Source organism: Oncorhynchus tshawytscha, linkage group LG01, assembly GCF_018296145.1.
Source record: "Oncorhynchus tshawytscha isolate Ot180627B linkage group LG01, Otsh_v2.0, whole genome shotgun sequence".
Lineage (NCBI taxonomy): Eukaryota > Metazoa > Chordata > Actinopteri > Salmoniformes > Salmonidae > Oncorhynchus > Oncorhynchus tshawytscha.
The window spans coordinates 53679887-53824065 of NC_056429.1; the positions used below are offsets into that span (position 1 = coordinate 53679887).

At 43.0% G+C, this 144179-nt stretch overlaps 4 protein-coding genes and 1 pseudogene across 12 annotated transcripts; 3 read left to right on the forward strand and 2 right to left on the reverse strand.

Annotated features, from left to right (window-relative positions):
• Positions 1-22040: 22040 nt before the first annotated feature.
• LOC112253140 (tetratricopeptide repeat protein 7A-like) lies at positions 22041-73919 on the forward strand. Of its 6 annotated transcripts, none has more exons than XM_042323110.1 (21): positions 22041-22285; positions 33833-34031; positions 35403-35566; positions 35856-36024; positions 45912-46042; positions 46171-46298; positions 47010-47088; positions 47211-47380; positions 48372-48435; positions 48971-49108; positions 49634-49717; positions 50383-50487; positions 53421-53538; positions 53898-53955; positions 54387-54459; positions 54604-54764; positions 59451-59567; positions 59832-59938; positions 63674-63808; positions 65571-65799; positions 73074-73919. In XM_042323110.1, the coding sequence occupies exons 2-21, from the start codon at positions 33899-33901 to the stop codon at positions 73375-73377; spliced, it is 2667 nt and encodes an 888-aa protein (XP_042179044.1). In that variant the 5' UTR covers positions 22041-22285; positions 33833-33898; the 3' UTR covers positions 73378-73919. The 6 variants fall into 6 exon arrangements, with proteins under 6 accessions (XP_042179044.1, XP_042179036.1, XP_042179037.1 ...); XM_042323102.1 differs by lacking the exon at positions 22041-22285 and adding an exon at positions 32093-32229; XM_042323103.1 differs by lacking the exon at positions 22041-22285 and adding an exon at positions 32093-32229 and having other exon boundaries at positions 46174-46298.
• On the forward strand, positions 23888-25085 carry LOC121847420 (annotated as a pseudogene).
• On the reverse strand, positions 27979-32025 carry LOC112250409 (multiple coagulation factor deficiency protein 2 homolog). 4 transcript variants are annotated; one of them, XM_024420736.2, is made up of 4 exons: positions 31914-32004; positions 31342-31550; positions 28721-28880; positions 27979-28605 (listed from the first exon to the last, which is right to left on the reverse strand). In XM_024420736.2, the coding sequence occupies exons 2-4, from the start codon at positions 31506-31508 to the stop codon at positions 28474-28476; spliced, it is 459 nt and encodes a 152-aa protein (XP_024276504.1). In that variant the 5' UTR covers positions 31509-31550; positions 31914-32004; the 3' UTR covers positions 27979-28473. The 4 variants fall into 4 exon arrangements, with proteins under 4 accessions (XP_024276504.1, XP_024276421.1, XP_024276586.1 ...); XM_024420653.2 differs by having other exon boundaries at positions 31342-31577; positions 31914-31986; XM_024420565.2 differs by having other exon boundaries at positions 27980-28605; positions 31342-31554; positions 31914-32023.
• Positions 73920-91912: 17993 nt separating the features above from the next.
• Positions 91913-95801, reverse strand: LOC112244558 (calmodulin-1). Its single transcript, XM_024412270.2, has 6 exons — positions 95655-95801; positions 94839-94869; positions 93035-93178; positions 92838-92944; positions 92624-92759; positions 91913-92528 (listed from the first exon to the last, which is right to left on the reverse strand). The coding sequence occupies exons 1-6, from the start codon at positions 95655-95657 to the stop codon at positions 92500-92502; spliced, it is 450 nt and encodes a 149-aa protein (XP_024268038.1). The 5' UTR covers positions 95658-95801; the 3' UTR covers positions 91913-92499.
• Positions 95802-123562: 27761 nt separating this feature from the next.
• On the forward strand, positions 123563-127584 carry LOC112244555 (tumor-associated calcium signal transducer 2). Its single transcript, XM_024412266.2, has 7 exons — positions 123563-123867; positions 124757-124858; positions 125069-125327; positions 126297-126362; positions 126467-126629; positions 126782-127021; positions 127216-127584. Exons 1-7 carry the CDS (start codon positions 123810-123812, stop codon positions 127237-127239), a joined length of 912 nt encoding a protein of 303 aa, XP_024268034.1. The 5' UTR covers positions 123563-123809; the 3' UTR covers positions 127240-127584.
• Positions 127585-144179: the final 16595 nt, after the last annotated feature.

Genomic DNA, 144179 nt, shown 5'->3' on the forward strand with positions numbered 1-144179 from the left:
ATTCTTGCGTTCTAACTACCCGATATTCAAAGTGCTCTGAATAAATTAAGGGAACCGTTCAAACATTGGCACATTCTAAAATCTCAGTGATATGTTTTCGGACCTCCCCTTGGTCGTATTCTTGCGGGGCAGAAATCTGGGAGACCAATTGGTACACTCTGATTTACCACCCCTTCTCTGTAGGAGACGAGAGGCTGCCTGGATGTTTAATTTAAAGACCCTTGCTCCCTTCGGTCTCAACGTAGACTTTGATCTGAAGCCATTCTCGTGATTGTGACTTTATCATTGTAATTGTTTGTAAGCTTGTGTAGTCTAAAATGAATCTATGATCGTATGCTATCCATTTGTTTTTTGTATGCTGTTGTATGCCATTTTAATATTTGAGAATTAACCAATGATATTAGGCCATGATTACAGACACCTGTGTGTCTTTTGACACTAAAAACAAGTCATCCCGCAGTGTTTGATTATACCCTGATGAAGACAGTCAATTTTTGCATCTGAGCTCCTAGAGTGTGCGGCTCTCCTTTATTTTCAAGTTTTCTACTCTTCTAGCCAGCACCTCGCCTTATTAGGTGTGCATTTCTTTTTCTTCTAGATTGAACAAGTGTTGGAACAGGTTCAGGGAACAGAACCAAAAACTGGAAAGATTTTTTTTTTTGAGGAACAGAACCAGAACAGAGAATAAAAGTGGTCTGTACTGATCAGGAACAGAACCATTATTTTAATTAAAAGTATGGGATAACGTTATTTTACGTGCTGGGCATTTTCTTCCAGTCCCACAAAAAATGCAACAAAGCACCTATGCAAAGCCCTCACTGTCACTCAGAAACGTATTCAGTGCCTACCTGTCTGTCACGGATGATTTCCTCCTCTTCGTCTGAAGAGGTGGTGTAGCAGGGATCGGACCAAAATGGGGCGTGGTAAGTGTCCATAGTAGATTTGAATGAAAAACCGAAACAGTACAAAACAATAAATGAACCGTGAAAAACCGAAACAGTACCGTGTGGTGAAACAGACACGGAAACAATCACTCACAGAATATGGCTGCCTAAATATGGTTCACAATCAGAGACAACGATAGACAGCTGCCTCTAATTGAGACCTAATCTAGGCAACCATAGACATACAATATACCTAGAAAGGCGACAGCCCCATAAACATACAAAACCCCTAGACAAGACAAAAACACATACATCACCCATATCACACCCTGACCTAACCAAAATAACAAGGAAAACAAAGAATACTAAGTTCAGGGTGTGACACTGTCAGCATGTGTGTATGCTACCTGCCCCTCTCCCTCCGTCTAAAGCGTGCAGTTTACTGTAGCTACTGATGTTACAGGCGTAATTCAGTATTAGGGAGAGATTTTTCATTAGAAAACAGTGGATTCACTTTTTCAACGTTAGTTAAGGATACTATAGTTATCACGTTTCACACGGGATATATTAACTACAAAAAGGTAAAACGTGATTTATTTTTAAATCTGGTGCTGCTCTGCACACACATGCTTGTTAGCTAGCTCCGGTCTAGCTCTCAAACTGTAGGTGGCAAATTTGTGTACTGTAATGGAACAGAGTCATGATAAAGGGATAGCTCCGGTCCAACATTAGTTAAGCCAACTCTCTGAAGTTCAAAGACATTCAAAAGTTCCTGCATAGAAGCCGTTCTTCCGTAGGCAGAATTCTGTGGGACTAATTCAGATAACGCATGTCATACGATGCCTAGCGCCTCATGCCCAGCGTTCTCCTCACCCGCAAAATTTCAGTAGCATGTCACACCCTACACTACACTTGTCTGTCCAATGCATGTACATTGCTGGCCCACTGCTCTATCCACTGGTGAAGTAATTTAATGTCGAGCTCCATTTTGTATGCCATTATTTTGTACGTGTGTTTCACTCCAGCAGGTAGAGGTCTTGTGGGTTTGGCCGAGAGCTATCGTCCCAGTGGTATCTGGGTCTATAGTCAATGTTGTGACTATTTAGCACAACCACCTCACAAACGTGAAATAGGCATCGCAAAGACAGAAAACAGAGTTACAATAATACTAGTACTTACCCATAAAAGTTGTTGACGATATCTGTTTCAGACAGAAAGACACCACATACCTACTTTTCTATTCACTAATGGTTTTGCTCCTTTGCCCAACAGTGGAAGTGCCGGAACGTGATTAAAATCCATGCCCAACATGGGGAAAACATACTGTATGTAAAATAACAATCTCCACCAGTCTCTCCCCTCTCCCCTCTCGAATTCCCCCTCTTCTATGTTACCTACAGCGTGTTTACTTTATCCACTGAGTCCTTCTCTAGCTGTAGGAGTCCAGATAGATCCAGCAGCGCTTTGGCATGTTTGTCTCTCTGGGGACTCTACATCACCCAGCCTGGTTAGGTGAAGGACTCCCAGTCATCATGCCAATACAGAGTTGGCATGTTTGTCTCTCTGGGGACTCTACATCACCCAGCCTGGTTAGGTGAAGGACTCCCAGTCATCATGCCAATACAGAGAAACTTTCCATCCACTGCCGCTATACTATTCTTAATGCTATATAGACAGACAGATGGATGGATGGACTGACAGCAGGCGGGAAAGCGTTCGGATAGCCTTTTAGCCATTACAAAAATAGAAAAGCCCATAAATAAAATTGGCATTGGCCAAATGTCCCGGAGAAGAAAAATCCCATTGCGTAAAAATGCTTTTTACCCTATTCATTGATGGAAATACCAGTTGATGTAAATACATTTGACCGGTCATGCTAATTGGTCTATGGGTTCATTTGCATGTGTGTGTATATTCGTTATGTATCTTATTAATCACAACTGAACATCATACATTGTTAGGGTTGCGTCAATCGAATCTGGTATCAGGATAAGTATGACACTGAGTCACCGATTGTATGCTATGTATTTTTTATTAGCTAAGCAATTAGTGGTAAATGCAATTTCCATATATACGGGCTCTCTGTCACACCTTGCAGGGCAAAACAGAGAACTGACTTGTTCCTGACAAAGATATTATAATATACTCTTGACAGAAGTAGTTCCTGCTTCCCAGCCGGCCTGTCAGGGTAGAGACTGGGCGTGGTTTAAACTCACTCAGCCTATCGTTGATTGTTGGCGCCCGAGCTGGTCCCAGCCCCCTAAACGCTTCAGCGGTCAGTCGTTGTAGTTGTGTAGAATATCTATGCGCTCACACACTCAATACAGTTCTCACACCTGGCTCCTGTTATCTAACAAAATACAGTTTGTTCTCGCAACACTACGTTCTGAATGTGCCCCCACAACTCATTGCATAGTTCCTGTCTTCATGTAATTCTGTATTTTTCCATCACGAGAAAGGCCCATGGCCCTGAAACTGTTAACAATGTCTCAAGTCAGCTATGTTGTATAACACATATACCCACACAAGCCAACAGCAAATAATATTCCATCACATATGATATGGTAAGGGCTATAGTGTATAACACAGACCCTCACAACATATACAGCCTTTGAGCGGAAAATCTGTCAGACAGTGTTTTTATAAGCCCAATCATTGTGTAACAATTCTGAATACAATCGTCTGTTTTTGATTAAAGATGAAAAAGAGCTACTAGTTTCATTTATTATCTGGTAATTTAAGCACACTTCCCATTCGCTATTCAAATGCATAGGCAACGGAAGGCAGGCTTCATCAGCCCGTCACACAACACTTTGCAATGAGCTGGAGGCATTATACATTTGGAAACATACACTGAACAAAAATATAAACGCAACATGCAAACAATGTAAAGATTTTAGTTCAATTGAAATCAATTAATCTATGGATTTCACATGACTGGGAATACAGATTTGCATCTGTTGGTCACAGATACCTTTTAGAAAAAGGATCAGAAAACCAGTCAGTATCTGGTGTGACTACCATTTGTCTTGTGCAGCGCGACACATCACCTTCGCATAGTGTAGATCAGGCTGTGGATTGTGGCCTGTGGAATCAGTGTTGCCAACTCCTCAGTAGGGAAAGTAGCTATTGGCTGTCCTAAAAGTCGCTAAATGACGTCATCGCCTAATTTGCCATGTGCATGTAATTGTGATGGATGCTGTAGGAGAGAGGAATAACGTCGTGGGAGAGACAAAAAGTGAGTAAAAAAACAACCTAAATATGTTTAGAACTACAAATGAACTTTCTTCTGTCGATTCTTGTTTTTTTTATGTCACAATTCCAACCCTCCTCCTTTATCCGGGCTTGGGACCGGCAAAAGTGACCCAAAAGATATACTCTGGCGGAGTTACTTAGTTTTAGAATTTATTTTAGATTTAGTTTAGTTTTCTTAATTTGGTTTGGTTTTTAACCTTATGGTCCACATAGGAGCCTTCAACAAGTCACAGTAAAACATTTTTTACATTTTTTTTTGTATACAATCTACATTAACAATCTAAATGGACCAAAAAGAGACAATAGAAAAAACTGTCAATGGCAATGTGAGAAAATTATGGTAACTAGTCTGGCCCTAATTCAGGTAAGAAAAAAATTAAATAATGTAAATCAGGGTGGGATCAGCCAGCGGCGCCTTCCCGCATGCGTGATTCATTTGCAGTCTGGACGTGGAGGGGTGAGCATCTCCTGCTCTGGCTGCAGCTTTGAGGGATTGCTGCGCGAGTACTGGGACGCCTGTGAGTGCTTTGGGACAGGGGTGGGGCCGACGGCAGCACCCGTTGCTCGTTGAGAAGAGTAAGAACGATACGTGCTTTCACGTCAGAGTCTGCAAAAGTCTCCAATAACACCGGAAATAGTCGCTAGATTTGTCACTAGTCGCTTTTAAAAAAAAATTGTCGCTAGAGGGGTCTGAATACTCGCTAAATATAGCGACAAAGTCGCTAATTTGGCAACACTGTGTGGAATGTTGTCCCACTCCTCTACAATGGCTGTGCGAAGTTGATGGATATTGGCGGGAACTGGAAAACAGCGTCGTACACGCCGATCCAGAGCATCCCAAACATGCTCAGTGGGTGACGTCTGGTGAGTATGCGTGTCATGGAAGAACTGGGACATTTTCAGCTTCCAGGAATTGTGTCCAGATCCTTGCAACATGGGGCCATGCATTATCATGCTGAAACATGAGATGATGAGGGCGGATGAATGGCACGACATCTCTGCATTCAAATTGCCGCCATTGATAAAATGCAACTGTGTTGGTGGTCCGTAGCTTATGCCTCTCCATACCATAACCCCACCTCCACCATGGGGCACTCTGTTCACAACATTGACATCAGCAAACCGCTCGTTCACACCACGCCATACACTACGTCAGCCATCTGTCCAGTAGGGTTGAAACCATGATTCATCCTGGAAGAGCACACTTCTCCAGCGTACCAGTGGCCATCGAAGGTGAACTTTTGTCCACTGAAGTCGGTTATGAACTACAGCCAGATCAAGACCCTGGTAAGGACGACGAGAACACAGATGATCTTTCCTGAGACCGTTTCTGACAGCGTGCAGAAATTCTATGGTTGTGCAAACCCACAGTTTCATCAGCTGTCAAGGTGGCTGGTCTCAGATGTTCCTGCAGGTGAAAAAGCCAGATGTGGAGGTCCTGGGCTGGCGTGGTTACACGTGGTCTGCGGTTGGGAGGTTGGTCGAACGAACTGCCAAATTCTGCCAACAGCTCTGATAGGCATTCCTGCAGTCAGCATGCCAATTGCACAATCCCTCAATTTGAGACATCTGTGGCACTGTTGTGTGACGAAACTGCACATTTTAGAGTGCCATTTTATTGTCCCCAGCACAAGGTGCACCTGTGTAATGAGCATGCTGTTTAATCATGATGGATGGATTATCTTTGGCAAAGGAGAAATGCTCACTAACAGGGATGTAAAAAAAAAAAAAAAAAAAAAAAAAAAAAAGTGCACACAATTTGAGGTGGCGCAGTGGTTAAGGGCGCTGTACTGCAGCGCCAGCTGTGCCACCAGAGACCCTGGGTTCTCGCCCAGGCTCTGTCCCAACCGGCCGCGACCGGGAGGTCCGTGGGGTGACGCACAATTGGCCTAGCGTCGTTCTGGTTAGGGAGGGCTTGGCCGGTAGGGATATCCTTGTCTCATTGCGCACCAGCGACTCCTGTGGCGGGCCGGGCGCAGTGCACGCTAACCAAGGTTGCCAGGCTGGCTTCCGGGTTGGATGCGCGCTGTGTTAAGAAGCAGTGCGGCTTGGTTGGGTTGTGTATCGGAGGACGCATGACTTTCAACCTTCGTCTCTCCCGAGCCCCTACGGGAGTTGTAGCGATGAGACAAGATAGTAACTACTAAAACAATTGGATACCACGAAATTGGGGAGAAAAAGGGGTAAAACTTTCAATTAAAAAAAAAAAATATATATATATATATATAACATCCCCAAACCCAACTTTATAAGAGGTTTTAAAAATAGGTTCCATTTGACTCAACGTTCTATCACGTACAATAAGGCATTGTTGGCAGAATATATGGATGCAGTTCAATGCATAATTAATATAATTCACCAATACATTTCTTGGTAGTGTCGTGGAAATTCTACACAGGGACACTCAGAGTTAATCTTAAATGATGGTTTATACTTCTATTAACATAAGGGAAATCAACACATAAAACCAGACACTTCATAATTTCAAACCCTTCATTATGGGTTGTACAATCCTCAACCCTTCTTGTAAAACCATGGCTTAAGACCTTCGCTTCATAGTTACACATATGCTTCATTACACAATTTCATTCATGGATTCTGGCAATGGCTTTTGTTAATGACAGATCACTATATCAATACATTTCTAGTCTAAAATATAATACATTTCACAGTGTGCAGATCTCCACAATCAACCTGATACCCCCAAATAAACCATTTTGCAAAAGCACAAATCAATTTCAGGCATGGTTGACCCTCTCCCTCCCAGCACTCATTCTTCTGGCGTTTCAGTTCGTCCTACCAATGGTACGTGTTCAAAGTGGATGGGCCTTGATAATGTCTCTCGCCTGTGCCGCCACTGTCCTTTACAGTTCATTATGTCTTGTGCCTTTTCCTACCAGTACACCAGCAGCATGAGAGAAGTTTGGACTCCATGCTCACTCCACTTGGACTCATGTCGCACTCCTGAGAGAAAAGGCATTTGATAGCTTCGACTGGATGCTGTGTACAGGTTGCTGGCTCGGACTCAGGTCTCACGGAAGAAGTAGAGAAGGACCATAGTGAATGCCATTGTCGCCATTACTTCAGCCGGTTAGACGGGGTGAAGTTCACACTGTTCTTGGCTGAATTATCCCTTCAATGCATCTAGATACCATCTGTGGCCACCTTCGCCATAACCTCAAGAGAGGACAGATCAGAACAACAGTTTAGGCCATTCTGATTCAGGGAATCCAGACAAATGATTTACTGTATGACAAATGACAAATGATTCACTGAATGACAAATTGTTACTTCTACCAATATTCTTAATAGAATTGTTTAAGACACACAGTTGAAACCACCAACATGTATTTTTTTCCTTTTACTGCCAGGCATGTGAAGAAAATCTATTTGGATATTTACCAAAGGGCCCAAGGGGACTGGTAATTCCCCCTCACATCATGATTCATGTGTCCAGAAAAACAACACTGCCTGTTAAATCAAAATAACAAATACAATTGTTATTACAACCCTTGATGGGCCTTGATGAGAACTCCTCTCTTGTAATCATTGTCATGTTGACCTGTTGCATTGGCATACAAATCTGTACAAACTGTCCGTGGAACATAAACTAGTCAAAATTCAGGTAAGAACAAATTGTTATTTACAATGACGACCTACCCCTGCCTAACCCGGACGACGCTGGGCCAAATTGTGCACCTCCCTATGAGACTCCCAATCACGGCTGGTTGTTATACAGCCTGGAATCAAACCAGCGTCTTTAGTGACGCCTCCTGCCCTAAGACTAGCTTGCCGCTACTTCCTATACATACACTGCTCAAAAAAATAAAGGGAACACTAAAATAACACATCCTAGATCTGAATGAATGAAATATTCTTATTAAATACTCTTTTCTTTACATAGTTGAATGTGCTGACAACAAAATCACACAAAAATTATCAATGGAAATCAAATTTATCAACCCATGGAGGTCTGGATTTGGAATCACACTCAAAATTAAAGTGGAAAACCACACTACAGGCTGATCCAACTTTAATGTAATGTCCTTAAAACAAGTCAAAATGAAGCTCAGTAGTGTGTGTGGCCTCCACGTGCCTGTATGACCTCCCTACAACGCCTGGGCATGCTCCTGATGAGTTGGCGGATGGTCTCCTGAGGGATCTCCTCCCAGACCTGGACTAAAGCATCCGCCAACTCCTGGACAGTCTGTGGTGCAACGTGGCGTTGGTGGATGGAGCGAGACATGATGTCCCAGATGTGCTCAATTGGATTCAGGTCTGGGGAACGGGCGGGCCAGTCCATAGCATCAATGCCTTCCTCTTGCAGGAACTGCTGACACACTCCAGCCACATGAGGTCTAGCATTGTCTTGCATTGGGAGGAACCCAGGGCCAACTGCACCAGCATATGGTCTCACAAGGGATCTGAGGATCTCATCTCGGTACTTAATGGCAGTCAGGCTACCTCTGGCGAGCACATGGAGGGCTGTGCGGCCCCCCAAAGAAATGCCACCCTACACCATGACTGACCCTCATGCTGGAGGATGTTGCAGGCAGCAGAACATTCTCCACGGCGTCTCCAGACTGTCACGTCTATCACATGTGCTCAGTGTGAACCTGCTTTCATCTGAAGAGCACAGGGAGCCAGTGGCGAATTTGCCAATCTTGGTGTTCTCTAGCAAATGCCAAACGTCCTGCACGGTGTTGGGCTGTAAGCACAACCCCCACCTGTGGACGTCGGGCCCTCATACCACCCTCATGGAGTCTGTTTCTGACCGTTTGAGCAGACACATGCACATTTGTGGCCTGCTGGAGGTCATTTGGCAGGGCTCTGGCAGTGCTCCTCCTGCTCCTCCTTGCACAAAGGCGGAGGTAGCGGTCCTGCTGCTGGGTTGTTGCCCTCCTACGGCCTCCTCCACATCTCCTGATGTACTGGCCTGTCTCCTGGTAGCGCCTCCATGCCCTGGACACTACGCTGACAGACACAGCAAACCTTCTTGCCACAGCTCGCATTGATGTGCCATCCTGGATGAGCTGCACTACCTGAGCCACTTGTGTGGGTTGTAGACTCCGTCTCATGCTACCACTAGAGTGAAAGCACCGCCAGCATTCAAAAGTGACCAAAACATCAGCCAGGAAACATAGGAACTGAGAAGTGGTCTGTGGTTATCACCTGCAGAACCACTCCTTTATTGGAGGTGTCTTGCTAATTGCCTATAATTTCCACCTATTGTCTATGCCATTTGCACAACAGCATGTGAAATGTATTGTCAATCAGTGTTGCTTCCTAAGTGGACAGTTTGATTTCACAGAAGTGTGATTGACTTGGAGTTACATTGTGTTGTTTAAGTGTTCCCTTTATTTTTTTGAGCAGTGTATATAATAACCGTAGATAACGTTATAGTTTGAAAAACTATTCAGACACGCACCCCTTTCACACTCTCACATCCACATTCACTTCATGCTATTACTTGACTTAGGACTACCGGTACCCTCCTCCATTTTTTATTGGTTATATTATTACTATTATTTTTATTTAAATGAATTTAAATTGACTCACTGAAATCAGTTGCCATTTCCCTCAATTGTTCGCAGATGAGTATCCTCCTAGGCAACTCACAGTATGGGTCTAGTCTGGGTGGGCCTCTTTTGGTCAGATGGGAATTTTCCTCACGCTTCATAAAATGTGCCACCAGGTTTTCCTTGCAGACCCCCACTGGAAAGCTCCACAGGCAGAATCAATCATCCTGTTCATTGACGGCAAATTGTCGTTGAAATCCTACACTGGGACACTCAAAGTCAATCTTAAATTAATCATTCTTCATTATCAGCGCGCTGGACAGGTTCCAACCAACTCAATGCACCAAGTACACGTCGATCAGGAGCTCCCTCTGGGGCAGTCCCGTTAGATCCTTATATACCAGTTACAGACACGTTTCATAGGTATAGTTCATAGGGTTGGTTCCGGCATGCGTCTGGCACCGTCTCCTATCTTAACTTATAGAACATATTCTGGGCATTCTGCCAGATGGTCCTAAATTGGAGGTCATGTTATCCCACTCATATCTTTACCAAGCACAGGCAGGAACCAAGGATTATTTATGACACTAAGACAAGATGAACATTTTCAAGGCTGTCTCTTCACATGATAAACATTTCATCACAGTAGACCAAAAAATATTGCTATCAGGTTTTAATCATGGCTAGCCTGGTACATTGTTTGCAGCCTCCATTCAGGGTGCTCTATTTCTATTTCAATGACTCAATATTCTGGACAAAAACAGACAAATATAACTAAGGCTGGAAATTTCAATGCAATCAAACTAGCAAAGGCAATAATCACAAGTCAGTCATAACATGGCTAATAGGCTAGCATATATATTAATGTAGCAAGCTAAAAACACAGAGCCTAATGTTAGCTAGATAGCTAGCTCGCTGCTAGGAAAATGTCATGCCATTGGAGGAGTGGTTGAGTGACTGACTTTTTCCCCTCATATTGTTTTTCGGTGGCTATACTCAGCTAGAGATGCAGGTGTCATTTGGTTCGCTAGCAAGAACTTGAACGACTGTTTGCCAGTTAGCATATCTATTGCGTTCCCAAATTCACTCTGGCTATCTACTCTGATTTCAGAGCACTCTCAAAAAAGTAATAGTTAGAAAGTGGTAGATAACATGTAAACAGCCCAACCAGCTCTGCTATGGCGAGTAAAATGGTCAGAGAGAGGTGTTCTCTCATTTGTGTCTGGAAGTAGCTAGCTAGCTAGCTAGCTTGGGTACTTGGTTGGGACAGGCATGCATTGACAGTCAAACTGTAGAAGGACGAGGAGCTACAATTCTCCATCGTTTATCATTGCAATTTTGACGGCCAACTAGCTGAAAAGGTTTGAGGGGATTTATCTAATGTTCCTTTGTTAGATCTTCGCTCATCTTGCTCTGGCTAGCATTAGTTGTTGATCTTGTTGTTGTTGATGCGCATAACTGAGGTAGAGCGAGCCTACATTTTCATTGTTATTTGATCAATAGGACTGTAAAGTTCTCAACACTCCCTTGGTGTTTTCATATTTGCAGAGATCCATTCAGGTGTATTTTGTAGCTTTTGGCGAATGCGTTCTAAAGTTGCGCTGTTGCAACTGCCTGTAAACACACAGTCCAGTTCAAAGTGAATGATGGCAGGCCTGTGTGGCAAATGGCTTGTTTGTATAGCGCACTGGTCTGTGTAGACTCCGGTCCTGGACAAGACAGATGTTTTATTTACTGCAGTGTCTATTCATTTCCCAAACGCACGGCCACTTTCCCACTCAATATTGCTATAGAATCTTCACAAATGTTTGAGAATTACGTATACTAAGAATTTATGAAAATGTGAAAATGACCATATCTAAGTGATCACTTGTCCTGAATTTTTTTTTTTTTCAAGTGTCAAATTCTTCCTGGGAGTGTAAATGAACAGATTTGAATAAGATTTCATGTTGCTTAAATGCTGTCAGTTGCACTTTAAATGCTACAATGTTTCACACACAAGTTATTTTCAAAGAGGTAGCTAACAGCAAGCACGCTGCAATAAAAAACACAGTTCCACTCACCAGATGACGATCATTTGAAACGTAATAACGTAATAACAAATTAGCAACAACATCCTCTTGGATAACATCTGCTGCAGCCATTGCAAACTAGCTGACAACAAAAGCTAGCTAGACTGTGGGAAAACTACTGTTCGCTATTGCGCAGTGACCTGTTGGCCTTCAAGAAGGCAGATGTTTCCATAAATTTTGGTCCCAACCATTAAGTCAAAATGTGATTGGATCACCACATTAAATCGATGGTTGAGAATCTCCCATCTTATGCCAAAGACACCAGTCACATGATCTCATTGATAGAGGGCTTAGAAAGGATACCAGAGTGCACCCTGCTGGCCACTTCTGATGTGGAGAGCTTATACACAAACATCCCACACACTGGAGGCTTGCAGGAGCTGCAACACTTCCTTCAGCAATCCATCCAATGATTCCATCTTACAACTTACTGAACTGGTATTATCCAATAACTACTTCATCTTTAAGTCAGACTTTTTCCTTCAAATTCGGGGTGTAGCCATGGGCTCCCCCTTTGCCCCCAACTATGCAAACCTGTATGTGGGACAATTTGAGGAAGCACTCCTTTACAAAATACAGATGTAGTATCGGTGATCTATATCTGTCTATATTAGTTACTATGCTGTTACTAAGCAGCAATGTATTGCGGCAGTGTTATGTTACGACACCTAATAGTAAGTGCACATGCGCACTATTGGTTCGGAGGGGCTGTAGGGCACGAGTGGTTCTTACTAAACAACAATAACTGTACTCCCGTCTCCTGCCTGGTCATTTTCTCCACAACACAAATATTACAAGAGACACATCCCCTGCTTTCCATAATCCTCCTATGGAACTGATACATAGATGATGTCTTTGTACTCTGGGAAGGAAGTCAGCAGGAACTAAATGAATTCCAAACTCTACTAAACGAGAGCTCTAAATACCTCAAAGAGAATTGCAATATGAATTGCAATATGAGCCTTTTGGCTAATAGAGTACAAAGAGAGACAGCCTTCCCCTCCTGGTTATTCCCATCAACTGTACCAAACAGAGCGATCAATGGGTCAGGGGCTATAAACAATAATGTTGATGCTAATATTATGTACAATATTCAATAATGTTTCCATATGATAACAATAGCCTAATATATTCAATATGTCATAAACATGTCACACCCTGATCTGTTTCTCCTGTCTTTGTGCTTGTCTCCACCCCCCCCAGGTGTCGCCCATCTTCCCCTGTGCATTTATACCTGTGTTCTCTGTTTGTATTTGGTCAATAACAAAAGTTTCTCTCAATACTTTGTTATATACCCTTTGTTGCCAATGACAGAGGTCAAACGTTTTCTGTAAGTCTTCACAAGGTTTTCACACACTGTTGCTGGTATTTTGGCCCATTCCTCCATGCAGATCTCCTCTAGAGCAGTGATGTTTTGGGGCTGTTGCCGGGCAACACAGACTTTCAACTCCCTCCAAAGATTTTCTATGGGGTTGAGATCTGGAGACTGGCTAGGCCACTCCAGGACCTTGAAATGCTTCTTACGAAGCCACTCCTTCATTGCCCGGGCGGTGTGTTTGGGATCATTGTCATGCTGAAAGACCCAGCCACGTTTCATCTTCAATGTCCTTGCTGATGGAAGGAGATTTTCACTCAAAATCTCACGATACATGGCCCCATTCATTCTTTCCTTTACACGGATCAGTCATCCTGGTCCCTTTGCAGAAAAACAGCCCCATAGCATGATGTTTCCACCCCCATGCTTCACAGTAGGTATGGTGTTCTTTGGATGCAACTCAGCATTCTTTGTCCTCCAAACACGACGAGTTGAGTTTTTACCAAAAAGTTCTATTTTGGTTTCATCTGACCATATGACATTCTCCCAATCTTCTTCTAGATCATCCAAATGCTCTCTAGCAAACTTCAGATGGGCCTGGACATATACTGGCTTAAGCAGGGGGGACACGTCTGGCACTGCAGGATTTGAGTCCCTGGCAGCGTAGTGTGTTACTGATGGTAGGCTTTGTTACTTTGGTCCCAGCTCTCTGCAGGTCATTCACTAGGTCCCCCCGTGTGGTTCTGGGATTTTTGCTCACCGTTCTTGTGATAATTTTGAACCCACAGGGTGAGATCTTGCGTGGAGCCCCAGATCAAGGGAGATTATCAGTGGTCTTGTATGTCTTCCATTTCCTAATAATTGCTCCCACAGTTGATTTCTTCAAACCAAGCTGTTTACCTATTGCAGATGCAGTCTTCCCAGCCTGGTGCAGGTCTACAATTTTGTTTTTGGTGTCCTTTGACAGCTCTTTGGTCTTGGCCATAGTGGAGTTTGGAGTGTGACTGTTTGAGGTTGTGGACAGGTGTCTTTTATACTGATAACAAGTTCAAACAGGTGCCATTAATACAGGTAACGAGTGGAGGACAGAGGAGCCTCTCAAAGAAGAAGTTACAGGTCAGTGAGAGCCAGAAATCTTGCTTGTTTGTAGGTGACCAAATACTTATTTTCCACCATAATTTGCAAATAAATTCATTAAAAATCCTACAATGTGATTTTCTGGATTTTTTCTTCTCATTTTGTCAATCATACTTGAAGTGTACCTATGATGAAAATTACAGGCCTCTCTCATCTTTTTAAGTGGGAGAACTTGCACAATTGGTGGCTGACTAAATACTTTTTTGCCCCACTGTATATTTATATATATACACAGTATATCACAAAAGTGAGTACACCCCTCACATTTTTGTAAATATTTGAGTATAACTTTTCATGTGACAACACTGAAGAAATGACACTTTGCTACAATGTAAAGTAGTGAGTGTACAGCCTGTATAACAGTGTAAATTTGCTGTCCCCTCAAAATAACTCAACACACAGCCATTAATGTCCAAACCGCTGGCAACAAAAGTGAGTACACCCCTAAGTGAAAATGTCCAAATTAGGCCCAAGTGTCAATATTGTATGTGGCCACCATCATTTTCCAGCACTGCCTTAACCCTCTTGGTCATGGAGTTCACCAGAGCTTCACAGGTTGCCACTGGAGTCATCTTCCACTCCTCCATGACGACATCACAGAGCTGGTGGATGTGAGAGACCTTGCACTCCTCCACCTTCCGTTTGAGGATTGTCGTGGAAATGCCCTCTTTTTACCAAATCATGGGAGCAAACCACAACACAAGTCAGAGTTAGTTATCGCGTGTGTAAAACAACAAAAACTCCCAGGCCCCCTCCAATGTGGTAGTTTATGGCCTCCATTTCACTCACTCTCCCCAAGAGTATAGTCCCCGGAAACATTCCAGAGAGAGACAGTGAAATATCCATTTTCCCGGAGAAAACACAAAAACACTTAGTATTCATTACACTACATCGATTCAGAAACTCAAACGTGAAACTATAAACCAAACCTAATGATAATTCCACTGTACCTCAAATCATTAATCATAAGTTTTAATCAAATCAATGTATATGTATGATACAATGTTTAATTAAGTTAAATCAACTCCTAAAAAAACTTTTAATCAGCAACCTAATAATTTCAACCTGTTGATATAAATTTTGTAAAAACCAATCCTGATTTTTTTAAACAAATCTAAAATCTTTCAAAAGTCGGTGCTGTCTCATCATCGTAAAAATAAAAATAAACTTATTTTTTTCCCCCACTGATATCCACAAAACCTCAATACTGTTCAGCACATCCATTAATGATCTTCCTTTAGTCTGTACAGGGTCTGAAGTTCCAATGTATGCAGATGATACAGTGATAAATTCATGCAAATAACAAACTACACAAGAACTCACAACTATAATGATTCAGATGACAAAATTGCTCAGAGACTCATGTTTACATCTCAATCAAATAACACAGTCTGCATGTTCCTCAAAAAACAACTACTGATGTAAAAAGCTCCTGGTGGTATCTGATTTTAAGTGCCAAGGCATCATACTTGATTCCAACCTTTCTTTTAAAAAGCAAATAATAAAAGGAACTCGAATACCAAATTCAACCTAGCTAATTTCCCAAAACATATGAAATTGTTTTGACTATTGCGGCAACAACACTATAATTAAAATCTATGATATCTATGATAACATACTAGTTTACTAGTTTGGCCCAAGCTTGCTTTTCAACATTCATACCCATTCAGTCTTCTGTCAACAGGCTCTCATACTATTCAATCCAGCAATCACCTTTAATGACCTGACATTGTTCCACATAATGGAAACATACTATAATGTTAGACTACATGAACTTTCCTGCTCAAATTAACTGGTGTTACTTAAACAATCAAACCAAGAATCAATAACCATCAGAATCTATTCTTACGATGTTTTATGATTCAGACATCCAGTCTCCCACAAATCTATGATGCCCACCTAGCGAATCAGCTGCTAGAAATACAGAAAAAATGTACCTGAACAACGGTCAAAACTAGAGTAAGGTTATTGTATATTCAAACTAATAGCGCAAATTTACGTTATTCTACAACAATCTACCTGCCTCCAGCAACTTTCCCTGACAATTAGTAGCCAACATAGCAACTAACTCTCTTCCATACTTTCTTTTTCCCCCAGTTGGGCAAAAATATAACCCCTCTCATTTCAACGTTTTTTCCTTACCTCTATCGTAAGATTAAAACCCAACTTTATAACTTCCTCTTCACTTTGCTCTCCACACTTATGAAATGTATCCTATTTCTTTAAAAATAACACGCAGCGCCAAAATTATAACATGCGTCAGTCAATCTATAAGAATGAAAAACATTCCGCCATTCTCTCCCCGCTATTATTCAGAATTTCTTTAACTTAGGTAACTGTCTTCTCTATTGATACATTGGCTGGGAAACGAACCCGGGCCTCCCGCGTGGCAGGCGAGAATTCTATCACTGAACCACCAATGCTATGTAAAAGGACTAAGATTCTCTGCAAATAAACCCACTTTACAAGTAAAATCGGTAATCGGTAATTCCCAGAAGAATAATAGCCCAATTTTAATAGTACAAACGTTACTCCAGCTATGATTCTCAAATTCCAAATGAATATATTAGCAATCAAAGAATAAAATCGACAGTTAATGACTAGCAAACAGATATTGCGCCTTTTAATAAAAGTAGATTATGTTTACTTATACAACGTATTTCAATTACTTCACTACATCACATTAATCACGCAATGATAATTAGTTTGATGGAAAACCTTAGCCTTTGTACAACATTATAAATTACATCGAGAATCCCTCGAATTCTCTTCAACTTTATGGAAAACAGTTTATTCAATAAATCCCGCAACTTCTCTCATACTGGGAAGAAAAATTATAACATGTTCAGACCTTAAAACCTGTTACGGATTCGGGTTCCCATTTGGGAACCGACGTTAACTGGGACGTGGCGCATGGAACGCAAAAATATTCTTAGAAATATTTAACCTCCACACATTAACAAGTCCAATAGCTCAAATGAAAGATAAACACCTTGTTCATCTAGCCAGCAAGTCAGATTTCTAAAATGTTTTACGGCGAAAACATAGCACATATTTATGTCAAACCACCACCAAAGACACAGCTAATTTGAATTAGCCACGTTGAACAAAATATGCAATCAACAACCGCAGGATTAAAAGAAAAATAATTCACTAACCTTTTGAAAATCTTCATCAGATGACAGTAATAGGACATGTTACACAGTACATTTATGTTTTTTTTTTAATAATATGCAATTTATATCCATAAATCTCTGTTTACAATGACGCCATGTTCAAAAATGCTACTCAAATGTCCGGAGAAATGATGATATCTGCCGGAGCTAACGTCAGATAACAAGCAATACACATCATAAACTTTGACTAAATATACATGTTCTACATATAGTTAAAAAGATACACTTCTTCTTAATGCAACCGCTGTGTTACATTTATTTTTAACATTACAGAATTCGTTCAAGAGGCTATAATATGAGACGGCGCTCAGAAATTAGCATTATGTCTCCTCTATCTCGGAGTCCACAGAAACCCATAATTAACACATAAATATTCCCTTACCTTTGATGTTCTTCGATCAGAAGACGTGGAAGGAGTTATACTTACCAAAAACTGCGTTTGGTTTTCAAGTCTGTGTCTTGAGGTTATCAAACACGACAAATTCCGGTCGAAATGCAGGCAAAATTCTAGTGGATGCGCATCAAAACTTCAAAATTACATATTATATGTCGACTAAACTGGTCAAACTAAGTGCAGAATCGAGCTTTAGCATGTTCTAAACATAGAAAACAATCCTTAGCGTGAACAGACAAACCTACATCGTTTGGTGAATCTTGGAACAAAGAGAGCTCCGGACCCGACGTGCGCATGAAAGTGCATGTATTTTCGCGTGACCCGGAGGTTTCAGCCCGCCAAAACTCGAGGGAGCGCGCGATTCTCACAATGGCAGGCCCCACTGAAAGGGGACATCGCGCTGAAGAGATAGAAACTGTTCCCAGATCTGTAGCTGGTTGGGAAGGGTGGGGGCGATGACGTCAAAGTTGTCCCAACTTTTCTGTTGCCAAGAGAGAGTTTGGGAGAATGGCTGCCCTGAGAGTTCTGCTTTACATAGAGACATAATTTGAACGGTTTTAGAAGCTTTAGAGTGTTTTCTATTCAATAATAATAATTATATGCATATATTAGCAATTTTTGACAGATTTTCTTTCTGTTTACTATGGGCACGCAATTCCTCCAAAGGGGGCAGTAGTCAGCCCTATCTTTTTAAGGGCAGTTAAATTTAAAATGTTTCACCCAGACGGAGATAATCCAATATGCGTTTTATCGTTACATCGTTAGGCTAAGATAACCAAAAGTGGACACTCTAAATCAGTTTCTAGAGCTCAATTTCCCAGATTTTGTAGATTATTTAAATAGTGCTTAAAAACTTAATCTTTATCAAATTATCCATTTAAGATACCAACTCAAAACCTACGTACGTCTACGAATGGGTGGTTTAAATTGTATCTAATCATTCTCAGCATTACTTTATCAAATCTCTAGTAATTGATTATATACACATACAATTGATCATAATTTCAAATAATTCACAGAATCCATATAAAACTTAAGAAATCTTAGGTACTCACACAGAACTTTCAGGATCATCCACACAGGATTGGTCAGACGTCCACACAGAACATCAGAAAAAAGGTTTGCCCACACAGAGTCAACCCTACCCCGCTCACACAGAACGGTCCGACAACTATTACCTAGTGATCCCATAACAAAATACTCACACAGAGTAACCCAGGGCATACCTGGCTAGCACATTTAAAATAATTGGAATTCACCACATCTGAGGGTCACTTAGACAAATCACACAGACGCACAGAATGAGGTCCTTCTTCCAATAGGGCTTCACCAAGTGGCGTGATTCACCTAGAACACACAGACCCCCTGGCCCTTCACCCCGACAGACGACCTCACCAAATCCCCACTGTGATCAATTCAGTGTCAGGAGGGCTCTTGGTCACTGGCAACCGGACAGTGCAGAGTATCTTTTGAGTCCACAAAACCCCCAGATTACTCTCCTCTGACTCGGCCCTGCTTACGCCGCCAAGGTGCCTTCCTTACAAAGGAATTCACGCTCAGAGTATACGTAACAGGCATAATTAAAAAACTTGACTTCAAAATCTGTGTGTGGTTCGCTCACCTTTTTCTTTAAAAAAAGCTCAGTTCGAAATGTGGTATCCACTCGGCTCGCTTCCTCTTAGATCAAAGGTTGGTCCATCTGCTTCGTTCCCGAAGTGTGGTTTCCCCTGAGATCCCAAGTTTAGGGGATCCCTCGTGCACGATTTATTTACCTAGATCGTAGGAACGGTCACCGGGTGAAGATTCACATCCCATCCTCGTCGCCAAATGTCGTGGAAATTTCCTCTTTTTACCAAATCATGGGAGCAAACCACAACACAAGTCAGAGTTAGTTATCAAAGTCCATCTTTAATTATATGAGCTCTATCACAACCCTGTGACTCTCAGATCAATTCAGTGTCTATCAATGAATTCTCTGAGAGCCCCCCCTACATTGCAACTAAGATCCTTTAATAGCAAAGAACACACATAGTCAGACAGCATAGACATAATAAATCGTTCAGCTTTGTCTCCTTACTCAAACCCCGAAACCATAAACCAATCCTCCATATCAACAGGCATAAAACAAATTGTCATTTAGATACAACCAATTCTAAATACAACCAATCCTGGACAAGCTCACGGGGAGCATAGAATGATTCCAGACACTGCCATCCTCCTCTCCCTGATGGGAAAAGTAGGGAGTGACTGGCACACAGACACAATGGAGCAAAAGATCTCCCCTCTCTGCGGCCCATGCAACTTAGTCTTGACATAGAACAGATAACTGCCAATGGCCACCACTATAGTACAACAAAATACATTCTTATGAGAAATAACTCATAAGCATATCATGAAAATAAAACATCTTATCTATGTTACCCACCAATTCTGATTATTCCCCAACAGGATGCCCCACAGATGCTCAATAGGGTTTAGGTCTGGAGACATGCTTGGCCAGTCCATCACCTTTACCCTCAGCTTATTTAGCAAGGCAGTGGTCGTCTTGGAGGTGTGTTTGGGGTCGTTATCATGTTGGAATACTGCCCTGCAGCCCAGTCTCCGAAGGGACATGCTTCAGTATGTCACAGTACATGTTGGCATTCATGGTTCCCTCAATGAACTGTAGCTCCCCAGTGCCGGCAGCACTCATGCAGCCCCAGACCATGACACTCCCACCACCATGCTTGACTGTCGGCAAGACACACTTGTCTTTGTACTCCTCACCTGGTTGCCGCCACACACGCTTGACACCATCTGAACCAAATAAGTTTATCTTGGTCTCATCAGACCACAGGACATGGTTCCAGTAATCCATGTCCTTCGTCTGCTTGTCTTCAGCAAACTGTTTGCAGGCTTTCTTGTGCATCATCTTTAGAAGAGGCTTCCTTCTGGGACGACAGCCATGCAGACCAATTTCATGCAGTGTACGGCGTATGGTCTGAGCACTGACAGGCTGACCCCCCACCCCTTCAACCTCTGCAGCAATGCTGGCAGCACTCATACATCTATTTCCCAAAGACAACCTCTGGATATGACGCTGAGCACGTGCACTCAACTTTTTGGGTGACCATGGCGAGGCCTGTTCTGAGTGGAACCTGTCCAGTTAAACCGCTGTATGGTCTTGGCCACCGTGCTGCAGCTCAGTTTCAGGGTCTTGGCAATCTTCTTATAGCCCAGGCCATCTTTATGTAGAGGAACAATTCTTTTTTTCAGATCCTCAGAGAGTTCTTTGCCATGAGGTGCCATGTTGAACTTCCAGTGGCCAGTCAGTATGAGGGAGAGTGAAAGCGATGACACCAAATTTAACACACCTGCTCCCCATTCACACCTGAGACCTTGTAAACACTAACGAGTCACATGACGCCGGGAGGGAAAATGGCTAATTGGGCCCAATTTGGACATTTTCACTTAGGGGTGTACTCACTTTTGTTGCCAGCGGTTTAGACATTAATTTCTGTGTATTGAGTTATTTTGAGGGGACAGCAAATTTACATTGTTATACAAGCTGTACACTCACTACTTTACATTGTAGCAAAGTGTCATTTCTTCAGTGTTGTCACATGAAAAGTTAAACTAAAATATTTTCAAAAATGTGAGGGGTGTACTCACTTTTGTGATATACTGTATATATATATATATATGAGTGTGTGAGTTTTTATTTTTATAGCTTATAGTTTAATCACCTAAGTCAGCATCTCTACATACAATAATTTTCTCTGGGTGTGTGCCAGCTCATGTTTTTTTATCCCACCCATGAAGTCAAAATGTGATTGGTTGATTCCACTGTCACTCCAAATTGTTGCCTTAATTCAGTTGAATGGCAGATGCCTTTATCTAGCTTCTGATCTAGCTTCTGATGGCCTAGCCAATGGCCGATTTAGCAAGCTAGATTTATCTCCCCAGAGACCAGCAAAAAATAGATTAACTGGTTGTTAAAATAACTAAATTGAGAAGATATCATTATGTTGAGTTTTGGTGATTAAATCAATGTACTCATTATATTTCACAGTAAACTTATATTTTGGATCAACGGTGGTGTGACGAAAGATGTCTACAAACAAAATGAATGGTTTTGAATGTAAGACTGTTACAAGTGTTACCAGTTTGTAGCTTTGTACGAAAATTCACCACATACTTGTGAAAATAGTTCCAAAGCGATTAAAACAAACTGTAAATCAAGACGAAAGAGGACATGATAGTGTGCTGGGGAGGGACTACTCTGTAAGGAGCACAGTCTCCCCAGCACACTCTCATGGACAGACGGTGTAGGTTCTCACCTCTTAGTGGACATAGGCACAACTGCAATGATAAATGAATAAATGGAGATACGAAGGGTCTTGATGTCGACACAGCCTTTTAACAAGATTCAGCGAATCATAGTACAAACTTCTAGTAGGAGAAACAGATACTGAGTGATTGGATAAGCCTCTGGAGAAATTGCGAGTGGAAGAACATACTCTTTGGAAACCAACCAGGTCAACCTGCTCTAAGGTAATTAACTGCTTGTTGTAATACATATATAAGGCATTAATAGTAGTAAGTGTTTTGATGATTGTTGATGTGATTGATTAAGGACCAAAAAGAAACTGTAATAATGTGTACAACTGTGTGAATTGCAAACATTGAATAAAAAGTAGAAGCTAGACCCAAAACTCTAGGGGAGAGAACACCTCTGACACTCCCAATCTAGGGGAACAAGTCTAGTTTCTACACTAAAGACAATATGATGGTTTGGACAGAATAATCATTTTATTGTAACAGGTATCCTCTATATTAATACTCAAGTAGTATTAGTCGACGGACATAGACTGTAAATCGTAACTAAGGTATAGCTTGCGTGAGTCTAGATATAGGAGCATACAAAGGGAAAGAGAAAGTAAAGCAGAAGGTACTCTAAATCTGATTGATATTATCTAAGATCCCGAAACAAGCCTAACGGCACCACATAAAGCTAATCTCCGAATAAAAGGGCAGGATACATAACCAGGTCAGTCCGGCGGGCCTGTGAGTCACCTGTTATCCAGGTGACATAAGAACTTGAGTGAGACGACTTGTATCACTCTCGACGGGGGTACCTTAACGGTCCTATAGCAAAATCCCCTACCGCGACACGCTCCTGACTGTAGCATCACAGACCACACTGGTGAAGATGGCCCTGGGAAAGTCATCCGCGGATGGTGTCGGGAGTAAGCAGGAGTGTAGTTCTGATATTACCGCTGTCAGCTCTAGGAAAAAAATTGTGGTCAAAATTGTATTGTATCAGTCAAAGTTGTATGATGATATTATAATATTAATAACAAACTAATAAATTGTCGTAGGCCTTTCATTAATATCTGCCTGAATTACATGTTAATAGTATGAATTGATGCTGTAGTATTAGTTAATAAACAATGTAGGTACTTTATATTAAATTCCATTATATTTCTGGACTTTCATGAAAAAGATTGAGAAAGAATACCAACAAAAATGTTACAAATAAAATACAAAATACTATTTTGGCCAGTTCCCTGTTAATTCTGTCTGTTCACCATCCAGTGTAACGTGTACAGCCAGTCAACTATGTCAACCAATTTGACAACCAAATTAGTCACTGTTATCTTTTGTTAACTTAATCTTGGTTAAATCCCCACATCTCTGGTATCTCTTTCTCACGAGATTGGATTTGGTCAGCAAAGCCTTGTGGCTATTAGGTTGCCCGAGGTTGATGGGAAAGATAAGGTCATGTAATCCCTCTTTTTTTGAAGCACAGTCCTCAGTGAAATGTGTCCTTACAAATGTTGCCGACTTCCTATATGGTGAACGTGAAACACAAGTCGGCCTATAGGCCTGGCCAGCCTACGTCATGAAACCTGAACTAGAGAGTATAATAAAGAAGCTCAGCCAGAACTTACAGTTTAATTCAAGTCAGACGGATTGCCTTTGCAGCATCCATTCAAAGTCCTCACACATTCAACCTATCCTCATCCCGACCACAGATGTGGGCAGCCCAGTCAGAAAAGGCCGTAGGCCTCAGCAGGCGTGGGAGCGCCTACCCGTCCCCAGTGCACAGGCGCTATTGCACCACCTTCAGTCACAAGCAGCTGGACCAGCTGGATGGTGTTTGGACAGAACCACTACCCCGACATCTACTGCCGTGAGGAACTAGCGCAGCTCACCAAACTCAGTGAAGCACTCATACAGGTCATTGGGCCTAAGCCTATTTATCAGTCCACGCAGATTGTATTAAATCAAATCAAAGTTTATTTGTCACGTGAGCCAAATACAACAGGTTTACAGTGAAATGCTTACTTACAGGCTCTAGCCAATGGTGCGAAAAAAAGGTTTGTGTGTGTGTAGGTAAGTAAAGAAATAAAACAGTAAAAAGACATTTGAAAGCAATATTTATCCTGTGGGGGGGGTTGATAATGCTTGCAATTACTAACTCAAACAGTTTTAATTTACAAAAGGTTTTAATTTACAAAAGACTGTGACATACTTAACTTATTATCAATTATCCTATAAAATTGTCAAATCTCGAATTCAACCTACTTAAGTCTTATTTCTTATTGTATCTGACAGGTATGGTTACAAAATCGACGTGTCAAATACCGCAGGCAGGAGTGTGGGTCTCAAAAGGTCTTGCCAATGGGCATGATGACAGGGCACGGTGCACTGTTGGGCTGCATGTGTGTTCAGTCCACAGGGATAAACCTGCCAGTACTACCCTCACTCCCTGGCTCACCATATCCCCCGGTCCCCGTCTATGCTGCCCCCAGGTGGTTACTCCCACTCCCACCCCCACCACACAGGCTCAACCAGCCAGTGTCACTGTCCTACAGACCCACTACAGCCCCGCCCCCCCGCCCCCCGCCAGCTTGAGGAGTGGTACAGCCCGCTACGGAACATTGGAGCCCCACCCAGCAACCTGGCCACGCCTGTGTTCTCCCTGACCTCCATGACTGCTCTAGATCCTGCCTCTCACTGGAACTAACAAAAGGGCAACTTTTACATACGGAGGTAGATAGGCTGTGGTTTTAGAAGAATTAACAGTTATTCATTGCACAATACATATTTGTTGTATCTGTGCAGTGATCGGAACTAAGGAACATGAAGAATGTAGAGAATAGTGAGAATGACTTCACTCTTTCACCCCTTGAATACCTTCCATTGCACGTCACATGTTCTGTAACTAGCAGGTTAAAAGTTCAAGGTTGCCTAACAGAGACATTTGTAGGTCATCTAAATAGCAGCATCTTTCTCCTAACACTCTATTTTGTATTCTCACAGTAAATAAAGTGTGTATTGGGAGTGATTTGTTTGTTTATGTTAAAGTGGTGCTAGAAAAGTTTTTGTATAATTTCATCCAGTGGTTTTGAAAGTAGCACTCATGATTCAAAACTGGTCCCCGGAAATTGTGCACAATGTCATCCATTTCGTATGATGTTAAATTATATGTTTTTCTGCAATTTGTTTGATATGTTATCAAATTCAAATTAGTACAATGTTACAAATTTACAAGTGCTTAAGAACCCATTCAAACTTTACCTCAGAGTGAACTGCACTAACATGCTCCAAAAGGCCAGTGTGAATGCCACTGAAACATACTCAACATAACTACATCAGAGAATACTTCCATATTTGTTTATTAAAAGTATATTACACAGACAACACCGTTGCATCTGTCTAATCTTTTAACATTTTATAGCGTTCAATTACACATTTCTATTCAAATAAAACTGATTTCACTGAACAACCAACACCAAATGACAAAAATAGAACTCTTTTGTAACAAATACTTTTTCAGTATTAGAAATGTTATGGGTTCAATATAGATCTGGGCCTTATAACACAAGACCTGGTAACCTTCTAATGATCTGTAGCTGTTTGAAAGCAATGCATCTCATGAGGGGAAAAAAAAAATCAAGTGAGGTGTACCTACACATAACATTGTCACTTCAATAGGCAGCTAACATTTATAGCAACACAACCATGCATTCTACTTATAGCACATCTGTCAAATTAAGTTGTCCCTTGAGTAATGGCATCAACCAGAGATCTCACAGTGCTGCAAGTCAACTGAATCCAGTGACAAAGAAATCACAATGCGCAGCACAACACAGCTCCGGTATTACATTCAGATTGAACTGGAAGCTGAGTTGAGCATTCAGGTAGGTGGGTAACAGACCACGTTAGGGATGCATGTAGTGATTAGCAGAAAAAGTACTAATTTGTTATTGCCTGTGTTTGACCAGAACCAGGCCTGTAACGTGGGAGAAAGTGTGTTGAAAACAAGAATGAGCATACTTATAGGACTAGCCGAGGTATTACTTCCTCTGTTTCAAAACACTGTCTTCCGTTTTGTTCCAACTGTACGCAACACTGTTCATAGCGTGTTTCTGTGATCAGACAAATCCTCCAAACCTGCTTTGCCATTCCCACACTATTGTATATATTCTCTGGTACATTAGGCTGCTTCTGAGCCGTATAATTCCCACTATGAGTAATAGTAAAGGCCACACTTAAAGTTAAAGACCACAGGCAGTTGTCGTTAATGGCCTAACTTAAATATTTTGGTCCATAATCTTACAGCAAGGCATCACTTAGGTAAATATTAAATTCCAACATGACTGAACTCATTTAGTTGTGAGCATACAGCAGACAAACTTGGCAGTTTCTGTAATAATAATAATAATAATAATAAATATATATACACACAGTTGAAGTTGGAAGCTTACATACACTTAGGTTGGAGTCAATTAACCTTGTTTTTCGACGACTCCGCAAATTTCTTGTTAACAAACTATAGTTTTGGCAAGTCGGTTAGGAAATCTACTTTGTGCATGACACAAGTAATTTTTCCAATAATTGTTTAGACAGACAGATTTCACTGTATCACAATTCCAGTGGGCCAGAAGTTTACATACACTAAGTTGACTGTGCCTTTAAACAGCTTGGAAAATTCCAGAAAATGATGTCATGGCTTTAGAAGCTTCTGATAGGCTAATTGACATGATTTGAGTCAATTGGAGATGTACCTATAGATACATTTCAAGGCCTACCGTCAAACTCAGTGCCTCTTTGCTTGACATCATGGGAAAATCAAAAGAAATCAGCCAAGACCTCAAAAACAAAATTGTAGACCACAAGTATGCTTCATCCTTGGGAGTCATTTCCAAACGCCTGAAGGTACCACGTTCATCTGTACAAACAATAGTACGCAAGTATAAACACCATGGGACCACGCAGCCACCATACGTCTCAGGAAGGAGAAGCGTTCTGTCTCAGAGATGAAAGTACTTTGGTGCGAAAAGTGCAAATCAATCCCAGAACAGTAGCAAAGGACCTTGTGAAGATGCTGGAGGAAACGGGTACAAAAGTATTTATATCCACAGTAAAACGAGTCCTATATCGACAAAACCTGAAAGGCCACTCAGCAAGGAAGAACCTACTGCTCCAAAACCGCCATAGAAAAGCCAGACTACAGTTTGCAACTGCACATGGAAACAAAGATTGTACTTTTTGGAGAAATGTCCTCTGGTCTGATGAAACAAAAATAGAACTGTTTGGCCATAATAACCATCCTTATGTTTGGAGGAAAAAGGGGGAGGCTTGCAAGCCAAAGAACACCATCCCAACCGTGAAGCACGGGGGTGGCAGCATCATGTTGTGGGGGTGCTTTGCTGCAGGAAGGACTGGTGCTTTTCACAAAATAGATGGCATCATGAGGACGGAAAATAATGTGGATATATTGAAGCAACATCTCAAGACATCAGTCAGGAAGTTAAAGCTTGGTTGCAAATGGGTCTTTCAAATAAACAATGACCCAAAGCATACTTCCAAAGTTGTGGCAAAATGGCTTAAGGACAACAAAGTCAATGTATTGGAGTGGCCATCACAAAGCCCCGACCTCAATCCCATACAAAATTTGTGGGCAGAACTGAAAAAGCGTGTGTGAGCAAGGAGGCCTACAAAACTGACTCAGTTACACCAGCTCTGTCAGGAGGAATGGGCCAAAATGCACCCAACTTATTGTGAGAAGCTTGTGGAAGGCTACCTGACATGTTTGACCCAAGTTAAACAATTAAAAGGCAATGCTACCAAATACTAATTGATTGTATGTAAACTTCTGACCCACTGGGTATGTGATGAAAGAAATAAAAGCTGAAATAAATAGTTCTCTCCTATTATTCTGACATTTCACATTCTTAAAATAAAGTGGTGATCATAAATAACTGACCTAAAACAGATCATTTCTACTAGGATTAAATGTCAGGAATTGTGAAAAACTGAGTTTAAATGTATTTGGCGAAGGTGTATGTAAACTTCCGAGTTCAGCTGTATCTATCTCAGGGGTGATTTCAAGGGGGGGTATTTTGGGTTAAAATTAGATGAAAATATATAGGGCCATTATAACTTCTAAATTACTGCCCTTTTGCTAACCCGAAAATCAGTTCCAAAATAAATCTGTGCAGCCCTCCGTTGAATTTCAAACTCCCGATGTGGACCTCGAGCCAAAAAGTTTGTCCACCCCTGGTATGCTGTCTGGATGGATAAAGGATAGTGATAGCACCACAGAGAGCGTGAGACATGTACACTGCCTCAGGTAAATAAACAAGAGATTTTGCTTTGAGATGGAAAGTGGCGTGGTTATGTGCAGTGCACTGAGAGAGAGGTCTCAGCAGTTAGGCAGCGTCTCTCCTCTACTCCAGGGACTTGGCAAACTCGGCGTAGTCTATGTACCCATCGTTGTTTTTGTCATCGTCCCTTAGAACGTCATCTATAAGGCTTATGAGGTCTTCCTCTTTCATAGGCTGGCTTTCCTCTCCTCTTTCCTGCAGAAAGGTGGAAAACGCATATACTGTACATGAGTGTGTGTACATAGGTGAATAAAATGCGTTACAGTATGTGGCATCATTGGCTGTTGATATCATTTGCAATTACACATACCTCTTTGTGTACATGAGTGATGGCTGTGGCCAACTCCAGCCCATCCAGTAAGTTGTTGCCATCATAGTCATGCATCTTAAAGTAGTGCAACTGCAGCTCCTGTGGCAACATATCTGACTCAGGCTTGTCAATCACACCTTCCAGATGCTCCATGATGTGTCTATACACCGACAGGGCATAGAAGAGACACTGGTCAGTGCATTAACCAAGCATATACTGTCAGCCAAGGTAAAGCTGTAATTCAAGCGTCTGGGAGACTTAGGCTGAGAGACTGTTTGAGCTCAGGGTTTTGGTGCCGTAGTGAGATGTTTGGACAATATACACCAAGTATGTGGACACCTGCTTGTCAAACATCGCATTACAAAATCATGGGCATTAATATGAAGTTGGTCCACCCTTTGCTGCTGTAACAGCCTCTACTTTTCTAGAAAGGCTTTCCACTAGATGTTGGAACCTTGCTGCGGGGATTTGCTTCCATTCAGCCACAAGAGCATTAGTGAAGTCGGGCACTGGATGTTGGGCGATTAGGCCTGGCTCGCAGTCGGCGTTCCACTTCATCCCAAAAGTGTTCGATGAGGTTGAGGTCAGGGCTCTGTGGGGGCCAGTCAAGTTCTTCCACACTGATCTCGACAAACCGTTTCTGTATGGACCTCGCTTTGTGCACAGGGACATTGTCATGCTGAAACAGGAAAAACCAAACGGTTGCCACAAAGTTGGAAGCACAGAATCATCTAGAATGTCACTGTATGCGTGGCATTGTGATCTTAAGCTTGTGTGCAGCTGCTCGGCCATGGAAACCCATTTCATGAAGCTTCCAATGAACAGTTATTGTGCGGACGTTGCTTCCAGAGGCAGTTTGGAACTTGGTCGAGTTTTGCAACCGAGGACAGATTAATTTTACGTGCTTCGCGCTTCAGCACTCTGTGATCTCGTTCTGTGAGCTTGTTCTGTGAGCTTGTGTGGCCTACCACTTCGCCGCTGTTGCTCCTAGACATTTTTACTTCAGAATAACAGCACTTACAGTTGACGGGGGCAGCTCTAGCAGGGCAGAAATTTGACAAACTTGTTGGAAAGGTGGCATCCTATGAAGGTGTCACCTTGAAAGTCACTGAGCTCTTCAGTACAAGCCATTCTACTGCCAATGTTTGTCAACTGAGATTTCATGGCTGTGTGCTCGATTTTATATGCCTGTCAGGAACGGGTGTGACTGAAAAAGCCAAACCCACTAATTTGAAGGGGTGTCCAAAAACATTTGTATATATATACATATATAATAAACGCAACTTGTAAAGAGTTGGTCCCATGTTTCATGAGCTGAAATAAAAGATCCCAGAAATGTTCCATATGCACACAAAAAAACATATTTCTCAAAAATGTTGTGCACAAATTTGTTTACATCCCTGTTAGTGAGTATTTCTCCTTTGCCAAGATAATCCATCCACCTGACCAGTGGAAGCTGATTAAACGGCATGATCATTACACAGATGCAACTTGTGCTGGGGACAATAAAAAGCAACTCTAAAAATGTGCAGTTTTGTCACACAACAAAATGCACAGATGTCTCATGTTTTGAGGGGGCATGTAATTGGCTTAGTGACTGCAGGAATGTCCACTAGAGCTTTTGCCAGATAATTGAATATTAATTTCTCTAGCATATGCCATCTCCAAAGTTGTTTTAGAGATTTTGGCAGTACTTCCAACCGGCCTCACAACCGCAGACCACGTGTAATGGCGTTGTGTGGGTGAACGGTTTGATGATGTCAACATTGTGAACAGAGTGCACCATTGTGGCGGTGGGGTTATATTTTTGTTCAGTGTAATATATATATATACACACATACACACAGAGCACACATAGTGAACAAACATTAGGAACACCTTCCTAATATAGAGTTGCACACCCTTTTGCTCTCAGAATAGCCTCAATTGGTCAGGGCATGGAGTATAAAGTGTCAAAAGTGTTCCACAGGGACACTGGTTGCTTAGTTGTGTCAAGTTGGGAAAGGGTTGTACAACTGAATGCATCTTCCATTCCACACTTAACCCAACCCCTCTGAGTCAAAGAGGTGCAGGGGGCTGCCTTATTCGACATTGTTTGTGCCCTGTTTGTGCCCAGTTAACTGCCTTGTTTAAGGGCAGAACGACAGTTTTTTACCTCGTCAGCTCGGGGATTCGATCCAGCAACCTTTCGGTTACTGGCCCAATGCTCCTACCCACCAGGCTACTTGCTGCTGGATGTCCTTTGGGTGGTGGACCATTCTTGACACACAATGCAAACTGTTTAGTGTTAACCGGTCTCCTCCCCTTCATCTACACTGATTGAAGTGGATTTAACAAGTGACATTGATACGTGAGCAATCATAGAATGGAAAGAGCAGGTGTTCCTACTGTTTTGTAAACAGAATTTGGCTCCTATTGTTCTTTTGGCAGGCAATAGTATTGCACATTTTTCTGCCCATTCACAATTATGTGGCCTGTTCTTTAGACACAGAATGGAAGAAAATGCTCCGAAACAGAGAGAAAAAGGAAGGTACTATCTGTCCAATAAGAAATGTTTGCTTTTGTTCTGTTGCAAAGCATTTTGGATCAGTGTACCCTAGTGAACACGATCCAGTACTCACTCTCTGTCATGGACCATGTTCTTGTCCAGGTGCATGTTTGGATGGTGAATCTCCGGTGGGTGTTCTTGGGCTGCCTGCTCATGTGAACAGACAGACAGCAGAAAGCAGGAGACCAGGAGTAGCCAGCCCCACACAACGCTCCTCCTGCCACTTACTCTTAACACCATTCTGGGCTGTACAGTAACTACACAGACAGCCAGAAAGAGCAGCTAGCTGAGAGAGAAAGAGAGCTCCATCTATGAACCCATATGAACATTTTTGGAAACACATAGATAGCAGAAGAATGAGAAGATTAATAAAATAGAATTGCATTATTTGCAGGCAATAGGCCTAATTGTTTTCAGTGATATGTTATTATATGTACAGTTCGGGATGCAAACTAACTAGTGATGTTGTAGACACAGACACATTGCTGGCTACCGTTAATTATACTAGCAGAGTGCACCTTTAGACAAATCTATTAGGTTTTCAAGACCTTCCGTTAGTTTAGCAAGATAATCAATACGGTGATAACAAGCCCTCCATAATGAACTGGATCTTCAGCGATATTAATTATCAAAATGCATACTCACAAGCTTAAAAACAGACGTGGAACCGTTCACTTGAGCTATTTGTATTTTAACTAGCTTCACTCTTTTTGGGCATTGCTGTGAGCCGTAGTCACCTTTCAACCCATGGACACGACAGCTAAATTCTGATTGGATATCGGCATTTTGCGTCAGAGATTTGAAGGCGTGCAATAGTCCAACCAGACACCTGTCAGTGTCCAAAACACGAACATGAATGTGGTTGTTTCGTTGAATTTGAGAAGTAAACACATCTGACAAGCAAATGTCAACCTTTCATAGGGAAAATGAAGCCGCCAAATTTATTTTCCGAAGATTTGAGGTTGGATTAGATATAGAAAACTGTCCTGTGATAGCTTGTATTCGTAGGTAATGCACTTGACCTAAGCACTAGTTTGCTGTGTTAGCTAGTCAAGTGCCTCGAACTGTCGTTTTGTAATGCTGTTGTGAAAGACGATTTAGCAGCCGTCCTGTGAAACTATGGTTGCTAAAATGTGTTCTGCCACCAGGTCAAGGTATATGAAATAATGTATTATATTCTTGACAAATGGTCGATAAAATAATAATTCCCATATAGTGTATAGATATATATATTTGTTGTAATATTTTTTTTAATTCACAAATATTGTATGTTGTAACATTCAATGAACTTTACTGTACGACCACCATTGGACTGCTGAATGTGTTCGTCCCGCCCCTTACTCACAAATAAGGCATGCGCCAATTAAATGTATACATTTTTGTAATCAGTTTGTAGAACATGTAAAGTGTGTACGCCTCGATCACATCTACAGTGTCATTGGGCAAAAATAGCACGCAGCATCATCTGGATATGTGTGCAACAAAAATTCACCTTCTGCTATAATTTCTGTCAAGCCGTTTACGGATACAATTTGATGCATATATTCGACAAATCCAATGTATGTACCACTCAGAACGCACTGCAACTGGCTCTGCAACGCAATGCTTCAAAGCAAACGTAGCGTTCCATTGGAAATGAATGTACTTCTGGTACCAAAACGCAAAAAAAAAAAAGTCGGTGTGATCGAGGCGTATTCCGTCAGTCACGCGTTACCGTGCAGTGCTGAATTGTCTGAGCAGACCATATGGCCAATGTAAATTTAGCTACCTATAGTCCCAAATCCTGAAGTCGGTCAATTAAAATAGTTGAGAACTGACATTTTAAATACAGTAGCCTACTTGGGATTTATTGAGGGATTTGACATATACTGCGGTAAAATCATGAATAATAATTTGCCACCAGTGTGTCTCAGATCCACAGTTTGAATGTTACTGTTTTATCTAAACACTCTGAACTCTGGTAGGCTATTAGCGTTAATCCCAGTAGGCTAATTGATCTAGTTAGGGAAAGCTTTTGAAGGAAAATCTAGGACGGGTTATCAAGGACAAAATGCACTTCAATACAAACGCTTTACAGTAGCATATATGATAGAAAATGGGTTGTAGCGTAAATAGGCAAAACAAATACTTCGACAAGCATTATTGTTTCCTAAAATCTTTGCGCTGTGTTGGCCTATTGTATGCAAAATAAATACAATCATATAAGGGTAGAGTCGACTCCAATGAGTTATATATATATCGACTGGCTATATAATAAGCTAATTCATTGAATAGATAGTTATTATGAAATATAAACAAATCTGAGTCTACGAAAGTAAAAAAATATATAAAAAAATCACACAATGGGTATACACACGTTTTCCTATCTCATCCTCAAACTGAATCACCTGTACAATAGTATCTTGAGTTTGTTTAAAACTCATTTTGTTTGTGTGTGCTATTTAAGAATACATTGTGGTCAAGTATTATTTTGACATGTCCACCAATAATGTGTATAAGGGAAGGTAGGGCAGCAGCACATGCTCATAGATTACATGACACTTTTTTCGTGTTCTGTTTATCAGTCCGCAGTTACTCCCCGGGTATCAGGGGAGTACGGTCACCGAGACAGATCGGGATCTAGAGCGGGCATGGCAACCAGCAGGGTCTCCTTCTCGCAATACCGTCTGGAAGCGGAGATCGACCGCTACAGAGCTGAGTGCCAGTGGGACAAGATACCCCCTATCGTAGAGCAACTAGTGGCCGCACGATTTCACGAAGACGGTGAGTGCTGGTGACTGACTGACTACCTGTTGGATTTTTGTATAGTTTTTTCTTTTTTTTCTCAGTAAGTTTTTGTGACATGTCCGGGCAGGGATGGCAATAGTTCCGCATGTGTTGGACTTGGTACTCTGCAAGTAAGCTCAATGTCATTCCCCTACTCTGCAAACCATGAACAACTTTACTGCAGTTTGGGCGTATCTGAAGCTGTTCGTTGTCTACATCAATACCATACACTTCTCAATGGACAATGTTCAAAACACAGAACATGTTGTAATGAACATGTATTAACTGGTTGTCACTATCACTGTAATTCTTTGTCCTTTTTATTCTTTTCAATGTATGTGAGCCTATATATTCAAGCACACCACTCAAACACTCAGTAGGTAGGCTAATGTAGCTAATTACCTCACCTGGCTAAAATAAACATGGGGTAAGGTGACATGGCACATGACCTTGCTGCTTGCCACTGTTATTGTGTCAATAACCAAATATATTATTGGCTGAATGGAGTGCCCACTGCCCACCTGAAACTGTTTTCAACATGTTTGCAAGTGTACAGAACTCTTAATGTGTTATTCTAGACTAAAGTGTGTAGAATTCAAGTCATCCCTAGCTGGCCTGCTGTCTGCCTTGACAGTGACAGTTTTCCCTCTGTCTTGAAACTGTCCCTAGTTGTTGCAATTCAAGACAATGGTGACATCATAATCAGTCTCTGACCAGGAAGTTTGGAGATTACAACAGTGTGTTGAAAATAATGTCACTTTATCCAGATGCTATGTAGAGGATTTGTTCCTCTCCTGAATAATTCATAGAAGTTATGCACCACATTAACGCTCCCAGTGAAACTGATTTGTAACACATTGCTGTTATACTGTCGTTAATGTTTTATAGAGCCAAATGATTTGTTTTATGTGTTTAGACACCATACTGCATGTCACATTATACATTTCTGCAGCCCCGGTCCTCCCTTTCAGTGATTAACCTTGACTGGGACAGTCTCATAAACACGACTGGCTACAGTATGTCAGAGATGCCAGAACATAAACACCAGTCACAGACTTGGCGTCAGAACACACCACCAGAGACGGGAGAGGAGTGAGAGAAGTGAGACCTGGACCAAACAGGAAGCCTTAATCCAGAATGTGTTTACAAGTTACTTTTATTGCCATCCAGTGACTATAGTTTTAGACACCACTGGTGTTTTTTCTCGCTTCTCCCTGGGGCTTTTGGGAAATGATGCTATGATGGACTGGGTTTATTTTGGCTTCCAAAGTTGCTCACCCCTGACCTTGAACTTCCAACTTCTGCACTCAGTCCACTTAACCTTCCACTACTCTGAATTCTGTCCCAATTCCCTCTGCCCTTCTCCAGATGACTACGGGACGCTGTTATTGGCCGAGGCCCTTCTGGAGGAGTGTCTACAGGACAACCTGAGTCTTTTACGCAACGCCACTCCTTTGACGGACATCAACCAGCCCAAACTGTCCCGTTCCAAGGGCTACCTCAACTCCATTCTGAGCAGGGGACGGCTGGTGGTCAGTCTGAGCATCTCCCCTTTGTGTCACCTCTTTCTACACTTCCTCCGATTGTACTCAGCTTTCTATCTCGTTAACTTATCTCACCAAGTTTCCAATGAATCTATTATTTCCACATTTACCTGTTTTCTCTATCGCTCTTCACTTAGTCTCTAGTAACAGTCTTAACAATACAATGATGGTTCAGGCTGCCTTCCCTTGGTTTACTTACCCGTTTGTCATTGTTGTGTCAAAAACTCACAGCCCTTGTGTCGTGTCTCTCTGTGTCTGTCTGTCTGTCCCCACACAGCCCAGGCACCTGAACGAGGCTCTTCTCCTGATGGCCAAAATACACTATGTCCAGGGCTGTTACCATGACGCACAGGGCATGTGTGCAAGGGTGGGTATAGATGAGCTGACGGGGGATGAGCAGCCCCTCTACCACCTGCGTCTGCTCGCAGAGGCCTTTGTCATCAAAGGTACCAATCCTTTCATAGGCAGATACTGGGTGATATGGAATATGGAAAACACATGATGTTTGATCTGTCTGGTATTTGTTTAGTAGACAGACTAAACATTCTGAGACCTGAAAATTTTACTTGATTATGATCTATGCTAAATGGACATTCAATGCACAAAGTAAACAAATGACCAGGGCCCGTTTTCCTCAAGCATCTATTCATTATAATCCAAACATCGAAACTGATCCTAGATCAACACTCGAACTCTGAGACGCTATTTGAATACGAGCCCAGAGCTACAAATGATGATTTCTATCAGGTATGCTCTGGTTTTAGTCTCCATCTGTACAGTGTTATGATTACATGGAACTCAGATATGATTTGCATACTGGCATTACTTCCTCTCCGATGAACTAGACAAAGAGAAAACCAAAGCCTGTAGACTGGCACGTTTCCCTGAAAAACACTCAAGTTGAACAGCACTGTGCATAAATGTACCTAATGATCTAGTTCCTAATCTCCCATGACAGGAGTTATTATAGGCCTGTGATGACTATAACCTTGTATGGGTTTAGAAGTGGCCCGTTCTAGGCTGTATGAATACAATTATTAGAATGAAATGCGACTGGGAAACGTCTGCTTGGTTGGAGAGATCAGTATCTCCGTTCACCCCAGGTATGTTTATATGAATGTAGATCAGTGTCTGCATACCCCAGGTATGTTTATATGAATATTGATCAGTATCTCCACACCCCAGGTATGTTTATATGAATATAGATCAGTATCTCCATACACCCCAGGTATTTTTATATGAATGTAGATCAGTATCTCCATACCCCAGTTATGTTTATATGAATATTGATCAGTATCTCCATACCCCAGGTATGTTTATATAGATTTTGATCAGTGTCTCCATACCCCAGGTATGTTTATATGAATGTAGATCAGTATCTCCATACCCCAGGTATGTTTATATGAATGTAGATCAGTATCTCCATACCCCAGGTATGTTTATATGAATATTGATCAGTGTCTCCATACCCCAGGTATGTTTATATGAATATTGATCAGTGTCTCCATACCCCAGATATGTTTATATGAATATTGGTCAGTATCTCTATACCCCAGGTATGTTCATATGAATATTGATCAGTGTCTCCATACCCCAGGTATGTTTATATGAATATAGATCAGTATCTCCATACACCCCATGTATGTTTATATGAATTTAGATCAATGTCTCCATACACCCCAGGTATGTTTATATGAATATAGATCAGTATCTCCATACACCCCATGTATGTTTATATGAATTTAGATCAGTGTCTCCATACCCCAGGTATGTTTATATGAATATAGATCAGTATCTCCATACACCCCATGTATGTTTATATGAATTTAGATCAGTGTCTCCATACCCCAGGTATGTTCATATGAATATTGATCAGTGTCTCCATACCCCAGGTATGTTTATATGAATATAGATCAGTATCTCCATACACCCCAGGTATGTTTATATGAATATAGATCAATGTCTCCATACCCCAGGTATGTTTATGTGAGTAAAGATCAGTCTCCATACCCCCCAGGTATGTTTGTATGAATATTGATCAGTATCTCCATACCCCAGGTATGTTTGTATGAATATAGATCAGTATCTCCATACCCCAGGTATGTTTGTATGAATATAGATCAGTATCTCCATACCCCAGGTATGTTCATATGAATATTGATCAGTATCTCCATACCCCAGGTATGTTCATATGAATATTGATCAGTGTCTCCATACCCCTGGTATGTTTATATGAATGTATATCAGTCCATACCCCAGGTATATTTAATGTGAGTAAGATCAGTGTCTCCATACCCCAGGTATGTGTATATGAATATAGATCAGTGTCTCCATTCCATATGTTCATATGAATATTGATCCCCATACCCAAGGTATGTTTATTTGTCAGTGAAGTATACCCCAGGTAGATATGAATTTAGATCAGTGTCTCCATACCCCAGGTATGTTTATATGAATATAGATCAGTGTCTCCATACACCCCAGGTATGTTTATATGAATATAGATCAGTCACTCCATACACCCCAGGTATGTTTATATGAATGTAGATCAGTCTCTCCATACACCCCAGGTATGTTTATATGAATATAGATCAGTGTCTCCATACACCCCAGGTATGTTTATATGAATATAGATCAGTGTCTCCATACACCCCAGGTATGTTTATATGAATATAGATGTTCATATGAATATTGATCAGTGTCTCCATACCCCAGGAATGTATATCAGTTTCCATACCGTATACATTTATGAGTAAAGATCAGTGTCTCCATACCCCAGGTATGTTTATATGAATATTGATCAGTATCTCCATACCCCAGGTATGTTTATATGAATATAGATCAGTCTCTCCATACACCCCATTTATGTTTATATGAATATAGATCAGTGTCTCCATACACCCCAGGTATGTTTATATGAATATAGATCAGTGTCTCCATACACCCCAGGTATGTTTATATGAATGTAGATCAGTGTCTCCATACCCCAGGTATGTTTATATGAATATTGATCAGTATCTCCATACCCCAGGTATGTTTATATGAATATAGATCAGTCTCTACATACACCCCATTTATGTTTATATGAATATAGATCAGTGTCTCCATACACCCCAGGTATGTTTATATGAATATAGATCAGTGTCTCCATACACCCCAGGTATGTTCATATGAATATTGATCAGTATCTCCATACCCCAGGTATGTTCATATGAATATTGATCAGTGTCTCCATACCCCTGGTATGTTTATATGAATGTATATCAGTATCTCCATACCGCAGGTATATATTAATGTGAGTAAGATCAGTGTCTCCATACCCCAGGTATGTGTATATGAATATAGATCAGTGTCTCCATTCCCCAGGTATGTTCATATGAATATTGATCAGTATCTCCATACCCAAGGTATGTTCATACGAATATTTGTCAGTGTCTCCATAGTATACCCCAGGTATGTTTATATGAATTTAGATCAGTGTCTCCATACCCCAGGTATGTTTATATGAATATAGATCAGTATCTCCATACCACAGGTATACATTTATGTGAGTAAAGATCAGTGTCTCCATACCCCAGGTATGTTTATATGAATGTAGATCAGTGTCTCCATACCCCAGGTATGTTTATATGAATATTGATCAGTATCTCCATACCCCAGGTATGTTTATATGAATATAGATCAGTCTCTCCATACACCCCATTTATGTTTATATGAATATAGATCAGTGTCTCCATACACCCCAGGTATGTTTATATGAATATAGATCAGTGTCTCCATACACCCCAGGTATGTTTATATGAATGTAGATCAGTGTCTCCATACCCCAGGTATGTTTATATGAATATAGATCAGTCTCTACATACACCCCATTTATGTTTATATGAATATAGATCAGTGTCTCCATACACCCCAGGTATGTTTATATGAATATAGATCAGTGTCTCCATACACCCCAGGTATGTTTATATGAATATAGATCAGTCACTCCATACACCCCAGGTATGTTTATATGAATGTAGATCAGTCTCTCCATACACCCCAGGTATGTTTATATGAATATAGATCAGTGTCTCCATACACCCCAGGTATGTTTATATGAATATAGATCAGTGGCTCCATACCCCAGATATGTTTATATGAATATTGGTCAGTATCTCTATACCCCAGGTATGTTCATATGAATATTGATCAGTGTCTCCATACCCCAGGTATGTTCATATGAATATTGGTCAGTATCTCTATACCCCAGTTATGTTCATATGAATATTGATCAGTGTCTCCTTACCCCAGGTATGTTTATATGAATATAGATCAGTATCTTCATACACCCCATGTATGTTTATATGAATTTAGATCAATGTCTCCATACCCCAGGTATGTTTATGTGAGTAAAGATCAGTCTCCATACCCCCCAGGTATGTTTATGTGAATATATATCATTCTCTCCATACCCCAGGTATGTTTGTATGAATATTGATCAGTATCTCCATACCCCAGGTATGTTTGTATGAATATAGATCAGTATCTCCATACCCCAGGTATGTTTGTATGAATATAGATCAGTATCTCCATACCCCAGGTATGTTCATATGAATATTGATCAGTATCTCCATACCCCAGGTATGTTCATGTGAATATTGATCATTATCTCCATACCACAGGTATGTTTATATGAATATATATCAGTCTCTCCATACAGCCCAGGTATGTTTATATGAATATATATCATTCTCTCCATACACTCCAGGTATGTGTATATGAATATTGATCAGTATCTCCATACCCCAGGTATGTTCATATGAATATTGATCAGTGTCTCCATACCCCAGGTATGTTTATATAAATATATATCATTCTCTCCATACACTCCAGGTATGTGTATATGAATATCGATCAGTGTCTCCATACCCCAGGTATGTTTATATGAATGTTGCTCAGTGTCTCCATACCCCAGGTATGTTTATGTGAATATTGATCATTATCTCCATACCACAGGTATGTTTATATGAATATATATCAGTCTCTCCATACAGCCCAGGTATGTTTATATGAATATATATCAGTCTCTCCATACAGCCCTGGTATGTTTATATGAATATCGATCAGTATCTCCATACCCCAGGATTGTTTATATGAACATAGATCAGTATCTCCATACCCCAGGTATGTTTATGTGAGTAATGATCAGTGCCTCCATACACCCCAGGTATGTTTATATGAATATAGATCAGTCTCTCCATACACCCCATGTATGTTTATATGAATTTAGATCAATGTCCCCATACCCCAGATATGTTTATATGAATATATATCTGTCTCTCCATACCCCAGGTATGTTTATAGGAATTTATATCAATGTCTCCATACCCCAGGTATGTTTATATGAATTTAGATGAATGTCTCCATACCCCAGGTATGTTTATATGAATTTAGATCAGTGTCTCCATACCCCCATGTATGTTTATATGAATGTAGATCAATGGCTCCATACCCCAGGTATGTTTGTATGAATATTGATCAGTATCTCCATACCCCAGGTATGTTTGTATGAATATAGATCAGTATCTCCATACCCCAGGTATGTTTGTATGAATATAGATCAGTATCTCCATACCCCAGGTATGTTCATATGAATATTGATCAGTGTCTCCATACCCCAGATATGTTCATATGAATATTGATCAGTATCTCCATACCCCAGGTATGTTCATATGAATATTGATCAGTGTCTCCATACCCCAGGTATGTTTATATGAATATATATCAGTCTCTCCATACAGCCCAGGTATGTTTATAAGAATATAGATCAGTTTCTCCATACCCCAGGTATGTTTATATGAATGTTGCTCAGTGTCTCCATACCCCAGGTATGTTTATGTGAATATTGATCAGTATCTCCATACCGCAGGTATGTTTATATGAATATATATCAGTCTCTCCATACAGCCCTGGTATGTTTATATGAATATCGATCAGTATCTCCATACCCCAGGATTGTTTATATGAACATAGATCAGTATCTCCATACCCCAGGTATGTTTATGTGAGTAAAGATCAGTCTCCATACCCCAGGTATGTTTATGTGAGTAAAGATCAGTGCCTCCATACACCCCAGGTATTTTTATATGAATTTAGATCAGTCTCCATACCCCCCATGTATGTTTATATGAATTTAGATCAATGTCTCCATACCCCAGTTATATGAATTTAGATCAGTGTCTCCATACCCCCCATGTATGTTTATATGAATGTAGATCAGTATCTCCATACCCCAGGTATGTTTATATGAATCTAGATCAGTATCTCCATACCCCAGGTATGTTTGTATGCATTTAGATCAGTGTCTCCATACCCCAGATATGTTCATATGAATATTGATCAGTGTCTCCATACCCCAGTTATGTTTATGTGAATTTGATCAGTATCTCCATACCCCAGGTATGTTTATATGAATATTGATCAGTATCTCCATACCCCAGGTATGTTTATATGAATTTAGATCAGTGTCTCCATACCCCAGGTATGTTTATATGAATGTAGATCAGTCTCTCCATACACCCCAGGTATGTTTATATGAATATATATCAGTCTCTCCATACATCCCAGGTATGTTTATATGAATGTCTATCAGTGTCTCCATACCCCAGGTATGTTTCTATGATTGTCGATCAGTGTCTCCATACCCCAGGTATGTTTATATGAATGTCGATCAGTGTCTCCATACCCCAGGTATGTTTATTTGAATGTAGATCAGTTCAGTCTTTACTCTAAAGGCACGACCAGACCGGTAGGATTGTCGAGTTTCTGCCTGCCGAGAGAAACTTAGCACTTCTGAGCAGAGTGCCGGCTGTAATTTGCAAACAAATTCTACATGTTGAAACGGATGAAAATGAGTCATCAGTCGCCCAGCAGCGGTGGTCCCTATTACAGACTGCACCGTCGGCAAACGAACAGCCCCCTACTGTACAGCCCGACAATCCGTCTGGAGAGTTTTCTCGTTTAGGCTGTGAAAGAAACGAAAGGGAAAGCTGAACACCTAGTCAGTTCTACAACTGAATGCATTCAACTGAAATGTGTCTTCCCCATTTAACCCATCCCCTCTGAATCAGATGCGGGGGGCTGCCGTAATCGACATCCACGTTTTCGGCGCCCGGGGAACAGTGGGTTAACTGCCTTGGAATAAATACATAATGAGTAACAATAACTTGGCTATATACAGTGGGGCAAAAAAAGTATTTAGTCAGCCACCAATTGTGCAAGTTCTCCCACTTAAAAAGATGAGAGAGGCCTGTAATTTTCATCATAGGTACACTTCAACTATGACAGACAAAATTAGAAAAAAATTCCTGAAAATCACATTGTAGGGTTTTTAATGAATTTATTTGCAAATTATGGTGGAAAATAAGCATTTGGTCACCTACAAACAAGCAAGATTTCTGGCTCTCATAGACCTGTAACTTCTTCTTTAAGAGGCTCCTCTGTCCTCCACTCGTTACCTGTATTAATGGCACCTGTTTGAACTTGTTATCAGTATCAAAGACACCTGTCCACAACCTCAAACAGTCACACTCCAAGCTCTACTATGGCCAAGACCAAAGAGCTGTCAAAGGACACCAGAAACAAAATTGTAGACCTGCACCAGGCTGGGAAGACTGAATCTGCAATAGATAAGCAGCTTGGTTTGAAGAAATCAACTGTGGGAGCAATTATTAGGAAATGGAAGACATACAAGACCACTGATAATCTCCCTCGATCTGGGGCTCCACGCAAGATCTCACCCCGTGGGGTCAAAATGATAACAAGAACGATGAGCAAAAATCCCAGAACCACACAGGGGGACCTAGTGAATGACCTGCAGAGAGCTGGGACCAAAGTAACAAAGCCTACCATCAGTAACACACTACGCCGCAAGGGACTCAAATCCTGCAGTGCCAGACGTGTCCCCCTGCTTAAGCCAGTACATGTCCAGGCCCGTCTGAAGTTTGCTAGAGAGCATTTGGATGATCCAGAAGAAGATTGGGAGAATGTCATATGGTCAGATGAAACCAAAATAGAACTTTTTGGTAAAAACTCAACTCGTCGTGTTTGGAGGACAAAGAATGCTGAGTTGTATCCAAAGAACACCATACCTACTGTGAAGCATGAGGGTGGAAACATCATGCTTTGGGGCTGTTTTTCTGCAAAGGGACCAGGACGACTGATCCGTGTAAAGGAAAGAATGAATGGGGCCATGTATCGTGAGATTTTGAGTGAAAACCCCCTTCCATCAGCAAGGGCATTGAAGATGAAACGTGGCTGGGTCTTTCAGCATGACAATGATCCCAAACACACCGCCCGGGCAACGAAGGAGTGGCTTCGTAAGAAGCATTTCAAGGTCCTAAAGTGGCCTAGCCAGTCTCCAGATCTCAAGCCCATAGAAAATCTTTGGAGGGAGTTGAAAGTCTGTGTTGCCCGGCAACAGCCCCAAAACATCACTGCTCTAGAGGAGATCTGCATGGAGGAATGGGCCAAAATACCAGAAACAGTGTGTGAAAACCTCGTGAAGACTTACAGAAAACATTTGACCTCTGTCATTGCCAACAAAGGGTATATAACAAAGTATTGAGATAAACTTTTGTTATTGACCAAATGCTTATTTTCCACCATAATTTGCAAATAAATTAATTAAAAATCCTACAATGTGATTTTCTGGATTTTTTTTCTCATTTTGTCTGTTATAGTTGAAGTGTACCTATGATGAAAATTACAGGCCTCTCTCATCTTTTTAAGTGGGAGAACTTGCACAATTGGTGGCTGACTAAATACTTTTTTGCCCCACTGTACATGGGGTACCAGTACTGAGTCAATGTGGAGGTATACGAGGAAATTGAGATAAATATTTACAACACATATAGTTTGGGGTAAAGTGACTAGGCAACAGGATAGTTCATGTTATTTGTGTGTTTTTGTGTCTGTTTGTTCCACAACCCAAATCAGTTCCTGGTTTCAGCAGTGGTTACAAATATAATGGGAGCCTATTCAGAATTTAGTCTAAGTAATTCAATGAAGCTGTCTCTAGAGCAGTGTTTACCATCTCCAGTCCTCGGGTACCCCCAACAGTATACACTTTTTTTTTTTGTAGCCCCAGACAAGCACACCGGATTCAACTTGTCAACTAATCATCAAGCCCTTGGCAGTGTCTCCGCAACTCAGTCTTAGCGACTCCAAAGGGTGAACTGTTAGTTTTTTCCCCTAGCACTACACAGCTGATTCAAATAATCAAGTAATCATTCATCTTTAATTATTAGAATCAGCTGTGCAGTGTTAGGGCAAAATCCAGAACTTGCACCCCTTGGGGTCCTGAGGACAGAATTACTGTAAGATGAGTTGAATGAGGTGTTTGTACGGGTATACAACAACAATGTGTATGGTTGTGGGTACTTGAGGACCGGAGTTGGGAAACACTGCTCTAGGGAACCCTTTATATATAGTTGGTCTGGAACTAATCAGATTTTGTTCCTAGGGTAGTGAGTATCTGTCATCAGAATTTGTGGTGAGGATGGTTTCCACTTGCACACACACAGTTAAACAGAGGGCATTGTCCATTGTCACAGCACACTGCTGGTCCATGTCTGGGTAATTGTGTTTGATAAGCATCACTCATCATCATGAGATTCATTACATTCAAAGAGTCATTGCTTCCTGGCCATTGACACATTGACGTCATCACAGTGTCTGCTACTTAAATTGAAGGGAAGAATTCATGAAATAGCCTTGTTGAGGTCTACCATTTTTAATAAACCATAATGGACTATAAGTAATGTTAGTAGAATAATACTAGAGTCAAGCCAATATGTTCAAAATAAAGAATGCTTAAGAGAGAGAAGACCTGATGGGAATCACTCAACTATGTAAAGGGTTTGACATTGCATAGTTTCTCAGCATCTTTACAAAGTTTCCATGATATTGTTTATGGAATGTTATGTGATAGGAATATTTGTTAGATGAGATATTGTCTATTGGCAGCTGCTCCTTATTTGATTAAGGCTGGCGTCTGGTCTTGTCGTCCCTACCGCCCTGCAGTCCTGGAGGTCTCCTCTCACTATTTATTTATGCCAATAACCACATTCCCCCTCCAGCCATCTACTGACTGTCTCGAAATGTCACATTATCCACACTAAACAAACTGGCGTCTTCCTACCAGCAACAGTATTTGTTTTCAGTGTCAAATGCATCACCTAACTAAAAAACGTTATTTCTTTATTTTTCTCTGTCTCTCTCGCTGTCTCTCTCTTTCTGTCTGACTCTCTTTCGCTCTCTCTCTATCTCTCCCTCTCTCCCTATCTCTCAGGTCTGTCCCTGGACCACCAGGCAGTGTCAGCTGCCTCCCGTGTCCGTCTGTCTGAGAGAGAGGAGGAATGTCTTTCCTGCTACCTGAGGGCCTGTGACACCTCTCTCGTTTACCTGCAAGAACTCGACAAGGTGTGTGTGTGTTTTTGTTAGGTGTTTCTACCCCCATTGCAGATAATACATGTTATTTCCTGATGAAAAGCAGCACAAAACTACTTGGTGTATGTGTTTACTAACGGAGGTTTTTACTGTTGTGTTAGCAGATGGTGGTCAACCCTAGTTCTAAAGCAGCTAAGACCGGTTTGGTCCCTCTACCACTGGACATTGACCTGGGCTTCTTCCAGCAGGCGGCTCTACAGAGTGCATACCTGTGCCTGCTGCATAGGGGGTGAGTCAATGGCCCAGTAGAGCAGTCAAAGATGGTGGAGGCTTCCCCTCATCCGCTCTGGAACAGTGCATTGTGATTTCAGCAACAGCGAGTGGCACTTTTGTTTTCGACCAGTAGGTGTCAGTATTGCACCTCAGATAGGACAGAGTTATTGCTTGTGGTGGCACGATTGAGCTCCACTCATTTATACTTAGGTGGAACCGCTCTGAATAACCTTCACCCCCCCAGGCTTGAGAACAGGTGGACATGTGTGCGAAAACACTATTTATCCCTATCACAGATTTGAAGGGATGATTAACAATGTAGGAACAGAATGGGACTGATGCTGTCTTAGATCTACCCATATGATATCTCACTCTCCTCTCATCCTTACCCGTATAATACCCACGTGTTTAGTCCATCACTCTCACCTCGCTCACTGGTATGTCTGTTGGGACTGTGTCATACTCACCTGTTTCTTTTCATGTTATGTTATCTGTGTTGTCCTAATTGTCTGCATATTCTGTTAATGTACTGCAAAGTTGCCTAGGAGCTAGGAGCACGGCTGCCCTATCTGTCGGCGCCATTTTCTTCAGAGAGAAGAAAAGGGCATCAATCCGCTGACATGTCTCAATCCCCGTTCGACATCATTCTCACTTTGCGAGGCCTTTGTCGCTGTCAGCTCAGCTGTTTGACTTGTTTCATTGACGCGTCTGTCTGTCTGTCTGTCAGGCACCTGGCCCAGGGAGCCCACCAGCTGCGCAGGGTCCTCAGGGTGGTGGAGTCTCGAGGCTCCCAGAGCTTCAGGAAGGTGAGAATGTGTATTTTATGTTTACGACGACGCGACTTGACTAAGTCAGGAAAACGGTCCTGGCTCTAGTTAAATCCTAGTCGTGTTCTGTGGCGTTACGGTACGTTAAACGTGTCTCATAGGCTGCAGCGCGGAAGCTAGCTGAGGTGTTGCTGAGCTCGGTGAGTGAGGACAGCTACTGGGCGCCCATGTCTCTCCCACCCTCCGCCTGGCTGCAGAGAGAAGGGAACGCCGGCCCAAAGGATGCCATGTACCCCTCTCCCAAACCACCCCAACGCTACAGTACTGACAGGTCGATATCTCCTACTTCTTTCCTTCCTTCCTTCCACTCTCTCTCTCTCTCTCTCCCTTTCTCTCCCCTCTCTTTTCTTTTCTATACATGTGTAGTCCCATTAATCCACTGGTATTACTCAATCCCCATTCAACATTAGCACTGGCTTGAGAGATTAGCTCACATTCCCCTACAGTGAGGTTGTGTGTACTCCTACTGAACCGTTGAGCTTAAATAGCCCCAGAGCATCAATAAGGTCAAAGACAGGCCTCCCTAGAGGCCGAGGCGTCCACTGTTCCATTCATACAAAACCCACACATGGACCATAACTTGTTCTGACCTCGTATTGGCTAGGAGCTCTGCGGCTAAGGCGTTTATCCATGCTACTATAGTGCTCGGCGATCAACGGTATACTTCAGCCACCTCTCCTATAGAAGCACACGTACTGTACATTGCATTCACACTTCCATTGCCTTTCCCCCCCCCCCCAAGGCTCCAAGATGTCGCACCGAGACCATTTCTATTCGGCTACGTCTCCCATGCAAATTGTCGAACTTCAAAGGCTTTGTCGGGGACCTACCTTTGGCCGTTCCGCCATCTCTACGATAGGATCTTATGGGTCTGCGCTATCCTCAAGACGATATCAAACCCTTCACCCCAGACAACATGCACGAGTGAGAATGCACTCAGGGAAATCAATTGCAGATTTGTTGTCATGGGTTACTTGTTTAGAAGTGCCCTGACAGTATCTTGCAATTGTATCTTTAGTTGGTACATCATGGGCTCAGCCAGAGGGCAGTTAAGATGAGCACATGCACAAACGTGTACACTATACGCGTGAGAGACACCTGAGAGAGTGGTGTACTGTGGTACTGTCGGGTTGGTCGGCGGGTTGTGTTATATCACCAGAGCAGGTGAAGTAGAAACAGGACGCTCCCTGCGATCTAGCCACGGCGTGGGGCAGTTGCGTGACGTGTCACTTCCTGCTCCCGTTTCCTGTGTTTCCCTGCAGCGTCTTCTGTCCCCAGGACGTGGTTGAGGAGGCCGTGCTCCTGCTGCTCATCACAGAGTCTACGGTGAGACAGCCCTCCCTCTCTCTCTCTCGCTCTGTCTGTCTGTCTGTCTGTCTCTCTCTCACAAATGTGTGCGTGCACGTACGTACGTGTGTACACGTTTGGTACATGTGTATGTGCCTGCACATGAGAGATACCTGAGAGAGCCAACTTCCTTGGTCCCTCTCCTTTTTCACTGGCACTTTTCCCATTCCTCCCACCCATCACTTCGATGGACAGTATCTCTCCCTCCCTCTCTTTTCCCCCCCTGAGTCTATATCTATTACTGAAATTGCTATGTTTACCTTGACATGTGTTGATTAGACATTCCTGTGGATATTCTTGTGCCCTCCCCTTCATCTACAATGTGCAGTACGTAGATTCTACGTTGATCTCAAAACGTATTGACAGGAGTTAGGCTGGCTTTCGCTAGTCCTGTCTATACAGGTGAAGGAAAGGACACCAGCAGATTAAGCCACTTCATAGGCCTTCTGCCGCAACAGCCTTGGTATGAATCGGATCCTAGACAGCTATGTGACCCCCCCCCCGCCCCCTATAGGCCAGCGGAGACGCAGTCATCAGCCGAGCCCCCGACCATAGGGAGGAGCGGGAGACCAGTCTGCAGGACGCCACCTCTGTCTACGACCTGCTGAGCATCGGCATGGCCAGGAGGGGGCAGTATGCCATGCTGTCTGAGGTAAGCCTGCCTCGAAAAAACACTGGAGGCCAAAGTACTGAAACCTAACTAGCTACACAGTGTGAAGGGAAAGCTTTGCCTCTGTCAACTGTTTCATGCCCTTGTTGTGTCGTACACTTTCGAGCAGGTTTAGGGACTCTCTCGCTCTTTCTCTAAGAGAATCTCTGTCTCTCTCACCCTATTTCTCTATTCCTCTCCTTATTCTCTCTCTCTTTCTCTCTAGCTTACCCAGGCTTCTCTCTCTTTACGTTCAGGTTGGCAGCGTTTTTTTCTCCAGGCGAATGAGAGTGAGCCTCACTAGGCCAGACAGGTGAACCCTCTCACGTGTTGGGGCCCATGCAGGGCACCACTAGTCCTGCTAACAACACGTCGCTGGTTATGTCTGTCTGCCTGACTGACGTCGTTCCTCTCATAGGTGTCATGGCGTGGGCCCCTAGTCAAATGAGCATCTAACCCTCAACCTTCAACCTCACTCTCCTTCAGCAATGTGGGTTGATATCTCAAATGCGTGTGTGTGTCCTCCAGTGTCTGGAACGGGCCATGAAGTTCTCATTTAATGAGTTCCACCTCTGGCACCAGTTGGGCTTGTCACTCATGGCATGTGGAAAGGTGAGCTCATCGCGCACACACACACACACACACACACACACACACACACACACACACACTATCCTACTCTAATCTGGCACTACTACCTGCTCGCAAGCATATGTAATCACTCATCCTCTAAATGTTGCTGTGAGGTTGTGTGTGCGTTAGTCAGTGGAATGCGTGAACCAGAAGGACTGAGTGATGACGAGAGATGAGGAGTGTGACAGATAGAAAGATCTGGAACCGCCCCGAGTGAAACAGGAAAATTGATCTCCTCCCCGGCCTAGCTGCCTGCAGGATGAGGTGACACCGCAGATCAATGCAGAACTCTGGAAATAGGCTGCTCCCTATAAGGATGGGGGGGGGGGCTCAGTGTCGTCGGATCTGCTTCTATTTAGGGCCAGCTGTGTGTGTTAGGGAGCGAGAGAGTGTGTGTGTGTGTGTGTGTGTGTAGTGCATTGATAAATGACCTATATGACTCCCTTTCTGTGTTATTCTATACGGAAAGTAAATATGCACGTGATCTATGCTCCTGTTATATCAGCAGACTAGATTGTCTCTGTCTACACTGTAGGAGAGTGTGTGTGTGTGTGTGTGTGTGTGTGTGTGTGTGTGTGTGTGTGTGTGTGAGACGACTTTTCTCGACGTGTCAGTGACCATGCCTGTGTGCCTGTGTTTTACAGGGTGTGGGCGCCGTGTCTGTGCTCAAGGAGTGTGCCAGGATGAGACCCGAGGACCCCTCACTGCCCATGTTGGCCGCCAAAGTCTGCATCGGCCAACTGCACTGGGTGAATGACACACACAGTCTCTCTCTATTTCACGATACCTTTACACGACATGCTATGCTTACCATCCATACGGGCCGTCGGTCACCATTCAGAATCGCCGCAACCATTATTACATAACCGCGCTCCACACGAACGCCCACCTCCGCCCCAACCACTGTGATAACCAGCCTAGCAATGCCGGGCCTGTTGTTGATCCAGGAGGGGGGAAGTGTAGGATTAGGAGACGCATGGTGGCATGGCAACAGAGGGGCTAGAGATCAGATGTGGCTAGGGAGACTAAGGAGCTTACAGCCTTACAATCACAATAGGATACTATGGGACCAAAGAGCAACACATTACACACATCTTGACCATGGAACTACACATTTGCACTGTATTATCTGGGAGTCTGGGACTTTGGGACTAGAGTCATTCGAGGGTCTTTGACCCCTAGTTGGTAGGAGTGGAGTGACCAATAGGGATTTGTGTCTGACTGTGGAATGTTATTTTTTATTTTTGAAAGAAATATATATGATTTTTGTTGCATTATTTGATTGTAAAAATTACATTTAGGGAGTTTAATAAGGGAAATATTTTTTTTCAGAATTTTTCAAATGTTTTCAATATTATTACACTGAACAAAAATATAAACGCAACATGCAACAATTTCTAAGATTTTACTGAGTTACAGTTCATATTAGGAAATCAATCAATTGAAATAAATAAATTAGGCGCTAATTAGGCCCTATTACATGACTGGGAATAGAGTGGCTGTGCAAAGTTGCTGGATATTGGCGGGAACTGGAACAAGCTGTCTTACACGTCGATCCAGAGCATCCCAAACGTGCTCAATGGGTGACAAGTCTGGCACATTTTCAGCTTCCAGTAATAATGTACAGATCCTTGCAACGTGGGGCTGGGCATTATCATGCTGAAACATGAGGTGATGGCGGAGGATGAATGACACGACAATGGGCCTCAGGATCTTGTCACGGTATCTCTGTGCATTCAAATTGCCATCGATAAAAATGCAATTGTGTTCGTTGTACCATGACCCCACTGCCACCATGGGGTACTCCGTTCACAACATTGACATCAGAAAACCACTCGCCCACACGACGCCATACACGCTGTCTGCCCAGTACAGTTGAAACTGAGATGTATCCATGAAGCACAAGCATTTTGCTACACTCGCATTAACATCTGCTAACCAGGTGTATGTGACCAATACAATTTGATTTGATTTGAAGAGCACACTTCTCCAGTGTGCCAGTGGCCATCGAAGGTGAGCATTTTGTCCACTGAAGTCGGTTACGATGCCAAACTGCAGTCAGGTCAAGACCCTGGTGAGGATGACGAGCACGCAGATGAGCTTCCTGAGACGGTTTCTGACCGTTTGTGCAGAAATTCCTCGGTTGTGCAAACTCACAGTTTCATCAGCTGTGCAGGTGGCTGGTCTCAGATGGTCCCGCAGGTGAAGAAGCCAGATGTGGAAGTCCTGTGCTGCCGTGGTTTACACGTGGTCTGCTGTTGTGAGGCCAGTTGGATGTACTACCAAGTTCTATAAAACGATGTTGAAGGCGGCTTATGGTAGAGAAATGAACATTAAGTTCTCTGGCAACAACTCTGGTAGACACTGCCTGCTAAAAGTTCTATTAGAATAGTTATGTTTTTATTGGAGATTTTCAAATGAATCGTTTTCCATATCTTACAAATGTTTGTATTGAACTTGTATTTTTAGAGGCAAAAATATGTCTGTTTTGAGTATCTGCTGTCAACTCTGTCAGTGGCTTGTCAATTCCGTCACGGATGGCTAACCCCCTTAAGAATGATTTTTTTGTAAATATTCAGAGAATTTTTTTTATAACACTGTTCTACAACAGTATGCTTAAACTTTTGAAGTATTTGCTTTTGCCAGACCTAAAGCATAATGTTTGCTTTTTACATGTTTTATGTTCTAAATCTAGAAAAACATGCTACCCCTGGAGCATTTAATAATGCATATTTGAATAATCTTATGTTAGTATTAAACAATAAAAAAAATTACAAAAATGAATCACTGGAAAATATAAACAAACTGTTGATTAACATTATTTAAAAGCTTACAAACAGGGTTGTCAAACTATTTTAAATGTCTTATTATATTTTTTGGTGACATTTGTCATTAAACGTTAAACGTTATCTAAAAACGTGTCAACTCCGTTTTGTTTCATATTCGCATATGTTGTAGCTTAGATCCTAATTTGACATCATCTGAGTTGGGTCATTTGTGTTGTGCCCGCCATCGGTAGAGACACAACATGCTCTTGAATAAAGGAGCACTTTTATCTCCTAAATATTTAGCCATTTCCATGGGCAAATATCTTTTGTTTAAATCAAAATGGACACTGTCAAAAAGGAACTCAATTCAAATGCATATATCCCATAATAACATAATGGCTCTCTTTCTTTCTATTGTATGGAACTTTGTTGATAGTGTCTGTATTCTGAGAAAGAGAGGGATAGAGAATGAGGAGGAGGATGATGAGGGAGGGGAGAGATAGAAAGAGAGAGTAAAGGGGAGGGGGGGCAGTCAGGGAGAGTCTAAGCAGCTGTCCTGCTGGCACCGTGTCAAAGGCAATTCACCGACCCCTCCCCATACCTCACACTGAGTGACACAGTTTTACCTCGTCCCAGCTCAGCCACACGGGGGACTCTAGTGCGCTGTTCTTCACTTGAATCTACAGTGTCCTTAAACTAACCACACACTGCCCACGATACAGCCCTTCAGACTATACAAACGCTCTATACTATGCAAACACAAAAGCTCACTAAACAAGACAATCCGAAACCAACTGAATATGCCTTTAAACCCTTGATTCCACAGTTGAGCTCACAAGGTTAGTAAGTACTTCAGCAGACTAGACCCATACCCTTATCGGACTGTTATCTTTGCGTGTATCTGTGTGTGATAGCTGGAGGAGGCTGAGGCCCTGTCTCAGAGTGTGGTGTCCATGGGAGAGGAGGCTGCAGAGTTCCTGTCCCGTGCGTACCTGACTGTGGGGCTGTGCTGCAGTCTGCAGGCCTCTGACGGTAAGAGACACCACTATGAGCTGCTCTACGAGGCAGGATTGGTTTCCTCTAACAAACGGTGGCCCTTGTCCCGATTCACCGGGAATCCGCCATTGAGAGAACCCACGGAACTCACTTGTCCTGATAATCCACACTTTCATTAATTGGCCTTCCCCATCGCCTGTGCAGTATTTCATTCAGAGGTGAATTGTGTAGGAATGAATATGAGTTGGTACTCACAAAGGGCGGCTAATATTTTCAGGATACAGAACTGTGCGATAAATACCGTAAACCTCATTATAATCCACCATGAAAATGTCGCCCAAAATGCCTTGTTTTCCACTGATGGATTTGTCCATCTGTACCTAATCTCTCTCCAGCCACTCTGAAAGCTGATCGGGATGGGTTCAACAGACGAGCACTGCAAAATCTGCATAAGTACGTACCAACCTCTCTCTGTCAGTCTAAGTAAGTATCCTTTGCCACGAGGCTTGGCTTGTGCAATTCAGAACGGCTCATAGGAGCAGGAGCCCGTCTCCTGTTCCTGTAGCGCGAGGCAGCTTTATGTACAAGTACACCCCCTGGAAAGGACGCTAGTCTATCACAGGGCCTTACCCCGAATCTATCTCCTTAATCAGATCTCCTTAATCAAGCAGAGACACATCGGGTCCCATTTTTACAGTCTTTTGTGTGACTCAGCCGGGGATCAAACTCCCAACCTTCCAATCTCAGGGTGGACAATCTAACCACAAGGCCACTCTGTCAATCTAGGTTGGTCTTAACCTGTGTGTTTGTTTTTATAGTTAGCGTACACTACAGTTTGTGTGTTATTCTGCATTGTCATTGAGTGTGATCTCTCTCCTCTGAAGAGCCCATGCACTGGATCCCCATGATGCTAAGATTGCTCTCTACCTGTCTCTCCAGCTGGCTCTTGTACGCCAGGTCAGTCAGCACTGCCACACACACATATACTGTAGTACACACACCATTACGGCTCCTCATAGTGGCTCTCCATCTTGGATCTTCTGCATCTCTTGTCCTTCGGTTTCTCCTCTCCCCATTCACTGTGGGTATGTGTGTGAGCAGGTGGCAGCTGCCATGGATCCCCTGCAGGTGGCTCTGTCTCTGCGTGGGGACGACCTGCACTCCCTCCACCTACTGACCCTTCTGCTTAGTGCCCAGAAACACCACCAACATGCCCTCGAAACCCTCACACTAGCGCTCAGCCAACATCCTGAGAACTTCAAGTAGGTCGCCATTATGGAACTGTGTGTGTGTGGGGGGGTGAGAGAGCCTAACTGGTGTGTGTCACCCAGCCGGGTGCTCTGGAGGCCCAGGCCCAGACCTCTATGTGGGGATAGGGTGTCTGAGCTCCTCACCAGAGCCACACACACGCCTTATTTAGATGTGCCAGACCGGGCATCCGCACTGCGCTGAGGAGTCTACCCTCATACACCCTTACCCTTTTCACACTGCCGCACTGACCCCAACTCTTCCATGTAGGTTGGAGTTGCAGTACTCCCTCTCTCTGAGAAGCAGACAACATTATGCAGTAATGAAAAACCACAGACACACATTATTAGTCGATCATGCAATTGGCCCATGCCACAGTGTTGCCTTGCTATAAGAAGAGTATGCATATTTGAAAGCCACGTGCTATTTTGAGTATTTCGCAGTGCTACCTCACCCTAGAGTCTGCAATAATGATCTAAGACACATGTTCTTCACAGCACGACCATTTGGGGTCAGTGTTGGTCTCTATGGTGTCAAGAAGAGAGGGGTACAGTGAAAATAGATAGCGGTAAATTAATGTGATATAGAGACAGATAAATAAGGAGATATGGAGAAAGAGAAGGACAGAGCGAATCAAACATTGTTGCATTTATATCGTATTTGTAGCTATATATATAAAAAATCTACAGTACCAGTCAAAGGTTTGGGCACACCTACTCATTCCAGGGTTTAAAATAAAAAAAATAAAAAACTATTTTCTACATTGTAGAATAATAGTGAAGACATCAAAACTATGAAATAAAACCTATGAAATCATGTAGTAACCAGAAAAGTGTTAAACAAATCAAAATATGTTTTATATTTGAGATTCTTCAAAGTACACACCCTTTGCCTTGATAACAGTTTTACACACTCTTGGCATTCTCTCAACCAGATTCATGAGGTAGTCACCTGGAATGCATTTCAATTAACAGGTGTGCCTTGTTAAAAGTTGAATTGTGGAATTTTGAGCCATTCAGTTGTGTTGTGACAAGGTATGGGTGGTATACAGAAGAATGCCCTATTTGGTAAAAGTCCAAGTCCATATTATGGCAAGAACAACTCAAATAAGCAAAGATAAACAACAGTACATCATTGCTTTAAGACATGAAGGTCAGTTAATCCGGAAAATGTCAAGAACTTTGAAGTTTCTTCAAGTGCAGTCGCAAAAACCATCAAGCACTATGATGAAACTGGCTCTCATGAGGACCGCCACAGAAAAGGAAGACCCCGAGTTACCTTTGCTGCAGAGGATAAGTTCATTAGAGTTACCAGCCTCAGAAATTGCAGCCCAAAGAAATGCTTCACAGAGTTCAAGTATCAGACACATCTCAAAATCAACTGTTCAGAGGAGACTGCGTGAATCAGGCCTTCATGGTCGAATTGCTTCAAAGAAATCACAACTATTTATTTGTATTTTTTAAATTGAACCTTTATTTAACTAGGCAAGTCAGTTAAGAACAAATTCTTATTTACAATGACGGCCTACCAGAAGGCAAAATGCCTACTAAAGGACACCAATAATAAGAAGAGACTTGCTTGGGCTAAGAAACACGAGCAATGTACATTAGGCCAGTGGATATCTGTCCTTTGGTCTGATGAGTTCAAATTTGTGATTTTTGGTTCCAACCGCCTTGTCTTTGTGAGATGCAGAGTAGGTGAACGGATGATCTCTGCACGTGTGGTTCCCACCATGAAGCATGGAGGAGGAGGTGTGATGGTGTTGGGGTGCTTTGCTGGTGACACTAGCGATACGCCATCCCATCTGGTTTGCGCTTAGTGGGAGTATCATTTGTTTTTCAGCAGGACAATTACGCAAAACACAACTCTAGGCTGTGTAAGGGCTATTTGACCAAGAAGGAGAGTGATGGAGTGCTGCATCAGATGACCTGGCCTCCACAATCACACGAACCTCAACCCAATTGAGATGGTTTGGGATGAGTTGGACCGCAGATTGAAGGAAAATCAGCCAACAAGTGCTCAGCATATGTGGGAACTCCTTCAAGACTGTTGGAAAAGCAGTCCTCATGAAGCTGGTTGAGAGAATGCCAAGAGTGTGCAAATCTATCAAGGCACAGGGTGGCTACTTTGAAGAATCTAAAATATAAATATATATTTTGATTTGTTTAACACTTTTTTGGTTACAACATAATTCCTTATGTGTTATTTCATAGTTTAGATGTCTTCACAATTATTCTACAATGTAGAAAATAGTAAAAATAAAGAAAAATCCTTGAATGAGTAGGTGTGTCCAAACTTTTGACTGGTATTGCATATGTATATATATGTATCATTTAAAGCTTATATTCTAGGGATTTCTCTCCCTCATATGCATATGCAGACACATTCCTTCTCCATAGAGACATTTGACTGACCCATTTAAGAGCTTTTTGTCAGGCTCAGCCCGTCACAGCCCTCCCTGCGCCAGGAATGCCCATCGCCCCGGTAACCATGAGGTCATATCGGCAGAGGGAGCAGTCAACATCTGTTGTTAAATAGAAGAATGTGTGAAGAATTTGTGCTGAAGAGGATTTAGTTTGAATAGCATACGTACACAATGATATGCATGTACAGTATGCATGCATGTGCATGTGACCCTAGTCATCGAATTTCTGCAGCACAGACCGTCAATTTGTTGTAGCACACACTGAATCCTTGTGCTTTCTCTCTCACTTTCTGTCTTTCTTAGTCCCCAAATAGAAGGCATTTACTCTACGATAAAAATACCCGTGTACACACACGTTCCTGTAGTGTAAAGACGCAAATCTCGATTCATTTCTCACGTCTCGTACGCCACCTCCATAGGTAGCACAGGAGACCCCCCCCCTTCCCCCAAAGACAAACATCTCTTCGAGCCATATCATGCCACAGTAAATATCTTAATAGCAGACAGTAATTGGATGAAACAGTTGAAATGTGTAGACATTGTCCTTATATTTGACATGTTTTTATTGAGATTTTACCTGAAAATGCAGTACTAGCCTGTTGCATTCTTAAATGGCCGGCATGGCTTTATAAGTAAACAGCTGGGAAACGCTACTGTCTTTTTATCTCTCTATTTCCCGTCTTTTTTAAAAATCTCCGTCTCTGTTTGTTTGAAATTGTTATCAGCTAGTAAACAGGCATTTTTAGCACAAAGCGAAAGAGCTGTGGAGGCTGTGGAAAGGGAGGGGGGAAGGGAGGCAAGAGGGACAGAGAGAGAGAGAGAGAGAGAGAGAGTGTAGTCTCGCAGTTTGTTCTAAAGAAAATTATTAATCCCAGGCTTTGATTCTGCATTCATCTTGCGGCATGTCACAAGATGAGTGTGCTTGCACACACACACACATACACACACATACACACACACACACACACACACACACACACACACACAGTAGGAAGCCCACTAACACACGGCACACCACTCCTCTACTAAACGCTGCTCTGCACGGTAGCTAATAGGAAACCCACTGGCCCCGCTGACAGGTGTATCCGTAACACCACGTCTGTCAGCAACAGTTTTCATCCTCATGTCAGATGACACTTCGTGCATATCTCTCGCCCCTCCATCACCCCAGCCCTTCTACCCACCCGCTAACCGGTAACGAGCCACATTTCACCGGGTGTTTTTCCCCTGCTGCCGGGCCGTCTGGCTGTGCTATTGATCACCAGTGCTATCTTTAGGCTTGGGCGATATATACCGTATACCGGGGTATTTTCAAATACTGACAGTATAATTTTGGGTTGAGGGCAACCCCGCCTCGCGGGTGCTGCGGGGGTGCGTGCTACGCCATTGCTTAAAACTAACTATGAGTTAAGTATAACTATAAGAAATCTTAGCTGTGTCAAATCAATTATATCCAGCTCAGGGCTCCAGCTATGCATTTGGTTTGCTAACTTGCTAGCTAAGTGGCTAGATGTCAAGATCAAGCTTCTTGGTTACAGCAGAGACATTCAATCCCTTCCTGAATCAAGACCCCTGTTGCCTAACTTGTTTTGCGAGTCAAACAATAGCGCCCCCTGTGTGCACTTCCGGTAATACCGTATACCCTGGTATGGTACAGAAATGGTATGACTGTAAGAAAATCTGGATAGTGCCCAACCCAAGCTCTCTGTCAGTAAAAGGTGAGCAGAGAGAGGAATAATTTGAAGAGGCTCCAGTTGGGGGAGCAGGGAGACAGGAAGAGACAGACAAACAGCAGGCAGACAGACAGGCATCCGCTTTGGGGCTTCTTTCTCTCTCACGGATGAGTAAGGGCCCCCACTCTTTCTCTCTCTCTCTCTTTCTGTCTTTTCCCTTCACATACTGTACCTCTCTCTTCCTTTCCCAGCTCAGCCTCCCACTGTAGCATATTGTAACCCTCCAGACTCACACAGTTCCTATCTGTTGAAAAACAGAGGACCAAAGCTCTATGAACAAACAGTGATAAACATGCTTATCCTATATGATGGTAGCATCAGGTCCTGGTTGACGTGCCAACGGTATGTGCTGACCTATAGGAAACACATGTTGTGTCAACATTGAGCCAATGTTGTGTGTGTGTGTGGGGGGGGGGGTTTCCTGATGTGTCGAGTATATGGTACAGCACACCAATGTGTGTATCGATGTGTAAAGTGCTAATGGTGTACTAATTGATGCATGCTGTGTTGATGTGTTGCTGTCTGTGCTCCTTGTCACTCAGTCTGCTGTTCACTAAGGTGAAGCTGGAGGAGGCTCTGTATGGGCCGGGCGTAGCACTCCAGACCTGCCAAGACATGCTGCAGCTATGGCAGAGCCGCTATGACTTCACACGTACCAGGTGTGTGTATGGGTGTGTGTGTCTGTGTCTATATGTCCGCCTGCCTGACTCTCTGTTTATGTGGTTAATGAGTGTGTTACATGTTGGTGTCTGTCTCTTGTGTCTATAATGTGTTTGTGTTTCATGTGTGGGTGTGTGCATGCACGTGTGTGCTCGTGAGTGTGTTTGTCTACTGCACTGGGTGCGTGGCTATAATGGCTGCTGCTGAGTGGGAACTGGGAAGGATTCTGCTGGGTATTGATTAGCTGCCATGTGGTGTTGCAGTGAGGGGGATGACAGCAGCAGTATCCACCCACCAGAGCCACTTCCACTCAACCGCAAACCCAGTGGCCTCCACCTCACCCTGCCAGACTTCCAGGACAGTGAGACTGGTTTGTACTGTCCACAGCCTCTTGGGTGTATTGATGTCCATGTAACCTTTGTTTAGACAGGTTTGTCTCATTGAGATAATACACAAATCTATTTTAGCAAGAGCGACCAGTATTTGGATAGTGTATCTTTACAAAATATGATCTGCTGTTTGTAAACGAGGGGTTTTCGTGTATGTGTATTGATTCAGAATGAACTGTTCAAGGACCAGAGTCCATATCCACAAAGCATCTCAGAAAAATAACCTAAGAATTTTGTTAAAACCTGGGGCCATATCCACAAAGCTCTTTGAGTAGAAAATTGTAAGTGCTGAGAATAGAGACATTTTACTCCTACTCTTATGGGTAAAAATAAAAGCTATGCATGAAGCCTCTTTAGTCATAAGAGTCCACTATAGTTGACAGAATTTCTGGACACCACATGCAATGTCCTAACCAGTTAAGAGTTACCAGCAAGTATTTATTGATAATAGAGTCAGTGGTTCCTGTGCATTTTGATATGATCAAACCATAAATAATCTACACCCATATTCAACCATAGGCCTTATATCTTGCACTATTGACAGTTATTTCACGAGGGCTATTTCACATGACATGCCTAAATACTTCTAACCACTAGGATAATAAAGAAACTATCAATTATGTAATTACCAAACGTGATTTCAATGTATCCCTCTGGAGTTTAAAAAAAAGATGCCTGCATTGGGCATGACAATAAATTGGGCAATTGAAAGCATCTTGGGTTTATGTTAACTTTGATTGTGTTCGATGAAAATTATAGGCCTTTCAAACATTGTATACAACTTTGTATGCAACATCATTGTCAAGTGACTTGATTGATGACTACTGTGCCAATGCGATTTCGATATGTTGAACGAGGGTGTGACGAGTGTTTTGATATAACGGCAATGTTGTCAAAATTCTGCTTTCAACGACTTTCAGAATTGGTTAAAAAAACAAAACGTTATGCATACCAACATATTAGCACAGAGTTTTGTACTGTCTTTGATATTAGACAATAATTAAGGGTAGGCAAAGTGACTGCGTCACGTGAAAATGATATCAAAACGTTTTATAATTGCAACATTTGATGTAGGCTACAGTCACTGTGGTTGTATGAAGCGTACTATCGAAGTGACAGCTGGCGATAGGTTGTATTCCCCATCATTACTACAAAGGCAATGAACGTAATCACCATCTTTCCTTTGCGGTACCTCAGACTGTCGTGGTTTTAAGGAAAGATAGCGATGACACGCATTAGCGATGACATTGTTGCAAATGATGGGGAATAACCAATCGCGACGAGGCATCTCCAACTGTGAACTAACTCTGTCACGCTTCAGACAACCACAGTGACTGTACATAAAATGTTGCAGTGGTAAAATATTTGATATAATTTTCGCCTGACACGATCACTTTACCTACTCTTAATTATTGCCTAATATGTTGGCATGCATAATTTTTTTTTTTTTTTTAACCAATTCTGATGGTTGTTTAAAAGCATAATTTTTTATAATATTACCGTTATATCAACACTCTCGTCAAAAGCCAAGCGCCAATAATAAGATAAAAATAAGTGACTTGCCGATAATGTTGACAACGTTGCATACAACGTTAGATCTTTCAATCATTTTCATCGAACACAGTCAAAGTTAACATAAGCCCTAGATGCCTGCAATTGCCCAACGTATAGGCATTGACGCCTACTGTGCCAAAGTGCCAAAGATAGAGCATTTTTAAACGGGAGTGACGAGTGTGTTGAAATAACAGTAATATCATCAAAATCACGCATTTAACAGCCATCAGAATTCGCCAAATCCATCCATCCATCCGGACGCCAACATATTATTTATGAGTGTCAAAGTAATAGTTTCAGGCAAAACTTATATCAAACATTTTACCATTGAAATATGTGATGTACAGTCACATTCACGGTTGTTTTTTGAAACATGCAATTGAGTTCACAGCTGGCGATGTCTCATTGCGATTGGTTATTCCCCATCATTTGCAACAACGTTAATGATGGTAATTACTATGTTTCCTTTGCTGTACCTCAAACAGTCATGATAACCAGCTGAGATACAGTTTTATGAGTTGATTTTACTCCTGGCTCAGAGATTGTGGAGGCAGTGTCTTAACGTCATCCTCAAATCTACTCTGAGCAGGGAGTAGTTTTTGCCTTAAAACAGGTTTTAACAGGTTCCCTAAGATCTTTTTTTGAGGTCGTGTCTAGACTTGACAGTTCATGCAGCTTTAGATTTCTGATCATTAGAGTTCTGTTGATAGATTTCCGTCCTACATTTAAATGTGTCTACCATGTCCACAGTGTGCCCGGATTCCCTTTTCCCGCAATATATTCAAATGCCGGTATGCATTCTACAAATGGTGGAATAGGCTAAAAATATTCATATAATCCTCAACAACAACCTTATTAATTGTCTCCGTGCAGGATTGATTGACCGCTCTAACTTTTGCCACATCAATCTCCTTCGCCCTTAAAAGGCACTCCAGGAAGTTGGGATCATGATCCCAGCACAATTGCAACTCCGTCGTCCTTCTCCACACTGTTCTTCAATATACTCTGTCTGTCTACACACACTTGAAACGTAGCCAGATCCTTTACAATTCTTACACTGCAATGGCTTGCGGACAAAAGCTCTTACAGCGTATCTTACATAACAAAGCTTCACATGCGTAGGTATTTGCTCTTTATAAGAAAACAACAGGACCGACAGACTTTCTTATTTTTCTCCACTCACCCAGCGGGTCAGACACCAGGCCCCATCCACACCAGGAATTCTCTTTAGGTATTCAACCTGAACGTGTGTCGTCACCCCTGAGATGACTCCTTTGACGGGTGCTCTACTCCGAAGTTCAAAACACAAAACTTCTGTTGTTCGGATTCTTTTGAGGCTCCTGGTCACTCTGACAGACTCCACTTTTCCCAGCGCATACTTCACCATTTTCGACACCTCAAACGGGTTTCCCACTTTTGCATCCTTACTAAAAAACAAACACATCCCAACTACAAGCGATTCATTATCGTTCATACACGTGTCCTCCACTCCAATTTTAGACAATTTCCTTTTTGTTCCAGTTTTCGCTACTACTGTTGTCCATTCAAAACATTTGTTTTCACCAAGTTTGCTAGATGCGCTGCTTGATTCAAACTCAGCATCCACTTCAGCCATCTTTCCTTTGTCCTCACTCTTCAGACTCTTAACTCGACTTTTTATTTTGTGTCTTCCTCTGCTTTTTTTCTTCCTTTGTAAATATCAGCTAGCTAGCTAGCTAGCGTTTATGAGGCCGGAAAACACGCTACGAACATAGTTCTTCCAACGTTATGAGACGGTTCCTCGGTCCCAAGACACACGTTTTCTGGAGACTTGTGGGAGGCGTGCTGATGACGTTGACCACTATATGCGCTTTCAGTAGCCTGATTGAGTCCAGACTGAGGAGAAATCCGCACACAATGCATCCCCGACCACCTCCTGAAGTTGTCAGACAGATCTGAACACAATCAGAACACAAAGTACCTTTTCAAATGCGATCTTCATATTCTGATAGCAGAAGTCGCATGTAAGTGTCAAGTGTAGACTTGAGATGCTTTGTGGATAGGGGCCTAGGCTCTGTGTGTATGTGTACTGACTAAGTATCAACTGTTCCTAGATCAAGCTCTGTGTGTGTGATAGTGTATAGTGCTGTATGTGTGCTGACTATGAACTGTCCCTGGGTCAGGTTCTCAGAGCGGTCCGTCCATTGCTCTTTCCCGCCTGGAGCATGCCATGTCAGAGGTGTCAGCCATCAGCTCCGCCCACAAACAGGGCCCCACCTACATCTGGACCACCCTGGAGCGCATCTGGCTGCAAGCAGGTACAGGAGGGAGGGAGTGTACATAACTATCTAGTGTACACTGGAGTCAGCTAGGACAAGCTTCTTACCCACTGAAATTAGCTACAGGAGGGAGTGTAGACTCTACCACCGGAGTGTACACTACTGCTGCCAGCTATAGGAAGCGAGAGAGCGTGCACTCCACTGGAGCTACAGGGCAGGGGTGTGCATCCTACCCTATAATTGTGAACTGAGCAGAGAGAAAGGCCATCACTGTACCGATGGATGAGTTAGGGTCAAGTTCCCTGTGTTGGATTTTAAGCAAAGGTAGTTTTTGTCATCTGGCATTTGTCTTCTATTTGACCCTTGATAGTAATTTCACTGAAAAACCCACTGAACTTTACATCACATGTACAGTAGATACACATATACTGTACCTCAGTCAGTCGTTAGAGGCATCTGTTATATCTCCCTCCCAGCACAGACCGAGCCAGTGTAGTGAATGTACCTGTGTGTGACCCAGGGTGTGGTCCCCTCTCCCAGACAGGCAGGCCCAGGCAGGGATGTGTGGCTGGGCAGTCATGCCCATGTCTCTCCCCTCCACCTCCAGTCACATTCCTCTGTCATGTGGATCATCAATTCCTGCCTCAAATCTCACATCTTGATCGGCCCAACAGGCAGGCAGCACGAACACACACAGCACTTCTCCTCAGGGCAGGACACAACTACCCAGCATGACCTGGCTCTGCACGCACACACACACACACACACACACACTCATAGGCACTGAAACACACAGCCACTATGCATGATCTCACACACACTCACATGTAGGCACAGAGAAGGGACTATTGTAGGTGGATTCGTTCATATTATTCATGTTCTTCATTATGGTGTCAAGCCCAGGTGAGGAATATGAACAATTGTTTATAGAAAATGGGATCCGGAATAGTGATTTTATATTTTGAGTAGTGTTATTTGAGGGCATAATAGCGTGCGCAAATAGCTCCCATCTGTGCCCACTTTGAAAAACAGATAAACAAACATTCACACACTTTACTTGGCTACCGCATTAAGGCATATACGGTGTTGGCGCACGCACGTACCACGCGCACACACACACACAGGCTAAGTGAATGTGTTTTAGGCAAGCCTCCCCTCAAGAGTTTCTAATGGTTAAGCTGTCATCACTCTGGTGTCCACTCTCCCCCAGAGACAGCTCTATCCCAATGTCCTGCCCTCCATTGGTCAGTGGTGGCCTGAGGGAGGGGCCTGTGGACGGCCCACTATCCAGCCTGTAATTGGCCAGTGTTGTGCTTGCGGGCGTGTCTGTGCTGAGGGCAGCCTGGGGTTTGTCTTGAGCCACAGCAGCAGCATGCAATGCCCTTATTTAGGCATGAGCCTCATTACTTCCCAGGCACTGCATTCTGGTCTTGTTTGTGTGTCTGTCAGGGTAAATATGCGTCTGTATCTCTGTGCCTATGACTGAATCTTCTTTCAGTCCATTATGTGGGTATGTGTCCAATGTCATGTTGGTACAGTATGTGTCCTTTCCTCTGTTGCGACATATTCCCCAAGTCAACCTTGTGAATGAGAATGAGTCCTGAAACAACATACCTGGTAAAACAAAGAGAAATGAAACAAGAATTATTCATGTCGAACGACGGTGGCCGTGCAGTTGGTGATGTGACGTGTTAGCCTGGCTTTATCAGCACATACTGTTGTCAGCTGTCTCAACCGATGATCGAGCCCCCCCCTCTCTGTCTCTGTCTCTCTCTCGCCTCCCGCCATCTCTCTCCCATAGGAGAGTTGTTCATGGCAGAGGGGCGTGTGAAGGAGGCCCAGTTCTGTGTGCAGGAGGCAGCTGTGCTCTTCCCCAACTCCCACTCCGTGCTGCTGCTAAGGGGCCGGCTGGCCGAGCTCAAAGGGAACCAGGACGAGGCCAAGGGTTTGTACGATGAAGCCCTGGCCATTCACCCCAACGGACACCGCATACTGCTGCACCTGGTGAGAGAGAGAGACACACACATACAGTACGTGTAACACAGTTTTGGTGAGATGCACACATGCACACACACAGTCCTGGTAAGAGTCACCACACACAAAGACCTGGGGCACATCAACAGGCCTATTATCCTCAGTAATAACAGATAACCATCTTGAAAATATTTCCTGTGAGCCACAGCACTCTGTAAGAATTGGTCCAATCATAAAGAGTCCCAGATCTCCCTCTCCCCCAGATCTCCCTCTCCCCCCTCATCTCCTGGATCCAACTCTCCCATTACCCTACATGCTGTCTCCATAGTGACCATACATTGGTTGTGTAGCCGTAAATGCTTCTCTGGCTTAAACAGTGGCCGCAGTGTGACCACATAAGGCCAGTACCTTTCTCTCGCTCGTGTGCGTGTGTTTGTGTGTGTGAGAGAGGGTGAGAGAGGGTGTATTATGTGTGGGGTGAGAGAGGGTGCTCTTAGCTTCCATATTTGGCCAGTGGGAGTACCAATCCCTGGGGTGAGGAGCTGAAACACAGCCAGCTGGCACTGTCCCACTGTCTCCTATGACAGATCTGTGTCTGTATCACTGTGAGTGTGTGTCACTGTGTGTGTTTCCGAGTGTTCGCCTGCATGTGTTTTTCTGTGCGTATGTGTAAGCAGAACAGTATGTTATGTGGAGTATGGCCAATCCTGCCTGCTCCAATCCAAGTATTACAATTCAGAACCAATACTGCAGTTTCTCCTCTGAGAGACAGTATCTCCAGTTAGGATGGGACCTTTTTAAATGTGTGTGGGTGCGGTAGGTTCCCCACAATGCCCATTCAATTCAACTCTCTGCCTGTACTAGTTTGCTGTTAAAAGGGTTTTGGTGTTCATCCTAACCTCCTATCCCTTAACCGTGGCGGCCATTTTGACATAGTCCTGTTCTCGTTTTATGAGCTTTGTTTACAAGCAAGCTAATAATAACTTGGTTTAACGAGCTACAGTAATTAGAAATGCAGCTAGCTCAACACCGTTAGCGGATGTTCTCCAGACTTACTCGCCTTTCCGCTCGTTGCCTAGCAACAGCTCATTCCCTCCATCTTTCTGGGTGTTACCCCAAAATATCCTCCCCCAACTCCCCAATACAACAGTGTTATACCGTGATGATGTTGTCTATATTCAACATAACCAGCGGTTACACCAAGGGAGAGGCTTATCCAGACAATGCTATTATTAGATTCACTCGGCCTATAACGTAGTATTAGATTCACTCGGCCTATACAGTAGTATTTGATTCACTCGGCCTATACAGTAGTATTTGATTCACTCGGCCTATACAGTAGTATTTGATTCACTCGGCCTATACAGTAGTATTTGATTCACTCGGCCTATACAGTAGTATTTGATTCACTCGGCCTATACAGTAGTATTTGATTCACTCGGCCTATACAGTAGTATTTGATTCACTCGGCCTATACAGTAGTATTTGATTCACTCGGCCTATACAGTAGTATTAGACTCACTCGACCTATACGGTATTATTAGATTCACTAGGTCTTTATACTGTTTGTCAGTCCTATACTCTGTTCTCACACCACCAGCCACAGGAACATGAGGTGTGTGTGTTGGTGTGGGTGTGTGACTGATGTGTAAAGTATGTGTCTGTGTGTGTGGGTGTGACTGACGTGTAAAGTATGTGTCTGTGTGTGTATGTGACTGACTGATGTGTAAAGTATGTACAGTTGAACTCTGAAGTTTACATACACCTTAGCCAAATACATTTAAACACAGTTTTTCACAATTCCTGACATTTAATCCAAGTAAAAATTCCCTGTCTTAGGTCAGTTAGCATCACCACTTTATTTTAAGAATATGAAATGTCAGAATAATTTAAGAGAGAATGATTTATTTCAGCTTTTATTTCTTTCATCACATTCCCAGTGGGTCAGAAGTTTACATACACTCAATTAGTATTTGGTAGCATTGCCTTTAAATTGTTTAATTTGGGTCAAACGTTTCGGGTAGCCTTCCACAAGCTTCCCACAATAAGTTGGGTGAATTTTGGCCCATTCCTCCTGACAGAGCTGGTGTAACTGAGTCAGGTTTGTAGGCCTCTTTGCTCATACATGCTTTTTCAGTTCAGCCCACAAGTTTTGGAAGTATGCTTGGGGTCATTGTCCATTTGGAAGACCCGTTTGCGACTAAGCTTTAACTTTATGACTGATGTCTTGAGATGTTACTTCAATACATCCACATAATTTTCCTTCCTCATCAAGCCATCTATTTTGTGAAGTGCACCAGTCCCTCCTGCAGCAAAGCACCCCCACAACATGATGCTTCCAACCCCGTGCTTCATGGTTGGGATGTTGTTCTTCGACTTGAAAGCCTATAGATACGTTTGTACCTGTTTCCTCTAGCATCTTCACAAGGTCCTTTGCTGTTGTTTTGGGATTGATTTGCACTTTTCACACCAAAGTACGTTCATCTCTAGGAGACGCGTCTCCTTCCTGAGCGGTATGACGGCTGCGTGGTCCCATGGTGTTTATACTTGTGTACTATTGTTTGTACAGATGAACGTGGTACCTTCAGGCATTTGGAAATTGCTCCCAATGATGAACCAGACTTGTGGAGGTCTACAATTTTTTTTCTGAGGTCTTGGCTGATTTCTTTTGATTGTCCCATGATGTCAAGCAAAGAGGCACCGAGTTTGAAGGTAGGCCTTGAAATACATCCACAGGTACACCTCCAATTGAGTCAAATTATGTCAATTAGCCTATCAGAAGCTTCTAAAACCATGACATCATTTTCTGGAATTTTCCAATCTGTTTAAAGACACAGTCAACTTAGTGTGAATTGTGGTACAAGTGAAATAATCTGTCTGTAAACAATTGTTGGAAAAATCACTTGTGTCATGCACAAAGTAGATGTCCTAACCGACAAGCCAAAACTATAACAAGAAATTTGTGGAGTGGTTGAAAAACTAGTTTTAATGACTCCAACCTAAGTGTATGTAAACTTCCGACTTCAACTGTGTGATACTTTATGAAAGCCAGTGTAGGTAGTAGTGTGACTCATCCCCAGGGCCAGTTGGTTGGGTGTATTTTAGGATGGATAGTGATGCTTGGGTTGGGAAGCCAGTGGAGCTGATCTTCCCTGCCCTGCCTTCTTCCTGACTCTGTTGTTTAAAAGATTCTCACCACAGCTCTCAATGTCTTCCACATCCCAGCACCTCTGCATCCTCTCTCCTCTGTTTTGCTTGCTACACAGACACACATATATATTCACAGACGGATGCAGACACACGGATACAGACGCATACAGATATACGGTCAAGGGCAATCACTTCATCTCATAGAATGAATTGCGTTTCAGTGATCCAATGCCCCCCCCCACCCACCCACTCTCTCTTTCTCTCGGACTCTCTTCTCTCTGGATGGGGGTGGCTGGCCGCTCATTTGATAATGCAAATACATTATTTATAACACTTCGCTCCTTCTCGGGCGCTTTATGGGATTGCCTAGCAACCAGGGAAATATATTCTATTGAGCAATACCTCTGATAACCAGCTAGAGAGAAAGATAGGAGGAGGGGAGCTGGCTTGTGCCTGTTCGCCATTGTGCATCTATTCACCTCTTTTTCTTCATCTCTTTTTCCCTCTCTCTCTGCATTCTCCTTCCCTCTCGTTCTTTCTTTCTTTGTTTTGTTTTTCTCTTTCTTTCATTCTTTCGCTTTCTCCCACCCCTCCCCCAGCTTTCTCTCGTTAGCTGAATGGGTGTGTACTTTAGTGATTGGATTAGCTGGTTCAGCTTGTGTAGTGTTGACATAAGGTGTCTCATATCGGTTGGCTCCCCTGGGTGTATGAGTCAAGTCAGGTCACGAGCAGGTTAGTCCTTTTCCGGAGCGCCCTGAATCTGGCAAGACTAGGGTCAAGCAGGCAAGCGGAGAGACAGGGAGGGCAGATAAAGAGCGGTGATAGAGACAGGGCTACCAGAGGGCTACGAGGGATAACTAAGGCTCCCAGCAATAGGGCTTTTTGGGGATAGGACATTGCAAGGCCAGGGCCCAAGTAATCGTAGCTCACTCTCAGCCCAGCTCCGCCAGCTCAACCAGGCAGGCAGGGATTACATCGCCACCACATCTCTGATAGGATTAGTGGGTTCAGGTGTGGGGCGCCACGCTGGGTCACGGCCCGGGCCACCAGGGCATCAAGGGGATGAGCCTCAGATACATACTACTGGCACAGGGCCCTCTCTGCCTGTCTTTTACTCTCTCGCTCTGTCTGGTTGTCCTTCAATTTATCTACTGCTGTCTCTCGCTCTCTTCCTCTCTCTGTCTTTCTCGATCTTTCTCTGTTTCGCTCTCTCTCTACTGCTCTCTCCCCTCCTCTCTCTAAACACAGGGTTTGTTTTCCTCTGCCTTGTTTACGGCGCAGTATAGGGTGTTTATTTCCTTGAACCATTGACCTAAGAGGATTAGACTTGGCATCATCATGTAAACCCCGAGGAGAGGAAATACAGTGGTGAAGCCTCACTGTGTGTGTGTGCGCCAGAAACTTCAAAGAATGGAAGAATTGAAACTTCAGAACCGACTCTTGGGTGGTTATTTCCCATAAGTCCCAGTGTGTAAATCCTGGTGACAGTAGGGCAGTGGAATGGCAACGAATAGATCAAAGACCCGCTGGCAGTGTGAGATGATGAGGACGCCAGTGCCTTAACAATGGCAATACACCCACTCTGTGATACTGTATCTTCCACTTTGTCTCTGCACCCCACCTAAGATCTCCTTCTGTCTTTTCTTCAGTTCTGGTCAGTAGCATAGAGAGTATACAGTAACAACTGTAGGAAAAGGAGTGAGAGAGTCTGGAGTTGCAGCAGAGAGGAACTCGGAGACTGAGAGACAGAGGGAGCAGAGCATCCTCATTGGAGGTTGCGTCAGAGCCCCTAGACAGCTCTCTGAGTTTCAGCCCAATTAATCTGGGGCTTGTGAGCAGAGCCTGCATAACAAGACTCGCCTGTTTGACCTCAGGCAAGCCCTGCACTGGAGGCTGTGTGTGTGTGTGTTCATGCCTTTGGTCGGTTGCGTGATACCGTTACGCTGCTGGAAGTTTTAAAGAGACATGTCACACTGGTCTGACCACTACTGCCCTCTCACACAGCCACAAACACACACACCAACACAAAGTAACACATAGGGAGCAGTCATCCTCATCACACAAACATCCCATCCTTTCTGGAAATGCCTCTGGCTGCAATCACCTGACACGCCTGTGCAAAGGAAGAGTTGGGACAAACAGGAGCTTTAACTAGCAACATCTCATCCTCTTAGCAGCTGGACATGGCTTCCCCTCCCCTGTTTTTCTGTGTGTCCCATTAAGACCCAAATGTGCCCTTAGTGCCCCACTGACACGCTATGTCTAGTGTCAGAGGGTTCTCATGAGCTGTGTTCAAATACTCATACTACCCACACTAACCATACTATTTGTGATGTGAATTGAGTATATAGTATGCTTATTGGGCATAGTATGGATATAGTTAGTATGCCAAAAGTTCCCGGATGTCTTATTAAATTCGCCAAAATATGAAGTATACACGCAGAGGACACTATTTCCGTACTTTAGGGCCCATAATGCAATTCTTCGGGAAATGGGCGTGGCTTCACATCGTTTTCAAATTTGATTCATTGCTTTAACTAATGACAAATGTTAACAAAATTTTGAGCAATGTAATAAAGTAATTACTTTTCAATTAAGTTACCTTACACGTTATGTTGGCTGACAATTTGTTAGCTACGATGTCCTTACGAACCACATAGCATATCATTACAGCAGTATGTACCGGTATGTTAGCTAGCTACCTAACGTTAGTTGGCTACTTATACAGCAAACGTGCCAGTATATTAACTATAGGCTATCTAACTAACTACCCAATGTTTATTGACTTGGTTATTCCCGTCATTCTTAGCTAAATGGTATAGTCATGTGCATTCTCAATGACATTCGGGTGCTTTCGTAAATTCGCTCTGGCTATCTACTCCGATTTCAGAGCACTCTCGTCTGAGTGTACCAGAGCGCAGAATAATTAATTTACGAGCGTTCAACATAGGTTGAATATGGCCGGTGTCAGTTAACGTCGGCAAAAAAGCGTAATTAAAACAGTTTGTGTGGATAAGATGAAAACTGCCTAACCAGCTCTGCTTGGGAGAGTAAAATGGTCAGTGGTCACTCATTTGTGTCTGGAAGTAGCTAGCAAGCTAGCCAACGTTATCTTAAGTGCTTGACTGCCGTTGTAAGGTCAGAACGCTTAAATCAACCCTACTCCTCGGCCAGAGCGCTCTGAGAGCGAAACGCTCTGAATTTACAAACTGAAAATCTGACAACACTCTGAATTTACCAGCGCACTCTGGCACTCCAGGTTGAATTTAAGAACACACCCAAATGTCTAACTAGTAATTTGTTACGCTAACTAGCTAGCAAGAAGTTGCATAGCAACAGCATTGACGTCCGGTTGACCGGCGAAGTGCTAGAATGCTCAACTGAAAGGATACTGTTCCATTTACAGTACTAAAATGACCTAATAGTATTGTAATGAAACAGGCAGGGAGCAGGTCTCGAACCCTCGACCCTCTAGCCCGAAGTTCGGCGCGCTATCGACTGTGCCGCAAAAGCGTGCTCATCCGGGAAGGTCGATTTCCGGCTTATAAACCCAGGGTCGCTACAGTATGTAGTATATACTCATTAAGTATGTCGTATGTTAGTATGGTATTCAAACACATCTATGGTTGAGATATAGTCAAAGCTATATCCAAAGTTACAGATGTAGGATCTTAATTTAAACCAGTTTGCTACAGCAGGAAAATAATCCTGCAGCAACAGGAAATGTGAATTATTATTATTATGTGGATTATAATTAATGGACATTTTTAGTAGGGGTTGATACATTTTTGATAAGATCAAATCAAGTCTGACATTTTTAAAGTGGAAATTACACATTTTAGAAACTTTTTAAAATCTTGACTACACCACACGTTTGCATTTCCTGCAACAAATGAGTGATCAAAATAAGATCTTACATCTGTAAATCTCTGTCTCTCTCTGTAATCTCTCAATTACTTATGTAACAGTATAACTTTAGACCGTCCCCTCGCCCATACCCGGGCGCGAACAAGGGACCCTCTGCACACATCAACAGTCACCCATGAAGCATCGTTACCCATCGCTCCACAAAAGCGCGCACCACTGCTAACTAGCTAGCCGTTTCACATCCGTTACACTTATCCCCCATTCAAACTCACCTTTCATCACTCCACCTCCTCCTGTTTCCTGCCTTCCTCAGGGCCAGTTGTTGGTGCGGTGTGGGCGTGTGGGTCTGGGGGAGAAGGTGCTGCGGGATGCGGTGCAGGCCCAGAGCACGTCCCACGAGGCGTGGAGCGGCCTGGGGGAGGCCCTGCAGTCACAGGGCAGCAGCCAGGCTCCAGACTGCTTCCTCACAGCCCTGGAGCTGGAGTCCTCCTGTCCCATCAGGCCCTTCACCATCATACCCCGCGAGCTGTGAGGAGCAGACAGAGGGTACTACTGTATTACACACTCACATACATATATATATACACACACACACACACACACACACACGCGTATGATCATTTACACGTGCAAATTGGTGCAATATATCTTCTCTTGCCCTTTTTCACTCTTTTTGCTCTCTATCTCTCCTCCCTTCCCCCTCTCCCTTTTATCTACTCTCTTCATCTTTATCTATGTCTATGCACTCATAATAATTGCTCACATGCACTCATGGACAAGTCAAGTGTATGGTGACACTGTTATACAGACCGTATACACCCACTACACTGTTATACAGACCGTATACACCCACTACACTGTTATACAGACCGTATACACCCACTACACTGTTATACAGACCGTAATCATCCACTACACTGTTATACAGACCGTATACATCCACTCTCAGGGATCATTCCTATAGTATCATTCCATTTTATTCTCATTGACTGAGAGCCTTCAGCCTGTGTATGTAACTGACATAATGGATTATGTTCAAATCACTAGTTGTTTGTATTGTATATTTCTGTATTATTAATATTATGATTCATTGTGTGTGTGTGTGTTGTTTTAAATGCATTTGTCCATCTTTGTCCTCATAAACAATGACTTAAATCACTGTGGGATTGTGCATCTTCATCTGTCTTGTCACTTGTGACTAATCTTCATCACTTCCCAGTGCCTAACCACATTAATATGGGCAGTGGGACTCGAGCTGCTATCTTATGTAATACTGCCAGCGCAGTTACTGCCATGAAACTCACAACCCCCTCTCTTTCTCTGCTCTCTCACTACCTCCTCTATCCCCTTTCTCTCTCTGTATCCTTTCTCTCTGCTCTCCCTCGCCATTGCTGTGTCTCTCTCTATCTTTCACTCCCTATCCCTCCCTCTCTCCTCTTTCTCCACCTTATGTGATGTGGCCTGGTTGCCTAGCAGCCATCCCGTGTTTGAGTAACGGGGGAAGCGGAGAGATATCTAGTCTGTTTGGCAACATAGGCTGCTGTAATCAATGGCTCTGTGTTCTACATTGATTTCTGTTTCAAGAAGAAGCATCCCAGTCCCCTCTGCATGCACAATTTATTAACCCTTTCACACCCAACGATAGAGTTATGACTAAAGCGTATCAAAGTCTTTCTGTTTCACATAGGCCTACTACACATGATCAAAAGCCACATGCATGTCTGTATTTTATGTTGATGATAGATCACCCACTGTCACTATTTTCTTCCAATCCCTGTCTCTACCACTTCCATTACCCTCCACCACTCACTCCCCCTGTCCATCCCCTCATTAGCCTGTGTGTGACACCTGCCCCGGGCTGGTGTATGGAAGATGAATGGCCTAATCCAGGGGTTTTCGAATCTCTCCTCGGGGACCAGCAGACATCTCACTATGTTGTTGTAGCCTTGAACTAGTTCACCTGATTCACCAGTCAAGGGCTTGATAATTAGTTGACAAGTTGAGTCATGTGTTAGCTTGAATAGATCAAATAGATGGAATGGCTGGCGGACCCCAAGGAGAAGTATAAAAAGCCCTGGCCTAATCCATGCGGATGTGAAGTGATCTATAATGTAGCTCAGTCAGGACAAGGCTGGTAAAAGAAGACAGATTAATGAATGGGCCAGCCTGCCGCGAAGCCTCTCAGGATGACATCAGCTGATGAAGGGCTCAGGGCAGTTCTGCTCATCACCCAGCCAGTCCAGACTGAATAATTAGCCTACGTAACATCTAAAACATTTTACAGTGCCTTCAGAAAGTATTCACTTTTTCCACTTGTTGTGTTACAGCCTGGATGGATTGAATGGTCACTGACCTCGACACAATAGCCCATAATGTGAAAGTGTAATTGTTTTTTGAAATTTTACAAATTAATTTAAAAAATGAAAAGCTGAAATGACTAGAGTCAATAAGTATTCAAGCCCTTTGTTATGGCAAGCCTAAATACAGTGCCTTCAGAAGGTATTCAGACCCCTTTACTTTTCCACATTTTGTTAGGTTACAGCCTTATTCTAAAATTGATTTAAAAAATAAAAATCCCCTCACCAATCTACACACAATACCCCATAATGACAAAGAAAAACAGGTTTTTAGACATCTGTTTTAATACATTTGCAAAAATATCACATTTACTTAGGTATTCAGAACCTTGAATCAGCACTTTGTTGAAGCACCTTTGGCAGCGATTACAGCCTTGAGTCTTCTTGGGTATGACGCTACAAGCTTGGCGCACCTGTATTTGGGGAGTTTCGTCCATTCTTCTCTGCAGATCCTCTCAAGCGCTGTCAGGTTGGATGGGGAGCGTTGTTGCACAGCTATTTTCAGATCTCTCCAGATACGTTCGATCAGGTTCAAGTCCGGGCTATGGCTAGGCCACTTAAGGACATTCAGGGACTCCTGCCTTGTCTTGGCTGTGTGCTTAAGGTCTTTGTCCTGTTGGAAGGTGAACATTCGCCCCTGTCTGAGGCTGGTACCAGGTTTGTGGTATCAGGTTTCCTCCAGACGTGACGCTTGGCATTCAGGCCAAAGAGTTTGATCTTGGTTTCATCAGACCAGAGAATCTTGTTTCTCATGGTCTGAGATTCTTTAGGTGCCTTTTGGCAAACTCCAAGTGTGCTGTCATGCGCCTTTTACTGAGGAGTGGTTTCCGTCTGGCCACTCTACCATAAAGGCCAGATTGGTGGAGTGCTGCAGAGACGGTTGTCCTTCTGGAAGATTTTCCCATCTCCACAGAGGAACTCTAGAGCTCTGTCAGAGTAGCCATTGTGTTCTTAGTCACTTCCCTGACCAAGGCCCTTCTCCCCCGATTGCTCAGTTTGGCCGGGCGGCCAGTTCTAGGAGTCTTGGTGTGGTTCCAAACATCTTCCATTTAAGAATGATGGAGGCCACTGTGTTCTTGGGGACCTTCAATGCTGCAGAAATGTTTTGGTACCCTTCCCCAGATCTGTTCCTCGACACAATCCTGTCTCGGAGCTCTTACAGACAAGTTCTTCCACCTCATGGCTTGATTTTTGCTCTGACATGCACTGTCAACTGTGGGACCTTTATATAGACAGGTGTGTGCCTTTCCAAATCATTTCCAATCAATTTAATTTACCACAGTTGGACTCCAATCAAGTTGTAGAAACATCAAGGATGACCAATGGAAGCAGGATGCACCTGAGCTCAATTTAGAGTCTCATAGCAAAGGGTCTGAATACTTATGTAAATGAGGTATTTCTGTTTCATATTTTGAATATATTTTTTTAAATTCTAAAAACCTGTTTTCGCTTTGTCGTTAGGGGGCATTGTGTGTAGATTGCTGAGGATTTGTATTTATTTATTTATTCAATTTTAGGTTAGGGCTGTAACATATCAACATGTGGAAAAAGTCAAAAGGTCTGAATACTTTCCGAAGGCACTGTATGTTCAGGAGTAAAAATGTGCATAACAAATCACATAATAAGTTGCATGGACTCACTCTGTGTGCAATAATAGTGTTTAACATGATTTTTGAATGAATACTGCATCTCTGAACGCCACACATACAATTATTTGTAAGGTCCCTCAGTCGAGCATCGCATTTCATAGACAGACTCAACCACAAAAAGGTTTTCAAAAGACTTTCGAAGAAGGGCACATATTGGTAGATGGGTAATAATTAAAAAGTAGACATTGAATATCCCTTTTGAGCATGGTGAAGTTATTAATTACACTTTGGATGGTGTATGAATACACCCAGTCACTACAAAGATACAGGCGACCTTCCTAACACAGTTGCCGGAGAGGGAGGAAACCGCTCAGGGATTTCACCATGAGGCCAATGGTGACTTTAAAACAGTTACAGAGTTAAATGGCTGTGATAGGAGAAAACTGAGGATGGATCAACAACATTATAGTTACTCCACAATACTGTACAGAATAAAAATATTCCAAAACATGCGTCCTGTTTGCAACAAGGCACTAAAGTAATACAAATCAATTAACTTTTTGTCTTGAATCCAAAGTGTTATGTTTGGGGCAAATCTAATACAACACATTACTGAGTACCACTCTCCATATTTTCAAGCATAGTGGTGGCTGCGTCATGTTATGGGTATGCTTGTAATCTTTAAGGACTGGTGAGTTTTTCAGGGTAAAAAATAAACAAAATGGAGTTAAGCCCAGTCAAAATCCTAGAGGTAAACCTGTTCAGTCTGCTTTCCACCAGGTGCTTCTACAAACTATTGACTCAGGAGTGTGAATCACTTTGTAAATCATATATATCTGTATTTAATTTTCAATACATTTGCTAACATTTCAAAAAATATATTTTCACATTGTCATTATGGGGTATTGTGTGTAGATGGGTGAGAAAAACATATATTTAATCAGTTTGAATTCAGGCTGTAACACAACAAAATGTGGACTAAGTCAAGGTGTATGAATACTTTCTGAAGGCACTGTACACACGGCCAGTATATCCCTGTATAGTAAGCTATTCTGCGTTCTCCAGTCCAATATGATCAGTCATTTGCATTGGTGCTTCACAGGTAGCTAAGCCTCAATTTATACTCAACTAGAAGTACTCCGTAACTGCTTTGTGATTTCACCACACAGAGGGCTCTGTTCAGAGATCTTGTGTATGCTGTAGGTTGTAACTTAATGCACGCTCCAGTAACGTTTTGCTATGTATAATACCAGTCTTAGATCTGATTCCACATACACACAGTGTGATGGATCTGGTTGTTGTCGCTGAGTGGGAAACAACTGGACTGACTGCAGGGGAAAACATAATAGTGCCCAAAGTACTGTTGCACGGTATAGCGCTACCAAGGTAACAAAACGTTATACCGCTTGTGATACCAACATTTTAGAAAACTGTACAATCGTTTCATATAAAGCTTGCCAAGAGTTTTGGCCCCATAGAAATGGAATTACTAGAACAGGTAAAGAACCCCTGAACTGCAATTTGACTGTACCCTCAAGGGCACACTCAATGTGGCTGCGGGTCCACCGTTCATGGAACAAATTGCCAGTTCTAGTCATTCTATTTCTATGATTAGCCCTGTACAGTGCTGTATGTGAGGTGGTGTTCCGGACAAAAAAGGAGCAACCCTATGAGACTGCCAAACTCCAGGAGGTTATTGTAGGGCAGAGTGAAGTTAATAGAGTGGACGCTAACAATAGGTTCTGTGTGGCAACCTGAATTTCAGTACACAGGGATAACTTTGGGCCAGGAGGGCAATTATGGCAGGTCATTGGTGTGGTTTTTCATATAAACCTACATAGTTATATCCCTTTAATGATCAGCAAAGGAACCGGCGACCTAACAATGCATTCTATAACGATGTTGACACATAAAAGGCGGCAGCCATTGAAGAGGCAGATTTCCAATTGTAACTAATTCTTCTTGATAATGTTTGAGGTTAGCTAGTTAGCGTCAATGAGTTACAGCAGCAGAGCTATCACCAACCTTGCCCCCAGTTTGTATTTCACCAGTCCGACTCACCTGATCGCCCTTAAACAGCCACGGTCCTCGTCCATGTGCCAAACATCATGCCAGCCCCATTACAGGATAAACAATGACCCCTTGTTTCACTAAAAACAGCCTATTCAAGCTTATTAAACTTTTATAGGTCATTTAATAGAGCTGTAATGTCAGCCTATTACAGCTGTTAATGACATGGTAAAAAGATACCTGGTCGCCCGCCTTGGTGTCATGCTGCCTTCTGAATTGTTTAGCCAGCTGTCAACACAATGGTGTCGGGTCGATGGGAGTGTATATGACCCTGCCGGAGAGGACATAAGTGAACAGCACTCCAAAGTTAAAGTAGAGTTCAACTAAGCAAAATCAACTTTATTTTCTGTTCAAATCAAAAATTCTATTCAGGTCCCTACACAGGCTCAGAAGGATCCTATGAGGGCGGGACATTTTCTGGTGACGTAGTCCAGTGCTTCTACCGTCTTAGAGCCCCCAAAACGTTTTGTCTGCAGACACAGTGATGTCCAGATTCTTGGACACTTGTGCAGCACAATTAATAACTGGCTATAAATGCTACAAAATCCACCTTCTTCACAATGAGTGTATCCAGATCACTTGATTGACGTAAAAACATTTGCAGCAACATTTACTCCACATAGGAGATCTGCTGTACAGCCCTGACCCTTGACTCCTCAACCTCTTTCACCCTAAAAAAAAAGCAAGTTTAGGTCGGGCAGCCATCTTGGTTCAATGCATTGTCAATAAACAAAGTTTGTTGTTGCTCGTTTGGCGCTATGGGTTCATCAACCTTGAGAGTGAGGTGGATTGGAGTGACGAATGATACTTGTTGTTGTCTCTCCAGATCTGGTATAAGCCAATTCAGGACAAATGTTGAAAAAACACAGATAGTCAAAAAATGTTGACCCACTCGGTTTGATGCCGGACCACTTCCTGTTCAAAGCTGCCAATTATAAGGATAAGAGGACTTTCAAAACATCCACTATCATGGCTTGGTCCCTCCCAATATTCTCCTGAATTATTTGAGCTATTCTGGAATTCAAAAGTTCCCACAAATGCAATAGGTAATGTTTGAGTTGCCTGTTCTGCCTAGATGGCCTTGTTTACACCAGATCATTTCTAATGAAAGTGAGTGATTTCATCCCACAATACACCTGGGCTGCAGCTGACCCATCTGTCACCACCCTGAAGAGGATATTACATGGAGTTTAGAATGTGATCAATTTAACAAGCTTATCTCTTTCCCTTAGCTTTTCGAGATCACAAAATGTCAAGTAATTAGTAGACAATAGAACCACATTTTCTTGCAATAAAATGTACCTTTTCTAAGATTTAATTTATTTGGCTATTTTGGAGAGAAGGTATAACCTGGGTCAATCAGATGTTATCCTTTTTTCACTAGCCCCATTTATACCTGGTTCGAGCATACATCCTTTGTCCTGATCTTGTCCCCATTCTGATTGTGCCCACATTTTTAGACAGGTGTAGACAATCAAAAAACACTTTGATCTGACTGTGATCAGATCTTCCTGATCACTTCAAGAGGTGGTCATGAACCCATTGTGTCTGGATGTCTTACAAGTGTAGACAGTTGTTTTGTGCACTGCTGCTACTGTTTATTATCTATGCATAGTCACTTCACCCCTACCTACATGTACAAATTACCTCAAATCTGTACCCCGCACACTGACTCGGTACCAGTACCCGAAGTATATAGCCTCGTTATTGTGTTACTTTTTATTATTTTTTACTTTAGTTTATATGGTAAATATTTTTTAAACTCTTCTTGAACTGCACTGATGGTTACGGGCTCATAAGTTAAGTACAGTGCCTTGCGAAAGTATTCGGCCCCCTTGAACTTTGCGACCTTTTGCCACATTTCAGGCTTCAAACATAAAGATATAAAACTGTATTTTTTTGTGAAGAACCAACAACAAGTGGGACACAATCATGAAGTGGAACTACATTTATTGGATATTTCAAACTTTTTTAACAAATCAAAAACTGAAAAATTGGGCGTGCAAAATTATTCAGCCCCTTTACTTTCAGTGCAGCAAACTCTCTCCAGAAGTTCAGTGAGGATCTCTGAATGATCCAATGTTGACCTAAATGACTAATGATGATAAATACAATCCACCTGTGTGTATTCAAGTCTCCGTATAAATGCACCTGCACTGTGATAGTCTCAGAGGTCCGTTAAAAGCGCAGAGAGCATCATGAAGAACAAGGAACACACCAGGCAGGTCCGAGATACTGTTGTGAAGAAGTTTAAAGCCGGATTTGGATACAAAAAGATTTCCCAAGCTTTAAACATCCCAAGGAGCACTGTGCAAGCGATAATATTGAAATGGAAGGAGTATCAGACCACTGCAAATCTACCAAGACCTGGCCGTCCCTCTAAACTTTCAGCTCATACAAGGAGAAGACTGATCAGAGATGCAGCCAAGAGGCCCATGATCACTCTGGATGAACTGCAGAGATCTACAGCTGAGGTGGGAGACTCTGTCCATAGGACAACAATCAGTCGTATATTGCACAAATCTGGCCTTTATGGAAGAGTGGCAAGAAGAAAGCCATTTCTTAAAGATATCCATAAAAAGTGTAGTTTAAAGTTTGCCACAAGCCACCTGGGAGACACACCAAACATGTGGAAGAAGGTGCTCTGGTCAGATGAAACCAAAATTGAACTTTTTGGCAACAATGCAAAACGTTATGTTTGGCGTAAAAGCAACACAGCTCATCACCCTGAATACACTATCCCCACTGTCAAACATGGTGGTGGCAGCATCATGGTTTGGGCCTGCTTTTCTTCAGCAGGGACAGGGAAGATGGTTAAAATTGATGGGAAGATGGATGGAGCCAAATACAGGACCATTCTGGAAGAAGACCTGAGACTGGGACGGAGATTTGTCTTCCAACAAGACAATGATCCAAAACATAAAGCAAAATCTACAATGGAATGGTTCAAAAATAAACATATCCAGGTGTTAGAATGGCCAAGTCAAAGTCTAGACCTGAATCCAATCGAGAATCTGTGGAAAGAATTGAAAACTGCTGTTCACAAATGCTCTCCATCTAACCTCACTGAGCTCGAGCTGTTTTGCAAGGAGGAATGGGAAAAAATTTCAGTCTCTCGATGTGCAAAACTGATAGAGACATACCCCAAGCGACTTACAGCTGTAATCGCAGCAAAAGGTGGCGCTACAAAGTATTAACTTAAGGGGGCTGAATAATTTTGCACGCCCAATTTTTCAGTTTTTGATTTGTTAAAAAAGTTTGAAATATCCAATAAATGTCGTTCCACTTCATGATTGTGTCCCACTTGTTGTTGATTCTTCACAAAAAAATACAGTTTTATATCTTTATGTTTGAAGCCTGAAATGTGGCAAAAGGTCGCAAAGTTCAAGGGGGCCGAATACTTTCGCAAGGCACTGTATTTCACGGTAAGGTCTACACTTGTTGTATTTGGCGCACGTGGCAAATAAAGTTTGATTTGATTTAGATTTTATCTGGACAATGAAATCATTTAAATCATCGTAGCCTTCTAAAATCATTAACGTGTGAAACCATTGACATGTGGCGTCAATGTTTTTAAAAAATAAATAATTAAATACTATTTTAAAAGAATATCTGTCCAATAATGTGCATACAGGGAGGGACTAGGAATTCTGGTCACAATGCAGACACAGTGGACAGATAGGAGACACATTTTAACGCCATTGTAGGGCAGCCCAGCCCCCAAACGGACTCTTCTTATCAACTGTATGCAAGAAGTTTCTCCGCGTTGTCTTAGGAAGTTGTTTCATTTCGTGATATTACGATCTTGTCTATTCGCTGCAACTCCCCGACGGGCTTCGAAACATGACCCGCCAAACCGCGCTTCCTAACACCCGCACCAGTGTGTCGGAGGAAATCACCGTTCAACTGATGACCTAAGTCAGCCTGCAGGCGCCCCGGACCGCCATAAGGAGTCGCTAGAACGTGATCAGCCAAGTAAAGCCCCCCCCGGCCAAACCCTCCCTCCAACCCAGACGACACTGGACCTATTGTGTGCTGCCCTATGGGACTCCCGGTCTCTGCAGGTTGAGACACAGCCTGGGATCGAACCCTAGATCGCTGCGCCACTCGGGAGGCCCTGGAAGTCAGCATTCTTATCTCTCCATACCTCATTGTCCCACTTCTGAGAAGCAGAGGTTACATCATGTATGTCTGATATCTGATTGGAGGTTAACTTTACAAGAATACTATTGATCAACAACTCAGTTTTGGAATCCAGACAACTCAGATGCTTGAAACTGCAGGCACAATCAGAATGTGGACAAGATCAGGGGCGCATGTTAGAACCAGGTGTAACTGGGGGCTAGATAGAAAGAGACAAGGAGCAAGAGGGAGAGAGGGTCAGCCTAGCCCACGTCTTTCATCGATGCAGGGCGTGAGAGAAGGGCTGTGCTAAATTGTCACTAAGATGTTACATGATGTTACTGCCATATGTTACAGACCAGAGTGTTGTTATGGTGACCACTGACCATGAAGGATTATAAGATAAGATCTAGCCTACTTTATTGACAGAGAAGCGACAGAGAAGAATGTGTCTTTATGCTCACACCCCACACCCCAAGTGACTGGAAGCAATTGGACAGCAACAATGCAGCACCCCTGGGGGAATTGTAGGGGGTCAGGTGTCTTGCTCAAGGGCACAACAGCAGGCGAAGGTATCTGGGATAACGCCAGGAACCCTCCGGTTGCCGGCTCACTCTGCACCAGATTTTCTCCATCTAAACCGGCCCGCTTCTCTAACCACTAGGTTACAAGTGGCTATAGTGTCCCCTGACCACAGCCTAGCGCAATGATGCACCCACCGCAAATTCTCAGATAACACATAGTACTTACGGTACCAGGCTTGTGGCCCATGTTAATAGGCATGTCTTTCTGTCAGCCTCGAATTGTGCTCCTTGGTCCCCTAAATAACGAAAACGGAAATAAGAGCCCTGCTCTTCAACCACTTGAGCCACTTGTATGTGTCACTAGTTGAAGACAAGTAAGTGAGGTGTTGGGAGGTTTAAACTGATGTGCTGAGATAATGACGTTAGGGATATGTTTGCGATTTTTGTGAGAATACAGACATTGTGAACTGATATCAATACAAGGAAATGGAATAGTGAGACGCACAGAGTGACGTCTCAAATGATGCCCTCCCTGTTTTTTTTCTCTCATAGCTCCACAGAGAGGAGAGCATTTTCTCTCTGCTTATTCCCACAATCAAGACTATAATGAAAATGTGGTTTCAGCCAATCAGCGCCCAGGACCGAAAAACGATCTGTTGTATAAACCCCCACAACCACTTGGCCTACTCTCCACAGGTCTGATTCCTATCAAGGTCTATGCCAGTGTAACCTGTGTCCACATTATCCTGTGTGTTTGTTTTGCTCATGGACAGTAAGAATAGCCTTTTTAGTGTGTGACACTGGCTGCTCTTCTAATGTTGAATGTGCAGCAAGCCGCACTAAGCTACTGTATGTGCAGGTGATGGATGACTGAACTGCGTTCCCCCCCTCACTCACGAGTGCATAGCAGAGCAGATACTGTGGAAGCAAAACAGCCTGCAGGACAGGCTGCCAGCAGAGAGAGAGTGAGAGAGCGAGTGGGGTATGCAGAAGGACTTAGGGCTGGATTCAATCCGTAGCGCTGAAGATCAACGTTGTAGCGCAGTTTAAATTTGAAGGAGATTTTCGATTGAGCTGACGTACTCAGCGTTTGCCGTGACTGCAGTCTCTGCTGACGCAATCAGGCTGTAACGCTGTTCTTCGGCGCTACAGATTGAATCCAGCAGGGGCCGGAATTATGGGTGGGCCTTAAGGGGCCTGGCCCGCCCTACCGCACCTCCTTGCCCGTTCAAATAAAATATTTAAATATTGATCATTTATTTGACCGAGACGAGTACAGACAGAAAGACACATAAATCTCAGATAAAGCATCTGAGCGAGCGAAACCCTCTGTCTCCGTATGTGTAGCTCATGTATCTATTGCTGTCTGGCCAAAAAGCATATGGCATATCATACTCTTTTTTGGGGGGGGCAAGACAGCATCAGATAGATGGGCTGCATGCTCAGAAGTTTTCTCGGGTGAGATCGTCTAAAGGTGACCACATACATAGGTTTGGTTTGCTCCGAGCAGAACTCGGCTAGGCAAAGCGAGCGTCTGTGCTTGCATACTCTCTAAAGACCTTTACTTGAAACGTGAAAAAAGTGGCAATACTACTGTTTTTTCCCTCTTGAGCCACCATAGCAACATCAAAAGCCAGAAACACTTCCTCAAAATCTGTCATTAATTTTCACGTGTTTGCCGAGGTCTTAGTCGTGCTAATCTAACTAACATCTTTGGTGCAGTATTTCTCAAGTGAAAAAAATGTGCATGAAACTAGTCGTCTCTCGTCGAATGACAACAAACCCTTAATGTTCCCACTCCCCCTAAGAGTACTACTGTAGACCAATCACCAAAGAAGGGGTGTAGACATCGGCTTCCGAACTTCGCACACGTTAAGCTTTAGTGAATGAAAGTTGGTGGGTGGACAGTGTACTGTTCGGATGCTGGAATTATTTTGGACAAACGTATGAAGGTAGCCTACTTTTTTAAGTGATTTGTTTGACGGTCATGAAAACACCATGACTGGTTGTATTCATGTCACGTTAAAAGGTAATACATTTTCCAATTACATTTTCCAATTAAATGAATGTCTTTACTATAAAACCCATTTAAAAAATGTAGCAGGTCCCGTGAAAGAAATATGGAAATCAAATGCCCATCCAGCTGATTCGTTCTTGGGTTGGCCGTGAATCCAGCCCTTAGTTAACCAGCATTGCAATGCAGATGAATATTATTTGGTTTCCCTGGTTAGTATGTCTAAAATGTATTTAGGCAAAACAAAAGTATTTGATAATGGTATGTGGTGACCCATCTGCCAGGAAGGCTCATAGGTCCCTGGTCCTGCGGTCCTCTGTCGAACAAGACACACACTCACTAGAACATAGCTAGCTAGATCTTCACTGATCATGACTGTGGGAGAGAATATATTTCACAACATACCAGCTGCAAAAATTACGGTTTCTGTTTAGATTTTTACAAGGGGCTCAATTAACCAATGGCGTGCGTGTGTGTGTGTGCGCGTGTGTGTGCAGGACCAAGGGCCCTCTCTCTGAACACAAACAGGAATCATTTGATTCATTACTTATAGTAGGCTAACTCACACACAAAGGCAAATAAACCTGCTCAGAGAGACCAAAGTTGAATGGTTGTCTTGAAGATCATTTACTGGCACGAATCAGGTTTATATAAGCATTCAGTGCCAAAACACGGTGAAGTTGGATCATTGAGGCAGTTCCAAATGTATGAGTATTTATACTTGAACCACTGCATATACCGTATATTAGTTACATGAGGTTCAAAACATTTATTTCAATGGCTTCCAGCTATCCTTTTCCCCCGCTGCCGACACATACTGTTGACCATAAGCAGAAAATAGCACACAGCCTCTCCTACCCTTCCCATTACTGGACATTTGTATGTCTCTGACCAAGCTGAGCCGGTAATCCATCCATCCCTAGCCCTCCTGATAGGGGGGTTCACAGCACAAGGAACGAGAGAAGAAAAGAAAAGGAGCTTCTAGGAGGAGCCTTCCTCTGTCCCTGAGCTGGGAGGCTCAGACTAGCAAGCTATAGCTATCATGGCGTGCCATTTGATTCACGCTGGGCAAATTCACTTGATATCCACCACCTGTCCATCAGCTCGCAGGGGAGCTGATCCGTGGTGGAGGTGTTAATACAGGTGTATTTCACAGGAGATTTTAGAAAGGACACGGGGGACCGAAGCACTCTCGCCTTCCCGTGACGAGCTGTCCTGATGATCTGCCTCTGTGTAAGGCGCCTGGCCTACTTTTCGCTGCTGCTAGAGCGAGTGCCACATTCTCCCGGCATTGGCACAGATAACTGGCCCATGCCGCAAATGTCTGCTGAACCTTTGACCTTTCGTTAATCACGGGTATGCTGCAGCGAAGGTCCTCAACCACCTCTATTTCCATGGATACACCACGTGTACGTAGTGCGGACCCTCCAAGCTATTATCCTCAACCACAAAACTTCAGAGGCCATGGCCAAACAATAATGATTTAGATAATCCCAGCTGGGCTATTTAAATGTTACCTTTATTTAACTAGGCAAGTCAGTTAAGAACAAATTCTAATTTTCAATGACGGCCTAGGAACAGTGGCCTAGGAACAGTGGGTTAACTGCCTCTTCAGGGGCAGAACGACAGATTTGTACCTCGTCAGCTCGGGGAACTTGCAACCTTCCGGTTACTAGTCCAACGCTCTAACCACTAGGCTACCCTGCCGCCTAATGTCGTGGAAATGTCATGGAAATAAAGGCTCCAAAATGGTTTGTTCTGAAAATCTATTTCACATTCTTAGCCTGCAAAGAGGAATCCAAGAGAACTCCTCTGTTGCCTATTTGAACGAGTTTGATAGGGACTCTCTGGCTGACTATTCTCAGTGTAAAACATTACGACTCTGTGACCCTTGACCCACTGATATATGGCGAACCTGCTTCAATTCATCAACTAGGCAGCTGTCTGAATGGCTGTGGCCACAAATACAATCGCCACGGGATTTGTTGAGCTCTTTAACCTTTGACAGTAAACTTGGACAAGCCCTGACACACCACTAACAGTGCAAAAAAGCTCCCTACTACATAGCCATGACACCCTTGAGATTTCTTTACACATTTCCTTCTCTGTCAACACGAGACAGCTGCCAACACTGCTCAAATATCTATCAAGTACGGATGCACTTGCTGCAGCACACACAGTGCAACCGAACTTGAATCATCAATCAACACAGTGCCGTAGTATGAATCAAATGCGGTCGGAGAACAGACTCTGTGATGGGTGTCATAACCAAACCGGCTGAAACACGTGAGCCTGCAGTCTTTGTTGGCAATGTAAGGGCCTTAGTCATCCCTAGCCACAGGCAGATCGTTGGCACTCTGCACTGCCGAACGAAACATCACGTGTCTGCAAGGAGAGGAGTGGTGAGAGAGGAGATGAGGTGCTGTAGAGAAGAGGGTATAGATCAGTGGAGGCTGGTGGGAGGAGCTATAGGAGGAAGGGTTCATTGTAATGGCTCAAATGGAATAAATGGAATGCTATCAAACACATCACACATGGAAACCACATGTTTGACTGTTCCTCGTATTCCATTCAAACCATTACAATGAGCCCGTCCTCCTATAGCTCCTCCCACCAGCCTCCACTGGCATAGATAGAGACCAAGGGGCTACGGTTACGGTCTGGAAGCACGCTTTTGACTGCACATATAGTATTGCTTCGTTACTGCTGTTAAACTACACCCAGGCTGAGAAAGACAATTCACATTGATGGCCCCATAGATAACTCAAATTTGAACATTCCTAATAAAATACTTTATTCCATCACCTTTGTGCACAAGATCACCCATTGAATTATTCAAATGAAAAAAATCTTCCATCACTGACAGCCGAAGATATTAACATTTTATATTCATGCTCTGAGGTCATGACCCCAGCTAGCCAGGGCTTGTTTAGCTGTCCAGGTGCTCTGCAGAGTTCCCGGGTCATGTTCACGCAATACTTTTGTCTGCGCAGATGTAGTAATCCCAGTAAGAAAAACGGCAGCAACCACAAAATGGCGCATGCAAACGTGAGTAGATTACGTTGAAAACAAAGGTTGGCCATCTTGGAGGCCGTCTCTAGTTCTTATTATACCTCAGTGGGCCAGACCTGTTGTGTGGCACTGAAATGGAGAGGTCGGGTCGTTGTTTGTACGTGGTTTGAAGAGATGAAAGATCACAGGAAAAAGATATCTAGGGATGATTCAAATATCAAGGATATGAATCAGAGGCAGTCTGCTTGCAGTGACTCAGATTTGAGTGTCAACATTTGAATGATGGATTATGCAAGTGTTTACTTGCAGGGTATCTTGGGCACTGGTTTCCCGGTCACATTGCAGTGGCATGGTGAAAGGTCAATTTCCTGGACAAACTCTCAGGTTATAATTTCAAATAAAACAGTGTTATTAGAAGATAAATTGATGCTGATAACACCCCCTTCTCCTCACCTCCCTTTCTCCTCTGCCCCCACGCCCCTCCCTTTTTGTTTGGCCGGGGGCAGTTCTTAAAGGAGTAGGAGGCCTGACGTTGGAGGGCCTCCTGGGTGGATTCAGTGAAGCTTTAGGCTCCCAGTAGCAGCAGGTCCCCCTTATGCATCTACATCTGGCCGACTCTCCTCGTACCCTTAAAGCCATATGTCCTAAGGACCGGGTTCATGCCAGCCTCCTCAATGAAGTCCCGGATGTGGTCACTCCCAGTGGGCGTTTCCTGGGGGAATGGCGATGAAAAGAAAAGGAGATATACAAATGTTAGAAAATTGTAGAAAGAAATGTTATAACTCCCGCACACAATTTCCCGCATATACAGGAAACAGAGATTGAAAAGGCATTTTTGGACAGCATCACCTTTAACTGCACTGGATAGAGAGTTTTATGTCATATCTTAAAGGTACTACTTGTAACAATTCAACAACAAACCGTCTCTTGTTGTCAAATTGACTGGGGCCAGCAAATATCTTGTTTTGCCTGTTGTTGAATTGACAACAAGAGATTTGCTGGCCCCAGTCAATTTGACAACAAGAACTGGTCCGTCTTGTTGACCAATTAGAAGGCTGCACCATTAGAATGCAATTTTGTGTGGGCCCCAATAAATGTTTAGGGGGGAAAAATATTATGAAACACTATCATTCCACTATTACTGTACATATACAGTATTAAGGACATTTTCTGAAATGACGGTGTGAAGATGTGTTACTGAAACAAACTGCTAGGTGTTTTCCCCTCACTAAAAACACCTACTTTCAAGGTACCCATCCACCAGCCGCCTCTGTCACACCTCTCCTTTCTCATTGCCCTGTAGATGGAAGAAAGGCCAAACAGAAGCACGACTTGTTTGTGGACTGTATTTTGAAGTCTATGTGACTAAATAATACAGACGTTATTCATTTCTGCATTTTAGTTTTAATGACTGCATTTTAGCTCATGTATTTATTTGCCAAGAGACTGAATCTAACTTCAGTGTATCAACAGCAATAGTATCCTATGACTACCAACTCCTCCTGAGGGCAAAGATGATCTCACTTCACAGCATATTTCAGCTCTCAACAAACCATTTTTTTTATTACCCAATTCAGTATCTATACAAAGATGGAAATAACACTGAATAGTCTTAAGCTTACCCTCTCATCTGCCCTACGTGATGCATCATTGCGGGATATGTCACCAACTTTGTGTTTTCCCCCTGCTGTGTGTACGCACTTCACCGTCTGCTGTTTGTCCAACAGAGATCCCGTTACAGCTTCTCCCTCTATCAGACAAGCTGACGCTGTGTGACCCAGGTTGAAGTTTAGGATGTTGATTATGACACAAATCAAAATTAGGATGTTGATTATGACACAAATCAAAATTGTCATAGTCACTATGACATTGAATCCTTTGTGACGTCACACAGGCCTACTGCACGGCCAGTTAATAATGTGTCCCAAATGTGTCATAACTGGTTTTCCAGTGGCATTTTAGTGCGACAGTCATCTTTATAGGCTACTTTTTGGTAGGTTAGTTGGAGTCTCATGGGGATCTTTAAATAAGTGTGAATGAGTATCCTTGAGAATGAGAATCGCTATTATATAGCTATTACTAAATACGTAACACACTTCTACCCAACAAATGTGGGCGGTCACATAGACACATGTATGAAAACCCTTAATAAATCAAGTTAATAGTTATTAGACACGTCTTCTCAGAGGGTTATGGCCCTGTTGAGTAACTCGTGTAAGACCCCTTTATTATAAGCACCTGTTTCTAGTGGCCTAGTCCAAACTCCCTTCTCAGATCACATACAGCTGAGTGATGCAGTGTAAGTATAAACCAGAGCTAAAGATCATCTAGACAGCCTGCTAAGATTTCTGTGGGAGTAGGAGCAGAATATTGTACTTCCGCCTCATTGTTAGGCTACATGGGACATATGATTCAAAGGAGCCAGGAATTCATGTTTAAACGAGTCAAGGGAGTCTCATGTCATGTGACACTGAGGCTGTGTTTACACAGGCAGCCCAATTCTAATCTTTTTCCACTAATTGGTATTTTGACTAATCAGATGTTTTTATTTTTTCAATAACTGGGCAAAATATCTGATTTTGGCTGTGTACACACAGCCGAAGAGACATGCTAAAAAAGGGACCCACACAATCTGATTAATCTCAAATCCCAAAATCAAATCTGTCACGAGACAAGTTTAATCATATTCGTACCTCAGCCCCTATTCCCCCCCCCCACAAATTGTAACTGTGCATAGTGGTAGTTACTTGACACTGAGGAAATAGCTGTGATAATGCCAAAGCTTGTGCTGCATACTAGCCTCAAGGTGAAACAGTACTGATGAGTAACTCAGGCATCAATGTTACATTGGCCATAACACTAAATGTTATTGCAATCCTATTCCCATGCTGCCTTCTAGATCCAAGAGCTGCTTTTCCATGCCATGAACAGTACTTCCAGATTGACTAGTAGCTAGCACGTCACTATGCAGTGTGGCAAGGGTATAGGCTCAGGAAGCATGGGTGAGCTCCACAATGAGCTTTATCACTAAAATAAACACTTAAAATATCTGTAAACAAACTCATTGTTTAACCTAAAAATAACTTGCAGTTCATGTTATTGCCTTGGCGTTTTGACCTGAAGTGTTATTCAGGCACTCGTGCCAAATAAGAGGCAGTCAGCGTCTGCCTGGTACTGAGCCAACATCACATGATGCATCCATTTAGCAAAGGGTCTGGACATTAATGTTAATCTAATGGAGTACTATTAAAAAGAGAAGCTTTTGATCCCATTGTCCTTTTATTTAAAGGACAATAGGAATTAGAGCTGAATGTTACAAGGCATTGGCTGATGCTCATTTTCACTGCTCAGGGACCTTACATGGGTACATTAGTAAACAGCTTTCATGTCAGTTTCTTTGCAAAAGGAGAATCTTTCAGACATTTAACTTAAACTATTACAGCTGAGAAAACACAATTTTCAAATCTGGGTAAATTGTAAATTTTATTGGAAAACAAAAATATACAACTTGGAATGAATTAGTTGAAGCACGGCCAAAGGCCATAAAAGAATAGTGAGTAAAACATTAAAAAGCATAGTAAGATTAAAACAAAGTTGTTTTCTGGTATAGAACAGCAGATACAAAAAGAGTTTGTACGAGTATCTAGAAGATACACCAGTCATTTTTTGCAGTAGTGCAATGCTGAGAGATTTCATATACTTTGTCCGTAGTCCATGCAGTGTTGACTCCTCTACACTGTTTCCATTCCAACAGTGTTGCCAAGTGACAACCAGCTGACAGGTCTCCACCGTCACCACGCATCTGGAGCTGAGCAGACGTGACGGTTCTAAGCTCTGGCCAATCCCTGGGGCTGCGACAGGCATTCCTTATTACAACCGTGCCGTCACTCCAAAACACGATGACAGCAAAAGAAAGGGACATGGGGACTCAGAGCCTATGCAGTTTACATGCAGTTCCTTTGGACAGCAGGGAGGGCTATTAAGATTTTACAGATAAATTACAAAGAAAAAAAGGCAAGTTATTTATATAAGAAATATCTGTACAAGGCCTTCACTTCGCTGTCATCATTTGTACGAACTCTGCAAGTGATAAAAAGGTCAACGTTAGTTTGACACCATCCAAGAACAAAGAAACTCTAAATTGAAAAAAATGTTAAATAATATTTTGTACCAACCTTCATAGTTGACCTGGCCATCACCATCAATGTCTGCTTCTCTAATCATCTCATCAACTTCTTCATCAGTCAGCTTCTCCCCAAGGTTTGTCATCACGTGGCGCAGCTCAGCAGCACTGATGTAACCGTTCCCATCCTAGAGCAGAGCACACGTACGTTAGAACACTGTCCCACACCCAAACACCTTGTCAGGATGAATGCAGATGTGTGTTACCTTGTCGAAGACGCGGAATGCTTCTCTGATCTCCTCCTCACTGTCTGTGTCCTTCATCTTCCTCGCCATCATGGTCAGGAACTCTGGGAAGTCTATCGTTCCATTACCTGGGAGGGAGAAGAAACATGTTTAGGACATCTCTTCAGTGACCGCACATCTAGTCTCAACAGGAAGTTGTGAAAGAGCTGGCTTCTCACCATCAGCATCCACCTCGTTGATCATGTCCTGCAGCTCAGCCTCTGTGGGGTTTTGGCCCAAGGAGCGCATGACAGTGCCCAGCTCTTTGGTGGTGATGGTGCCATCACCATCCTTGTCAAAGAGCGAGAAAGCCTCTTTGAACTCTGCAGAGAGATAAACAGAAACTGAGGCCTTCCTCTTGAACTGCCAACAGGGGAAGTGACTCCTCAGATACAGGAAACCCACAAAGGCTAGTACAAAAAAAACAAAGTTGCAATGAAATAACTATTGCCCGAAATTCTCTAGCAATTTACCCCACCCTAAACTATCCTGCTATAAAATTGTGATTTCAAGACATCTGGGAACAAGTCAGAGCTCTAGAAAGTTTCCGACTTGGCACAGAATGAAAGACAAGCAGTCTATTGTGATAGCCAGCGGTCTTGCTGTGCAAAGTCTGCAATTAGTCATGGCTTGCAACAGCTTGTCAGCATAGTGAACCACAATTAGGCCTGCAGTTGAGGATCCTTCGCTATAAGTAGGAACTTCCTTTGTTGCAGGAGTACTGTGTAATAGACCTGCCAGTGTCAGGAAACCCTCACAGGGGTCAAACAAAAATAACCATGACAACACATCAATTGCCTCCACTTTACCAAAGCACTAACAGATGCGCCCCCCCCCTTTTCAAATTCCCAGAGGACAGCATCAGTATTGCAGTTTAACAAAAGTCCAGCCCAGAAAGACAAATCCTATAGAGAAATCCCATTTAAATTCCTAATAAGACACTCGTCACCTTCATGGACAAAACTCCCATTGCATTAAATAAAACATCCCTGAGGCAGAGTCCCCAACCCAAGATTTTCCAGAGCATGTTCACAAGATATTGCGGTCATTCCAGTGCGCAGGCGACCCAGTAAAACCTAATCTAGAAAGATGGCAACCACGAAATGTCATGCAGTAGATTACGTTGAAAACATGGGTCAGCCATCTAGGCCACAGTCGTTCTTTTCTAGCGTAAAGTTTGAAATCCTCTGTACAAAACAGGGGATACTTCCCTACAATTACAATATTCAAACCATACCAAATGAGATGCATGTTGTCAGCAACCCCCATCTGAACTAGACTTTACACATTAAAAGCTTACATATACACAAACATGTTGGGAGTGTCATTAGTCAAGTTCTCCAGAAGCAGTGTCACTTTCTACATCATGATGCAAAACACATGGTGGCAAGTGACACTGCTTTTTGAAAATCTTACATCTTGAAAACTTGACTGCTGACATGCAAAACATGTTTGGACAGCAGACTAATGAAAGAAAATATGAAAAGATGTCAGTTAACGCAAGTTGACTTGACCACGTGAACCTGGCAACTTCTCCATGAGTTAGTTTTTTTTCTGTAGAAAAAGGTTTTGCATACACTGGGTCACGTTACAGACTCAAGATTCCAATTGAACCTAGTCTCACTGTGCTTGCCAGCTTTCCTGCCATGAACTAGCTAGCAGAATGTCATCCAACAAGGAGAGGACACACCCAGGTCAAAGGCTGCAACCAGCAGTTGAGCAAGAGGTGGGACCAGATGATCCCTTTTAAGATTTGATCATTTATGACATGGAAATCATAAAAAGCGTGTTGTGTTGCTTCCCATGAGGGAGTCCTTTAGACCCAAGGCTAGAAAGCCTGCCCCTTCATTATCGTTTTATGACCAGCTTGTCCCGATGCAAGCCTTAAAAGGCAAAAATATAAATCCAATGCCGAGTAGGTGGGGGGATCCACAGTGGGCCACGTTCCAGGGTAGGGGACAGACGAGTGCAATGCTGTCTTACCGGCAATCTGCTCCTCTGTCAGCTGATCAGCCTGGGGGGAATAGATGTAATAATAATTATAACAGATGAGCCACCACTTAACATATGTTAACTAACCGACTAGTGGTGATGGCAACTGGCTTGCATTAACTTAACGTTAGTTTAACTCTGAATCCATCATCAACTGACCATCCACAGTAAAGTTAGCTAACTACAGTAGCTAGTGAACCCACCCTAGCAGTTTTAGCTTTAACGTTAGCGAGTCAAATTAGCCAACACAAATACATAACGTCAACTAACGTTACACGACAGCAAGTACCGGAAGCAAATTCGAGAATGCTCTTTAAACTAGAGAACAAATTTGATGGCTAGATACTAGCCAAGACAGAACAGTAACGTTAAGCCATGTAGCTATCCGGCTAACGTGACCTATTCTAACTTCAAGTAGTTAGCAAGCTAGCTATTGAATGTTCCTAGCCAACCGCAAACTGGCGGTAATCTTAGCTACAGTAACGTCATGCTTTTTTTTTTACGTTAGTCAGCGTCAGCTGCTTTCTAATATGACATTAACTAATATAACAAGTTGCCAACATTTTACAGTCACTAGCTAGCTAAGTCATTATACTAACTTCCAGCAAGATATTAAATAATGCTGAAGTATCCAACTCACGACGACGGCCAGCAAAATTTCTGCGCCAGCACGCAGGTTCGCCTATTCAGACAGCATGGCTGTCAAGCCCAAGTAACAAAGTACTTTTGTCGAGAAAAAAAAAAAACTGAAGGACGACAACTACTGAAACATATAACGAGGGAAAAAAATGAATTCGGTTTACTTACCATTGCGATATAGTAGCAGCAGGTTTTTTACGACGCTTAGCAAGGAGATTTAGACGCAGCTTAAAGTTACAACCTCACGGAATGCACTAGCAGACAGTTTGACGCGCCTTTAACCGTTGTACTTTAACTCCTCCCCCATTTGCGATCCCTCCGCCAACCTCCTTTCTCCTAATTTACTAAATTAGCACAAACACACATTTATTGAGATTAATTGTAAAATTATTTGTAAAATTACCTAAACTCTGTTAATATTTCACCGACATGAATTTATATGCCATATTTAAACGTAAAAAGTGGCTGTAGAAGATGGACTGGCCAGCTGCGCATGTATACTTTCTGCTAGTCAGTGATATGTCTTGCGCGGCACAAGACGTAGATGGATGAAATAGCGATCTCTGATTGGTGTGTTTGTACCTGCAATGCGTCACTCCCTTGGTCTTGCATTGCCGCTGCATTGTAGTCCACACATACATCGCATTTGCAATAAGCACATAATTGTACCTGTGTAGGAATAATTTCGTAGATGGAATATCATACATAGCAGATGGAAATGACATGCATTCCGTTTCAGAGAGCTCAAAGTAAACATAGCACAGACTCCATGGTCCACTTTTCCTGGTGGGGACGGTTTTATAAAAAAGGGAGTGCCAGCCTTCAACACATTGTCTTATGCTCTCTTCAATCTCCATGTTGTGGCACATATGCCACACCAAGCTCTATTACTTTAAAAAAATTATATATATATATATTTTGGATGTTATTTTATGACAACTGTATTTATTTAATTTGCTCCTTTGCACCCCATTATTTCTATCTCTACTTTGCACATTCTTCCACTGCAAATCAACCATTCCAGTGTTTTACTTGCTATATTGTATTTACGTCGCCAACCATGGCCTTTTTTTGCCTTTACCTCCCTTATCTCACCTCACTTGCTCATTGGGGGTTAATATCATGAGCAGGGCCAGCTTTAGCATTTTGGGGGCCCTAAGTGAGATTTGGTTGGCCCTCTGCACATTTTGCCATGACTTATGCCATGATACAGTATCTGAGTGAGAGTGACTAACAAAATCAATGGGAGACCCGTAGTGGTCAGGACACCTGGGCATGTGCACTGCGTGCCTAGTTGGTATTCGGCCATGATTATTGTTAGCTGACATGGCGTATTAAGTGACTGTCAGTGATTGACATAACAAGAGAAAAATGATTGATGCACAACCAAATTTCGAACTTGCACATTGTGTATTCTACTATTCTAACTCTCAACAGTAAGTTGAGACCCTGACTAGTAAATTGAGGCCCCCTGGCGATCTGGGTCCCTAAGCGACCGCTTATGCAGCTTACTAGATTCTCAGGTCTAATTGAGTTGGTAGTGAGGATGGTCGTATCTGATAGCCTGATTTCTTATGTTTGGCTGCTCTCCTTTCTCCCACTTGCCACCTGTCCCTGTCCCTGTCTCTGTCCCACTTGAGCCACAGGGCAAGGGGAGGATGGAAACTTAGGCTGAGGAGGATTTGAAGAACCAGTGAAGATGTAACAGCATCTCTATCTCTCTTCCCCAAGTCACCTCGCTCGGTCTCTTTGACTGACGGTCAACGGTCTAGTGAAATGTCCTCTTCCCGCAGAGAGCATGAGATCATGCGAATGCTGCCTGTTGTTTCTAATATTGTTCTGTCAGACACTTTGTGTTGGTGACATACTGTAAATGAAAGCAGAAGCATCAGAAAATATGGTTTCACTATATTCACTACATTCTGTTCTGTTCAGAGATGAACCGTGATCTTTGTAAGCAGTTCCAATGTCACCTCCCAGGTTTTTCTCGACCTAATATGGAACACAATGGAGTCTATTCAGTGAAATCTGTTTTTCTGCAACAGGATTTTACTCCCAGTGCAGATTATGTTAGTCTGAAGGAGATGGCACAAATGCCTAAATTTGTCACAGGGACCAGATAAACTGGGATCTGTGTGTGTGTGTGTGTGTGTTTCCATGACAAAATGCACCATATGTGAAGTGTGCCCCGTGTTTTACAATGTTTATGTAAGAACCAACTGCACGTTGTAAATGTTTGTGTCCCTGTATTTAAATACACTTGGTGTGACTGAAAGGGTTCTGCTTATGTATAGTTTCATTCATAATCCTGCAATTATGTCATTGTAGATCAAAGATGTTTGATATGTCATAAAACGGCCACAATATGGGCACACCATTACATATCGATCTATTATGGTGCTTCCCATACATTTGCAGAATGAGCTGGATGGTTGATGACATGCCCTCTCATTCTCCCTGGGTCCCTGGGGGACTTGGTTAGGGTCAAATAAATAACCCTGGTTCATGTCTATAAAAACGTGAAAGCAATCTCTGTAATGTAAGTTGTGAGGGGTTTGTGAGGGGATGTGTGTACACAGAATACAGAATATGTATGGGTTTATGTTTTTGGTTTCATTACATTTACATGGACTAGTTTACTCCTTTTGTGTGCACATGTATCCCTATGCGCTAGCCTAGTAATCTCCACATTTATGTCATGTTACCTCTCTTCTGCATGGTATGAATGTTTGGTGTGAGAGTCAGACCTTATCTGCAACAGGCAACCCATCCCAGGACACACTCCTTCAGATAGCTGCTCTTGGTCTCACACCATCAGGCCAAGGGTCATGTGTAGGGGAGGCAGGGCCGTCGTCAGGGACTCTGGTACTGTGTCCTCCACTCCATCTTCAAGTCGTGCCTAGATACGAGTTGGTATTGTTCGTCTACACAAGCTGTACAGTTTCACTGGCACAAGTGGCATGTGAGGAGTTCCAGAGGTAAAAGCAGGTGACAGATATGAGAGCATGTTTACCTGTGTAACTAGAAGACGTTGTCATCACTCATGTATGAGGGCTTTGTAATGCACCTGTTGGCTCCATGCCACGAGGGAGTGTCACCTTTCATGATGGGGAATAGTTGTAGTGTGCGTAATATGGATGTGAATAGGTATTATAATTTGTGGTGTGTGTGTGCATGTGTGTTTTTTTGTGAGTGTTTGTGTGTTGTATGAATGTAAAATGCATGCATTTTTTATGACTGAAGGCAATTTGGCTGTGTCTAAGAGAGACGTCTCCTTGGAGAATTCCTAATTGCAATTAGTGATCCTGCCAGAAGGCCTCCACTGGTCAAAGGTGATGTGGAGGAGAAGTATACTCCCAGTGAGTATGAATGGTTACTTCAGAGATGCAGCTCTTTATGGTTTTATGAATGTGTGATAACAGCATTATCCATGTAACTAAGGTCCAACACAACAGGCTTATGGCAGAAACCAACCGACCAACACAGGCCTAAATAGCTACATGTTACAGAGCAATGACTTGTTGCATTCACAATTACATAATCATGAGCCAAATATGATTAATGCCTTCAAATCTGATAAGAGGATTTAGCATTGCTGGTTTTCCCAAGCTATTTCAATCATGCTCTGATGAAATGGATATGGTCACACAGTTCATGCTCAGTGTTGAATCCTTTGAATCCTTCTAATTCTGTCTACTCTGGACTTTTCTCGATCTGTGAGTGTCTTTGTAGCTCAAGTCACCTGCTGGCCTTCTTATTTGAGGTGATCAGAAGGACAACACCACTTAGAAACTGTCCAACTGAATTCCTGCTGTTGATCTTGGTGCTCAGCTCTCTCGTTCTCTTGATCTCTCATTCTCACTTTCTCTCTCCCCCCCTCACCCTCTTTCTGGCGTGGCTCCAGGTGTCTGCTGCAGTCTGAGTAGTATTCCCTGTTCAAACACTGCAGCCTTCAGTTCAGTACCAGATTATACTGTGCCGGATAAAAGTAGGCGATCAAGGTACTTGTCATATTTTCATCTTCAACGCTTAATTCCTTTATTACAAATACAAGTTTTTCCTGGTATTTCTTTACTAGAACTTGATGTTTCTTCATTCAGGTGTCAGTAGTGTTGTTTGCCATGTAATGCCTCAATGACTCTTTGTAGCTCTTTCCTATAAATATTCTGAACAGGACTTCGACATTATCTGTGTTTCGCGTCATCCAGAGGACGATAGCAAGAGGAACTGTGGCTGCGCAGAGGTTATGCAGGGGTAGTGTGGGGGGTGGTGGAAGGGGGCTCCACATTCAGGAAGTAGGTTGGGGAGTGCAGTGGCAGGGCCCTGCCCTTGACCCTAGCGTAGCTCCCTCTGTGTGGGACAGGCCTCTCTGCAGTGCTGGGACCTGTGGGACTCAGGTGATCTCATCTTGCAGGGGGGCAACACACTGCAGCCACTTCCTAAGGAGCCAGGGCTGCAGTCTGAGCAGGTGGCTGCTGTGCTACTGTGCTATTCAGTTCAGCTCAGCCACCCACAAAACAAATGTGATTGATCAGCCTCTCCGCTGCCCCTGTGTGGGTGACTCACTGCTGACACCTATTGATGGAAAAGAGTATAACACCTCCACATGATGGGAATGGTCAAAGTATGGCGGTACTGTAAATACTGATGGGTATTAACAACTATAGCCGGGCAGATATATGTTTCACCATCTGTGCCTCTCTGTAACATGGATGGCAATCGTGAAACATGCTTCCCCTTTTAAACATGCTACCTTCTTTGTTTTCTTATTGACTAGAGGGCAGGTCATTGTCTGGTTCATGACTTCAGTGATTAGAACGTCTCGGCCAAGGGATATCATTATGCATTTAGTTTATTTTGTAACATTGAGATGTATTATGATTACTATTGTATGCAGGTGTGCCTTGTTAAAAGTTCATTTGGGGAATTTCTTTCCTGCTTAATGCATTTGAGCCAATCAGTTGTGTTATGACAAGGTAGGGGTTCTATACAGAAGATAGCCCTATTTGGTGAAAGACCAAGTCCATATTATGGCAAGAACAGCTCAAATAGGTAAAGAGAGTCAACAGTCCATCATTACTTTAAGACATGAAGGTCAGTCAATTCGGAAAATGTCAAGAACTTTGAAAGTTTCAAGTGCAGTTGCAAAAGACATCCAGCGTTTTGATGGAACTGGCTCTCATGAGGACGTCACAGGAAGACCCAGAGTTACCTCTGCTGCAGATGAGTTCATTAGAGTTACCAGCCTCAGAAATTGTAGCCCAAATAAATGCGTTGCAGAGTTCAAGTAACAGACATATCTCAACATCAACTGTTTAGAGGAGACTGCGTGAATCAGGCCTTCTTGGTCAAATTGCGGCAAAAAAAAAAACACTACTAAAGGACGCCAATAATAAGAAGAGTGTCACGTCTGCTCCCGCTCTTCCCTTCCCCTAGCGCTTGAGGGCACCAGATTACCCTGCATCACACACTCCTGCCCTCCCTCGTCACGCGCATCAGCGTTATTGGGCTCACCTGGACTCACTAATCACCTGTTATTTCCTCCCCTATATCTGTCAGTTCCCTTTCTCTGTTCCCTGCTGCTGCATTGATTGTTTTTTGTCTTTGTTTGCTGACGCTGTTCCTGTCTTGTTATATGTCTGTTATTTATTAAATGTTTGACTCCCCGTACCTGCTTCGTCTCTCCAGCGTCATTCCCTGTGACTGAATGCAGCAGCCAACATACGAAGCATCGGGGAGTACTGGAATGGTGGCAGTGGCTCTGGGTCGCCAACGATGGAACCGGGGATGCCTAGCCAGCTCGTCGGGCTTTCACGCCCTGGCTGGCTCGAGACGTTTTCCTGGCTCTGCGGCTTCCCACCCCACGTCACACTCCACTGGATCATCGGGCTCCCCTTCTGCAGCGGGATCGACAGGCTCTCATTGCCTCGGGCCGGCTCACCAGGCTCTCACGCTCCTACCGGTTTGCGAGTTTTCACGTCCCAACCGGCCTGCCCAGTGCCCATGTCTCGGCTGGGTCGCCCAGGTGGGACGCCGCGTGGCGTCCCAAGAGGGAGGGGTACTGTCACGTCTGCTTGTTTTTTGTCTTAGTTTCTGTTTGCTGACGCTGTGCTTGTCTTGTTATATGTCCGTTATTTAATAAATGTTACTCCCCGTACCTGCTTTGTCTCTCCAGCGTCATTACATGTGACAAAGAGACTTGCTTGGGCCAAGAAACACGAGCAATGGACATTTAGACTGGTGGAAATCTGTCCTTTGGTCTGATGAGTTCAAATTAGATTTTTGGTTCCAACCGCTGTGTCTTTGTGAGACGCATAGTAGGTAAACTGATGAACTCTGCATGTGTGGTTCCCACCATGACGTATGAAGAAGGTGGTGTTATGGTGTGGGGGTGCTTTGCTGGTGACCCAGTCTGATTTATTTAGAATTCAAGGCACACTTAACCAGCATGGCTACCACAGCATTCTGTAGCAATACACTATCCCATCTGGTTTGGGCTTAGTGGGACTATCATTTGTTTTTCAACAGGACAATGACCCAACACACCTCCAGGCGGTGTACAGGCTATTTTACCAAGAAGGAGAGTGATGCGGACCGCAGAGTGAAGAAAAAAAACAGCCAACAAATGCTCAGCATATGTGGGAACTCCTTCAGGATTGTTGGAAAAGCATTCCAGGTGAAGCTGGTTGAGAGAATGCCAACAGTGTGCAAAGCTGTCATCAAGGCAAATGGTGGCTATTTGAAGAATCTCAAATATAAATATTTGTTTAACACTTTTTACATTTCTACAGGATTCCATATGTGTCTTCCCTATTATTCTACAATGTAGAAAAAAAATAAAGAAAAATCTTTCAATGAGTAGGTTTTCTAAAACTTTGGACCGGTAGTATATGTCCTAAACACAAATAGGCCAAAACAGTTTAAAACATTTTGAAAAAGAATACGGAAAAGAGTGTTTCTTATTTGACAAGTCCAAGTAGTCCCTCCCTTTTTCAATCTGTTTTCCTCCATTTGCTGCCTAATGAACATGACCCAGCAGCAAAACTCCCTCTGACATTATCTAAATGTACACACTCATTCCCAGGAAAATCTGTAGACCCTATAGTTATAGCCTATTACTGCAAACTAAATCAAATGTTATTTGTCACATGCTACGTAGACGGCAGGTGTCGAATAACAGTGAAATGCTTACGGGGCCTTCCCAACACTGTAGAGAGAAAGAACTGGGGCATTTCTGGACGTGAGTACTTCCTCGTCAGGAAAAAAACAAATGATCTTTCAGCTTGTTTTATGTCCCACACACAAATATAGGCCTATGTAAAAAAATATTTGATGAGACAGGCTGCCCACACGCTCCCTCTCACCTGTCTCAGTCTCTCTCCTCCAGCAACCTGGTTCTTCCAGCCCATGGAGACGTTGAAGACATTGAACCCTGCCAACAACAACAAAGCCATCAGATGACCTCATATTCTATGATGTGGTCATGATCACCATGGTAACACTGACGCAGCAATGTCATGTGGGCAGTATTGGGGGATTCGTTTGAGAATATAGCATCCCCTGCAAAGGAACAAAATAAATGTTATCATCATTATAGAAAAACAATTTGGTTAACACTTTACTTAAAGGCACAAATATATATATATATATATATATATATATATATATATATATAAATTGGGTAACAATTAAATGCCTTACTGTAATAGTTTTCATTAAAATGGTCAAAAATAAACAAAAATCGCTTTTTATCAAAAAACAATTTCTCAATAAATAATTTTACTAGGACTGTATGAGTGTGGTCTGAGTGGGGAGGGGAAACTGAAAACTAGCTTTTATTGGCAGAGAGGTTTGGAACGCTCTTTGTTATTGGTCTATTAATTTATTTACTGCTTGGTGAGGTTACCAGGCAAGCCAAAATCCCACCGATGCGAAACCTGCTGATAGATGGACCTGTGTAGATTGTATTTTCAGACAGCAACTATCAGGATATAACACTGATCAAATGTTTTCACACTTTTACAGTGTTCGTTTATAATAATGATACAAAGCACAGGAATAATCGGCTATGAAAAGCCAACTGACATTTACTCCTGAAGTGCTGACCTGTTGCACCCTCTACAACCACTGTGATTATTATAATCTGACCCTGTTGGTCATCTATGAACATTTGAACATCTTGGCCATGTACTGTTATAATCTCCACCCGGCACAGCCAGAATAGGACTGGCCCCCCCTCAGAGCTTGGTTCCTCACTAGGTTTCTTCCTAGGTTCCGGCCTTTCTAGGGAGATTTTCCTAGCCACTGTGCTTCTACATCTGCATTGCTTGCTGTTTGGGGTTTTAGGCTGGGGCATCAGCTGATCTAAAAAGGGCTTTATAAATACATTTGATTGATTGATTGACCGAATAACATAATTTTGACTGTACTGGGCCCTTAATAAAGTCTTTATATGCATGACAGGGTCATAATGCCCTACATAGATACGCTTTCATGCAGCGCTAATGCTGGAACAGTTATAACAGGCTTTAACTGTGTACGTACCACAGACATCGGTTTCCTCAGTACAGTAGCAACAGGAGCATCGGACTGACCTAACCCTAAAATGTGGCTTTGGGACAGGCCGAGTGGTCCAGGCACTCATCTATGTCTGCATTAGGAGGGAAATTATCATTATGTACATTCATCTCTCCATAAATATGACTGTAACATATGGCCTATAGACCTTAGATCTATTACATTGTCTTTATAAGTGTATATACAGAGTATGGCAGCCATATTAGGGATTTGTCAGATTTCAGACAAAACTCCATCTAGGGGTCAAGGGTCAGTACCTGTACAGTGGCATCCGTCCCCAGTAAAGCCAGGCTTGCACCTGCAGGTGTAGTTGTACCCTGAGCTGATGCTATCAGCCATCTTGTGACGTCAAAAGAGGAAGGGAGGGAGGTAGAAGTCTGAGAGGAAAAGAATGAGAGACATGAATGAGGACAGCTCACTGGTAATGAACAGGGCCAGGAGTTTATCTTTGCGAGTAATAAATAAATTCCTGAATCCAGGCGAGGGGTTGCTAGCGGAGTCTTGTTCATTAGGGCATGCAACGGAAACGTTTGAAAATTATATCCCTGTTTTCTACCCCGTTTTGTGCCTAATGAACACAACCCTTGTAATCCTAAGCACACTAACCATCCTCAAAGCACTTGTATCCCTGCCTGTCCTCATAGACGGTGGGTGGGGGGGCACTATCCACAGGTGAACTGGTCTGTCTCTCCCTGGGATTGAGACTGGGACTGGCACTGCACTCCTGGGAAGTTAGGCTTCCCTTTACACACTTCGGTGGTATTCCGACAAAATTAGGCCACAGACACCCTATCACCTGGGAGGACAAGACACAAAGGAAGGGTGTGTGGGTTGATCGGCATGGGAATATCATCTCACACTCAAAACCCAGGACTATACTGCGCTCTGGGAGAAAACACCCAAGTCCATATAGAAGTACTCCCCATATTGTTTTGCCTGTCTGTCTTTGTATGTCTGCATTTGTTTACCTGAAATCTCCCCTGCAGATGGTTGTCCACTATGTTGTCCACTATGTTGTCGTATTGGCAGGTGCCACCGTTGAGGCAGTTGCACACCTGCAGGATGAGGGTGAACTGAGAGCTGAACAGCTGGTCATTAACTCTGATGGCCAGGTAGACGAGCTGGATGTCGAGTGGTGTCCAGGTCAATATGCCATCACCTATAGGGAGAGATACAGGTGGGATTATAGGTAACTTCACTAAGAGGGGAGTTGCATGTGTGTGTGTGTGTGTGTGTGTGTGTGTGTGTAGCTCACTTTTCCCAACAGAGGCTTGTGGTGGTCTGGGGAAGAGCATTGAGAAGCTTATATTGTTGGCATCTTGAGTGCCGATCTGCACGTGAACAGTGGATTTGAATTTACAGCGGATCACTGTGGGCTCAGTCACGATGGGAGGCATGTTACCTACATGGGAGAGAAATTGGAGCATGTCAATGGCCTATAGAGAGGCATGCTAGCTGACCTCAATCACCACTACACCACATTTGATGAATTCTTACACAACGGTTGATAGAATGCGTTGGAGTAGGATGAAGTTGCACATAGAGGCTAATCTAAGGTCCGTTTTGTGTTTATCCCGCTAAACCAGCCCAATTAGGGTAGTAATTAAGATTAGAGTCTGTAATTGGGGAGAGAGTAAGCCGCTCTCAGATATTTGTCCAGGGGGCAACTTTTTCACAGAGCATACAACATTATGGGACGCAAAGAGGAAGGACCAACATGTAGAATAAATACAGATTCTTGGACCTTTGGCCTAATGTAAGTTGCGTTACCAAACACCATAGCCAGGTTGAGGCACAGCCCCTGGGACTCCAGACCTAGGCCAGTGTCGTTAGAAGACAGTATGTCATGAACGCACTGCAAACTGACAGCATCATACACTGACTGAACAGACAGGACCATATATGTGACCGAGGGGCTCGGAGTGTATTTTTACCAACTTGTCAGGCCCGAAGCTGAAAGGGTGAAAGACCGCTCCTTTAAACACCTAGCAATGTCTGTGAATGGCTACCAATACTTGGCACTCCATGTGTGACTCTGAGTGGAGTTATAGGGGTAATCAATCTGTGTAATCCACTATATTAGAGGAGAGAGACCACACTAGAATGCTACTTAGAATAAAGCAATGTATTGGACATGCATTCTAAGTGGTATGTTAGTATGTACATTCAATATGCCTCCAACTCCTTCAATGTGATTTATTGACTTTAAGCCTCACTCACAGGTCAGGCCAAAAGGGGTGCAGGATGCAGTCGATGATATAGAGTACAGTATATACTTATGCATATGAGATGAATAATGTAGGGTAAGTAACATTATATAAGGTAGCATTGTTTAAAGTGGCTAGTGATATATTTACATCATTTCCCATCAATTCCCATTATTAAAGTGGCTGGAGTTGAGTCAGTGTCAGTGTGTTGGCAGCAGCCACTCAATGTTAGTGGTGGCTGTTTAACAGTCTGATGGCCTTGAGATAGAAGCTGTTTTTCAGTCTCTCGGTCCCAGCTTTGATGCACCTGTACTGACCTCGCCTTCTGGATGATAGCGGGGTGAACAGGCAGTGGCTCGGGTGGTTGATGTCCTTGATGATCTTTATGGCCTTCCTGTAACATCGGGTGGTGTAGGTGTCCTGGGGGCAGGTAGTTTGCCCCCGGTGATGCGTTGTGCAGACCTCACTACCCTCTGGAGAGCCTTACGGTTGTGGGCGGAGCAGTTGCCGTACCAGGCGGTGATACAGCCCGCCAGGATGCTCTCGATTGTGCATCTGTAGAAGTTTGTGAGTGCTTTTGGTGACAAGCCGAATTTCTTCAGCCTCCTGAGGTTGAAGAGGCGCTGCTGCGCCTTCTTCACGATGCTGTCTGTGTGAGTGGACCAATTCAGTTTGTCTGTGATGTGTATGCCGAGGAACTTAAAACTTGCTACCCTCTCCACTACTGTTCCATCGATGTGGATAGGGGGTGTTCCCTCTGCTGTTTCCTGAAGTCCACAATCATCTCCTTAGTTTTGTTGACGTTGAGTGTGAGGTTATTTTCCTGACACCACACTCCGAGGGCCCTCACCTCCTTCCTGTAGGCCGTCTCGTCGTTGTTGGTAATCAAGCCTACCACTGTTGTGTCGTCCGCAAACTTGATGATTGAGTTGGAGGTGTGCGTGGCCACGCAGTCGTGGGTGAACAGGGAGTACAGGAGAGGGCTCAGAACGCACCCTTGTGGGGCCCCAGTGTTGAGGATCAGTGGGGTGGAGATGTTGTTGCCTACCCTCACCACCTGGGGGCGGCCCGTCAGGAAGTCCAGTACCCAGTTGCACAGGGCGGGGTTGAGACCCAGGGTCTCGAGCTTGATGACGAGCTTGGAGGGTACTATGGTGTTGAATGCCGAGCTGTAGTCGATGAACAGCATTCTCACATAGGTATTCCTCTTGTCCAGATGGGTTAGGGCAGTGTGCAGTGTGGTTGAGATTGCATCGTCTGTGGACCTATTTGGGCGGTAAGCAAATTGGAGTGGGTCTAGGGTGTCAGGTAGGGTGGAGGTGATATGGTCCTTGACTAGTCTCTCAAAGCACTTCATGATGACGGAAGTGAGTGCTACGGGGCGGTAGTCGTTTAGCTCAGTTACCTTAGCTTTCTTGGGAACAGGAACAATGGTGGCCCTCTTGAAGCATGTGGGAACAGCAGACTGGTATAGGGATTGATTGAATATGTCCGTAAACACACCGGCCAGCTGGTCTGCGCATGCTCTGAGGGCGCAGCTGGGGATGCCGTCTGGGCCTGCAGCCTTGCGAGGGTTAACACGTTTAAATGTCTTACTCACCTCGGTTGCAGTGAAGGAGAGTCCGCATGTGCGGGCAAAAAAGTTATTTAGTCTGCCTGGGAGCAAGACATCCTGGTCCGTGACTGGGCTGGATTTCTTCTTGTAGTCCGTGATTGACTGTAGACCCTGCCACATGCCTCGTGTCTGAGCCGTTGAATTGAGATTCTACTTTGTCTCTGTACTGACGCTTAGCTTGTTTGATAGCCTTGCGGAGGGAATAGCTGCACTGTTTGTATTCGGTCATGTTACCAGTCACCTTGCCCTGATTAAAAGCAGTGGTTCGCGCTTTCAGTTTCACGCGAATGCTGCCATCAATCCACGGTTTCTGGTTAGGGAATGTTTTAATCGTTGCTATGGGAACGACATCTTCAACGCACGTTCTAATGAACTCGCACACCGAATCAGCGTATTCGTCAATATTGTTATCTGACGCAATACGAAACATATCCCAGTCCACGTGATGGAAGCAGTCTTGGAGTGTGGAGTCAGCTTGGTCGGACCAGCGTTGGACAGACCTCAGCGTGGGAGCCTCTTGTTTTAGTTTCTGTCTGTAGGCAGGGATCAACAAAATGGAGTCGTGGTCAGCCTTTCCGAAAGGAGGGCGGGGCAGGGCCTTATATGCGTCGCGGAAGTTAGAGTAACAATGATCCAAGGTTTTTCCACCCCTGGTTGCGCAATCGATATGCTGATAAAATTTAGGGAGTCTTGTTTTCAGATTAGCCTTGTTAAAATCCCCAGCTACAATGAATGCAGCCTCCGGATAAATGGATTCCAGTTTGCAAAGAGTCAAATAAAGTTCGTTCAGAGCCATCGATGTGTCTGCTTGGGGGGATATATACGGCTGTGATTATAATCGAAGAGAATTCTCTTGGTAGATAATGCAGTCTACATTTGATTGTGAGGAATTCTAAATCAGGTGAACAGAAGGATTTGAGTTCCTGTATGTTTCTTTCATCACACCATGTCTCGTTAGCCATAAGGCATACGCCCCCGCCCCTCTTCTTACCAGAAAGATCTTTGTTTCTGTCGGCGCGATGCGTGGAGAAACCCGCTGGCTGCACCGCCTCCGATAGCGTCTCTCCAGTGAGCCATGTTTCCGTGAAGCAAAGAACGTTACAGTCTCTGATGTCCCTCTGGAATGCTACCCTTGCTCGGATTTCATCAACCTTGTTGTCAAGAGACTGGACATTGGCGAGAAGAATGCTAGGGAGTGGTGCACGATGTGCCCGTCTCCGGAGTCTGACCAGAAGACCGCCTCGTTTCCCTCTTTTTCGGAGTCGTTTTTTTGGGACGCTGCATGGGAACCATTCCGTTGTGATCAAACCTCTGCCTGAAAAACATGTGTGTTATGGCTTTACACCACTGTTATATTGTGGATACAGAGTTAACTGTCTAACAGAACACAGAGGGCGTTCTTTAATAGAAGCCTCTCCAACATAATCCATGTGGAAACAGGAATTCCCCAGGGCGGCTGTCTAGTCACCTTACTTTTTGCAATTTTTACTAATGACATGCCACTGAGTAAAGCCAGCGTGTCTATGTATGCGGATGACTCAACCCTATGCACGTCAGTTACTACAACGACTGAAATGACTGCTACACTTTTCAAAGAGCTGCAGTTAGTTTCAGAGTGGGTGGCAAGTAATAAGTTAGGCATAAATATTTCTAAAACTAAAAACATTGTATTTGGGACAAATCATTGATTAAGCCATAAACCTCAACCAAATCTTGTAATAAATAATGTGGAAATTGAGAAAGTTGAGGTGACTAAACGGTTTGGTGTAACCCTGGACTGTAAAACTGTCGTGGTCAAAACATATCGATACAACAGTAGCTAAGATGGGAAGAAGTCTGTTCATAATAAAGCAATGCTCAACCTTCTTAAAAGCACTATCAACACTATTCTACAGGCCCTAGTTTGGTCGCACCTGGACTACTGTTCAGTTGTGTGGTCAGGTGCCACAAAAAGGGCAAAAATTGCAATTGGCTCAGATCAGGGCAGCACGGATGGCCCTTGGATGTACAGAGAGCTAAAAATGCATGTCAATCTCTCCTGGCTCAAAGTGGAGGAGAGATTGACTTCATCACTACTTGTATTTATGAGAGGTATTGACATGTTGAATGCACCAACCTGTCTGTTTGAATTACTAGCGCACAGCTTAACACATATGCATACCCCACAAAACATGCCACAAGAGGTCTCTTCACAGTCCCAGAACAGACTATGGGAGGCGCACAGTGTTACATAGAGCCATGACTACATGGAACTCTATTCCACATCAAGTAACTGAGGCAAGCACTAAAATTAGATTTAAAAAAACAGATAAAAATATACCTTATGGAACAGTGGGGACTGTGAAGAAACACAAACATAGGCACAGACACGTGCATACACACACACACACACACACACACACACGATAACATACGCACTATACACACACGTACACATGGATTTTGTACTGTAGATATGTGGTGGTAGTGGTGGAGTAGGGGCCTGAGGGCTCACAGTGTGTTGTAAAATCTGTATTTTAATGTTTTTTTAAATTGTATAAACTGCCTTAATTTTGCTGGATCTCAGGAAGAGTAGCTGCTAATGGGGATCCATAATAAATACAAATATAGCCGGTGATCAAACCTTACCGACAGAGACCTCCACATCATCCAGGACCAGGACCTCCAGTCCCTCTCCTGACTATGCACACCGCCACTTAACCTAAACACACACATTCACACTGAGGTAAGGATAATTAACCACATGAGATTTACAGCCCATAATTACAACCCATAAGGCACACACATGCACGCACACACACTGACCTTGTGGAAAGCAGCCATCGTCACCACCGCGGGGACCCGTCTGGCCTGTCCATCTGTCTCCAGCTCGTCCTTCTCGCCCTGCAGCGGGAAGATAATGGAGCTGGTGTAGGAGGAGAGGTGCACAATGACAAACTTGACGCAGGGCCTTGAAGGAGTACTCAGTCCCATTGAAGGTGATGATATGAAGGCTACTGTACACCATGCCGGCAGATATAACAGATACACATGACTAGGACACCATTCACTAACCAAGGCTGTATACAGTACATTTACACTGACAGGCACGGTGCGATGGATCTGTCTATTATCACATAATGGGGCCAAACGTGTGGGATATATATTATTATAAACTGGGTGGGTCGAGCCCTTAACTCTGATTGGCTGACAGCTGCGTTATATCAGACCGTAAATCACGAGTATGACTAAACGTTTCTTGTTACTACTCTAATTACATTTGTAACCAGTTTCTAATAGCAATAAGGCACCTCAGGGGTTTGTGTTATATGGCCCATATGCCAAGGCTATGTCATGTCTGCTCCCGCTCTTCCCTCCCCCGAGCGCTTGAGGGCGCCAGGTTGCCCTGCATCAGGCACTCCTGCCATCCATCACGCACACCTGCCTTCCCTCGTCACACGCATCAGCATTATTTGACTCACCTGGACTCACTTATCACCTGTTGATTTCCTCCCCTATATTTGTCAGTTCCCTTTCTCTGTTCCCTGCTGCTGCATTAATTGTTTTTTGTCTTTGTTTTCTGACACTGTTCCTGTCTCGTTCCATGTCCGCTATTTATTCAATGTTTGACTCCCCGTATCTGCTTCGTCTCTCCAGCGTCAACTCATGTGATAGGTTAAGGGCTGTGTCCAGGCACTCTGCATTGCGTTGTGCGTAAGAACAGCCCTTAGCCGTGGTATATTGGCCATATACCACACCCCCTCGGGCCTTAATGCTTAAATATTGTGATCCAAGTAAATAATAATACATTCAACGAGTTGACAGGAGCTGAAAGTAAATTAACCCCATTCCGCTGAGTAGAGGTAAGCAATCACCAATACTGTGTGTTGCCTTGGCTGCTTTTATGCAGCAGTCGCTCACCCAGCCATAACCTTGGCAACGGTCCAGGGGTGTCATGGCCAGATAGAGGTGGCACAGAGGAGACAGGATACAACACCACTGGAACGGAAGGAGATCCTCAACTAGAAATGATAAGACGAAACTATCGTTAGGCAATAAGAACGAGTTTGCTCGTTTAAAAGACATGCAGTTAGTGATTACATCATTGAGTGGTATTATTGATTTGAACAACATTCCAAATGGCAGATTGATCTTTCACTATATGACTTAAATGAGACGTTACCTACAGTGAGCTCCAGAAGTATTGAGACAGTGACCCATTTTTAATGTTTTTTTTAATGTTTAGGCTCTATACTCCAGCCATTTGGATTTAACTGATACAATCGCTGTGATGTGCATACAGTATTTTCATTCAAGTCAGGTGACCCGTTTGGAAATTACAGCACTTTTTGTTCATGTCCCCCCATTTTTGGGGACCACAAGTATTAAGACAAATTCACTTATGTGTATTAAAGTAGTCAAACGTTTATTATTTGGTTCCATATTCCTAGCAACACAATGTTTACATCAAGCTTCTGGCTCTACAAACTTCTGACTCTAAAAACTGTCACTGTCCCAATACTGTTGGTTCTCGACAGAGCCTGGGCGCGAAACCAGAGTCTCTGATGGCACAGCAGTACAGCGCCCTTAACCACTGTGCCAACCGGGAGGCTTGGATGGCACTTCTAATGGAACTCTATGGCAGCATCCAAAGGGTTGAATTTTCGAGCTCTCTTTGTAGATTTTGCAGTGACGTAGTGTCCCCATGTGTGAGAGAACACTGAGCCAATCACGGTTCAACTAGAGAACATAACCAACCCCTACCCTATTTTCCGCTGGCTGCCCCACCACCACTACTACAGAAAGCACAGAGCTAGGCTGAAACACCTGCATTTTGGAGCTGCCTTAAGAAAGCAAAAAAAGAGACCATGTTTGTATGCACTGTTATGGACTCTTTTTTTCTTTTACATTGTTTGCAAGCTAATATGTGACACATTAATGCTAAAATAACATGCAAAACGAAAAAAAAAACGATATATTTTTTTTTGCTAAACAGGTAGAGCTCAAAACTGAATTACCGGTCACCACTGGTCCACGCCCTCCACCAGGTGCCATTGCCCGTGTGGGCCCAGAGGACAGTGGGCCTGGAGTGTTCCAACACTGTGCCAAGGGGTGACACACCGTCGTACCATTACTGTTCCCACATTCATCCGTATCCACACACGCTCCCTCGTCCTCATGGACGAGTTGTGGGGCTGGGTGGAGTTGTAAGGACACTCGTGAACATCCTGGCACTCATAGCCAGTGCCCTCGATGCCAGTTGAAGGATCCAACCTGTTACATGAAGCGAACATAGAGGAACCCAAGAGCGGACTCAGATGCAGAAGCAGAGATGAATGAACCAAAATGTTTATTGTACACAGAACGATATGGAGTGCAGAACCGGGGTTGCTCAGATGAGTTGCAGAAACAACCCTAAGTGTCGAGTGAGGTTGGAGTTGACTGAGTTGAACAGGGTAAACAGGTCCTGAGGGAAATCCAAGGGTGTGGTGGTGAATGAAGTCCAGAGCAAGGTGGTTGGGTGGTGAGTTGTGGTACAGGAGACAGGAGCCAGAGAGGTAACTGCAACGAGAGGACAAAACAGTGTAAGGCAGGGAAACAAGTACAGCAGAGCAACAGGATCTTGAGCACTGACAAAAAGCTAGGATAACAACTGACTGAGCAGAGATTACACTCTGGCAGAGTGGAGGTGGCAGGAATTAGTATATGTAGTCTTGATTTATGGGACGATTTTCAGCTGATGGGGATCTGCTCTGACTCCAGCACACCTGTCTCCAACCACACAATCACACCAAGAGAGAGAGAGAGAGAGAGAGAGAGAGAGAGAGAGAGACAGAGAGAGAGAGAGAACAGGGGGAGAACTGCGGGTTAGGATGACACTGGATGAACACCAGAGGGCGCAGTGGGAGCAGATGTGACACAACCATGTTGTAGCAGCTGGCAACAGGGTGGCATCCTCCATTTTGGGTTTGGCACTCATCAATGTCTATAATTCATCCAAAATGGGACAGTGTCAAGGAAACAGCCCCATATGTTGCTAAAAGAAAGCTCACAAAAAAAATCCACACAAAAGCAGGGCAGGTACAGTATAGATGAACAGTCTAAACAAAGTAATGTAATGTATACTGATGATACAAATGACAAGAGAAATGGTTTGCTTACCAGAACAATTCTTCCCATCACCAGCAAAGCCACGGCGACAGAAACAAGAGGTGACTCTCAAACACTGGGCAAACATACAGCACTCCTTTTCTCCAGATTCACTCTCATCCATATCGGAAAAGAGAGAGAGGCGAGAGAGAGAATTAGTCTCCTGAACACCGTCTTACCACATTATCAATTTTACAGAACAACATATTCTAAGTAAGATCAAACACCAGATTTTGAATAAAGAAAGACATGACTTTGCAATTGAATGGTTATTGTGAAATATTGAGTGGTTCTGGTAGTTTTTGTGAACTAAATCAAGTCTTCTTACCAGCGCAGTTTGTCTCGTTCTGTCTGTAGCCCACTTTGCAGAGGCAGGCAAAAGAGCCTGGGATATACACACAGTCTCATTCTGGGAGCACACACTCTCCTGTCGCTCACTTAAGTCAGAGCAGGTGAGTCAATCCCCCTCAAAGCCTAGGTAGCCAGCAGATGAGGGTTGGCAGAGCCCATGAAGGTGGCAGGCAGAGGCACATTAGAAACTGGGGGCCACACAGGTGTCATTATAGGTCACTGTCTTGTTCATACAGGAACAAACGTAGGCTCCGGGGGAGTTGACAAACTCTAACAGGTGGCGGCGTTGGAGTGGGCACACTCATACACATCCTGGCACCAGAAGCCGTCCCCGGTGAAGCCCTGCTGGCAAGAGCAGGAGAAGTCGCCGTGCACATTAGCACACAGTAACCACGGGTGGCAGGTGCCATTTGCAACACACTCGTCCACCTCCTCACACTTGGAGCCGTTGCCTGTGAATCCGTGCTTACAGGTATGGGAGCCCACTGTGTTCAAACAGGTGGCATTGACGTGCCAGGGGTTGTCCACTTTGCACTCGTTGATATCCGTACAGGCCATGGTCACCTGGCTAGGGCACCCGTAAGCCCCTAAAGTGTTGGAGCAGCGCTCATTGAGGTGGCACGGCTCCTCCATGGCCTGGGACTGTGTACAGAACATTAGGAGTTGCCCCCACTTTTGCCCTTAGAACAGCTCCAATTTGTCAGGGCATGGACTCTACAAGGTGTCGAAAGCATTCCACAGGGATGCTGGCCCATGTTGACTCCAATGCCTACCACAGTTGTGTCAAGTTATCTGGATGTCCTTTGGATGGTGGACTATTCTGGATACACGTGGCAAACTGTGGTAAACTGTTGAGCCTATTCGGCCTCTGAATGGCACACATACACAATCGTTGTCTCAATTGTCTCAAGGCTTAAAAACCATTATTGAATCTGTCTCCCCCCCTTCATCTACACCAACTGAAGTGTATTTAACAGGTGACATCAATAAGGGATCATAGCTTTCACCTGGACTCACCTGGTCAGTCTGGCATGGAAAGAGCAGGTGTTCTTGATGTTTTGTACACTCGGTGTATATCCTGGGAGATGGTGCGGCTGACCAGGTCGAACCAGGGTGGACACAGACAAGAGAAGGAACCTTTACTGTTGACGCAGGTGGCTTTGTTCCAGCAGCCTCCTTTGTCCACCAGTTCACATCTGGACACTGGATCACCCCATCCCCGGAGTAATCCACTTGGCAGCTGCAGATGAACATGCCCGCCAGGTTGGTGCAGAGGGCATCGGGGTTGCACTGCTGTGCCATGGAGCACTTGTCCAGGTCCTCACAGGTGATGCTGTTGCCCCTGTACCCTGCCCTGAACTTACAGGTGAAGGAGCCCGGGAAGTTGGCACAGGTGAAGAAGGGGCTACAGTGCCCAATGGCACACTCATCCAGGTTCCTGCACTTGGAGTCATTGAATGTCATGTATCCGGTGCCAAAGTTGCAGTAGAACGGAACTTCGGTGTTGACAGACCCGGCCGAAGCAGGGCAGATATTAGGAATGACACACTCTCTTCCATCCCTTAGATATCCGGAGCGGCAGGAGCAGTCATAGCTGCCCAGCACATTGATACAGTGTTGAGATCACATTTATTTTGCCAATTACACTAATTGATGGCCCTACAGGTCAGCCCATTCCCATTAAATTCATCGAAGCAGGTGCAGCGTTACAAGCCCAACATGTAGACACAGTCATCGAAGAGACTCTGAACTGGGGGTCTCTGAACTGGTAGCCTAGCAGTTAAGAGCATCTGGCCAGTAACTGAAAAGTTGCTAGTTCGAATCCCCGAGATGACTAGGTGAAAAATCTGCCGATGTGCCCTTGAGCAAGGCACTTAACCCTAATTGCTCTGGTTAAGAGTGTCTACTAAATGACTAAAATGTCAAGTAAATGTATATCCAGACACAGGTAGTTCCCATTGCCCTTAAAGCCTGTGTTATAGATGCACACATAGGAGCTGCTTGTACCAGATCAAATTTTATTTGTCACATGCGCCGACTACAACTTTACCGTGAAATGCTTACTTACGAGCCTTTTTCCAACAGTACAGAGTTAAAAAGTAAGAAGAATTTGTAAAAAAAAAAATACATAAGGAAGTAGTAACCCAACAAAAGAACAATAACAAGGTTATACAAGGAGTACCGGTACCAAGTCAATGTGCAGGTGTCACGCCTACTCCAGTTCTCTCTCTCCGGCGGTCCTGGCAACCCACATTACGCACACCTGGGAACTAGGTGTGTGTTTTGTGTGTGTGAGCCTATGGTGTTGGAGTGTCAGTGTAGTGTGTATGGGTAGAGTCCAGTGAGGGTGCATAGAGCCGGTGCAAGAGCGTCAGCGCAAATAAAAAGGGGGTCAATGTAAATAGTCAGTGACCATTTGATCAACTGTTCAGCAGTCTTATGGCTTGGGGGTAGAAGCTGTTCAGGAGCCTTTTGCTCCCATACTTGGTGCTCTGGTACCACTTGCCGTGCAGTAGCAGAGAAAACAGTCTATAACTTGGGTGGCTGGAGTCTGACAATTTTTAGGGCCTTCCTCTGACACCGCCTGGTATAGAGGTCCTTGATGGCAGGGATCTCGGCCCCAGTGATGTACTGGGCAGTACACACTACCCTCTGTAGCGCCGTGCAGTCGAATGCCAAGCAGTTGCCATATCAAGCGGTAATGCAGCCAGTCAAGATGCTCTCAATGGTGCAGCTGTAGAACTTTTTGAGGATCTGAGGGCCCATGCCAAATATTTTCAGCCTCCTGAGGGGGAAGAGGTGTTGTCGTGCCTTCTCCACGACTGTGTTGGTGTGTTTGGACCATGATAGGTCCTTAGTGATGTGGACACCGAGAAGCTCTCAACCCGCTCCACTACAGCCACGTCGATGTGACAGGCGGCATTCCCATGGCAGATGCCACGTTTTGTGCATTTCGTCAATGTCTGTGCACTTGAAACCCATTTCCATTGAAGCCGCTTATGTACTTGCCCTCCTCTATTCGTACAGAGGTCAGTAGTCTGGCATTTGTCGCTGTCCTTTCATTGAACTCTGTCGCCGAGGTAGCCATCCAGACACGCACAGCTGCTGTGTTGTGTAATGTGCCTTTGAGTGGCAGCCGTGGAGGCCAGTAACACACTCGTCAATGTCCTCACCCAGTAGTCCATCTCCATGGTAGCCAATCTGACACACATATACACAGTCACTGACTTCAGCCTTGAGGGACTCGACGTGGGTGTGGCATTGACTTCCCACCGATTCCTAGTCACTCCGATCAGCAACTAGAGAGAGAAAGAGAAAGAGAACGAGGGGAGAGAAGCATTATTAGGATAGAGATAAACGTAGAGGCAGTTCGTTTATTTAGACCTCATATACTATACTAGACCAAAACAAAATGTAATTGATAAAGAGAGAGAGAGATGACTACAGTCAAGATGACATGGACCATGTGGACAGACTCACCTACAGAGCAGTATCCCAGCACTGCACAAAGACACACCAGTCTTAGCAGCGATAACATGCAAGAAAAAGAGTACAGTGAAAAGGCAGAGCCCCGTCTATGTGTAGTCCACGATCAGCTCTTTGGTCTTACTGACATTGAGGGAGAGGTTGTTGATCCGGCCCAAATTCCTTCTTGTTTCTTAATGGTGGTAGAGTATTTGTTCCATTTCTTAGGGTCCTTTCTGTTTCCGTACCCACTTCAACTCCAAACATTAGCGCAGGGTCTACTATTACCGTGACATGAAGCCTATTTTTGAGACAAGAATCAACGCACCACAGGAGATCACTGAAAAAGTACTGATATTGTTCTCCAATTATAAGCGGAATGTTGCTAAGCATTGATAGGATAAAATAGGGAGGAAACTGAAATAAATGATAGAGCGGTAGTTGCTATTCATATTTGGGTTGGAAACATAGATCATTTGTATAATTAAAAATGTCAAGACATATTCCAAAAAGGTATTTGATGAAATGTTTTAACTAATCATTTGGCAGTATCTGCTGTTTCTTTGATTAGGCCACAAAATGAACAACCTGAGAAAAAAGGACACTACTGGAATCCCTCACAGGCTCTCTTTCCATTTCCTCTGAAAACCAGAATATCAGGTTGTTGGGAACTTGGCAGAGGCTATTCACTGGTAGACCTGCTAATCAGCTTGTGTGGTGAGATAAAGGCTACAGGTAGATAATGTAGGTAATAAAGTATTACTGTGTTGATAAGGCCAGTTAAATGTAAACTACCTGTCTGGTTTATCATTTTAGTTCCCAAGTGGAACAATCACCTGAATAGAGTGTTTTGATATGACTATTTTATTTTCTGATCAAAAATCTTTGAAATGATCGTATTTCAGATAAAACTCATGTTTAGTCATGTTGTACGATACATGTTCCACTGGTAGATGAGTAGCCTAAATTATTTTCCACACTGCCTTATCTGAGCCATCTGAGAAATATGACTCATAGCCAAATTAGTCATCACCATGGAGACTTCAGTCAGTGCATCAGCAAAACTGATTTGTGTTGTTTCTACCTTTGGTTTTGGTTTTGTGAGATTTTTTTTTTTTTTACCTGGGTTGTTCAAATGATACTATAATACTTATTTTCCACCATTATTTGCAAATAAATTCATTAAAAATCCTACAATGTGATTTTCTGGATTTCTTTTCTCATTTTGTCTGTCATAGTTTAAGTGTACCTATGATGAAAATTACAGGCCTCTCATCTTTTTAAGTGGGAGAACTTGCACAATTGGTGGCTGACTAAATACTTTTTTACCCCACTGAATGTATATGTTTTTATATATATAACAGCAGGGTGTAATCATTGTAGGGAAAATAAATGTCTCCTCATTTATACATTTTGATTATCTCAAAATAGCCTACCATTAATACATATTCTGATTACTGCTCAATAGAGGTCTTCACGGATCTACCTGAACCCGATTACCTGAGACATTTTGGAGTTCAAATCAAATCAAATCAAATTTATTTATATAGCCCTTCGTACATCAGCTGATATCTCAAAGTGCTGTACAGAAACCCAGCCTAAAACCCCAAACAGCAAGCAATGCAGGTGTAGAAGCACGGTGGCTAGGAAAAACTCCCTAGAAAGGCCAAAACCTAGGAAGAAACCTAGAGAGGAACCAGGCTATGTGGGGTGGCCAGTCCTCTTCTGGCTGTGCCGGGTGGAGATTATAACAGAACATGGCCAAGATGTTCAAATGTTCATAAATGATCAGCATGTTCGAATAATAAGAAGGCAGAACAGTTGAAACTGGAGCAGCAGCACGGCCAGGTGGACTGGGGACAGCAAGGAGTCATCATGTCAGGTAATCCTGGGGCATGGTCCTAGGGCTCAGGTCCTCCGAGAGAGAGAAGGAGAGAATTAGAGAACGCACACTTAGATTCACACAGGACACCGAATAGGACAGGAGAAGTACTCCAGATATAACAAACTGACCCTAGCCCCCGACACATAAACTACTGCAGCATAAATACTGGAGGCTGAGACAGGAGGGGTCAGGAGACACTGTGGACCCATCCGAGGACACCCCGGACAGGGCCAAACAGGAAGGATATAACCCCACCCACTTTGCCAAAGCACAGCCCCCACACCACTAGAGGGATATCTTCAACCACCAACTTACCATCCTGAGACAGGGCCGAGTATAGCCCACAAAGATCTCCGCCATGGCACAACCCAAGCGGGGGCGCCAACCCAGACAGGATGACCACATCAGTGAATCAACCCACTCAGGTGACGCACCCCTTCCAGGGACGGCATGAGAGAGCCCCAGTAAGCCAGTGACTCAGCCCCTGTAATAGGGTTAGAGGCAGAGAATCCCAGTGGAAAGAGGGGAACCGGCCAGGCAGAGACAGCAAGGGCGGTTCGTTGCTCCAGAGCCTTTGCTTTGACAGGAAGCCAGTGTAGAGAGGCTAGCACTGGAGTAATATGATCAAATTTTTGGGTTCTAGTCAGGATTCTAGCAGCCATATTTAGCACCAACTGAAGTTTATTTAGTGCTTTATCCGGGTAGCCGGAAAGTAGAGCATTGCAGTAGTCTAACCTAGAAGTGACAAAAGCATGGATTAATTTTTCTGCATCATTTTTGGACAGAAAGTTTCTGATTTTTGCAATGTTACGTAGATGGAAAAATGCTGTCCTTGAAATGGTCTTGATATGTTCTTCAAAAGAGAGATCAGGGTCCAGAGTAATGCCGAGGTCCTTCACAGTTTTATTTGAGACGACTGTACAACCATTAAGATTATTTTTCAGATTCAACAGAAGATCTCTTTGTTTCTTGGGACCTAGAACAAGCATCTCTGTTTTGTCCGAGTTTAAAAGTAGAAAGTTTGCAGCCATCCACTTCCTTATGTCTGAAACACATGCTTCTAGCAAGGGCAATTTTGGGGCTTCACCATGTTTCATGGTTAAGTTAACTCTTGAATGAAGGGGGAGATCCCGCTCAGTGGCCACGGGCCTCGGATCTGTGTGAATACGTGAAACAGCCTATTGACCCATCCAAAATTACACTGAGAAAAAACATAAATGCAACACACAACAATAACAAAGCTTTTACCGAGTTTCAGTTCATATAAGGAAATCAGTCAATTGAAATAAATTCATTAGGCCCTAATCTATGGATTTCACATGACTGGGATATGCAGATATGCATTTCTTGGTCACAGATAGCTTAAAAAAGGTGAGGGCCTGGTGTCTGCAGGTTTTTGGTTTTTACTTTCAATTAAGCCATAGACAACCAGGTGTGGGGAGGTCCTTATTTAACCTTAATTAATCAAAGTACAAGGGAGGAGCAAAAGCCCACAGCCAATCGATCCTCCATGGAATGAATTTGACACCTGTGGTGTAAGAAATATCAGGACAACTTCTCTCTTCACTAAGCAGGTTTCCATCCAACCTTTTTATTTTTAGTAGGTCTGTGTCAGATAAAAAAAATCATGACATGCCTGATGGAAACAGAAAATGTTTTGGTAAACTTTCCAAATGTTGACTAAACGAAATATGTTAGACAAGGTGGGGTATTTTTGTTGGTAAACCTCCTGGTCTCAGAGCATTTCGTATTATTCTGTACGTAAATATGAGACACTCCATTTAGTATAATAGTAAATGCTCTGAGACCAGGTTGTGGTAAAATGAATTATATGAGAAATGTCGGTGGAAACGCTTTTATGCCCAAATATTGATATAATAACCATATTGACGTAAACTTGGAGTCACAGGATGACAATGTTGTGTGGTCCTCCCAATATGACTCGTCGGGAAAGCATGCAGTTTATTAAGCTACAGATAAAATAAATTATGATGAACTTCAGTGTGGTGGAAGTGCAAGGTGATGAGCTTGATTGCTTCTTTCCAAATTAATACTGAGGGTCTTATTCTGGTGACATGATAATTGATACTTGGCTGCCATTTGACAAATAAAATGTGTTTTTTTTTGTACATAACGCATAGCCTTTTATCTACAACAAGTCAATTTGATGGAAACATCTCTGGTGGGAAAATTAGCATATTGTTTTTATGCAGATTTCAGAAATGTCCCATGAAAATCTGTTGCCAATTGGATGGAAACAGACCTACTGATTAATATTTTATTAACTCTCTTCGACAGTAGACCTACACAGCTGTGGCGTGGATGACTTTTCTGTCAAACCCAAAACAATCTCAGGCTGTATAGGCTGATTCTGTAGGCCTACACATTTAACTTAGAACAAAAAATATTAGACTATTATATTGAGTTAGACCTGAGTTAAAGCTCACTAAAATATGTCTAACACACAACACTCACTAGCGTCCTAAACTCACAAAATAAAAGTATTCTAATCTCAATTCAGTCAACAGAAACAAATGAACAGATCTCTGATAAATGCAATATTCTACATCCAATTATAGCCTTGTCATAGCGGGAATAGCCTACTAACCTTTGACCTACAAATCCCAATTGTTGAAAATGACACAGGAATGCAGATGGGAGACGCAATCCTTCCATAGCCTATTCAAAGTTGATTTTGAATTGGTCAAACAGGCTATAGCCTACCTTTAGTCTAAATCAATGTTGATCAAAACAGTTAAATGGGATAGATTGTAATGTTGCTCAGTAAAATAATAGGCCTACAGAATATTAGGTTACAGACAAAAGTTAACTATTTGCAGCATGCTTGCAGTCAGGCACGCTATCACATAAAAAAAATCCTACTAAAATATTTGGTCAACAGAAATAAGGCAAACATTTCTGAAAACCTCAATGTTCTACATCTAACTACTGGGATGTCATCATGTAAATGCTAAGCTGTAGAGTACAAATAAATTATTTTAGATACAACCGAAAATGCACAGTTAAAGTTTACTGTCAGACAAGTAAAAACTATTTCGCTGGCTTGCGAGGCAATAAATCTGCTTTTATGCGATACAGACCCAACCCCATTTGGATCCAATTCTCTCTCAGCTCGGACATGATTTGGGTCAGATCTGGTCCAGCTTGGATATAAAATAAATAGTTTTAAAGACCGGATCCAGTTGGGGTCAGGTATGAATTTAGTTTGATTATATACATTTTTTGTATTTTCTAAATTATATTGTTCTCTATCTTTCTCGCCCCCTTTCTCTCTTGCTCTTACTCTCTTAATTAAATTCAAAGGGCTTTATTGGCATGGGAAACATATGTTTACATCACACATACACAAGAGAGAGATTCTATGTACAGACTCAGTGAGCATAGCCTTGATATTGAGAGAGGTCAACATATCAGACCTGGCTCTCAAGAGAAGAAAGCTTGATGATTAGTTGATTGTTTGAATCAGCTGTGTAATACTAGGGCAAAATGTGCACCCCATTGGGGTCCCAAAGAACAAGTTTTGGAAACCATGATTTATCTTCCCCCAATATTCGTACTACAACTATCTGCACATTGCAAAAACACCATACATTGCTGATAATAAAACAAATATTTCCCATGCCAATAAAGCCTCTTTGAATTGAGAGAGAGAGCTTGTTTCCTATGGTAATGACGGAAAAAAGGCGAGTCAGGTAAAACGCCACAAATCGTCCCCATTATTTAAATTAGCCGACGTCATGAAACTGACTGTTCTTAGAAATCAAAGTATTTTTCAACAACAGCTGTCAGTATCGGATACAGTATTACATTTTATAAATTCAATGGTTTAAGTGTTTTCACAGGTGATATCGAACTTGTTAAGGAATTACACACACCATTGCTCACCAATCTGTATCAGTGCTTGTTTGGTGAACAAGATCTCATTGGAGTTAATCTCAACTGGTTGGGCGAGCCACACCCGTGGAAAGAAAAGGACCCTTCTGTCGCTCAGGTGTTTACTCCATCTTGGTGCTTTGTGCTGGACGGTCACAACGTTTACTAAGGACATTTAATTTGTTCTCAAGGTTTCTACCATGACGATTTGGATTGCACTTCTTCTTGCGACTTTCGCAGTGGGTGCCTCAGCTCAATGTAAGTTGATTTAATTTAGGCATTTTAACAAGGGAAATGTTTATTAACATGTTTTTTTTTATGAGAAGACATACATTTAAAAAAATGTAAGAAAGTAGCCATACTCTCTAGCCAATTTTGATAGTTGGAGGCAGTCGGTTCCAAAAATGGATAGCTAACAAGTAAACTTTTATTTTTTTTGTATTGGTCTCTGCGTTTCGCTGCCTAGCCCTAGACAGCCAGCCCAAATCAAGAATTTCGGTTTGATACACTAATTGTTTATGGCCAAAATATTACAATGACGTTGCATGTTACACAATTGTATGCTTTTATTTTATACATTGTACATAGTTATACTCCGAGACTAGTTTCGGTGCGTTAAAGAGTTTGGGGGTCGGGAGGTATTGTTCTTTGTAACCAACGCCCAGTTCAAGCTCTCTAACGTTACCTGTAGGCCTACACCCGCCATGGGAATTCCTTTTGGGACTTGTTTTTAACTGCTTCCGCTCTAATAAACATGTCTATTTGTTACATCACCTGTGGTTGGCCTCATGGTCGTCTGATTAGTCAGGCTGTAATACACAATTTAATTTGTGTGTGTGTATATACAGCCTAAAACGAATGCTTGCAAAGTCGTGTAAATGTTCCGAACTTTACCTCGATGCCGAACCATAACCGCTACCTACCGGGTCTCTAAAAAGTCGGGTAAACAACTTTAGTGTGGATATTTTGTCTCATATCTGGCAGATGTTGGGCAAACCGCACAAAGAACCAACTCCTACTTTTTTAAATGTAAAAAAAATAAAAACATTCTGGCTTAAAGAAATGTGCACGACTTTGCAAGTATTAGTTTCAGGCTGAACCAATTGTGTATTTCAGACTAGCCTCATGTATAATTTGTCTTCCACAGGCAAATGTGAAAGTATGAAGTGGGCTACATGCGATGGCACCCCTTGCCAGTGTAGCATTATGGTTGACACTGGTATAACACAAAACCTGGACTGCTCTACATGCAAGTACCCCTCTCATTACTATGTCAAGCAACATTAATCTCACTTGGGAAACTTTTAATATTACCTGTTATAAATATTACAACGAGCCTACATTTTAAAAAAAAAGGGGGGTTGTGGGGTAAAACTGTTTTTCCGGAACTGGTGACACGTTCTCATCCAGTGTTATTTTGCTCATGAATGATTCTTATGGTCTCTTATCCCTCTGTTAGTGATCCCCAAATGCTACCTGATGAAGGCAGAGATGTACCGTGCTAAGAACAACCTGTCCACTCGTACTGGAGGAAAGCCAGTCGAGACCGCCTTTGTGGACAATGATGGTATCTATGATCCGATCTGTGAGGCCACTGGTGCATTCCGTGCCAAACAGTGCAACAACACTGAGGAGTGTTGGTGTGTCAACAGTGCTGGCGTGCGCAGAACCGACAAGGGAGACAAGAACCTCAAGTGTGAGAAGCTTGTGGAGACCTAGTAAGTTTATATCATGTGTATTTAGTAGAGGTCGACCGATTATGATTTTTCAATACCGATTATTGGAGGACCAAAAAACCCAATAACGACTAATCAGCCGATTTAAAAATAATTAAATAAATTTATAAATAAATAAATATATATATATATAATAAAAAATTGTAATGATAATTACAACAATACTGAATGCACACTTATTTTAACTTAATATAATACATCAATAAAATAATTTTAGCCTCAAATAAATAATGACTTGTTCAATTTGGTTTAAATAATGCAAAAACAGTGTTTGCGAAGAAAGTAAAAGTTCCTTGCTCAGAACATGAGAACATATGAAAGCTGGTGGTTCCTTTTAACATGAGTCTTCAATATTCCCAGGTAAGAAGTTTTAGGTTGTAGTTATTATAGGACTATTTCCCTCTATACCATTTGTATTTTTATAAGAAATTTAATGCTAGCTAGCAACTTACCTTGGCTTACTGCATTCGCGTAACAGGCAGTCTGTTTGTGGAGTGCAATGAGAGGCAGGTGGTTATAGCGTTGGGTAGTTAACTGTAAGGCTGCAAGATTGGATCCCCCGAGCTGACAAGGTGAATCTGTCTTTCTGCCCCTGAACGAGGCAGTTAACCCACCGTTCCTAGGCCGTCATTGATAAAAAGAATGTGTTCTTAACTGACTTGCCTAGTTAAATAAAGGTGTTTTTTTAAAATACCGATTTCCGATTCTTATAAACTTAATCGGCTAATCCGATTTTAATCGGTAGACCTTTAATATTTAGATTAAGAATCATGGGTTGCCATTCAAGCAGGATGTGGCTTCGGCTTTAATTGGTGTACAGACTGAGAACACGTAATATGCTAGTGAAACAAATTCAGGATGATTAAGAAAAGTTAAGTGAGGCTGAATCTAAATTCTGTTGACTAGGCAATTGTACTGGGTATTAATCTAACCCGTCCCTCTCTCCTCCAGTTGGGTTCGCCTGGAGCTCAAGCACAAGGAAGCGAGCAAAGCCGTGGACACTTCTAAGTTGCAAGCGTAAGTTTGTCCATTTCATGGTAATAGTGTCAACTTTACATTTCACACGTGCTATAATATTAACACGTGCATGAAACTACTCACTGAACTTTGTCCTCCTGCAGTGCCATTGCAAATGCCATGGAGACCCGTTACAGCTTTGACAAGGCCCTTGTGAAGGAGGTGAAGTATGACCCTGATGCTCGCATGATCATCGTCGATGTCCAGAAGGTGAAGGGAGACCGCAAAGCCGACCTATCGCGTATGGCCTACTACATGGAGAAAGATGTAAGTCATGACCCCTCCCCTCCCTTTGCTGTTTCACTTCAGTGATGCATATCATGATCTCCCTTGGCATATGGCTTCTGATCTCAGTTAAATAAAACATATTAAAATCAAAACCCAGATTATTGAACTTGTGAATTCCATGTTATTACCAGGTCAAGGTGCTGCCCCTGTTCGCGAACCAAGAAAAGTTTGCACCCAGTGTGGACGGTCAGAAGCTGGAGATGGAGAACATCTTGGTGTACTATGTGGACGAGGAGGCCCCCACCTTCACCATGAAGAGGCTGACCGGGGGCATTATCGCAGTCATTGTGGTGGTCATCCTGGCTGTGGTCGCTGGACTGCTGGTCCTTTTCTTTGCGAGGAAGCGAGAGCAGAAGTACAGCAAGGCAGAGGTGAGTGGTCCAACATGTTCCTCTAACGAGGTTAAAGAAGCATTTGAAACACCGTCTATAAGCTGTTCCTGTTGTGGTCATGGTTTTATGTAATATAGTAAGGACATTCTCCTAATTTAAAACCATACTGGCACATTGAAAAACCAGTTGCCCCCGTGATGCCAAATGTTTTGTTTGGTTGCTTTCCCTTTCAGCCCAGAGAGATGGAGGCCCTGTAGACAACCCTTTACCAGTCGGTTCTACGCTGGAATATTAACAGCTTGTATATAGCCCTTTAAACAAAACATTGTTTGCAATTGTGCTGTTTTTAATATTGTTACTTGAGGGATGCCGTTTGTAAAGGACTGGTCTTTTTATTTGGCACTGTTACTACAAGCATGTTTGTATATAAACTTGTCATTTAAATCCTCATGTCTGTAAAATGGCAAAGCTACAGTGCTTCAGAAACACAGGATACATGTCCAGGTTGATTTAAATGCATTGTTTTTATTAAATGAAATCTGAATGCTACAGACTGTACAGTTTCATATGCATTGTCTATTAATAAAGTGTTTTAAAATATCCTTTGCTTTGCCTTACAATTTTGTTACGATCAATTTATTTGCCTCTAGAATGACACTGGTTCTTAGACTGAGTTTAATGTTCAGCATTAGAGCCAGGTATACCTTAAGGTGGCTCGCTGGAAAATTACTGTGCAGAGTCAAACTAATGGGGGAGGGGAACAAAGTCATGCCAACTAATGAGGAATATACTCAAACCAAGTCTATAAAACATATCTAAACTGTTAACATGGTCACCCCTAAACAAGTTTATGGCTAGTATTGGTCTTGAGTGATATGTATCCATGTATTGTAACTCTTTATTTGGTCACAAACATTTAGCAGATGTAGCTAAATGCTTGTGTTCTTAGCTTCAACAGTGCAGGTAAACAAGTTACTTCCCATGACATGCCTAGTTACACAACTCTTGACTTGATCCCAGATGAGCTCGGGTAGGGTGGAAACAGGAACCACAATGTGTGCTTCTGAACCGGTTTTAACACTCAACCAATGTACTCCATTTGGATATGCTGGTGAAAAGACCAGGGTGTGTTCACCTCTGGTCACATGTTCAGTATCTGCGACGCTACAGAGTGTTCATGGGATCATTATGTTTAGGAGGGTTTCTAAAGTACTTCAGGTAGATTAATTACAGATGAGTTATGACCTTGAATGAAATCTCACTGAGCATGTGAACTAAAATTACATTTTGAGAATGCATGTTCATGTCAGTCGACTGAGAAGGGCCTGCGTGTAGATACTATGACTCAACCTCTGCTCTGAAACCATTTGGCATTACGTCAAACCTGTTTGTCAAGTTGAGGTCCTCATACTCAAGTCTACATAGAGCTGTTATTAAGAGGTGGTAACCTGTATATAAGGCCTTCTAGTGTTAAAGTTAAGTCAAAATACAAGGTCATAGCACATCAGTGGAATTCTGTAGCGAGACTGGTTAATAGTTTATATATCAGCAGTTATAGAGAGATTATTAGCCATATTGTCAGGTTGAGATTCACCTTTTTAAAGGTACCAGACAGGTGGTCATTACCACAACACCAGAAGCTATCCATGGATAACCTGTCCCAGCTTGCTCACATCGTTTGGTTCTGGTCGTTTTTACAAGTAGGTAGCATTTTGGGATAAGTCTGTCAGTGTTTACATTATTGGACCAATGAATCTGACACCTTACTGTAAAGTCATACATTAATGACAAAGAACTTTCTTACTGGAGTTTCTCTTTTTTCATTAAATAAGAGCCAAAATACACATACAAAAATAGCTTTATCAAGGAATAAATAATAGGCATTTTCAATAGTCAATACCAATTGCTTTGCCCATGTTCCCCTTTCAAACTCTTCTTCCTTTTATCTCATTGTTTCCCCACTCTCATAAGCAACACAAAGTGCCTCTAACTAGTTTAGACAGGTTTGGGTGTTGTATGTCCCCTTTCCCCATACTCCTCCGTACCTGGAATGAGGGTGTGCCAGTTCCCGGCAGGCCCTATTAAGCTCCACAGCATCAACCACAGAACAGCCTATCAAGGGAAGTTAAAGTGCCTTTTGGTCCTAGACTTGGAGCTCCGGTACCGATTGCCGTGCGGTAGCAGAGAGAACAGTCTATGACTTGGGTGACTGGAGTCTATGACAATTGTTTGGGCCTTCCTGACACCGCCTTGTGTATAGGTCCTGGATGGTAGGAAGCTTGACCCCAGCAGTTTCCATACCAAGTGGAGATGTAACTGGTCAGAATGCTCTCGATGGTGCATTATAAGCTTGCTTTTGGGAATGACATACATCAAGAACTCACATAGGAAACAAGCAGTTCAAAATGGATTCAGGTTCTAATAAATGATCATACTGATCTAGAAATATGCTTTCCAGTTATTCAAAATTGAATAAATGGATCATGCTTTGGTTTAAATTCCTGTCCTCTGAGGGAACATGTCAACTGTCACACCTTGCCAAACTCTTCCTACTTCCACTGTAACACCTATGTTTTACTTTCTTAGATGTCTCTTTGCCCTCACAGGCCCACAACTCTTGTGAAACAGCAAACATGCTTTTCAATCACTGTGCAATATTATTCCATCAATCCATTCTCTCAAACACCACCAACAGCCTCTTTGTGGCACTCCAGTCTCCTTTCAACTCATTTAACACCTGATTTGCGTAACACTATTTCACTCAAATCATTTTTATTTTTACTTTTTAGTTTGTGTACTTTACTGTATATATATGTGGCATATCGTTTTAAAAAGTTTTTTTTTTAAATCACTGGAGAATGTCTTTAAGACGGAAAACAGGTTCTATGTTCCTATTTCTTAATCTTGGCTAATCTGAAAGAATAAGTGAAAACAACATGGTGGTCATTGGTCACCTACCAGTAATCTAGTAGGTTGAGTTTCGGACCATTTCAGTTTCACCACACTTACACCTCACTCAGTAACCCAGAGGGCGGGACCATATCGTAACATACCAACTACTCTGTTCATAAAGCATAGCCTTTCTCAATGCTGTACTGTACCACTTCCACAGTACTGTGCATCACTCACTTCCACTGCATACTTTCCGATGACTCCACAAATTAGCCACTTACACCACTAACCTTTCCTTAATCTATGTACTGTACATACAACTAACTACCATAAAGTAAGCCTCTTCATCTATCCAACTGTAAGGCCAGTTTGCTAAAACAGCAGCCAAACTAGCTAAAACAACATATGTTATCACATATCCACTAAATAATCATATCCTACATAACACTTGTTTTTAAAGAACCAATAAGGAATGCATACATTTTTAGATTGTTAAATGAAGGATAAATATGAATATAAAGTTGAAGTCGGAAGTTTACATACACTTAGGTTGGAGTCATTAAAACTCGTTCTTCCACACATTTCTTGTTAACAAACTATAGTTTTGGCAAATCTACTTTGCGCATGACACAAGTCATTTTCCCAACAATTGTTTACAGACTGTGCCTTTAAACAGCTTGGAAAATTCCAGAAAATGATGTCATGGCTTTAGAAGCTTCTGATAGGCTAATTGACACCATTTGAGTCAATTGGAGGTGTACCTGTGGATGTATATCAAGGCCTACCTTCAAACTCACTGCCTTTTTGCTTGAAATCATGGGAAAATCAAAAGAAATCAGCCAAGACCTCAGCATTTTTTTGTAGAACTCCACAAGTCTGGTTCATCATTGAGAGCAATTTCCAAATGCCTGAAGGTACCACATTCATCTGTACCAACAATAGCACGCAAGTATAAACACCATGGGACCACGCAGCCATCATACCGCTCAGGAAGGAAACGCGTTCTGTCTCCTAGAGATTAACGTACTTTGGTGCAAAAAGTGCAAATCAATCCCAGAACAACAGCAAAGGACCTTGTGAAGATGCTGGAGGAAACAGGTACAAAAGTATCTAAATCCACAGTAAAACGAGTCCTACTGTATATCGACATAACTTGAAAGGCTGGCCAGGAAGGAAGAAGCCACTGCTCCAAAACTGCCATAAAAAAGACAGACTATGGTTTGCAACTGCACATGGGGACAAAGATTGTACTTTTATGAGAAATGTCATCTGGTCTGATGAAACAAAAATAGAACTGTTTGGCCATAATGACCTTCGTTGTTTGGAGGTAAAAGGGGGACGCTTGCAAGCCGAAGAACACCATCCCAACTGTGAAGCACGGGGGTGGCAGCATCATGTTGTGGGGGTGCTTTACTGCAGGAGGGACTGGTGCACTTCACAAAATAGATGGCATCATGAGGGAGGAAAATTATGTGGATATATTGAAGTAACATCTCAAGACACTCAAGGGTATTCCAGTTAGGAAGTTAAAGCTTGGTCGCAAATGAACAATAACCCCAAGCATACTTCCAAAGTTGTGGACAACAAAGTCAAGGTATTGGAGATGCCATCAGAAAGGCCTGACCTCAAACCTATAGAGAATTTGTGGGCAGAACTGAAAAAGCATGTGCAAGCAAGGAGGCCTATAGACCTGAGTCAGTTACACCAGCTCTGTCAGGAGGAATGGGCCAAAATTCACCCGACTTATTGTGGGAAGCTTGTGGAAGGCTACCTGAAACATTTGACCCAAGTTAAACAAATTAAAGGCAATGCTACCAAATACTAATTGAGTGTATGTAAACTTCTGACCGCCTGGGAATGTGATGAAAGAAATAAAAGCTGAAAAATCACTCTACTATTATTCTGACATTTCATATTCTTAAAATAAAGCGGTGATCCTAACTGACCTAAGACGGTGAATTTTTTACTCTGATTAAATGTCAGGAATTGTGAAAAACTGAGTAGAAATGTATTTGGCTAAGGTGTATGTAAACTTCTGAATTCAACTGTGTTCGTGTGTGTGTGTGTGTATATATATATATATATATATATATATATATATATATATATATATATATATATATATATATACACACACACACACACACACACACACACACACACACACACACACACACACACACACACACACACACACTACTGTTCAAAAGTTTGGGTCACCTAGAAAAGTCCTTGTTTTTGCCTTCTAGGCAGAGCTGCAAAGAAAAAAACATCTCTGTCCAGTGTCGGTGTTCTTTTGCCCATCTTAATCTTTTCTTTTTATTGGCCAGTCTGAGATATGGCTTTTTCCATACAACTCTGCCTAGAAGGCCAGCATCCTGGAGTCGCCTCTTCACTGTTGACGTTGAGACTGGTGTTTTGCGGGTACTATTTAATGAAGCTGCCAGTTGACTTGTGAGGTGTCTGTTTCTCAAACTAGACACTCTAATGTACTTTGTCCTCTTGCTCAGTTGTGCACCGGGGCCTCCCACTCCTCTTTCTATTCTGGTTAGAGCCAGTCTGCACTTTTCTGTGAAGGGAGTAGTACACAGCGTTGTACAAGATCTTCAGTTTCTTGCCAATTTCTCACATGGAATAGCCATCATTTCTCAGAACTAGAATAGACCGTCTAGTTTTAGAGGAAAGTTATTTGTTTCTGGCCATTTTGAGCCTGTATTCGAAACCCACAAATGCTGAAGTTCCAGATACTCAACTCGTCTAAAGAAGACCAGTTGTATTGCTTCTTCAATCAGAACAACAGTTTTCAGCTGTGCGAACGTAATTGCAAAAGGGTTTTCTAATGATAAATTAGCCTTTAAAAATGATAAACTTCAATTAGCTAACTCAACGTGCCATTGGAACAAAGGAGTGATGGTTGCTGATAATGGGCCTCTGAACGCCTATGTAGATATTCCATAAAAAATCTGTCGTTTCCAGCTACAATAGTCATTTACAACATTAACAATGTCTACACTGTCTTTGTAAGTGACCCCAAACTTTTGCACGGTAGCATATATATATATATATATATATATATATATATATATCTTTATATGTATATATAGCCATTGATTATTGAAGAAAATTACTTATAAATGAACTTCAACTATCATACCCCATCAGAACCCAGATATAATGTTGTTTTACTCAAATGTTTGTAAATAAAGTCAATGTAAACAAACACTGTTTAGCTTCACAACATGGTTCAACAGGGTATCCACTTTGTTATTGTTGAAGCTCCGGATTGGCCCTTTAAGGCTATATCATACACACACTGATCATTTTGGTTTCCTTTAGTTATTTCACATCCAGAAATAACACCTAAAGCTCCTCTGTTGGAAATTGGCATTATAAGTCACAGTAATTCAAGAAGAAAAGTATCCAGAGGTACAGAAGTTAAAAGGCAGGAAGTAAACTTTGACTACAGAGTTACAAAGAATATAAAACAAACAATAGAAGACACTGAAGAGCTTAAACCATAGAAGGCTTTGGAGTTTAAGGCTGTCTGTCAATAAATAATACAGACATTGGTGCGCGAAGAGAAGAATCAACAGCTGAATGAATGAAAGTGTCCTGTGATGAGACATTACTCACTATTGACCATTGTACCATGTACCATGTCATAAGTCTCTGCACTGGAGTTCCTCAATCCACTGTCATGAGAACAGAGAAGAGACTGGGTGGTGGTTCATTAAGCCACAATGTAAAAATAAAATTATTGTTTTTCATTGGACAGGTTACGATTGTGCCTCCCTGTTTCAATCCATTTTGTACCTACTGAACACAACACTAATTCCACGTACGCTGCTGATCCCCTGGCCTGATATATGTGGTTGTACTTACAGCCTGTAGGGGACAATCACAGGAGGGAGAGAGAGTAGGAGGAGAGCGAGACCTCACAAGAGAGAGGGTGAGTGAGTGTGTGTTTATCACACACTATCCTTGGAGGTGATCACAGGAAAGTAGGTGCCTTGCTAGGTCTGCCCACCGCTGGTGTTGACTTGCTCCTTAGGGTTTTGCTCTTGAGATTGACAGGCTGAGCCACCAGTAAGATGAGGGCAGAGAGGTGGTGGGGAGTGGCTTTCTGTTTGTTGATGGGCACTGTTGATGTAGCTGGAGATGAGAAGGGTCAACTCCCTGATCTGCAAAACAAAACGGGACCTCCTCACATGAGTGCAAATCAACATGCACAGCTAATTTGAGCCTCTGACTCTGGAAGCTGTGGTGAGAGAGAGAGAGAGTAGGAGAGTGAAAGCGCATGAGAGAGAGAGAGAGAGAGAGAGAGAGAGAGAGAGAGAGAGAGAGAGAGAGTGTGTGTGTGTGTCTATGTCTGTGTGCCTCACACACACTTACTCTGGAGGTGACCATGGTGAACAGGTGTTTCTCTGTGGGCTTGTCTTTGGTAGCATTACTGCAGATGCTCTGGCTTACTATTAGCATAAAGTCCTGTCTGCAGTAGAATGTAACATGGAGAATGACAGGCGTAGTGAGACGAAAGACAAGCAGGAAACCATGCATAAACCCAAAGACGAATATAGTCTTCACTGGTAAAGACAGAGATATAAATGAGCTGATGCCATCCTCATGCACTGCCTGCCACAGGCATGGTGGACTGAACAATCACGTGGACAGAGAGACAAATAAGGGGAGAGCACAGAGAAATATCAACAGGTGAACATCTCTATGTCATTCAATGCAAATAATACATACTACTTTTTATCTATATATCTATTTTTTTTTCCTCATTTAACCTTTATTTAACAAGGCAAGTAAGTTTAGAACAAATTATTATTTACAATGAGGGCCTAGGAATAGTGGGTTAACTGCCTTATCAGCACATGGATTTGATCTAGCAACCTTTCGGTTACTGGCCCAACGCTCTAACCACTAACCTGCTGCCCTGCTCTATGACATTAAACGATAACAATCATCGCTTCATGAAGGCTAACTCTTAAGATGAAGTAAATCACATCCGTTACTAGTGTGTACCGGAAGTACACGATACAGTGCCTTTGGAAAGAATTCAGACCCCTAGACTTTTTGCACACTTTGTTACGTTGCACCCTTATTCTAAAATTTATTAAATAAAAAATTTTCCTCAGCAAACTACACACAATACCCCATAATGTCACAGTGAAAATAGTTTTTTTAGAAATGTTTGCAAAATAAATAAATGAAATACCTTCTTTACATAAGTATTCAGACCCTTTGCTATGAAACTCAAAATTGAACTCAGCTGCATCCTGTTTCCATTGATCATCCTTGATATGTGTCTACAACTTGATTGCAGTCCATCTGTGGTAATTTAAATTGATTGGACATGATTTGGAAAGGCACACACCTGTCTACAGTACCAATCAAAAGTTTGGACACGGCTACTCATTCAAGGGTTTTTCTTGTTTTTACTATTTTCTACATTGTAGAATAATAGTGAAGATATCAAAACTATGAAATAACACATATGCAATCTCTCAACCAGCTTCATGATGAATGCTTTTCCAACAGTCTTGAAGGAGTTCTCACATGTGCTGAGCAATGTTGGCTGAGTTTCCTTCACTCTGCGGTCCAACTCATCCCAAACCATCTCAATTGGGTTGAGGTCAGGTGATCGTGGAGGCCAGGTCATCTGATGCAGCACTCCATCATTCTCCTTTTTAGTCAAATAGCCCTTACACAGCCTGGAGGTGTGTTTTGGGTCATTGTCATGTTGAAAAACAAATGATAGTGCGACTAAGCGCAAACCAGATGGGATGGCTTATCGCTGCAGAATGCTGTGGTAGCCATGCAGGTTAACTGTGCCTTGAATTCTAAATAAATCACAGAGAGTGTCATCAGCAAAGCACACCCACACCATCATGGCTCCTCCTCCATGCTTCATGGTGGGAACCACACGTGGAGATCATCCATTCACCTACTCACATGGCGGTTGGAACCAAAAATCTCAAATTTAGACTCATCAAACCAAAGGACAGATTTCCACCGGTTTAATGTCCATTGCTCGTGTTTCTTGGCCCAAGCAAGTCTCTTCTTCTTAAATCAAATCAAATGTTATTTGTCACATACACATGGTTAGCAGATGTTAATGCGAGTGTAGCGAAATGCTTGTGCTTCTAGTTCCGACAATGCAGTAATAACCAACGAGTAATCTAACCTAACAATTTCACAACTATCTTATACACACAAGTGTAAAGGGATGAAGAATATGTACATAAAAATATATGAATGAGTGATGGTACAGAACGGCATAGGCAAGGTGCAGTAGATGGTATAGAGTACAGTATGAGATGAGTAATGTAGTGTATGTAAACATATAAAAGTGGCATTGTTTAAAGTGGCTAGTGAAACATTTATTTAATTAAAATTTTTACCCCCTTTTTCATGGTATCCAATTGTTAGTAGCTACTATCTTGTCTCATCGCTACAACTCCCGTACGGGCTCGGGAGAGACGAAGGTTGAAAGTCATGCGTCCTCCGAAACACAACCCAACCAAACCGTACTGCTTCTTAACACAGCGCACATCCAACCCGGAAACCAGCCCCACCAATGTGTCGGAGGAAACACCGTGCACCTGGCAACCTTGGTTAGTGCGCACTGCGCCCGGTCCTCCACAGGGGTCACTGGTGCGCGATGAGACAAGGATATCCCTACCGGCCAACCCCTCCCTAACCCTGACGACGCTAGGCCAATTGTGTGTCGCCCCACGGACCTCCCGGTCGCGGCAGGTTACGACAGAGCCTGGGCGCGAACCCAGAGTCTCTGGTGGCACAGTGCCACCAGGGAGGCTTGAAACATTTTTTTACATACATTTTTCCATTATTACAGTGGCTGGATTTGAGTCAGTATGTTGGCAGCAGCCACTCAATGTTAGTGGTGGTGTAGGTGTAGGTGTCCTGGAGGGCAGGTAGTTTGCCCCCGGTTATGCGTTGTGCAGACCTCACTACCCTCTGAAGAGCCTTACGGTTGTGGGCGGAGCAGTTGCCGTACCAGACAGTGATACAGCCCGACAGGATGCTCTCGATTGTGCATCTGTAAAAGTTTGTCAGGGTTTTAGGTGACAAGCCAAATTTCTTCATCCTCCTGAGGTTGAAGAGGCGCTGTTGTGCCTTTTTCACCACACTGTCTGTGTGAGAGGACCAATTCAGTTTTCCATGATGTGTACGTCGAGGAACTTAAAACTTACTACCCTCTCCACTACTGTCCCTTCGATGTGGATAGGGGGGTGCTCCCTCTGCTGTTTCCTGAAGTCCACGATCATCTCCTTTGTTTTGTTGACGTTGAGTGTGAGGTTATTTTCCTGACACCACACCCCGAGGGCCCTCACCTCCTCCCTGTAGGCCGTCTCGTTGTTGTTGGTAATCAAGCCTACCACTGTAGTGTCGTCTGCAAACTTGATGATTGAGTTAGAGGCGTGCATGGCCACGCAGTCGTGGGTGAACAGGGAGTACAGGAGAGGGCTCAGAACGCACCCTTGTGTGGGCCCCAGTGTTGAGGATCAGCGGGGTGGAGATGTTGTTACCTACCCTCACCACCTGGGGGCGGCCCGTCAGGAAGTCCAGTACCCAGTTACACAGGGCGGGGTCGAGACCCAGGGTCTCTTATTGGCGTCCTTTAGAAGTGTTTTTTTGTTGTTGTAGCAATTCGACCATGAAGGCCTGATTCACGCAGTCTCATCTGAACAGTTGACATTGAGATGTGTCTGTTACTTGAACTCAGTGAAGCATTTATTTGGGCTGCAATCTCAGGTGCAGTTAATTCTATTTTACTTATCCTCAGCAGCAGAGGTAACTCTGGGTCTTCCTTTCCTGTGGCGGTCCTCATGACAGCCAGTTTCATCATAGCGCTTGATGGTTTTGTGACGGCACTTGGAAAAACTTGACATTTTCCTGATTGACTGACCCTCATGTCTTAAAGTAATGATGGACTGTAGTTTCTCTTTGCTTATTTCAGCTGTTCTTGACATAATATGCACTTGGTCTTTTACAAAATAGGGCTATCTTCTGTATACCAACCCTACCTTGTCACAACACAACTGATTGGCTCAAAAAAATTAAGAAGCAAAGAAATTCCACAAATGAACTGTTAACAAGGCACACCTGTTAATTGAAATGCATTCCAGGTGACTACTCATGAAGCTGGTTGAGAAAACGCCAAGAGTGTGCAAAGCTGTCATCAAGGGAAAGGGTGGCTATTGAAGAATCTAAAAATTCTAAAATATATTTTGATTTGTTTAGCACTTTTTTGTGTTATTTCCAGGTTTCGATGTCTTCACTATTATTCTACAATGTAGAAAATAGTGAAAATAAAGAAAAACCCTTGAAAGAGTAGGCAGAGCAAAAACCAAGCCATGAGGTCAAAGGAATTATCTGTAAAGCTCTGAGACAGGATTGTGTCGAGGCACAGATCTGAGGGGGAAGAGTCCTTAAAACTGTCTGCCACTTCTCAGTAAAATGCACATGACAGCCTGCTTGGCCTGAATGCTAAGCGTCACGTCTGGAGGAACCCTGGCACCATCCCTACGGTGAAGCATGGTGGTGACAGCCTCATGCTGTGGCAATGTTTTTCAGCGCAGGGACCTGGAGACTAGTCAGGATCGGGGCAAAGGTGAACAGAGAAAAGTAAAGAGAGATCCTTGATGAAAACCTGCTCCAGAGTGCTCAGGACCTCAGACTAGGATGAATGTTCTCCTTCCAACAGGACAACGATCCTAAGCACACAGACAAGACAATGCAGGAGTGGCTTCGGGACAAGTCTCTGAATGTCCTTAAATGGCCCGGACTTGAACCAGAGCCTGGACTTGAACCTGATTAAACATCTCTGGAGAGACTTGAAAATAGTTGTGTAGCAACACTCCCCATCCAACCTGACAGAGATTGAGAGGATTTGCAGAGAAGAATGAGAGAAACCCCCCAAATACAGGTGTGCTAAGCTTTTAGCGTTATACCCAGTGAGACTCAAGACTGTAATCGCTGCCAAAGGGGCTTCAACAATGTACATTTACATTTTTAAGAAATTAGCAAAAGTTAAAAACAGTTTTTGCTTTGTCATTATGGGGTATTTTGTGTAGATTGATGAGGGGAAAAAAACTAACAAGTCAGTTCATCAAATTTATGTCCCGCTAGAGCTGCCACAGGTCAACTGTAAGTGCTTTTATTGTGAACTGGGAACATCTAGGAGCAACAATGGCTCAGCCGCAAAGTGGTAGGCTACACGAGCTCACAGAATGGGACCGCTGAGTGCTGAAGCACGTAGCACGTAAAAATCGTCTCTCCTCAGTTGCAACACTCACTACCGAGTTCCAAACTGCCTCTGGAAGCCACGTGAGCACAATAACTGTTCGTCAGGGGAGCTTCATGAAATGGGTTTCCATGGCAGTCCGACGGACAAATCTGGGTTTGACGGATGCCAGGAGAACGCTGTAAAGTTTGGTGGAAAAGGAATAATGATCTGATGGTGTTTTTCATGGTTTGGGATAGGCTCCATAGTTCCAATGAATTGAAATCTTAACGCTAAAGTATTTTTAAAGAACTGCGGAAGTATTTTTAAAGAACTTAATTGGTCTTTGTCCAGTACGCACGCACATAACTCAGCTTCAAACAGCTTGGCCCCAAAAAGAGGCCACTTCCTGGCCACAGTCAGGTAGATGTATACACAATCGGATGATCTTTGACCCCTGAGTGATGACCATCGGGTTGACAGACACCGGTACAGTTGCCTGGGGGTTGGGAGAAGGTCATTCATCATTGACAGAGTATGTGAGGGGGTTAATAAATAACAGAACGCATGTGAGAGTCAGACCGCGAGAGAATAGAAATCCCCCTAGAATGGTGTGTGAAACTTGGGTAAATAAGGATATAATACCAGACCTGTGTCCAAAAACTATTTAAAATCTTTCAAATAGTTTCAATGTTTGCTTTAGCCTCCTCTGAGTGCCAGATGAGCGAGCTTTGCACTTTTACAACTATTCTATTGGTTCCATTGCGCCAGGAAACCTCAATCAAACCCAGCTAAAAGTATTTGAACCCAGGTCTGTATAATAGAACACATTCCAGCAGCTTACCCGAGCTGTTCGTCAGTGGAGGTCTTAGTGTTTCGGGTATTTTTGCTACTGATCTCTCCCTCTCTCCCTCTCTCCCCCTCCCCCCCTCTCCCTCCCTGTAAAGAGACCAAATGAGAGACGAGGAAGTCAGACTAGGGACAATTTGCATGCGTGCATATGTGAGTGTGTGCTCACCTGGAGTCTCCATGCCTTTGTTGTATAGGGTCATCTCCCTACACATCCACACTAGATAAGGGCAAGCTGTTTAAATCCATTGCAGTTCACTAGTGCAAATTCAAATACATACTCTGCATGTTCCAGTTTAGATGTGGACTGTTTGTAGTTTTACATGTACTCATGCTGCCCCCCTGTGGTGTAGAGTGTGCATGTGTACCAGCAAGGGTCTGGGCTGTTGGGGCTGTCTCTTGCGTGTCTATTTGATGAGCTGACAGAAGAACTCGTTCTGTAGCTCTGGGTTGGTCAGGCACACTTACAAAGCACTCTGGGCAAAGCACTCAGGAGTAAAAATGTGCAAATCACAAAAAGTTGCATGGACTCACTCTGTGTGCAATAATATATATTTTTAAATAGTACCCCAACTCGGTACCTAACACATATAATTATCTGTAAGGTCTATCAGTCAAGTAAATTAATTTCAAGCACAAATTCAACCACAAAGACCAGGGAGATTTTCTAATGCCTCGCAAAGAAGGGCAGCGATTGTTGGATAAAAAACATAGACACTGAATATCCCTTTGAGCATGGTGAAGTTATTAATTATATTTTGGATGGTGTATCAAAACACCCAGTCACTACAAAGATACAGGTGTCCTTCAAAACTGAGTTGTCGGAGAGAAAGGAAACCGCTCAGAGTTTTCACCATAAGGCCAATGGTAATCTCTCGTGGACAGATTCACGTGTAAATTGGAAGTGACAATTTTAGCGAAAATTGTACTTCTGGGTAACAAAGATTAGGCCAATGGTGATTTTAAAACAGTTACAGAGTTTAATGGCTGTAATAGGATACAACTGTGGATGGATCAACAACATTGTAGTTACTCCACAAATAACCAAAACGACAGAGTGAAAAGAAGGAAGCCTATACAAAATCCAAATATTACAAAACATGCATCTTGTTTGCAACAAGGCACTAAAGTAATACGACAAAAAATGTGGCAAAGAAATTAACTTTCTGTCCTGAATACAAAGCTTTACGTTTGGGGAAAATCCAACACAACAAATCACTGAGTACCACTCTCCATATTTTCAAGCATGGTGGTGGCAGCATCATGTTATGGGTATGCTTGTCATCGGCAAAGACTGGGGGACAATAACATAAAACACTAATTTAAACTAGAGTTGATACCAAGAAGACAGTGAATGTTCCTGAGTGACCTAATTACAGTTTTGACTTTGAAAACTATGGTGTGGGGCGTGGCTTGTAAGCCCCTCCCACATGATTTCAGCTCTCCGACTCATGTCGCCTGTCCACCTCCTTCACCCGAGCCTCCCACACCACTGCGATCAAGTATGGTGAATGGGAAGATATGAGAGTAGAGAAGACATGTATATGGGTATAAGTGAATGAGATGTGTATCTTATCTTCCTGACTGCAGAAGTAGTAGAATGTTTTACCAATATGGGCACACCACACGTTCTGGGTTCAGAACAACAATGTTTTAATTATACCACCACCCAAAAGGGCACTTGGCGAGTGGGAGGGCAAAGGGGCAGGTTCTCGTGTTCAGGTCGACCCCTATTTGTGCACGTGTCTGCACACACACACACACACGTACCTGGAGCACTTGCTTCCCATCGCTGTGGGCGATACTACTGGTGGCGTAGTATCTGACCCTGTGGTGTCCGGATGATATCACTCTGGGAAGACAATCACATGGGCTTGTTCAGTAAATGGCATAACAGTGAGAGTGTTACAGTTCATCGACCAAATCACAGGACCAGTCATGAGACCCAGCTAGCAGATATGATCCCTTTAAAAGTGATGGGAATGCACATTTTTGGTTTCCCACTGCTTCTGGAAACGAGCCACACATTTTCTGACCGGTAAAACTAAACGTTTTTTTCTGAGAACATTTTACTATGGTTCCCAGAAAGTTTGGAGTTTTCAATAACTTCCTTAACATTTTCAATAATAATTTTAATAACACTGCTAGCGTATTCGGGGTTACATTTTTTGAACTCTTTTTGTGGAAAGTTTTTTTTAATGGAATGTTCTCGGAAAAATTTGAGACCATAACTTTAAATAGAAACCATGATGAGGAAGCTTGTAGGAAACATTATGCTGAAGTAATGAAATTCCCACAGAAGAATGGTGTTTTTTAACGTTCTCTGAACATTCCCAATGTCAAACTAGTTGGAGAACGTTCCTAGAACATTATCAAAAATGTATTTAAATGAAAATAATCCTGCAGCAACAGGAAATGTGAATTATTATGGGTATTGTAATTAATGGACATTTTTGTAGTGGTTTAATTTTTTGTTAAGGCTAAGTCTGAAATGTCAAAGTGGAAATTCGACACGTTAAAAGCCTTTTTAAAATTCAAATGCACTACAAGTTTGCATTTCCTACTTTGCAGGAACGTTCTCAGCAACAAAAGAGTGATCACATTAAGATAGAGCAGCTCTCCATCTTTGAGGACGATCCAGAGTCTCTTCCAAGTCTTCTTCAACATCTTCATGAGGTACCCTGACTTCTCCATGGGTTCCTACAAACACCTGAGGTGGAGAGTGGTGTGTATAGTATCAGGTGTCACTGTCTACTCCAAGTCAATATTCACTTCATAAGAAGGAATTCCCCTCAACGATGCACACAAATTGGTCAAAACAAACATTATTTTCCATTGAGCCCCATTAGTTTAGTTGTACAGAAACAACTAAATGTGCCAAAAAGCTGATGTGCTGTTCAATTTACAGTTGAAGTCGGACGTTTACATACACCTTAGCCAAATACATTTAAACTCAGTTTTCATAATTCCTGACATTTAATCCAAGTACAAATTCCCTGTTTTAGGTCAGTTAGGATCACCACTTTATTTTAAGAATGTGAAATGTCAGAATAATAGTAGAGGGAATGATTTATTTCAGCTTTTGTTTCTTTCATCAAATTCCCAGTGGATCAGAAGTTTACATACACTCAATTAGTATTTGGCAGCAATGCCTTTAAATGGTTTAACTTGGGTCAAACATTTCGGGGTAGCCTTCCACTAGCTTCCCACAATAAGTTGGGTGAATTTGGGCCCATTCCTCCTGACAGAGCTGGTGTAACTGAGTAAGGTTTGTAGGCCTCCTTGCTCACACATGCTTTTCAGTTCTGTCCACAAATTTTCTATGGGATTGAGTTCAGGGCTTTGTGATGGCCACTCCAATACCTTGACTTTGTTGTCCTAAAGCCATTTTGCCACAACTTTGGAAGTATGCTTGGGGTCATTGTTCATTTGGAAGACCCATTTGCGACCAAGCTTTAACTTGGTCTGACTGATGTCTTGAGATGTTGCTTCAATATATGCAGATAATTTTCGTTCCTCATGATCCCATCTATTTTGTGAAGTGCACCAGTCCCTTCTGCAGCAAAGCACCCCTACAACATGATGCTGCCACACCTGTGCTTCACGGTTGGGATGGTGTTCTTCAGCTTGCAAACCTCCCCCCTTATCCTCCAAAATGGTCATTATGGCCAAACAGTTCTATTTTTGTTTCATCAGACCAGAGGACATTTCTCCCAAAGTACAATCTTTGTCATCATGTGCAGTTGCAAACCGTAGTCTGGCTTTTCTATGGCGGTTTTGGAGCAGCGACTTCTTTCTTGATGAGCGGCCTTTCAGGTTATGTCGCTATAGGTCTCGTTTTACTGTGGATATAGATACTTTTGCACCTGTATCCTCCAGCATCTTCACAAGGTCCTTTGCAGTTGTTCTGGGTTCATTTACACTTTTCACAAGTACGTTCATCTCTAGGAGACAGAATGCGTCTCCTTCCTGAGCGGTATGACGGCTGCGTGGTCCCATGGTGTTTATAATTGTTTGCTATTGTTGGTACAGATGAACGTGGTACCTTCAGGTGTATGGAAATTGCTCCCAAGGATGAACCAGACTTGTAGAGGTCTACAATTATTTTTCTGAGGTCTTGGCTGATTTCTTTTGATTTTCCCATGATGTCAAGCAAAGAGGCACTGAGTTTGAAGGTAGGCCTTGAAATACATCCACAGGTAC

Excerpts from the sequence above, each read along its gene's own strand:
- LOC112253140 (XM_042323102.1), top strand. The coding sequence starts at position 32,173 with ATGTCAACCTTTCATAGGGAAAATGAAGCCGCCAAATTTATTTTCCGA. Across the intron at positions 49,718-50,382 it reads CACTCATGGCATGTGGAAAG|GGTGTGGGCGCCGTGTCTGT; the intron begins GTGAGCTCATCG and ends TGTGTTTTACAG. Across the intron at positions 54,460-54,603 it reads AGCTGGCTCTTGTACGCCAG|GTGGCAGCTGCCATGGATCC; the intron begins GTCAGTCAGCAC and ends GTGTGTGAGCAG.
- LOC112250409 (XM_024420736.2), bottom strand. The coding sequence starts at position 31,508 with ATGGTGTTAAGAGTAAGTGGCAGGAGGAGCGTTGTGTGGGGCTGGCTA. Across the intron at positions 28,881-31,341 it reads AACATGGTCCATGACAGAGA|ACACATCATGGAGCATCTGG; the intron begins GTGAGTACTGGA and ends GTCGGTGTATAG. Across the intron at positions 28,606-28,720 it reads TCACTCATGTACACAAAGAG|GAAAGAGGAGAGGAAAGCCA; the intron begins GTATGTGTAATT and ends ACCTTTCTGCAG.
- LOC112244558 (XM_024412270.2), bottom strand. Across the intron at positions 93,179-94,838 it reads GACAGAGGAGCAGATTGCCG|AGTTCAAAGAGGCTTTCTCG; the intron begins GTAAGACAGCAT and ends ATCTCTCTGCAG. Across the intron at positions 92,945-93,034 it reads CAACGAGGTGGATGCTGATG|GTAATGGAACGATAGACTTC; the intron begins GTGAGAAGCCAG and ends TCTCCCTCCCAG.
- LOC112244555 (XM_024412266.2), top strand. The coding sequence starts at position 123,810 with ATGACGATTTGGATTGCACTTCTTCTTGCGACTTTCGCAGTGGGTGCC. Across the intron at positions 125,328-126,296 it reads GAGAAGCTTGTGGAGACCTA|TTGGGTTCGCCTGGAGCTCA; the intron begins GTAAGTTTATAT and ends TCTCTCCTCCAG. Across the intron at positions 127,022-127,215 it reads AGAAGTACAGCAAGGCAGAG|CCCAGAGAGATGGAGGCCCT; the intron begins GTGAGTGGTCCA and ends TTTCCCTTTCAG.